Consider the following 142,336-nt stretch of genomic DNA (forward strand, 5'->3'; position numbering starts at 1 on the left):
GTCCAGGCTGGTCTCGAACTTCTGGCCTCAAGTGATCCTCCTGCTACGGTCTACCGAAGTGCTAGGATTACAGGCGTGAACCACCGTTCTCAGCCCATTAGCAACACTTTTATTTATATCTTTAACCTACAGATTCCTCTAGAAATCTGATATCAACGTCAAAAAGCGAATGAGACAAATGCTATTATGTTTTTTGTTTTTTTTTTTTTGAGACGGAGTCTCGCTGTGTCACTCAGGCTGGAGTGCTAGAGTGCAGTGGCGCGATCGCAGCTCACTGCAAGCTCCGTCTCCCGGGTTCACGCCATTCTCCTGCCTCAGCCTCTCCGAGTAGCTGGGATTACAGGCGCCCGCCACCACGCCCGGCTAATTTTTTATATTTTTAGTAGAGATGGGGTTTCACCGTGGTCTTGATCTCCTGACCTCGTGATCCGCCCGCCTCGGCCTCCAAAAGTGCTGGGATTACAAGCGTGAGCCACCGCGCCCAGCCGACAAATGCTATTATGTTACAGGACAATGGCTGCGGTGTTCAAACATGGAGTATGTATGCATGAGAGAAGAGAGAGACCCTCTCACATTGTTTTATATTGTTTTATATTCAGTAAAAACAACAAGGAAGCAAAACCAAAGACAGGCAGCCCGGAGCCAGGCCCGAAACCAGGCCTGGGCCCGCCTGGCCTAAACCCGGTAGTTAACAATCAACTTAAGATTTAGAAGCCGATGTTATTCATAGATTCCTTACATTGTATAGAAGAACACTGTGAAACTCCCTGCCCTGTTCTGTTCCTCCCTGACCACCGGTGCATGCAGCCCCTGTCACATACCCCTTGCTTGCTCAAATCAATCATGACCCTTTCATGTGAAATCTTTAATGTTGTGAGCCCTCAAAAGGGACAGAAATTGTGCACTCGGGGAGCTCAGATTTTGAGACAGTAGCTGGCCAGTGCTCCCAGCTGAATAAAGCCCTTCCTTCTACAACTCGGTGTCTGAGAGGTTTTGTCTGCAGCTCGTCCTGCTACATGCACAGGGTGCTTTTACACTGAGATATTTCAAGTGCCTTAAATCCATGAGTTCACCTCTTTGCTGGCAAGTGCTTATCACTGTCAGTGGCATTGGAATTAGAGCAACTCCATCTTGAAAATGGGCTGGATAAAATAAGGCTGAGAACTACTCGTCTGCATTCCCAGGTTAGGCATTCTTAGTCACAGGATGAGATAGGAGGTTGGCACAAGATGCAGGTCACAAAGACCCTGCTGATGAAACAGGATGCAGGAAAGAAGCTGGCTAAAACCCACCAAATCCAAGATGGTGACGAAAGTGACCTGTGGTCATCCTCACTGCTCATTATATGCTAATTATAATGCATTAGCATGCTAGCTCCCACCAGCGCCATGACAGTATACCAATACCCTGGCAATGTTTGGAATTTACCCTATATAGTCTAAAAAAGGGAGGGAACCTCAGTTCTGGGAAATCTCCACCTTTTTTTTTTTTTTTTTTGAGATGGAGTCTCGCTCTGTCACCCAGGCTGGAGTGCATTGCTGTGATCTTGGCTCACTGCAACCTCCGTCTCTTGGCCATGTTCAAGCGATTTTTCTGTCTCAGCTGTCAGAGTAGCTGGGATTATAGGCGCCTGCCACCACGCCTGCCACCACGCCCGCCACCGCGCCCGACCTGTAAAATTTTATTTTATTTTTTTATTTTTTTATTATTATTATACTTTAGGTTTTAGGGTACATGTACACAATGTGCAGGTTTGTTACATACGTATCCATGTGGCATGTTGGTTTGCTGCACCCATTAACTCGTCATTTAGCATTAGGTATATCTTCTAATGCTGTCCCTCCCCCCTCCCCCCTTCCCCCACCCCACAACAGTCCCCGGAGTGTGATGTTCCCCTTCCTGTGTCCATGAGTTCTCATTGTTCAATTCCCACCTATGAGTGAGAATATGTGGTGTTTGGTTTTTTGTCCTTGCGATAGTTTACTGAGAATGATGTTTTCCAGTTTCATCCATGTCCCTACAAAGGACATGAACTCATCATTTTTTATGGCTGCATAGTATTCCACGGTGTATATGTGCCACATTTTCTTAATTCAGTCTATCGTTGTTGGACATTTGGGTTGGTTCCAAGTCTTTGCTATTGTGAATAGTGCCGCAATAAACATATGTGTGCATGTGTCTTTATAGCAGCATGATTTATAGTCCTTTGCGTATACACCCAGTAATGGGATGGCTGGGTCAAATGGTATTTCTAGTTCTAGATCCCTGAGGAATCGCCACACTGACTTCCACAATGGTTGAACTAGTTTACAGTCCCACCAACAGTGTAAAAGTGTTCCTATTTCTCCACATCCTCTCCAGCACCTGTTGTTTCCTGACTTTTTAATGATGGCCATTCTAACTGGTGTGAGATGGTATCTCACTGTGGTTTTGATTTGCATTTCTCTGATGGCCAGTGATGATGAGCATTTTTTCATGTGTTTCTTGGCTGCATAAATGTCTTCTTTTGAGAAGTGTCTGTTCACGTCCTTTGCCCAGTTTTTGATGGGGTTGTTTGTTTTTTTCTTGTAAATTTGTTTGAGTTCATTGTAGATTCTGGATATTAGCCCTTTGTCAGATGAGTAGGTTGCAAAATTTTTCTCCCATTCTGTAGGTTGCCTGTTCACTCTGATGGTAGTTTCTTTTGCTGTGCAGAAGCTCTTTAGTTTAATTAGATCCCATTTGTCAATTTTGGCTTTTGTTGCCATTGCTTTTGGTGTTTTAGACATGAAGTCCTTTCCCACACCTGTGTCCTGAATGGTATTGCCTAGGTTTTCTTCAAGGGTTTTTATGGTTTTAGGTCTAACATGTAAGTCTTTAATCCATCTCAAATTAATTTTTGTATAAGATGTAAGGAAGGGATCTAGTTTCAGCTTTCTACATATGGCTAGCCAGTTTTCCCAGCACCATTTATTAAATAGGGAATCCTTTCCTCATTGCTTGTTTTTGTCAGGTTTGTCAAAGATCAGATAGTTGTAGATATGCGGCATTATTTCTCCCATCCAAGTACTAACCAGGCCCTTACGCGGCATTATTTCTGAGGGCTCTGTTCTGTTCCATTGATCTATGTCTCTGTTGTGGTACAAGTACCATGCTGTTTTGGTTACTGTAGCCTTGTAGTATAGTTTGAAGTCAGGTAACGTGATGCCTCCAGCTCTGTTCTTTTGGCTTAGGATTGACTTGGCAATGCGGGCTCTTTTTTGGTTCCATATGAACTTTAAAGTAGTTTTTCCCAATTCTGTGAAGTAAGTCATTGGTAGCTTGATGGGGATGGCATTGAATCTATAAATTACCTTGGGCAGTATGGCCATTTTCACGATATTGATTTTTCCAACCCATGAGCATGGAATGTTCTTCCATTTGTTTGTATCCTCTTTTATTTCATTGAGCAGTGGTTTGTAGTTCTTCTTGAAGAGGTCCTTCACATCCCTTGTAAGTTGGATTCCTAGGTATTTTATTCTCTTTGAAGCAATTGTGAATGGGAGTTCACTCATGATTTGGCTCTGTCTGTGATTGGTGTACAAGAATGCTTGTGATTTTTGTACATTGATTTTGTATCCTGAGACTTTGCTGAAGTTGCTTATCAGCTTAAGGAGATTTTGGGCTGAGACGATGGGGTTTTCTAGATATACAACCATGTCATCTGCAAACAGGGACAATTTGACTTCCTCTTTTCCTAATTGAATACCCTTTATTTCCTTCTCCTGCCTGATTGCCCTGGCCAGAACTTCCAGCACTATGTTGAATAGGAATGGTGAGAGAGGGCATCCCTGTCTTGTGCCAGTTTTCAAAGGGAATGCTTCCAGTTTTTGCCCATTCAGTATGATATTGGCTGTGGGTTTGTGATAGATAGCTCTTATTGTTTTGAGATACATCCCATCAATACGTAATTTATTGAGAGTTTTTAGCATGAAGCGTTGTTGAATTTTGTCAAAGGCCTTTTCTGCATCTATTGAGATAATCATGTGGTTTTTGTCTTTTGTTCTGTTTATATGCTGGATTACATTTATTGATTTGCGTATGTTGAACTAGCCTTGCATCCCAGGGATGAAGCCCACTTGATCATGGTGTATAAGCTTTTTGATGTGCTGCTGGATTCAGTTTGCCAGTATTTTATTGAGGATTTTTGCACCAATGTTCATCAAGGATATTGGTCTGAAATTCTCTTTTTTGGTTATGTCTCTGCCAGGCTTTGGTATCAGGACGAGGCTGGCCTCATAAAAGGAGTTAGGGAGGATTCCCTCTTTTTCTATTGATTGGAATAGTTTCAGAAGGAATGGTACCAGTTCCTCCTTGTACCTCTGGTAGAATTCGGCTGTGAATCCATCAGGTCCTGGACTCTTTTTGGTTGGTAAGCTATTGATTATTGCCACAATTTCAGAGCCTGTTATTGGTCTATTCAGAGATTCAACTTCTTCCTGGTTTAGTCTTGGGAGGGTGTATTTGTCGAGGAATTTATCCATTTCTTCTAGATTTTCTAGTTTATTTGCATAGAGGTGTTTGTAGTATTGTCTGATGGTAGAAAAAAAAAAGTTGGCTGGGCACGGTGGCTCACGTCTGTAATCCCAGCACTTTGGGAGGCCGAGGCAGGTGGATCACGAGGTCAGGAGATTGAGACCATCCTGGCTAACAGGGTGAAACCCCGTCTCTACTAAAAATACACAAAAAATTAGCTGGGCATGGTGGCGGGCGCCTGTAGTCCCAGCTACTCGGGAGACTGAGGCAGGAGAACGGCGTGAACCCGGGAGGTGGAGCTTGCAGTGAGCCGAGATCACACCACTGCACTCCAGCCTGGGGGACAGGGCAAGACTCCGTCTCAAAACAAAAACAAAAACAAAAAACAAACAAACAAAAAAGTTGGTGGGGTGCGGTGGCTCATGCCTGTAATCCCAGGACTTTGGGAGGCAGAGGTGGGCGGATCACGAGGTCAGGAATTCGAGACCAGCCTCACCAACATAGTGAAACCCCGTCTCTACTGAAAATAGAAAAATTAGCTGGGCGTGGTGGCGCATGCCTGTAATCCCAGCTACTTTGGAGGCTGAGGCAGTAGAATCACTTGAACCTAGGAGGCGGAGGTTGCAGTGAGCCAAGATCGCGCCACTGCACTCCAGCCGGGGCACAGAGGACAGAGTGAGGCTCTGTTTCAAAAAAAAAAAAAAAGCTTTCTTGCATTATGCTTAGTATAAATTGGATATTTAGTGTAAACCTTATTCAGTATTGGAGGTGAGGGTTTCCAGTAATATTTCTTTCCCCAAGCAATCATTTTCTCAGATTTCCAGTGAGTTGGCTCATAAACATGTTGTACCATAAGAAATTGAAATCTCAAAGGCAAGATGGGTCTCCTGTTGGGTCCACACCAAAATTTGTAAATGGGGGAGAAGCATTACCCCTTTGTTAGCCATATCTACTTTTCCTTATCTGAAGCCTCTTTTTGAATCCCTTGGAGTTCCTGTTCAATGGCACTTACAGAAGCTGCTGCATCTGTGAAATAATTTTTTTTTACTCTCTGCAGTAAAAAAATTTTTTTTTACTCTTTGGAGAGGTGAGTTTGAATATTCAGGAACGTTACTAAAACACATTCTTTTTTGATAATCGGATGGCTTCTAAATGATCAGAAACTTGAGAGCCATGTTTAATTAGGTATCTGGGGGAGGTTAAGTAACCTCACAGGCCAGGCGCGGTGGCTCACGCCTGTAATCCTAGCACTTTGGGGGGCAGTGGGTGGGGGGGTGGATCATGAGGTCAGGAATTCGAGAGCAGCCTGACCAACATGGTGAAAACCTGTCTCTACCAAAAATACAAACATTGGCAGGGCGTGGTGGCTCATGCCTGCAATCCCAGCACTTTGGGAGGCCGAGGCAGGCAGATCATGAGGTCAGGAGATAGAGACCACGGTGAAACCCCGTCTGGACTAAAAATACAAAAATTTAGCCGGGCGCAGTGGCGGGCGCCTGTAGTCCCAGCTACTTGGCAGGCTGAGGCAGGAGAATGGCGTGAACCCGGGAAGCGGAGCTTGCAGTGAGCAAAGATTGCTCCGCTGCACTCCAGCCAGAGCGAGACTCCGTCTAAATAAAATAAAATAAAATAAATAAATAAATAAATTAGCCGAGGGTGGTGGCGGGCGCCTGTAATCCCAGCTACTCGGGAGGCTGAGGCAGGAGAATTGCTTGAACCCGGGAGGAGGAGGTTGCAGTGAGCCGAGATCGCGCCACTACACTCCAGCCTGGGCAACAGAGCAAGCCTCTGTATCAAAAAAAAAAAAAAAAAAAAAAAAAAGCCTGATTCCATAACATCCCAAGGTCATGAGCTACACCAACAGCATAATACCTTTAAGTATAAATATTATCCATTTGATTTTTGGCCAGTTGACAAACTGGTGAGTGCTGTTAATTCAGCTAGCTGTGCTGATTTTACTTGAGGCAAGGGATTGCTTTTTTTTTCTTTTTTTTTGAGACAGAGTCTTGCTCTGTCACCCAGGCTGGAGTGCAGTGGCGCAATCTAGGCTCACTGCAACCTCTGCCTCCCAGGTTCAAGCGATTCTCCTGCCTCAGCCTCCCAAGTAGCTGGGACTACAGGCGCCCGCCACCACACCTGGCTAATTTTTGTCTTTTTAGTAGAGACGGGGGTTTCACCATATTGGCCAGGCTGGTCGTCTTGAACTCTTGAACTTGTGATTCGCCAGCCTCAGCCTCCCAAAGTGCTGGGATTACAGGCATGAGCCACCGCACCCAGCACGATTGCTCTTCCTGATGTCCACAAGAGACACAAGGTTGTAGCCTGCTCAGTATTTTCAAAATGTATCCTTTAGATCCGATCCATCTGTGAACCAGAAAATATCAACATTTTTACATGATGTCTCCTATAAATCCTGTCTGGACACCAAAAGCTCTTCTGTGAGTAGAATACAGTGATGAAATATTTCATCTGTTGTTTCAGGAAGTTGCACTGCAGGATTAAGAGTATTACAGATAGAGAGGGCAGCATATGAAGCAGACAGTATGTCACAAGAAACCAATCTATTAATGGAAAATTGCTGTGTATTATGTGAATTCAAAAGAGCTTCTACAGAATGAGGAGCCTCCATCACAATTTTCTGAGTAATTGTAAGGAGCATGGCAGTGGCAAAAATGGCCCTCAGACAAAGAGGTCACTCACCCATGTACTACATGGTCTAATAGCTGACTATAATAACCAATAGCCCTGAATTGTCTTCCAGGTTTTTGGGTTAGAACACCCAGGGAACTGCCATACCTTACATGAACAAAAAACTGCAAAAAACAAACAAAGGAAGAACAGCAGCTAATAATTTGCATGGGCCAAAGCGGAGGCTTGTAAGATTTTTATTTATTTATTATTTGTCCTTCTGATGTCCAATGTATAAGGTTAGGTTGATTTTTCTACAATGCATATAAAGTCTGTGGCATTAGAGAAAAATTGGACATCCAGCTATGACAGTAGCCAGCCAAGCCTAAAATCCTGTTGAGTTGTCTTTTTTGTTTGTTTGTTCATTTATTAGACGGAGTTTCGCTCTTGTTGCCCAGGGTGGAGTGCAATGCTGTGACCTTGGCTCACTGCAATCTCTGCCTCCTAGGTTCAAACAATTCTCCTGCCTCGGCCTCCCGAGTAGGTGGGATTACAGGCATGCACCACCACACCTGGCTAATTTTGTATTTTTAGTAGAGACAGGAGTTTCTCCATGTTGGTCAGGCTGGTCTCGAACTCCTGACCTCAGGTGAGCCATCCGCCTCCGCCTCCCAAAGTGCTAGGATTACAGGCGTGGGCCACCGCGCCTGGCCAAAAGCTGTCTTTTACTTTTTGGAGTAGGGTATCCAAGAAGTCCAGTTACTCAATCCAGATGTATCTGTAGTTTCTCCTTAGGAATTAATTGTTCCAAATATTTTAGTTCTGTAAGGCAAAACTGGAGTTTTTCTGTAGATAGCTTATGACCTCTTTTTGCTTTTTGTTCCAGGAAGTACAAGGAGTCCTTTTTACAATTATGCAGATTGGAGAAGCATAACAAGAGAAACTTAGCTCAGCTAGGTCAGCCTTTAATATGTGTGAAAAATAAGTTGGGCTTTTGGTATAACCTTGAGGCACAACAGTCCAGATATACTGATATCCAATCTAGGTAAAGGCAAACAAATACTGTCAGGGTGTATTGGTATGCCTAAAAAGCACTGCATAAATCAACACCAGTGACATATTCACAGTTTACAAGTACATTGGATAAAAGAGTGTGGGGGTTTAGAATTACTGGTTGATGAGGAATCACAGTAGCATTTTTTTTTTTTTTTTTTTTTGGAGACAGAGTCTCACTCTGTTGCCCAGGCTGGAGTGCAGTGTTGTGATCTCGGCTCACTGCAAGCTCCACCTCCCAGGTTCACACCATTCTCCTGCCTCAGCCTCCAGAGTAGCTGGGACTACAGGTACCGGCCACCATACCTGGCTAATTTTTTTTGTATTTTTAGTAGAGACAGGGTTTCACCGTGTTAGCCAGGATGATCTTGATCTCCTGACCTCGTGATCTGCCCACCTCGGCCTCCCGAAGTGCTGGGATTACAGGTGTGAGCCACTGCACCAGGCCGAATCACAGTAGTATTAATAACAGTTCTCAAATCTTGTACAAATCTTCATCCTTCCCTGTGAGGTTTTGTGTCAGGAAGATGGGAGTATTAGGACTGGTGGAAGGGATAATCAATCCCTTTTCAAGGTAATCTTTGATTATTTGTTTTATTCCTATTATAGCTTCTTGTTTTGAGATGATGTCTCCCTATGTTGCCCAGGGTGGCTTCAAATTCATGGGCTCAAGGGATACTCCTGCCTCAGAATCCTGAGTAGTGTTACTTGAAAAATACCAGGTTCATTCACCTGGTGCATAACAAATGACTTTCCATGAGAACACAGGTTTTGTTTGTTTTTTGAGACAGAGTTTCACTCTTGTCACCCAGGCTGGAGTGCAAAGGCAGGATCTCGGCTCACTGCAACCTCCGCCTCCCCAGTTCAAGTGAATCTCCTGCCTCAGCTTTCGGAGTAGCTGGGATTATAGGCTCCCACCACCATGCCCAGCTAATTTTTGTATTTTTAGTAGAGGCAAGGTTTCACTATGTTGGCCAGGCTGGTCTTGAACTCCTCACCTCAGGTGATCCATCTGCCTCAGCCTCCCGAAGTGCTGGGATTACAGGCATGAGCCACCTTGCCCGGCCAGAGAACACGGGTTCTGATCAATACTTTCATTACTCGGCTCAAGTAAAGAGGACACTGGAAGTATTCTCCAAAGCAGTGTCTCCCTGAGGACAAGTAACAGGACAGTTTTATGGTATAATGGTGATGGCAGAAGGTGCATCAGTGCATGTAGAATTGGGGTCCCAGTTGCACAGATGCAGTGAGTCATACCAGCACATAGAATGCATGTTGTGGTAATGAAGCTATAGCTCCTTCCAGAGTGGAGACTTCAGCATGTTAATAAGGAAAGTTAACTTGGGTTCATCTATACATTTCTTGGGGTCTGTCAGTAGCTGTTTTAACCCAACAAGGTGATTGAATTCAAACCATGGTTTGGAGAGGTACAGGCAGAAGGGGAGGAGGCTGTAAAACAGGGTAATTGCTCGAGTTGATTATATTCCTATAATCCATGGAGATCCTCCCTGTCTGCTTACAGAGGCTGAAACTACAGGTGTGCAACACCATGCCCAGCTTATAGCTTCCTGCTTCAATAAATACTGTTTAATGTTGGGAAGTGGTTTATTTGGAGCCACCTGTATCTATACTGGTGTGGCCATTAAAATTTTCCGTAAGTCTGTAGACAATTGACACTGTCACCAGAAAAGGGGTCTTGATCCAGACCTCATGAGTGAGACTTTGTCTCAAAAAAAAAAAAAAAAAAAGAATTAACAGAATTGACCAAGTTGAGCCCGACGCATTGGCTCATGCCTGTAATCCCAGCACTTTGGGAGGCCAAGGCGGGTGGATCGCAAGGTCAGGAGTTTGAGACCATCCTGCCTAACATGGTGAAACCCTGTCTCTACTAAAAATACAAAAAAATTAGCCGAGCATGGTGGCGGGTGCCTGTAGTCCCACCTACTTGGGAGGCTGAGGCAGGAGAATGGCATGAACCCAGGAGGTGGAGCTTGCAGTGAGCTGAGATCACACCACTGCACTCCAGCCTGGGTGACAGAGTGAGACACTGTCTCAAAAAAAAAAAAAAAAAGAAAAAAAAAAAAAAACAAGAATTGACCAAGTTGAGGAAAGAATCTCAGAGCATGAAGGCTGGCTCTCTGAAATAACTCAGGGAAAATAAAAAACAGGCCTGGTGTGGTGGTGCACATCTGTAATTCCAGCACTTTGGGAGGCCAAGGCAGACAGATCAAGAGGTCAGGAGTTTGAGACCAGCCTGGCCAACATGGCGAAACCCCATCTCTACTAAAAACACAAAAATTAGCTGGGCATGGTGGCAGGTGCCTATAATCCTAGCTACTCAGGAGGCTGAGGCAGGAGAATTGCTTGAACCAGGGAGGCAGAGGTTGCAGTGGGCCGAGGTCGCACCATTGCACTCCAGCCTGGGCGACGAGCAAGACTCTGTCTCAAAATAAAAAAAAGAAAAGAAAAGAAAAGAAAAAACAATACAGAAGAATGAACAAAACCTTCAAGAAATATGGGATTATATAAAGTGGCCTATGACTCTCTGGCATGCCTGAGAGACAGGGAGAGAAACCAAGCAACTTGGAAAACATATTTCAGGATATCATTCATGAAAATTTCTCCAACCTTGCTAGGGAGGCCAACGTTAAAATTCAGGAAATGCAGAGAACCCCTGCAAAATACTACAAAGACCATCCCTGAGACACATAGTCATCAGATCCTTCTAGGTCAAAATGAAACAGAAAAAAATAGAAAAACAGAAAAAATGTATAAAGAGGCCAGGCTAGTATAGAGGACAGGGGATCAGGTCGGATACCAGTCCCTCTCTAAAATACAAAAAGCCGGGAACCGCCTGGTACAGGGCTAACCGGAGGCAGCGAGACGCCCTGTCCAGTAAGAAATCCTTCAAAAAAAAAAAAAAAAAAAAAAAAAAAAAAAAAAAAAACCTACAAGACAAAAGAGACTGGGATCCCATATTCAGCATTCTCTTTTTTTTTTTTAATTTTTGAGACGGAATCTCACTGTCACCCAGGCTGGAGTTCAGTGGTGCAATCTCGGTTTACTGCAACCTCTGCTTCCTGGGTTCAAGCAATTCTCATGCCTCAGCCTCCCAAACAGCTGGGACTACAGGCACTTAACACCATAACTGGCTAATTTTTTGTATTATTATTATTTTTTAGTAGAGACAGGGTTTTGCCATGTTGGTCAGGCTGGTCTCAACCTCCTGGCCTCAAGTGACCTGCTCACCTTGGCCTCCCAAAGTGCGGTTAATTCTTGTGATTGCACTATGAAATTCTTGTAGAGCATTTTTCAGCTCTATTAAGTCAGTCTGGTTCTTTCTTATAAAGGCCATTTTGTCTATCAGCTCCTGTATTATTTTATTGTAATCAATAGATTCCTTGGATTAGTTTTTGACTTTCTCCTGTGTGTCAATGATCTTGATTCCTATCCATATTTTGAATTTTATTTATGTTATTTCAGCCATCTCAGTCTGGTTAGGAACTACTGCTGGGGAACTAGTGTGGTTGTTTCGAAGTAAGAAGACACTCTGGCTTTTTCAGTTAACAGAGTTCTTGCCCTGGTTCTTTCTCATCTTTGTTGGCTGATGTTTCTTCAATCTTTGAAGTTGCTGATCCTTGGATGGACTTTTTTGTCTTTTATCCTATTTGGTGCCCTCAAGAGTTTGTGGTATAATGTGGCTCCAGTCAACTGCCTTAATTTCTGGAGCATTTTAGGGGTCCAAGGCTCAGCTCAGGACTGCTAGATTGTGTGCTCTAATACACGGGGCCTGGTATCAGGCATCCAGCTTTGTTCTCTGATCCCTGGAGGTCAGAAACCTGCCATGCTGGAGGGTCTAAGTTATTCCCCGACTATTGGTAACAACACTCTGAAGGGCAGTGCCAGCCCCAGTGCTTAGGGTGGTGGCAGCAGGATCCATCCCTGTTCCCACATGCCAGCAGCAATGGCAGTGGTGGGGTGTACGTTTATTGGCTGTGATGGAGTGCTGGTGGGTGTAGGGGTGCCAGCCTCCACGTGAGTGTTCACAGTGCTGGTGGTGGCAGCACAACATGGGGGGGGTAGGGAAGGGGGTTCCATTGATGTCCCAGTACACATTCACACCAGCAGTGGTGTTAATATGGAGGCAAGGTGCTGGCAGGTACAGGACTGTTTGTACCCTCTGTGCATGCATTCACATGGGTAGCAGCTGATACTGGTGCGTGGGGTGTGTCCGCTGGTCTGTGTAGTTTTGTGCTGGTCCAGGGGTGGGGTGCTGGCAGGTGCAGGCTGGCAGTCTCTGGGATCGCAAATGCTCTGACAGCAATGGTGGTGCAGTGAAAAGTTGGGGGGATGAGGTGTGCTCACACTGGCAGCTGTAGCATGACAGGGTGCAAATGCACATGCACGCTGGTGGAAAAGAGAAGGCAAGGTCCACTTGCGTGTACATATGCTGGCAAAGCAATGCCGGGGGTGGCCATAGGTGAATGCATGCAGGCAAAGCGTCTGAGAGGCCGCAGTTTGGGGAAGGTGCAGGTGGGCTGTTGCACGACTATGGGATTTCCTAACTGCAGTTCACCAGCACAGGAGCTATGATGTACAACCCCACAAGGGACCCCACCTGGGCATCCAAGGTTGTACTGCAAGCAGGTGTGGGTAGCCTGGAGCCCTGGGAAAGGCCAGCTGACCAAGGGGTGCTCAGGTCCAACCATCCCCAACTTATCGGCAAGAACGCCCTGCACTGATCAGGTCTGACTTCCCTAGGGCTAAAGTCTGATAGGGAAGCAAGGCGAGCCTTGAAATATGGGCATGTCTAGCTGTGCTCCACTAGAGATGCTCCCACCCCAAATCCTCTGGGCTCTGCACTGGCTGGAGTTCTGTCCCTACCACTTCTCTAAGCAGCTCTCCCTGCCAGCTCAAGTGTTCATGGGGGTCATGGAGTCTCCTGCTGGCAGGTTTCTAAAGTTTCTTTGTGCTGAGCTGCCTTTAGCTGGAGGAGCAGTCACACAAGTACCCCTGTGCCACCACCAATGGGACTATGTGGGGTCAGACCTGTAGCCAGAAGAGAACTGGGTGCTGTCCAAGGCTCATACTGACCACTTCCTGGCTACTCCCTGTGTTTGTTCAAGGCCCTAGGACTCTACAATCAGCAGGGGGCAGAACCAGCGAGGTTTATGTCCTTCCCTTCAGAGTGGCACGCTCCTCCCCATCCTAAGCACATTCAGAAACGCCATCTGCGAGCCAGAGCCTGTAGTGGGAAACCTTAGGAATCTATCTGGTGTTCTACTGCAGGTGAACTGGCACCCAAGCCATAAGACAAAGTCCTTCTCACTCTTCCCTCCTGTTTTCACAAGCTGAGATGTCTCTCCCCATGGTCCTCACCAGTCCAGGACTGTGGGACTCACAGGCTTGTGGTGAGTGCTGCCAGGCTTGGGACACTGTTCAAGGCAGTGGGCTTTCCTCTGGCCATCCAAGAGCCAAGGCCTGAAATTAGGGCCCCTAAGAGCCTACTTGGTGTTCTACCCTACTGTGGCCAAACTGGTACCTAAAGCTGTAAGACAAAGTCTTCTTTACTCTTCTCTGTTTCTCAAGCAGGAGTCACTCCTGAAAGCCATCACAGCTGAGAATGTGCTGGGTCACACCTGAACCCAGCATGTCTGAGCCTCACCAATGGCACATGGTGAGTACTGCCTGTGTACTACTGCTGATTATTCAAGGCCCAATGACTCTTTAGTCAGCAGGTGATAGATCCTCCCAGGACTGGATCCTCCCTTTCAAAGAAGTGGGTTCTCTTCTAGCCCAGGGTATATCTAGAAATGTCATTCAGAGCTAGGGCCTAGAATAGGGGCCTCAGCCTGGGGCCCTATCCTACTGTAGCTGAGCTGGAACAAGTCCCAAGACAAAGTTTTCTTTATTCTTCCCTCTCCTCTCCTCAAGTGGAGGGAAGGAGTCTCTGTTGGAGCTGTGAGCTGTGCTGCCTGGGGTTGGGAGAGGGGTATACATTCACCTACCATGTGAGTTGGGCACTGCACACCAAGGCATTCACACAAGAGAAATGAAACATTATCTATATGAAGAATTGCATTCAAATGTGCTTAACAAGCAGTTTTATTCCTAACAGACAAAAGCAGGAAGCAATAACATATCCATAAGCAGATGAATTCGTATACAGTGATTTCCATAGCATGTCATATTCTAAGATAAAAAGAATGAACTACTCATATATCATGATTGATGAATGTCAAAATATGCATCCCTGCTATGTGAAATAAAAATAATAATAAAGAAAAAAGAAGAACATCGAAATAAATAGGACTCAGGAGAGTACTCAGGTATGAAAAGAGGAAACATGTTACATCAGTCATATAAAATCCCAGAAAATGGACACTAATCTACTGTTAAGCAAATACTGCAATTCAGTGATTGTCTGCAGGATGGAGAGGCCAGAGAGAAAGATAGTATTTATTTTTTAAGAGACAGGGTCTTACTATGGGACCCAGGCTAGTCTCAAACTCCTTACCTCAAGCAATACTCCCACCCTGGACTCCCAAAGTGTTGGGATAACAGGCATGAGTCACCATGCCCAGTCTTATTACAGCTTTAAAAATTTAATTTGAAAGAACTATCTGGATTTAACGCATTATTTTTGACAAATAGGTTATGTGATTCTACATTGACTCTCCTAACTCTCATCACGCCCTAAGGAGGGCAATTAGCCTGTGTGATACCAAATACTTCTGAGCCAGGAAGATCATTTCCACCTGATTAAATTGGAATGCTGGCTGGTTGCAAAGGCCACATCACTGGACTAAGAGATTTCCTTTCTCCCCATCCTCTTCCTCCTACTAATTCAGGGATGGCTTTTTGGTAAGCAGCCCAGATAGGCTACAGAAATCCACAAAACCTTTAGATTTACTCTGACAATGACCTAAGCTACACTAGATTCAATTATGGAGGTCCTGAAAATTTCTGTACCTGCTTGTCCATCACAGACATAGTGACTGAATCATTGTGGATGCCTTTTTAGAAAAAGTATATCCCAACTATTCTGTTGCAGTCTGCTTCACTACCTAGAAATGCTAATTCTATAAAAATTATTTGTGGGCTGGGCATGGTGGCTCATACCTGTAATCCTAGTGCTTTCGAGGACGTATGCTAGAGGATTACTTGAGGCCAGGAGTTGAACATCAGTCAGGGTAAAATAGCACAACCCTATCTCTATAAAAAATTCTTAAATTACCTGGGCTAATCTCAGGTACTCGGGAGGCTGAGGCAGGAGGATCACTTGAGCCCAGGAGTTTGAGGCCGCAGTGAGGTATGACCATGCCAGTGTATTCCAGCCTGAGTTTCAGAGTGACATCATGTCCCTAAAAAAATAAAAATTAAAGAATTATGATTTCTTCCTCCAGGCTTATAATGTAGGACACTATCCTACAGAATTCTGGACTTCAGGACACATGAACGCACTGTAGGACTTGAGAACAGATTTCCTTCACCAGTACTGAGCAGAATGCAATATCCCTTATAAACAAGAGAATAATTTTGTGCTGTTCTCAGAAGCACCAAAGTGTGTCACTAAAACTGTCCCCTACTCAGGTTAATTTATGAAAACACATATTATTGCACTATTTGGTCTAAAAATAAAGATCACAAAGCCCTGAAGTCTTTATTTGGAGGCCTTAGGCAGCCATCCAAACTAGGCCACAAATGCAGAGCTATATTCTGCCTTCATATTGTCCCCTAAGAGTCACACAGTTTAGTAATCCCAACAAACTTTCATGGTACCAGAACCATGTTGTATACAAGCCACACAATGCAGTGAATATACAATTCACACAATACAGTCAATACAATTCCCAAGATTGAAGGAAGCTTAAATAAGGACTTCATCATGAAGAAACTAGAACAATGAGAGGCAGCTTGTACTTGGGTTGGTGAGTTAGAGGCTGGAAAAGTCCATTTTAAGAATCGTGAGAATCATGAGATTCCTAGGAAAGACAGCCCATCTTGTCAAGTAATCAGAAAAAATCTCTAGGCCAAGCTTGTCCAACCCGCAGCTTGTGGGCCGTATGTATCTCAGGACAGCTTTGAATGCAGCCCAACACAAATTCATAAACTTTCTTAAAACATTATGAGGGTTTTTGTGCGATTTTAAAAAGTTCATCAGCTATCATTAATGTATTTTATATGTGGCACAAGACAATTCTTCTTCCAATGTGGACCAGGAAAGCCAAAAGATTGGACGCTTCTGCTCTAGGCCAAAACTGAGTCAGGTCCATGGCCCAACTCCTCATAGAGAAATGAGAAACGAACGAGTGCAGAGGCTACTCAAAAATCCCACTGCTGAATGGGAGACAACTTGAACTTTTTTTCTGGAATATGATGGAGTGCATGAGTGATGCACTGTAGGTACCTGCCAAGTGGTAGAGGTGAAATGGCTTTTGCCAGAGACCTAAGAATGAAATAAATCTGGCAAGGACATACGCAGGATAAGAAATGCAATACAGCTCCCATATACCTGGAATTTATGCAGCTATTGGACATATGACATTCAATATAGGTTGATGGCATCCTCATAAGGGCTCTCTCCCACAGTTACACTGGACAAGAAGTAATATTCCCACACACCTATGTTATTTTTCTCCTGTCAACAGTCTGGTATCCAATGAAAGAAGAGTGAAGCCTTCACCAAATGCTCTGCACTCAAAAGGCACTTCCACAGCAGGAGTTTGTCCGTGCATAATGTAAGTTAGACATTTAGATAAAGAATGTGCCACATTTGTCACACCATAAAGCCTTGATGCAGTGTGACCTCTGATCTTGAAGGAGCATAGAGGTTTGACTAATCAATTTTCCAAATTTACTTCACTAAGGGCTTTCTCTAGTGTGAACTTGCAGGGCAGAGCTTCTGGTAAATGCCTTTCCACATTTGCTACACTATTGAGGCCTTTCTCTAGCATGAACTCTCCTGTGTTTAATGAGACCAGAGTTTTCCCACAAATTCTACTCGCTGCTCTCATAAGGCTTTGTTCAGTGTGAACTCTTATGAACATGGAGCGCAGAGCTGTACGGAAAGGATTTCTCACATTTATTATGTGAGAAATTATTATGTGGCCTTTCTCCATTGTAAATTATCTGATGAATAGTAGTGCAGCTCTTCTGGCAAATAATTTCACAAATTCCTTACAGTCATATGGCTTTTCTCAACTGTGAACTCAGGAGCGTTCAGTGAGGTGGGACTTCTTGTTAAGTAATTTCCCAAATTCCCCATAACTATAGGGTCTTTCTCCAGTGTGACCCCTCTGGTATTTAGTGAGGCAAAACGTCTATGTACAGGATTTCATACATTATCTACACTCACAAAGCCTTTCCCCAGTGTGATCTTGCTATTGTTGAATGAGGCCAACCTTTTGGCTAGATGATTTTGCACATTCTGCACACTCATAAGCACTTTCCAGTGTGATCTCACGAATGTTGAATGAGGGTGCCCTTTTTACCAACAGATCTGCCAAATTTTCAACATTCATGATATCTTTCTCCCGTGTGAACTCGTTGATGTTTAATGAGGTTTCCCTTTTGACGAAAACACTTTCCACATTCTCCACACTCATGTGGCCTTTCTCCAGAGTGAATTTGCTGATGTCGAATGAGACTACCCTTTTGATGAAAACATTTCCCACATTCGCCACACTCATGTGGCCTTTCTCCAGAGTGGATCTGCTGATGTTGAATGAGACTGCCCTTTTGATGAAAACATTTCCCACATTCTCTACACTCATATGGCCTTTCTCCAGTGTGAACTCTCTGGTGTTCAGTGAGGTGTGACTTGTACCTAAATGACTTCCTACATTCTTTACACTCATAGGGTCTTTCTCCAGTGTGAACTCTCTGGTGTTCCTTTAGGTGGGAGTTGCTCCTAAATAACTTCCCACATGCCGTACACTCAAAAGGCCTTTCTCCAGTGTGAACTCGCTGATGCTGAATGAGGTTGCACTTGTGATTAAACGATTTCCCACATTCTCCACACTGATAAGGTCTTTCTCCAGTGTGAACTCGCTGGTGGTGAACAAGGCTGCGCTTATGGCTAAAAGATTTCCCACATTTATCACATTCATAAGGTCTTTCTCCAGTGTGAACTCGCTGATGGTCAACAAGACTGTGCTTATGACTAAAAGATTTATCACATTCTCCACACTCATAAGGTCTTTCTCCAGTGTGAACTCTCTGGTGTTCAGTGAGGTGGGCCTTATACCAAAATGATTCATCACATTGTCCACACTGATAAGGTCTTTTTCCAGTGTGAACTCCCTGATGATTATTGAAACTATTACTTTTGCTAGTGAATTTCCCAGAATCGCTGCATACATAAGGTCCTTCTCTAGGGAGAAGTCTCTGATGAAGGACAAGTGAGTGTTTGTTGCTGAAGGGTATTGTGGACTCTCCACAGGTGTAATGAGTTTTTCCACCCTGAAGGGGTATCCCATGCTTAGTTTCAAAGTTTGACTTCCCTGAAGTGTGAATGTCCTCTTGTTGGAGTAATCTCAAGCTGGACAAAAAGTCTTTCCCAAACTCATGAAAGATAAATGGCTCATGTGACACATGGAATTTACAGTTCTTTACAAATGATGTTCCCTTGGCATTGCTTCTGTACGATTTCTCTCCAATGTGCTGCTTCTGGTCTTGATGATGGTTTGCATCGTCATCCAATTTTTTTTCACATGCCCCAAACCCATTCAATTTCTGATTGTGTTGTGTTCCCTGGTGTAAGATATCTCCCAGGAGAGGGCCACACATTCCCCAGAGGTGGACCTTCTTGGTACATACACCTGTCTGACGTGTCCTAAGTGGGGACTCCTGTTGTATAGAAAGGGTCTGCTTAGAAGGTGTCTCGTCTTTTGCTCCATACCAACAACCTAAAAGAAATAAAATGCTGGTAAAATGCAATGTACTTCTGAAGGGAAGTATTACTAAGCCATACCTGATCAACAGCTGCTTGGTTGTACTTATATTTACTTGGGCCTAGACATATCCTTTTATATAGCACCCACATGCTTTATGAAGGTCCTTTAGATGTTTGCACAGGAAGGAATTGCCTCTGCTTCCTGTAGTGCATGTATTGTTGGTTCCTTCAGATCATGTGGCCCCCTACATTCTGTAATCATTCTAACCCAGTAATATGAAGAAGAACTTATCTTCAACCTAAAGGCAACATTCTGTTTCTGCAATTATTTCCACGGAGTAATACCTCTGTTAGATACACTTGTTTGTGTGTCACAAGAAAATACGAGTACAACAAAGTAGCTGTTGGTCAGGTATGGCTTAGCAATGTGTACACACTTCCTAATACAAAACTGATATGCCAGTATTGGAGTCCACTGCAGATGGAAATGTGAGAATAATGGGTGACAGGTGGGATCCAGAGATGTGAAGATTAGTCCTGGGCTGGCATCAGAGTAGAAGTGACAGGGTATATAACGGTGAAGTCTGAAACTCTCAAGAATGGGGAAGACAGAAACAGCATATGGCTCGTCATGTTGCCAGGTAAATACTTGTGAAATCGGAGAGCTTCTAGTATGACTTTCCTAAATCCCTAATGTTATGTCTTCCTCCAGGGTGTTACTCCTCAGAGGTGGCCTCCCTCTGGGCCCATCATGCTGAGCCCGGGTTTAGCTGCAACTTCTGGATCACTGAGAACTCTCAGTCCCATTGCAAAGATATACATGGAATTTACATGGGACATGGATGACATAAAGAATAAGAGAAAGACAAGAGAGAAGAACAGTCAACCAATAGTTCAGAAAAAATCAGCACATGATAGCCCATAGGAAAGAAAACTAAATACTACAAAGATAATTTTTGGCCAGGTGCAGTGGCTCACACCTATAATCCCAGCACTGTGGGAGGCCAAACTGGGAAGACTACTTGACCCTAGGAGTTCAAGACCAAGCTGGATAACATAATGAGACACCATCTCTACAAAACAAACAAAGGAGGCCGGGCGCGGTGGCTCATGCCTGTAATCCCAGCACTTCGGGAGCCCAAGGCGGGTGGATCACGAGGTCAGGAGATCAAGACCATCCTGGCTAACACGGTGAAACCCCATCTCTGCTAAAAATACAAATAAATTAGCCAGGTGTGGCAGCATGCACCTGTGGTCCCAGCTACTCAGGAGGCTGAGGCAGAAGAATGGTGTGAACCCGGGAGGCAGAGGTTGCAGTGAGCCGAGATCGCGCCACTGCACTCCAGCCTGGGTGACAGAGCAAGACTCTGTCTCAAAAAAAAAAAAAAAAAAAAAAAAACCAAAAATACAAATGAACAAAAATTAGTTTGGCAGGGTGGCATGCTCCTGTAGTCCCAGCTACTTAGGAGTCAGGTGGGAGGATTACTTGAGCCCAGAAGGTTGAGAATGAAGTGAACCATGATTGCATCAGTAGACTGCAGCCTAGATGACAGTGAAACCCTGTCTGAAAAAAAAAAAAAAAAAAAGGTCAGGGCATACTGGCTCATGCTTGTAATCCCAGCACTTTGGGAGGACGAGGTGGGAGGATCACATGATGTCCGGAGTCAGAGACCAGCCTGGGCAATATAGCCAGACCTCATCTCTATTAAAAATAAAAATAAAAATTAGTGGGATGTGGTGGCAGAAGCCTCTAGTCCAAGTTACTCCAGAGGCTGAGGAAGGAGGATTGCTTGAGCCTGGGAGATTGAGGCTACAGTGAGGTATGATTGCATCACTGCACTCCAGCCTGGGTGGCAGAGTAAGACTTTGTCTCTGAAAACAAAACAGAACAAAACAAAACAAACAAGATAATTTATAAGGAGGGTCTTGCAAAGACAGCCTATGGTGCATGTAAGTATTGAGAACATCAGTGATGGGAGGAATGCCTAGCACAGGCAGTCATGAATAAATGTCATCTAGAGCAAGGAAGCAGAACCTGTGCATACCAGTCTCGGATCCGGAAAAATTACTCAACAGCCAGAGGGCAAGCAAGGTGGGGTGCATTATGGTGCCTGCAAAGCTCCTTCTCTGGGAGCTTGCAGAAAAGCAGGTGTTGGGGCTGCTCAAGGAGAAGAGAGGGCAGTGCACACACCTAGTTCTACCTACCACAGAACCTACCTAGGCAACTAACAGAGGAACCTGTGCCCAGGTTCCTGAAGTGAGGAAAACAGTCTTGCCATCGGGAAAAAGATGGGGAGGACAGACACTAGCTGAGGTCACAGAGAAGAGTGTGAGTGCCTTACCTAGAGAAGATATAAGTGTCAGGTTTTCCAGCATCACGTCATGATAAAGGCATCTCTGAGCCTCACTAAGGAGACTCCATTCCTCCTGGGAAAAGTTCACAGCCACATCTTCAAAGGTCACAGTGCCCTGCCATGATGATGACGACAGATGAAACCACAAACACTCCATATGCTCATCCACTTATCCACCCTTGCCCTTCCTCCTCCCAAGGTCCTAAACTACAAGAAGAAACTAGGCCCACTGGTGTCACTATCTTCTCACCACTGGTGTCACTATCTTCTCATGGGCTCACTGGCCATGGTGTACAGCCATCAGCAACAGGAAGTGGGTGAACCAATAGGTTTCTATGTTTTGGTGCTGATATAAAGCGGTCCATACCTCCTGATAGCCAATGCCCCTGGTAGAGATGAAGTCATGTAAATCCCAATGCAGCATCCTCAGTCTATCAGACATACTCCTTCTCTAAATACCCATCATTCCTTTTTCTTTTCTTTTTTTTTTTTTGAGACAGGGTTTCACTCCTGTTGCCCAGGCTGGAGTGCAATGACGTAATCTCAGCTCACTGCAACCTCTGTCTACTGGGCTCGAGTAATTCTTTGGCCTTAGCCTCCCGAGTAGATGGGACTACAGGTGCATGCCACCGTGCTGGCTAATTTTTTTTTTTTTTTGCATTTTTGGTAGAGAGAAGGTTTCACTATGTTGCCCAGGTTGGTCTCGAAATCCTGAGCTCAAGTGATTCACCCACCTCAGCCTCCCAATGTACTGGGATTATAGGCATGAGCCACTGTGCTAGGCCAAAATACACATCATTCTTTAGACTGCACAGACACATGCCCATGGCCACCCCCACCAAACTGCCTCCCACATTGGCCTCTGCCTCCCCATAAGTTAAAGTATGTTTATACCCTCTTCTTCCTTCTACCAGTAAGGGTGGGATTTTCACCTTACAGTTATATTAATGACCAAACACATGACATCAAACACTAAACAGGTGCTATAAATATGTTTAAAAATCAAATACACTCGAAGTCTGGAAGAGGACATCCCTCATCATGAAGGACCACATAGGGGTTGCACTATGGATAAGAGTGCACAACCAGAAACTATGATATGCAAGCTTTTAAAATGAAGAGCATGTGATGACCCCCGAATCCCTTAGGAGGATGCAACTGGCTCGTTTGAATAACACTGTGGGTAAGGATACAATTGAAACTCACTACAAAGTATAATAACCAGGAATTCTGCCTGGTCTCTCTAATAAAAGGATTATTAGGCCATGCTGATTATTATCTGAAAGAGCCTAGTGGGAAGGGAATTGATTCTCAGGTCATTTGAGGTCATACCAATATCACTAGATGTCAAGGTGACACATCATATTGGGCCTCCATTTTTGGCTTTATGCCACAATATGGCTGACAGCATCCAGTATGCTTCACATATTCAAACAGGATCCAATAATAACACAAAATGACCATGGTTCCCATTAGCAGTGGAAGTCCCTAATACATTCTATGAATGCCTCCTTGCATTACTCCACAGCCACGCAAAACCACATGTAACTTCAGATATCCATGGTCTTATTCCACTTCTGTGCTGCACTGGCTTACCCTTCAGCAACACGGACCAACTTCCATTCACCTAATACCATTGCCATTTAAAGACCAGTCCTGGACGGGCACGGTGGCTCACACCTGTAATCTTAGCACTTTGGGAGGCTGAGGCGGGTGGATCATGAGGTCAGGAGTTCGAGACCAGCCTGGCTGATATGGTGAAATCGCATCTCTACTAAAAACACAAAAAAAAATTAGTGGGGCATGGTGGCACGCACCTGTATTCTCAGCTACCGGGAGGCTGAGGCAGGAGAATCACTTGAACCTGGGAGGTGGAGGTTGTAGTGAGCCGAGATTGCACCACTATATACCAATACACCAGCCTGGGTGACAGAGCGAGACTCACTCTCAAAAAAAAAAAAAAAAAAAAAAAAAAAAAAAAAAAAAAAAAAAAAAAAAAAAAAAGTCCTGTTTTTAATCCATTTAAGGCCCAAGACCTACTGTCACAGATGACCATATTTCTCCCTGAGCATATTCAGCACGCATAATGAAACCCCCGACACACTACCAAAGTCATCTCAAATCTTGATTGCACAGAGTGGTGAATAAGCACCACTCTGGCCTAAGTGTCATCTTCCCTCAATTTGACTATACTTCTGCATATATCTATTTCATGTCTATTCTCTCCTTGAAAATCTATGTCCCCTGTCAAATTATGCTGACAGGTATACCCTACCATCATGGTCACTTACCTACCTCTCCAGTGTTCAGGAAGCCCAATAACATTACCCAGGGACCCAAGCAACAGATGCAGTCCTCATCATTCAACAACTGCTTTCTAGTCCCCTAAAAGATTTACCACCAGAATCTGAAGTGTGCTCTCCTTAATGTGACCCATGGCTCACCCACCATAGCATACACATTAGCTACCATATATTAGATGTCTCCAGTGTCAATCCCTTTCCAGATACCCCAACCTGCATGTCCATACCTATTTGATGCCTACACTTATTCGTCTCTGACTCTTCATATGGCCAAAACAGTCATCTTGATATCTGCATAATATTCTAATTATGTTTACTACCAACATGCTCATCTCAGCTGATGCAGCTTCCATAGCTACAGCTGCTAAGACCAAAAACCTCGGGCTCCTGATTGCTCTCTTCATGCCCTTACTTTGCATATTAGGAAACCTAGATGCTTGTTACAAAATATCAACTTTGAATCCAGCCACATCTCCTTAGCCATGAATCTTAGTCTGTTAACCCTCACTTGGATTATGGCAAAAGCCTCAACTCTCATCTTATTTCCTCCTCTCTCAACCCCACAGTCTGTTCTCCACTATAGAGCCAGAGGAGACTACAGCCAGATGAAACTGTGGCAACATCACCTCTTCCCTCTGGTCAGTTTCACCTCTAAGCATTTCACATCCTGGTACTAACTCCTGCGTTAATCTTCCAAGTACGTTTATATTGGTTGATAGAAATGGTAATACCTCCATATATCCTGTGTCACAGACTTAGGATCCTGGGTTTAAGCTTCCTCCACGGTTCCCAGATCAAAAAACTTAAAAAAAAAAAAAAAGGTACCTAAGAGTCCCAGGACATCCCAATCTAAAGAGCATGTGGGGCCAGTGAGGAAGTAACACCCTCCGCTTCCCTGCGGAGGTTCTGCAAGTGCTTCTGCAGCCAGCAGTTCCTGAGAAGAGAGGCACAAGCTACAAGAATGTGTCCCTGATGAGATTTGATAAGCTCAGGCCTCCCTGAACTCTTTCTTGGCCCTGTAACCAGGTAAACGCGGGTTTGGTGTCTGAACTGAGCGCCTCAGTACAAAATGTCATCTCTTAGCACCTACGTGATCTGTAGAGGTTGAACAAGAATTCAACCTCCCAGGGCCCGAAAGTCATCCCCTGGGTTCTTTTTTGACTGGACTTTGGGAAACCTTTAAAACCTGGACATTGATCTTGTCCTTCCTTTGTTGGAAGCTGTCCATGGCTTCTAGCGTTCTCAGGGTGAATACACAGTCCTCAGCCTGCTCTTCCAGGAGGAGCTCTGCCTCACACTTTGCTCCCGACAGGTGCCTGTGGACCCTAGGTTACGATCCTCTCGGCTCAGTTCATCTCCACGCCTTTGCCTGCACCGGTCCCTGTGCCTGTAGCTCTCCTGAGCGCATCCCGCGGGTGTCAAAAACGGGGGCCCATAGCGAGCGCCTCAGTGTCCCGACGCCGGGTTCAGGCTGTAGAGCCTTGAGCAGGCGCCGCTTCCTCTCTGCTTTTGGACTTAGGTAAAGATGAGGTGACCTGAGGGCACGGAAAACGCCACAATTACCTGAGCCGGGGGCCTCAACGCGGCCGCAGCCATCCGACTGGGTGGGGAAAGCGGGGTCGAAAGGAGGGGGCGAGCAGGGCAGGTACCCGGGCACGGTGGTCCCGATCCCGGCCTTGGCGCGGGTCACGCCTAGCGCCTTTAAGGAACTGCAGAGCAGCCTCTGTGCAGTCGGGACAACGTCTCGTCTCCACCTTCTGGGTTCAGTCACTTCTACACGACCCAGCACTCCGCGGTTTCTCACTGGAAAATACACCCAACCCCAATCAAAATGGCCACTAGTAGAGGACGCCGGAAGTCCCACCTTTATACTGTTTCCGCGGAAACGCCTTTATTTTGAGCCTTCATTGGCTCTGACGCGCTGTCATCCGATGCAGAGATTTCTGGGTTATGTAGTTTCCTCAGGTTCCAAGACGGTTCCAAGGCGGTAAAGAAGGCGCTTCTCAGAGGCGCTTGATTGCCCAGAGTGGTGAATAAACAACCACTCTGGCCTGAGTGTCATCTTCCCTCAATTTGACTATACTTCTGCATGTATCTATTTCATGTCTATTCTCTCCTTGAAAGTCTATGTCCCCTGTCAAACTATGCTGTCAGGTATACCCTACCATCATGCTCACTTACTTGCAAGAAAGGCCCAGCTCCATCTCAGCGGTCTGTCCTTAATGTGCGCGTCCTTCTAGGGTAGAGCATAGTCTCACCTAGCCTTAGAACCCGTATTAAGAGTTTTGGAGATTAGTGTCTGTAACTGATCACTCAAGTATTTGAAAAAATATTATTTTAGATTTTGGGGAATTCGAACTCTCCGATGCTTAACTTATTATTTAGGATGCCCCCAAAGACTAAAAATCCAAATTATCATAACGTTTTGAACAGTCTTTCAGTCGCAAAATCACAGTACTGGGAGCAGAGGCTGATAAATATTATTGTGTTATAAATTCACACTTTGGGAGGCTGAGGTGGGTGGATCACGAGGTCAGGGGATCGAGACCACGGTGAAACCCTGTCTCTACCAAAAATACAAACAAAATTAGCTGGGCGCAGTGGCGGGCGCCTGTAGTCCCAGCTACTCGGGAGGCTGAGGTAGGAGAATGGCGAGAACCCGGGAGGTGGAGCTTGCAGTGAGCCGAGATTGCGCCACTGCACTCCAGCCTGGGCGACAGAGCGAGACTCCGTCTCAAAAAAAATAAATAAATAAATAAAATAATAAATAAATAAATAAATAAATTCACATGAATGCACTCTGAGGTATTAGAGTCGGTTTCTCAGTCTGTCAGGGACAGGAGAGAACTAATCCAGATAGGACAAGACAAGGAAGATAAAGGAGAAATGTTGTGTTCCCTAAAGCAAGAATACCTGCTGCATCTCCGTGATTCCCACAGAAAACAACTCCCTGCCTGTAAAATCAATCATAGTGTCCTGTACATTGAGCAACACTTTTATCCACTTAGTATCCCTCACTTGAGATTCTAACTTATATTCAATTAATTCTGGATTAATTTATCTAAGATTTATCAATCTTACAAGAAGACCAATGAAAGAAATGCTATTTTGGTAGTGATAAATGGCTGCAGTTTTCAAAGGTGGAGCACGTATGCAGAAGATGCTCTCCACCTGTTGATATTGGTTGTGTCTTAAATCCAGGAGTTCATGTTATTGCTGGGAAGTGGCTATTCTTTATTTCTGTCTCCATGGCAAGGAGTGTTTTGCATAATAAATTAATGTTATGTTAGGAATACAGTTGTAAAATGTAAATTCCAAAACCCTCTTAAGAATCATTATGTTGGCCAGGTGCTGTGGCTCAGGCCTGTAATCCTAGCACTTTGGGAGGCTGAGGTGGGAGGATCGCTTGAGGTCAGGGGTTTGAGACCAGCCTGGCTAACATGGTGAAACCCCATCTCTACTAAAAATCCAAAAATTAGCCGGGCGAGGTAGCAGGTGCCTGTAATCCCAGCTGAGACAGGAGAATCACTTGAACCTGGGAGGTGAAGGTTGCAATGAGCCGAGATACTGACACTGTATTCCAGCCTGGAAGACAGAGACAGACTCTTGTCTCAAAAAAAAAAAAATTATGTAAATATAATAATTTTTAAAAATGGCCAGGTGCAGTGGCTCACACCTGTAATCCCAGCACTTAGGGAGGCCAAGGTGAGTGGATCACCTGAGGTCAGGAGTTCGAGATCAGCCTGACCAACATGGAGAAACCCCATCTCGATTAAAATACAAAATTAGCTGGGTATGGTGGTGCATGCCTGTAATCCCAGCTACTCAGGAGGCTGAGGCAGGAGAATCACTTGAACCAGGGAGGCAGAGGTTGTGGTGAGCCGAGATCGTGCCATAGAACTCCAGCCTGGGCAACAAGAGCAAAACTCCATCTCAAAAAAAAAAGAAAAAGACCCGGCATGGTGGCTCACATCTATAATCCCAGCACTTTGAGAGGCTGAGGTGGGTGGATCATTTGAGGTCAAGAGTTTGAGACCAGTCTGGCCAACATGGTGAAACTCTGTCTCTACTAAAAATACAAAAATTAGCCAGGCATGGTGGCGCATGCCTGTAGTCCCAGCTACTCAGGAGGCTGAGGTAGGAGAATTGCTTGAATCCAGGAGGCGGAGGTTGCAGTGAGCCAAGATCGCGTCATTGCACTCCAGCCTGGGCAGCAAGAGAAAAACTCTGTCTCAAAAAAAAAAAAAAAAAAGAAAAGAAAAAGAAAAAAAAGAAAGAAAAAAGAAATAGAGCTGTTGCAACATTAGTGGATGGTAAAAATAAATAAATAAATAACATTTAAAAAATTAAAGCTTCATAGAAGTTTTAGTAGTGATATCTAAGGAGAGATGGAATTAAGATCAGTACATGATTAGGATGATCACTCTGATAGTTTTGTCTCTAAAATGAGATTCGTCTTCATTCTTGAGAGTATTGAGCAATACCAGTATGGATGGAAACAATAAAGCAGATATTCAAGGTAGGCAGAAATGTAAACATAAACAGAGAAGCTAAAGTTTGCACTATAATACTCGTGTCTGCACATGTTTGTTATTCTGTGTTGTGTGTTCCACTATAGTCCTATACAAGTTGTTCATCTTAGTGAAAATGATAGCAGCAGGAGGTAGACAAATTCTAGGCAGACAGGGGTGGGTTCCCAGTGAAACCAGACCTTCAAGCCAAAGACAGTTTAAAGCCTAGCTACAATCCACGATAAATCCACGGACCAGATTGAGAATCTTTCTTCCTGTCTGGCACACGTTCCCCTGTTCCCCACCCTTCACCTATTTTACATATACCTACCCTTCCCTAATTGGTTATTTACACTGTTGTGCCCACCTTTGAGTGGTGCCTTTGTTTTAACCTTTTTTGCATATTCACAAACCAATCAGCACACACTCCCCCATTCTGAACCCATACAAGCCCAGGACTCTGCCACGCTGGGGAACTGCCTGCCTTCGAGTGGGGAGGTCTGCTTCAGGTAGGGGCCACCCACTTGGGGTTCACTTTCTGCTGAGAGCTGTTTCATCATTCAATAAAAACTCTTCTCCACCCTTCTCACCCTTCAGTTGTCCAGGTAACCTCATTCTTCTTGGACATGGGACAAGAAGGTGGGACCTGCCAAACAGTGGGTGCAAAAGAAGCTGTAATGCTGCAGCCCCCCTGTCCTCTGCTGGTGCCAGGCGACCACCCCATGCAACAGGAAGTGGCAGCAGGGCCAGACCAGCCCAGTAGCCATGGATCAAAGTGAGGCAACAGGAACAAATGAGCAGAGGCCCCTCTCAGCCACAGAAGTTTCTGGCTGGCAAAGAGGCACTGAAAAAAACCCTGCATCAAAAATAAAGTTAAACTAGGCTGGGCGCAGTGGCTCATGCCTATAATCCCAGCACTTTGGGAGGCCAGGGCAGGTGGATTACTTGAGGTCAGGAGTTCGAGACCAGCCTAGCCAACATGGTGCAACCCCATCTCTACTAAAAATACAAAAATTAGCCAGGTGTGGTGGCAGGTGTCTATAATCCCAGCTACTCAGGAGGCTGAGGTAGGAGAATTGCTTGAATACAGGAGGTGGAGGTTGCAGTGAGCCGAGATTGTGCCACTGCACTCCAGCCTGGACGACAGAGCAAGACGTCATCTCAAAAAAAAAAAAAAAATAATAATAATAATAATAATAATAATAATAATAATAGCCGGGTGTGGAGGCTCACGCCTGTAATCCCAGCCCAATGTTTTTGGGAGCCCGAGGTGGGCAGATCATGAGGTCAGGAGATGGAGACATCCTGGCTAACATGGTGAAACCCCATCTCTGCTAAAAATACAAAAAATTTGCCAGGCATGGTGGCATGCGCCTGTAGTCCCAGCTACTCGGGAGGCAGAGACAAGAGAATTGATTAAACTCAGGAGGCAGAGGTTGCAGTGAGCTGAGATTGCACCACTGCACTCCAGCCTGTGTGACAGAGTGAAACTCCAACTCAAAAAAATACAATACAGTACAATACAATACAATAAAGTTAGACTTTGCCTACAGATATGCAGTTTTGTTTTCTCAGTTAACTATTTCTCAGACATGCTGGGCATGGTGGCATGTGCCTGTCATAACAGCTGCTCGGAAGACTGAGGTATGGGGATCACTTGAGCCTAAGGGTTCAAGTGTGGCCTGGGTAACATAACAAGACTCAATCTTTCTAAAGAAAAAGAAAATACCTCCCACCCCACACATAAAGTTGGTAGGCATGATGGCTCACACGTGTAATCCCAAAACATTGGGAGGCCAAGAGATCGAGACTGCCCTGGTCACGACATCGAGACCCTGTCTTTTCCAAAAAAATAAAAATAAAAATGAATTATAGGCTGTAGTGGTGACATGTGTAGTCCCAGCTACACGGGAGGCTGAGGCAGGAGGATGGCTTGATCCCATAAGGTCAAGATTACAGCGAGTTATGATCATGTCACTCCATTTTCGCCTGTGAGACAGTGAGACTTTGTCTCTAAAACAAACAAACCAAAAAACCCATCATCCCAGACAATCTAATATCTCCTTATGTCCACATGTAGTAGAACTAAACATGCCTGTTAGACTGCTTTGCATTTTATTTTATTCAAGCTCCATGGCTGGCTAGCTGATGTGGGTATCTGGCCAGCCTACTGTTCTGTTGGTCCCTGCAAGTTTTCACCTCCAGAGTCACGGAAAACTTCTTGGAGGCACCTGTGGATGTGTCTTGTCCACCTGCCTTCTCTCAGGTGTCCCATGGATTGAAAACCAGGACCAGGTAGTGCCAGCATAATGTTTTGAGGCTGCTGATGCCACCCCAGTCCAGGAAACACAGAATCACCTTTTTTTGTGGTTTGGAGTGGGTTAGGCTTCAGTGTCTGGTGTCGAGTTGACAAGGGAGCAGTGAGGATTCTTCACTGTGGCTGTCTTCTATTCTGTGGTTAGGACAGAGATTGTTCTGACTGGTTCCAGAAAAAAATAAGACTCACAAACTGGTGCAACTGGAATAGATGACCCCTAGTTGCCTTTAGGTCATTAACATATCATTACAACACTAAAATTTCCTACCCCCAAATATAATCACTGCCATTTTGCATGCATTGGTTTTATGAAGATGCATGTTTATGAACAGAGCTTGTGCATCTGGAGTCCCACTTTGTACATGCTAACAGTCCTCTCACACCCTTGCTCAGTTCTTTTTTTTTGAGACAGAGTTTCACTCTTGTTGTCCAGGCTGGAGTGCCATGGCATGATCTCGGCTCACCGCAACCCCCACCTCCCAGGTTCAAGCAATTCTCCTGCTTCAGCCTCCTAAGTAGCTGGGATTACAGGCATGTGCCACCACGCCCGGCTAATTTTGTATTTTTAGTAGAGACGGGGTTTCACCATGTTGGTCAGGCTGGTCTCGAACTCTCAACCTCAGGTGATCCACCCGTCTCGGCCTCCCAAAGTGCTGGGATTAAAGGCATGAGCCACCGTGCCCGGCCGCTCAGTTCTTAAAAACTCCATGCCTTCTATGTTCAGGGAGAAGAGGCATTTAGAGCAAGAGCTTACTCATTCTCCATTTCTGGTCAGAAATAAAACCTGCTTGCCTTTTTTTTTTTTTCCAAATTGGGTGTTCTTTTTTTTTGTGACTAATACAAAGTAGAGAAAGAACTCAGTTTATTGGTAGTATAACTTAAAAAAAAAAAAAAAAAAAAAGCATGTTTAACATTCCAACTTTCATAGTCCCATCAATTTTACTTTATGTTCTAGTCCCAGGACTCTTCTCTCCAGACCATTTTACCCTTTCTTGTGCAAATGTCTTCAGGTTTCCACCCAGGGTTCAGGCCAGGAGACTTTGGCTTTTTTTCCAAGCGCTACCTTGATTAACGTGTCTAACCATCACTCTAGGCATTCCAGGTGGGGTTTCTCATAGTATCTTTACCTTCTGGCTTTTAAAATTTATCCAAACTTCAGAAACTACAGCAACTTAGCTTAAGGCCCTTTAATGTTGGGGGATCAACAGGAACTTCCTTTGGTCCACCCAACCTTCAATAGTGTTATATTCAGACCTTCGTTTTAATCCCATCAGTTTTTATTTTATTCATCTAATTTCCATCTAATAGCCATCTAAAGATTTCCACCATGCTGGGATGAGTATCATGATTTCCCCCTTTTCTTTTTCCTCTTAGTTTCATTCCTATCCATGTTTTCTTGATTTGTCTTATTTCTTTATAACCATTTAAAAATTTCTACCTTCCTGGAAGGAGCTATTTGACTCTCCCCTGTACCTTTCATCATTATCTTATTAATTAACCTAATGGTTTTATTAGCATCTGAAAGGCCCATAATAGGAAGCAAATATGGTAAGACTAACTATAGCTCAATTTTGCAGCAGTAAGTTTACATAAGGTGCCCAAGAAAATGGGGTTCCCCAAACCAAGACATTTACCATGACCTGGGTAATAAACATATTCAGTAGGTAAATATTCCTATCATCATAATGCCAGTTCCACATGGCTTGCATGGGAAGCATATTAAGCTGTTTATCTGGGGAGCCCCACTTGGCATTTATAAGGGGAGTCAGGCAGTCCCTCTGCTAAGTAGACAGACTTTAGAGTAGCTTTTATCCACCCTCCCAGGCTGGCTGTTCCTTCAGGAATAAACTCTTGTGTGTGTGGATGATACATACCTATCTGCAATTGTTCAAGAGTGAGCTGTAGGTCCTACATCAACCCAAACATGTTCTTCCACTCTGCATTATTTAAAACCAAAGATATTTCCCCTAAATTAGTTACTCTCACTATCCATGTTAGTAAAGTTTCCTCAGGAAGCTGACAATACTGCTATAAAATGAAACAATTCCTTCACACTATTGATATAGAACCAGGCCTGTTCTGTCCATCTCACCGTATGCCAATCACTGAGATGATGAGTCTTGCAGCAGAGAAGGCATGTATTTACAAGGCTGCCAAGTGCAGAGGTGGGAGAACAGTTCTCAAATCTGCTTCCTTGATGATGGGATTTAGAGATATTTATGGGATAAAGAAGCCTGTCGGCTGGGCACGGTGGCTCAAGCCTGTAATCCCAGCACTTTGGGAGGCCAAGCCAGGCAGATCACAAGGTCAGGAGTTTGAGACTAGCCTGGCCAACATGGTGAAACCCCGTCTGTACTAAAAATACAAAAATTACCCGGGCATGGTGGGGGGGCACCTGTAATACTAAATAATTTTTATTTTAGTATGCTTCTAATTTTTGTACATTGATTTTGTATCCTGAGACTTTGCTGAAGTTGCTTATCAGCTTAAGGAGATTTTGGGCTGAGACGATGGGGTTTTCTAGATATACAATCATGTCATCTGCAAACAGGGACAATTTGACTTCCTCTTTTCCTAATTGAATGCCCTTTATTTCCTTCTCCTGCCCGATTGCCCTGGCCAGAACTTCCAACACTATGTTGAATAGGAGTGGTGAGAGAGGGCATCCCTGTCTTGTGCCAGTTTTCAAAGGGAATGCTTCCAGTTTTTGTCCATTCAGTATGATATTGGCTGTGGGTTTGTCATAGATAGCTCTTATTATTTTGAGATACATCCCAACAGTACCCAATTTATTGAGAATTTTTAGCATGAAGGGTTGTTGAATTTTGTCAAAGGCCTTTTCTGCATCTATTGAGATAATCATGTGGTTTTTGTCTTTGGTTCTGTTTATATGCTGGATTATGTTTATTGATTTTTGAATGTTGAATCAGCCTTGCATCCCAGGGATGAAGCCCACTTGATCAGGGTGGATAAGCTTTTTGATGTGCTGCTGGATTCGGTTTGCCAGTATTTTATTGAGGATTTTTGCATCAATGTTCATCAAGGATATTGGTCTAACATTCTCTTTTTTTGTTGTGTCTCTGCCAGGCTTTGGTATCAGGATGATGCTGGCCTCATAAAATGAGTTAGGGAGGATTCCCTCTTTTTCTATTGATTGGAATAGTTTCAGAAGGAATGGTACCAGCTCCTCCTTGTACCTCTGGTAGAATTCGGCTGTCAATCCATCTGGTCCTGGACTTTTTTTGGTTGGTAAGCTACTAATTATTGCCTCAATTTCAGAGTCTGTTATTGGTCTATTCAGAGATTCAACTTCTTCCTGGTTTAGTCCTGGGAGAGTGTATGTGTCTAGGAATTTATCCATTTCTTCTAGATTTTCTAGTTCATTTGCGTAGAAGTGTTTATAATATTCTCTGATGGTAGTTTGCATTTCTGTGGGATCAGTGGTCATATCACCTTTATCATTTTTTATTGTGTCTATTTGATTCTTCTCTCTTTTCTTCTTTATTAGTCTTGCTAGCAGTCTATCAATTTTGTTGATCTTTTCAAAAAACCAGCTTCTGGATTCATTGATTTTTTGAAGGGTTTTTTGTGTCTCTATTTCCTTCAGTTCTGCTCTGATCTTAGTTATTTCTTGCCTTCTGCTAGCTTTTGAATGTGTTTGCTCTTGCTTCTCTAGTTCTTTCAACTGTGACGTTAGTGTGTCAATTTTAGATCTTTCCTGCTTTCTCTTGTGGGCATTTAGTGCTATAAATTTCCCTCTACACACTGCTTTGAATGTGTCCCAGAGATTCTGGTATGTTGTGTCTTTGTTCTTGTTGGTTTCAAAGAACATCTTTATTTCTGCCTTCATTTTGTTATGTACCCAGTAGTCATTCAGGAGCAGGTTGTTCAGTTTCCATGTAGTTGAGCGGTTTTGAGTGAGTTTCTTAATCCTGAGTTCTAGTTTGATTGCACTGTGGTCTGAGAGACAGTTTGTTATAATTTCTGTTCTTTTACATTTGCTGAGGCGTGCTTTACTTCCAACTATGTGGTCAATTTTGGAATAGGTGTGGTGTGGTGCTGAAAAGAATGTATATTCTGTTGATATGGGGTGGAGAGTTCTGTAGATGTCTATTAGGTCCGCTTGGTGCAGAGCTGAGTTCAATTCCTGGATATCCTTGTTAACTTTCTGTCCCGTTGATCTGTCTAATGTGGACAGTGGGGTGTTAAATTCTCCCATTATTACTGTGTGGGAGTCTAAGTCTTTTTGTAGGTCACTAAGGACTTGCTTTACGAATCTGGGTGCTCCTGTATTGGGTGCATATATATTTAGGATAGTTAGTTCTTCTTGTTGAATTGATCCCTTTACCATTATGTAATGGCCTTCTTTGTCTCTTTTGATCTTTGTTGGTTTAAAGTCTGTTTTATCTGAGACTAGGATTGCAACCCTGCCTTTTTTTGCTTTCCATTTGCTTGGTAGATCTTCCTCCATCCCTTTATTTTGAGCCTATGTGTGTCTCTGCAAGTGAGATGGGTTTCCTGAATACAGCACACTGATGGGTCTTGACTCTTTATCCAATTTGCCAGTCTGTGCCTTTTAATTGGAGCATTTAGCCCATTTACATTTAAGGTTAGTGTTGTTATGTGTGAATTTGATCCTGTCATTATGATGTTAGCTGGTTATTTTGCTCGTTAGTTGATGCAGTTTCTTCCTAGCCTTGATGGTCTTTACAGTTTGGCATGTTTTTGCAGTGGCTGGTACCAGTTGTTCCTTTCCATGTTTAGTGCTTCCTTCAGGAGCTCTTTTAGGGCAGGCCTGGTGGGGACAAAATCTCTCAGCATTTGCTTGTCTGTAAAGTATTTTATTTCTCCTTCACTTATGAAGCCTAATTTGGCTGGATATGAAATTCTGGGTTGAAAATTCTTTTCTTTAAGAATGTTGCAGGCCGGGCCTGGTGGCTCACGCTTGTAATCCCAGCACTTTGGGAGGCCGAGGCGGGCGGATCACGAGGTCAGGAGATCGAGACCATGGTGAAACCCCGTCTCTACTAAAAATACAAAAAAATTAGCCGGGCGTGGTGGCAGGCGCCTGTAGTCCCAGCTACTCGGAGAGGCTGAGGCAGGAGAATGGCGTGAACCTGGGAGGCGGAGCTTGCAGTGAGCCGAGATCGCGCCACTGCACTCCAGCCTGGGCGACAGAGTGAGACTCTGTCTCAAAGGAAAAAAAAAAAAAAAAGAATGTTGCCTTCTTTAGAAGATTTACTTAAGGTATTGTGACAAAGTCAAAAGGTGATTCAGGACAAAAATCATTACATGCAGAACATGTCCTGTATGTATACAAATCTTGGACATTTTTTTTTTTTTTTTTTGAGACGGAGTCTCACTCTATCGCCCAGGCTGGAGTGCAGTGGCGCAATCTCGGCTCACTGCAAGCTCCGCCTCCCGGGTTCACGCCATTCTCCTGCCTCAGCCTCTCCGAGTAGCTGGGACTACAGATGCCCGCCACCACGCCCGGCTAATTTTTTGTATTTTTTTTAGTAGAGACAGGGTTTCACTGTGGTCTCGATCTCCTGACCTCGTGATCCGCCCGCCTCGGCCTCCCAAAGTGCTGGGATTACAAGCGTGAGCCACCGCGCCCGGCCAAATCTTGGAAATTTTATTAGTGATGTCTCTTACACTACTAACACATTTGAAAAGCACCTACTGAGAGCTCGTATGTGTTCCTTGGATGTATATTTTACCAGTGAATTATCAAGACAGCACAACTTCACTGTTGATTTTTACCATTCTGATATCTTCTTTACAATTGCTCAGCATTTTCAGGAAAAAAGAGTCACATTTTGCTGACAAAGTGTGTTCAAGATCACAACACAACCACATGCTTAACTTCATTCTTTCACTTCTCATACTTTAGTATTCAGGCTCGAACTTTACTGAGATCTTAACTTTGTAAATCTATCACAGATATTTCCTCAGAGCAATTTCTTTCATTATCTTCAAATAACCACAGAATCATTATTAATAGCTTTCAGGATTTTTCCCCCAGGGATAATCTCACCTCCTAATACAGACACTGTACTTACAATGACAATGATAGGTTAAATGGTAATTGCACTGTGTTTTGCTGTGGTGGAGACATCACTGATTACCCAGGCAGGAAGAGTTTTCTGAAGAAATCTGTCCACTGGTTTCAGGGAGACTCCACATCATCCCTCTTCCTTCTTCCACTCCAAGGCCTTGTTTGGAATATTTTCTCTTCTATCTCTGACCAAACTGAAGCTCACAAAAGTTACTGTAAAGCTTGAGTGCACACATATTTAAAAAGCAACAAGGTAATAGTTATTAGCTCCTAGCTATGAGTGTAGGCAAAGAGACATTGTGGTGTGGTGTGTCTAGTTTTGCAGCTTTGGGGAACATCTGAAATGTCTCAACATTTCTGCGATCGGTGCAGACTACACTCCGGGGAATCTAGGTCCAGGCCTTTTAAGAGGACAGAAGTCGGTCGGGCACCATGGCTCACTCCTGTAATCCCAGCACTTTGGGAGGCCGAAGCAGGCATATCACAAAGTCAGGAGTTCGAGACCAGCCTGACCAATATGGTGAAATCCCATACTCTGCTAAAAGTACTAAAATTAGCCAGGCGTGGTGGCGGGCCCCTGTAGTCCCAACTACTCGGGAGGCTGAGGCAGGAGAATCGCTTGAACCCGGGAGGCGGAGGTTGTAGTGAGCCGAGATCGCGCCACTGCACTGCAGCCTGGGAGACAGAGCGAGGCTCCGTCTCGAAAAAAAAAAAAAAGAGAAGGGAAGTCCTGTCAGCGCTTTGAAACTCGGGTTACTTTTCCCAAACAACTTGGCCCTCCTACTTCGAGTTTTCCCAAGAGCCCAGGCCGAGAATCCCCCGCCTTGAAGGATGGCTCAGTGGGAACCGCACTACCCACAAACCTATACATTGCATATCCAATGAGGGCCCAGGAGAGGGGTGTTTCAGTGCCTGCGAGGGGCGCGTGGGCGGGACTTCCGGCTCCTCCTGTAGCGGACATTTTGCTTGTTTCTATCAGGCTGCACCCGGCTGGGGCTCTGTAACGCTTGGGTGGGCCGCAGGTGGAGGTGTCGGGAAAGCGCGGAGGAGATGTTGTCCCCAGTGTCCCGAGAGGCGTCCGAAGCTCTGCGGGGACGGAAGTGCCTGCGTCCCCGATCGAGACGCCTGCCGCTCCCGGCAGCTGTCCGCACCCACGGTCCTATGGCGGAGCTAACGGACTCCGCGCGGGTGGGTGCTGCGTCCTCCGGGCCCTGAGTCACCCTTTCTCCGACTCCGAATCGTAAAGTTCCTGCAGCCCCTGTGTCCCAGGACAGCGACGCACTCTTGGGGCGGGGTCTTATCTCGGTGTGGGTGGGTGTGGGAGAGTTACGGGCGGAGGGGACGGCGCAGGTAAAGGCTCGGGGGTGCTGCTGACCCCCAAGCATTTGAGAGACAGGGTTCTCATCAACACGGAGCAGAGTCTGAGGAACTGTGACTGGAATGGCAGGCTGAGAAGTTGTCCCTTCATTCTGAGGGTGTTGAGATTACCTGGGAGTTTTGAATAGAAGGACGTGATCTTAGCTGGGATTTTAAGTGTCTCGAAATTTGCTCAGGGGAGAACATTAGTTTCGGGTGGGGACTGTGAGGATGGATACGAGGAGACCGGTAAGGAGGCTGCTGCAGTGGATTCCAGGAATGCTTTGGTGGTGGAGGTACCAAGAGTAATGGCAGGTGAGTAGGTAGAAGTGATCATATTCTGGGTAGGTTTTAAATTTGAAACCAACAGGATTTTCTGCTCCATCATATGCAGCTATGATTGAAAGTAAGGCATGAAAGAGCAAGGTGTTTTGTTTTTCCATGAACGTTTGGATTTTGGAATGGTGACTCTGAGATGTCTCAGAGTGGAGGCTTCCTCACTTAGGCAACTAGAGAGGAAGGTCTGAAGTTGTGGGGAAGGGGCTGGGCTTAAAATGTCTTTGGGGTGAAGGGAGTGGTCTGGAGTAGGTCAAGGCCAGGAGGTCAGATTTAAGTGGGGCAGTCTTAAGTATGTTATTTCATATCTCTGGGGTAAGAGATGAGAAGGCCGGGACTGGAGGGCAGGGAAGAGGGAGTGGGCATTCTTGAGACTCCTCCCAGAAGAGAAGGGTCCTGGCATTTGAAAGGGTTCTTTTCAGTGTTTGCAGGAGGAGAGAGCTGTAGGGTATGAGGAATTTGGCCTGGGATGGCAACGATGGGTGGTGTGCTATAAATTTGCTACTATCTGATTATCTCACCCTCATTTTGTGTGTTTTCTTTTAGTTTTAGTTTATTTATTATTTTTATTATTTTTGAGACGAAGTCTCACTCTGTCGCCCAGGGTGGGATGCAGTGGCTTATTGCAACCTCTACCTCCCAGGTTCAAGAGATTCTCCCGCCTCAGCCTCCCGAGTAGCTGAGATTACAGGTGCCCGCAACCACCCCGGCTAATTTTAGTATTTATAGTAGAGACGGGGTTGGGGAGTTGGGAGGGATGGGGTGGCAGTGGGGGAGTCGGGGGGGACGTTCACCGTGTTGGCCCAGGTGGTCTTGAACTCCTGACCTCAACTGATCCCCGGCCCCAGCCTTCCAAAGTGTTTGGATTACAGGTGTGAGCCACTGCACTTGGCTTTAGTTTTATTTTATTTTATTTTATTTATTTATTTATTTTTTTGAGACGAGTCTCGCTGTGTCACCCAGGCTGAAGTGCAGTGGTGCGATCTCGGCTCACTGCAGGTTCTGCCTCCCAGATTCAAGTGATTCTCCTGCCTCAGTTTTCCCAGTAGGTGGGATTACAGGCATGCACCACCATGCCCAGCTAATTTTTTGTATTTTTAGTAGAGATGGGGTTTCACCATGTTAACCAGGATGGTCTTGATCTCCCAAACTCAGGTGATCTGCTTGCCTTGGCCTCCCAAAGTGCTGGGATTACACCTGGCCTTCCAAAGTGCGTGAGCCACCACGCCTGGCAAACTGCCAAACTTTTTTCTGTGATCTAGAAAGACATATATTCCAGTCTCCTCTGTTCACAGAGCCAGGAGGTTTAGAGTGCAGTTCTTTGGAGAGAAGAATTACAAGTTGGGACTCTTGTGTGGACTGTGGTCTGTAGAGACCATAGGAAAAAAGCAGTAGTTTGATATGGGCACATTAGCACTTCCAGGGTCTTTATCCCCTGTGAGTAGTACAGAGGGGTTGATGTCTCATCCCCTTAGCTCTCTAGAGTTGGTAAATTAAGAGCCAAATCATGGCTAACCTTAGAGTTAGGGGCTATATGTGAGGTCTAAACCATCCTCTTCACAGGGAGAAGGTGTGTGTTGAGGATTCCTTTCTCCACTGTATAATACAGTGCCCACAGTGGGGTTCATGCTTGAGTGTGCCTCAGCTTTTCCTACCTGTTCAAGATAGAGGTTTTCTCAGTTGCCTGGTGATCAGGAGTCTCTCAGCTGGTTTCTCACTTTCAGAGGGAATGGTCTGTAAATAGGCATGTATTTCATGTGTCTGTGGGTGGAAAGAGTCAGGAGCTTCGCATTCCACTGTGTTGCTGACATCACCTCTCTTACCCTCACTTTCGAACCACCTGAACTAAGAGAAACACACACTGAAAAGTTCCTTCAGTGCGGGGAATGAGCCTGCTTCACTCAGTGTTGCCAAAGCCACAAAATACCTTAAATGCCATGCAATAGATTGTCTCAGCCTCCTTTAGTACCTTTTTTTTTTGTTTTTCAGGCAGAGTCTCATTCTGTCACCCAGGCTGAAGTGTAGTGGTGTGATTTCAGCTTACTGCAACCTCTGCCTCCTGGGTTCAAGCTATTCTCATGCCTCAGCTTCCAGAGTAGCTGGAATTACAGGTGCGTGCCACCATGCCCTGCTAATTTTTGTATTTTTAGTAGAGACGAGGTTTCACCATATTGGCCAGGTTGGTCTCAAACTCCTGACCTCAAGTGATCCGCCCGCCTCGGCCTCCCGAAGTGCTGGGATTACTGGTGTGACCCACCGCGCCCGGCCTTCCATGAGCTCTTTTGACTAAATACATTTCCCAAGAAAGACAGGCTCATTGGGGGCAGCTGCCTCACAGCAAGTTCTGTTTTTTTTTTTGAGATGGAGTTTTGCTCTTCTTGCCCAGGCTGGAGTGCAATGGCGCGATCTCAGCTCACTCCAACCTTCGCCTCCTGGGTTCAAGCGATTTTCCTACCTCAGCCTCCCGAGTAGCTGGCATTACAGGCACCTGCTACCACGCCCTGGCGAGTGTACAGTAATTTTTGTATTTTTAGTAGAGACAGGGTTTTGCTATGTTGGCCAGGCTGGTCTCCCAGAGTGCTGGGATTGCAGGTGTTAGCCACCATGCCCTGCCAGCAATTTCTTACCAAAGGTTTACTCTAAGGTAGGTTGTTCTAACACAGGAAATGTTTCTACTCACATTCCCTATACTGGTGTACCTTATCTTATTGTGTTTCACTCTATCACACTTTGCAGATACTGTGTTTTTTACAAATTGAAGGTTTGTGGCATCCCTGAAGTCATACATTGGCAATTCTTGTAATATTTCAAACGTTTTCATCCTTATTATACCTGTTATGGTGATCTGTGATCAGTGATCTTTGGTGTTATTATTGTAATTGTTTTGGGCCATCATGTGGCACCACAAGCCACACTTACATGAGATAGGCAGGCTTAATTATTAAATGTGGCCGGGCGCGGTGGCTCATGCCTATAATCCCAGCACTTTGGGAGGCTGAGGCGGGCGGATCACGAGGTCAGGAGATCGAGACCATCCTGGCTAACACGGTGAAACCGTGTCTCTACTAAAAGTACAAAAAATTAGCCGGTGTGGTGGTGGGCACCTGTAGTCCCAGCTACTCGGGAGGCTGAGGCAGGAGAATGGCATCAACCCAGGAGGCGGAGCTTGCAGTGAGCCAAGATCGCGCCACTGCACTCCAGCCTGGGCAACAGTGCAAGAATCCATCTCAAAAAAAAAATTGTTAAATGTTATGTGTCTTCTGACTGCCTCACTGACCAGCTGATCCCCATCCTTCTTCCTCTGTTCAAGTGTTCCTATTCCCTGATGCACAGCAATATTGAAATCAGGTCAGTTAATAACCCTACAGTGGCCTCTAAGAGTTCAAGTTAAAGGAGTAGTTAGACATCTCTCACTTTAAATCAGGGATGTCCAGTCTTTTGGCTTCCCTGGGCCTCCAGCACTAGGGGTTGCATTTCAACATGAGATTTGCAGGGGATACACATCCAATCCATATCAAACAGTGGTACAATGTGCAACAAAGAAATGGAAGAGGGTTGAGGATACCTGAGATCTGCATGTGGTTTGAGGTGTCTGTGATTGAAAAAAGGAACAGGGCCAGATTGGGAGGCTTTCAGAGCAACAATAGGGCTTTCCTTGGCAATGGGGCTGTTGATGTTTTGGAGCAAGATGGGATACTGATTGTTGGCAAGCACTTTTTTTTTTTTTTTTGAGATAGAGTCTCGCTCTGTTGCCAGACTGGAGTGTAGTAGCACAATCTCGGCTCACTGCAACCTCTGCCTCCCAGGTTCAAGCAGTTCTTCTGCCTCAGCCTCCCAAGTAGCTGGGACTACAGGCACACACCACCATGCCCAGCTAATTTTTGTATTTTTTTTTTTTTTTTTTTTTTTTTTTAGTAGAGATGGGGTTTCACCATGGTGGCCAGGATAGTCTCGCTCTCTTGACCTCGTGATCTGCCCTCGGCAAGCACTCTTAATGCATGTGTAGAGTGACATCTGGGGAGTCCAGGGAGATGGGGTGGGCCAGTAGTGTTGGGGGGAAGCTGGAGATGTGAGGGAGACGTAGTCCAGAGAGTGATGTGTATGAGAGGAGGGAGTGTGAGCTGATGGTCCTGTGATTTGGGGCTTAACTGAGAAAAATGAGCCTAGGTTCATACCTGGGATTTCTGATCTTGGGTACCCCAAGTTGGCTGGCTCAGAGTGTAAATGGCATTTATCTGTCAGCCTGTCTTGTTGTGGTGGGCTGACACAGTGATTGCTGGGGTGATCAGGAGAGAGTGAGCACCAGTGGTACTAGTGCCTGGTATCTCTGACTTGGGAACCTGGGAGGTTAGTTAGCAGGATGTTGTGGGTAGGTAGACTGGGGATCATTGGTCAAGAGACTTTTTATGGTGCTTCCTGTCCCTTTTGTTGCAGGGCTGTGTGGTCTTTGAGGATGTGTTTGTATACTTCTCTTGGGAAGAATGGGAGCTTCTTGATGATGCTCAGAGACTTTTGTACCATGATGTGATGCTGGAGAACTTTGCACTTTTAGCTTCACTGGGTAAGGTCCTCATGCTTTTCTCCTGTTACCACTCTGTTCTTCCTATGGTCGGATCATGAGCACCGCTTCCTTCACCAGTTTCCTGGAGTAGGTGCTCAGGGTGCCAGGGCTAAGCTGTATGGAGTGTCCTCCCTACTTGCTAAGTAGTCCTGAAGCCGTGCAGCCAAGGGTTTGGGGTCATGAGACTTGTGGTTTGCCCAGTGGATCTCACTAGGTCTGTTCACTTTCTGTACTGGTGACTCTGTCCAAAATTATGATGCCTCTGTGCCCAAGGTTCTGCCCCTTTCTCCAGGTGACATTTTCTTTTCTTTTTCTTTTTTTTTTTTTTTTTTTTTTGAGTCAGGGTCTGGCTCTGTTGCCCAAGCTGGAGTGCAGTGGCACGATCTCAGCTCATTGCAACCTCTACCTCCCGGGCTCAAGCCATCTTCTCACCTCAGCCTCCTGAATAGTTGGGACTACAGGCACACACCACCACGCTCAGCTAATTTTTTTGTAGAGAGGAGGTTTAGCCATGTTGCCCAGGCTGGTCTTGAACTCCTGAGCTCAAGTAATACCCTGACTTGACTTCTGAAAGTGTTGGATTACAGGTGTGAGCCACTGCGCCCAGCTCAGGTGACATTTTCTAGGGCCTGACCTTGTCAGGAATTACAGGCACTTACATAGTCACTTATAGGGACCTTTGGGTTATTCCTGCACAACTCCTCCCAGGTTATTTTTCCTACCTGAAGTCCATCATAGGGTGGTTTGCCATGAGCCAGTGCTGGCTGCTCACCTGTTCTGACTTTCCCTTAGGAATTGCATTTTCCAGATCACGTGCAGTCATGAAACTAGAGCAAGGAGAAGAGCCCTGGGTGTATGACCAGGTGGATATGACTTCAGCCACAGAAAGAGAGGCCCAGAGGGGACTTAGACCTGGTGAGTGGACATCGGGGAAGGGCATGATGTCAAAGCTGGGTTCAAAACTGGCAACGTTAACTGTTCACATCAGTGTTTGTTTCCAGGGCCAGTGGCCACACAGCATTTCTATCTGTCCTTCCCTGTTCTTGACACGAAGATATATCATTTCTAGTTTGTTAGCCCCTTGGCATCCTCACCTCTGGCCTTCACCTTACACCCATGTTTTCCCACTACTCTGTCTGCATTGTTTTGGCAATATTGACCTGCAATTAATGTTCACAAGATGTGCATATATTCTTAAATAGTCTTTGAACACCAGCTGCTCACTTGTAGTTAGATTTTCCTGGGACTGGATACATTTTTCATAGCACTCACGAGTCACTAACAGTCAAGACCCTACTGGAAGCCATTTGTTTGGTTCCATTCTTATATCCTTGCCCTTCATTGGCCCTCCCGCATGGTACGACCTCCAGAGGCTCACTACCTCAAAGCCGTTCCTTCCTCACTCTGACCATGCCTCTCATCCTGAAAACAGTTCTATGAACTTATTCCTGCGTGTGTCAAATGCACATATACGATGGGGTTGCCCCTTCCCACCTGTAAACATGCATTTAATCAGCATTTCTGTGTCTTCAGGTTGTTGGCATGGAGTGGAGGATGAGGAGGTATCTTCTGAGCAGAGCATTTTTGTAGGAGTGTCACAGGTCAGGACTCTCGTGGCAGAGCTGCAGACTCACCCATGTGACATACGTGGCCCAATATTGAAAGATACCTTACATCTGCCTAAATACCGTGGGGGAAAAGCCAGGCAGAAACCATACTTGTGCAGGGCGTGTGGAAAGCAATTCTGGTTCAGTACAGACTTTGACCAGCACCAGAACCAGCCCAATGGAGGGAAACTGTTCCCAAGGAAGGAGGGTAGAGACTCTGTGAAAAGCTGCAGAGTCCATGTGCCAGAGAAGACTCTCACATGTGGGAAAGGTGGGAGAGACTTTTCAGCCACATCTGGCCTTCTTCAGCATCAGGCCTCTCACAGCAGGATGAAGCCCCACAAGAGCACTAAGCCTGTGAGTGGCTTTCTCATGGGACAGAAGTATCACAAGTGTGGTGAGTGTGGGAAAGCCTTCACCCGCAAAGACACACTTGCTCGGCATCAGAGAATCCACACTGGAGAAAGGCCTTATGAATGTAACGAATGTGGGAAATTCTTCAGCCAAAGCTATGACCTCTTTAAACACCAGACAGTTCACACTGGAGAAAGGCCATATGAGTGCAGCGAATGTGGGAAATTCTTTAGACAAATCTCCGGCCTGATTGAGCACAGGCGAGTTCACACAGGTGAAAGACTCTATCAGTGTGGCGAATGTGGGAAATTCTTTAGCAGTAAGTCTAATCTCATTCGACACCAGGAAGTTCACACAGGAGCCAGGCCTTATGTATGCAGCGAATGTGGGAAAGAGTTCAGTCGGAAACACACACTTGTTCTGCACCAACGAACTCACACTGGAGAAAGGCCTTATGAGTGCAGTGAATGTGGGAAGGCCTTTAGCCAAAGCTCCCACCTTAATGTACACTGGAGAATTCACAGCAGTGATTATGAGTGCAGCAGATGTGGTAAAGCTTTCAGCTGCATCTCCAAACTCATTCAGCACCAGAAAGTTCACTCTGGAGAGAAGCCTTATGAGTGCAGCAAGTGCGGGAAAGCCTTCACTCAAAGACCCAACCTCATCAGGCACTGGAAAGTCCACACTGGGGAAAGACCTTATGTGTGTAGTGAGTGTGGGAGAGAGTTCATCCGGAAACAGACACTTGTTCTGCACCAGAGGGTTCATGCTGGAGAAAAGCTTTAAGAGTGTAGCAAATGTGGGGAAAGTCCTAGGCCAGTGCCCCTGACTTACTGTATGGTGGGGAACTAGCAGTAGTTAATGAGTGCAGCAGATGCAGGAAAGCCTTCCCCTGGAGGCTGAACCTTACCAGCCATTGGGAATTTCATACCAGACACAGGCCTTAGCAGTCCAAGCAATGTGCTGTCTCTGTTCAACCTAACAGCTCACCCTAGAGTGGAACTCTGGGAGCAGCCATTGGGAGGGAACCATCAGTCAGAAGTGAAACTTCATAGATATGGACATTCCCACTGGGGAGGTTCCCTGTGAGCGCCAAGTATGTGAGATGCTTTCAACAGCTGTGTTGCACTTTTTAAATGGCTATTGGCCTTTGCTGGGGCAGGAGCCATCTGCTCCTACCATCTGGCAGAATCATACTGCGTTTACCATTTACCCCAGCATGCTTGTGACGGGCAGACCTCTCTTCTCTCCCCAGTCCCTGAAAGAAGTTGTGAGTGGTCTCACAGCCCACTAGTGGTCTTAATTTCCTCTCTTTTGATGTAAATGGCATGGAAATAATCAGCTTTGTTCAAGAGGACACAGAAGGATTCTGCAAATAGCCTGCAGAGACCTACCTGCATTGATTGGTTTCATATGATGTTCATTATGGATACATCCAATATCCAAGTCACGCAGCTCTGGAACTGCCTGCTTCACATTGCTCATGATAATAAAGGCCTGTTCTTTAAGCCACCATTAATGTTTTGGGTTCTGTTTATTGTTTGGAGTTTATTGAGGAAACAGTTGTGTTCTCAGCATGAACAAGTTAACAGCTTTGGTGGGAGTCCTTATTTTCTGTCCCTTAGAGCGTATGGCAGAGAACAGCTCTGATTACAGCTTTGACCTAATTTGCATTGCTGTTCAAGGCCTTCTAAGACAGACTGCAGGGCTTTGTGAGACAAATCATGTGACCTGGATGCCAGTTTTACTGTAGGTTTGGAGGTAACCATGAAGAGAGATCAGTTGTAACAACTTTTGGAGCACCTGGGAGCATGAGTTTGGTCACTGGTTCCCATCCAGTGTTGCATATTTCCAAGCACTTAGTGGGAAGCTGGCCCCTGCTTCTTGTCAAGGAGTCTGTGTTCAGAATTTAATAGGCAGGTGTCCTTGTCTGGAGGACCTCTAGGAGCCAGGTGGTAATTATAATTGGTATAGAAACACTGGGTGTGACTAATAGGGAGTTGAAGAGATTGCAGCACACTACAAGGGATGTGCCACTTCTTTTCTTTGAGACAGAGTTTTGCTCTTGTTGCCTAGGCTGGAGCGCAATGGCGCGATCTTGGCTCACTGCAACCTCCACCTCCTGGGTTCAAGTGACTGTCCTGCCTCAGCCTCCTGAGTAGCTGGGATTACCATTAGTAGCGTCACCTATGCCCGGCTAATTTTTTTTTTTTTTTTTTGAGACAGAGTCTTGCTCTGTCGCCCAGGCTGGAGTGCAGTGGTGCAGTCTTGGCTCACTGCAAGCTCCACCTCCCAGGTTCACACCATTCTCCTGCCTCAGCCTCCCGAGTAGCTGGGACTACAGGTGCCCGCCACCACACCCGGCTAATTCTTTTATATTTTTTAGTAGAGACGGGGTTTCACCGTGTTAGCCAGGATGGTCTTGATCTCCTGACCTTGTGATCCGCCCGCTTCGGCCTCCCAAAGTGTTGGGATTACGGGCGTGAGCCACTGCACCCAGCCCTAATTTTGTATTTTTAGTAGAGACGGGGTTTCTCCATATTGGTCAGGCTGGTCTCAAACTCCCGACCTCAGGTGATCCACCTGCCTCGGCCTCCCAAAGTCCTGGGATTACAGGCATGAGCCACTGCACCCAGCCTGGGATGTGCCACTTCTAAAGGTACACGCTCAGATGTTCCCATACTATGACTATATAGGATGAGAGTATACAGAAAGTTTCAGAACCTCCACAGCTGTGTCTCTTTTGTGGACAGCATCACTCCCAGGGCAAATCTAAACATTTTATGGATTCCCATAGACTAGATGGCTCAATTCAAGACCATTGCTGGGGCTGGGCGCAGTGGCTCACGACTGTAATCCCCGCACTTTAGGAGGCTGAGGTGGTGGATCACGAGGTCAGGAGATTGAAACCATCCTGGCTAACACGGTGAAACCCCATCTCTACTAAAAATACAAAAAATTAGCCAGGCGTGGTGGCGGGCGCCTGTAGTCCCAGCTACTTGGGAGGCTGAGGCAGGAGAATGGCATGAACCTGGGAGGCGGAGCTTGCAGTGAGCTGAGATTTCGCCACTGCACTCCAGCCAGGATGACAGAGGGAGACTCCGTCTCAAAAAATAAAAAAAAACAAAAACAAAAAGACGATAGCTGGGTGCGTAAGTGGGTAGGAAAACCAAGACTGAAAGAAGGAAGATCTAGCATTTCAGGGATGTGGCTTTGCAACTTAGCCAGTGTTCCTGGTGAATCATGTGGAAATAGCTTCCTTGGTTGCCACTTTTTGCTGTCACTGAGGCAGGGCTGCTCCTGATGCAAGAGCAAGAGACCACAGAGTATATAGGGTTGCCTATAGGATTTGTCTGTGTTTTCCCAGTTTTCTTTTTTGTTTTGAGACAGGGTCTCTGTCACCCAGGATAGAATGCAGTGGCACTATCATAGCTTACTGTAACCTTGAACTCCTGGGCTCAAGCAATCTTCAGCCTCCTAACTAGCTGGGATCACGGGCATGTGCCATCACACCTGGCTAACTTTTTTTTTTTTTGGAAATGGAGTCTCACTGTATTGCTCAAGCTGGTCTTGAACTCCTGGCTTCAAGTGATCCCAGAGCACTGGGATTACAGGCATGAGCCAGTATGCCTGGCTGGTTTTCCTAGTTTCTTAAAATGAACTGTCATTTATTTGTGAACTCTCTTCTTATATAATAATGTAGTCTATAAATTTCCCTGTAAGTACTGCTTTAGCAGCATCCCCCAAATTTTGATATAGTGTGCATTTGTTTTGTGTAAGATGGAATTTAAAATTGGACTGGAAAAGCTCTAGTTTTGTCTCTAGGGACTTCAGGTATCTCATTTTGACATTTAAATGCAGTGAGATTTATTATGTATTGTTTAACATCTGGAAGATCCCATGACAATATGCAGGGCGAGTTTGACTGCTGATGGTTTCTGGTTGGCATACGTGATTAGGTAGGCACTCTGGCTCATATATGTTACCCCAGAAGGGCATAAAATCCCTGCTGGGATCCTCTGACTTGAGCTCTCCTGAAGCTAGGATTTATCTCTCAGATATTGGTGGCTTGATCTGGAAGTGAATCACATCAGTGTATGAATGGGAGTCTGGAAAACTGCCTGGATTTGTATCTGACATAGCATATGGGAATGCATTCTCTTTCTCTTGCTGCACCATACCCTTTGCCTTAACAAAACCTCACGTGAGTATGCTCTGTGGAGTTTTGTGAGCATTTTCAATTACATTTTTGAAATTTTTTCAGTTGGTGATGAAAATGGGATATTTGCTATGATCTCTGAGTCCATTTTAAATAATAATGGCTAAGGAGTTATTGGGCAGAATGAAATATGGTAGAGGCTGGTGAGGAAGATTTTTTGTGAATAGGTTGGCTTCTAGTCCTTGGGTTGAGATTGCACAAGTTATGTGATTCACTCACAAACAGGAGGAAGAATGTAAGTGGGAACTGGAGTCTGTGGGTCAGAGGGGATAACTAAATGTCCTGCAAAAGACCCAAACACCTCCCATTAGGCCCACCTCCAACATTGGAGGTCACATTTCAACATGAGATTTGGAAGGGACACACATCTAAACTATATCAGCTGTAGATTCTAGCCTGTAATTAAGTACACTACCATACCTTTTCCTAACTCCATCCTGCGGACCCAGCTAATTGATGTCATGGTAAAAGGGGAGACAACATGATATGAGGCTTGATGTTATGGACCTCCTTATTGAGCTCTCTTGAATAAGACTTAATACTGGAGGGGGAGGGAAAAGTAAGAATCATTCAGAAGAAAGGCAACTAAAAATAAAAGAGATGGCCTGGCGCGGTGGCTCATGCCTATAATCCCAGCACTTTGGGAGGGTGAGGCGGGCAGATCACCTGAGGTCAGGAGTTGGAGACCAGCCTGACCAACATGGTGAAACCCCATCTCTATTAAAAATACAAAAAAAATTAGCCAGGTGTTGTGGCGCGTGCCTGTAATCCCAGCTACTCGGGAGGCTGAGGCAGGAGAATCGCTTGAACCTGGGAGGCAGAGGTTGTGGTGAGCTGAGATTGCACCATTGCATTCCAGCCTGGGTGACAAGAGTGAAACTCCATCTCTAAATAAATAAATAAATAAATAAATAAATAAAAGAGACGGAAGAAACCTCAGGAAAACAGAATTGGATAAAAATGTTTGATGGTTGATTAAAAGTGACCTTAAACAGGAAAGGAAGATGGAGTACTTACTAAAAGTACTGAATCCCTGTAAAAATAATTGGTCTACTCAAAGATCTGGAACTAATTAATTCAGCCTAGTCTTGATAATTTTTCAAAATGTCAAAATTATAAAAAGATGACAAGTATAATCTCTTCGGCGCCTGCTCTGATTATAACCAGGGAGGGAAATGGGGAGTATTATGACTGAATGATGATGTCAATCGAAGAAAATGACAAGTCTCAATCATTTTGGAGATTTATTTGCCAAAGTTAACGACCCACCCGGGAGACAAGTCTATGCTTTTCTCTGAAGATGATTTTTAGGGCTCCATATTTAAAGAAGAAAGGGTGGGATATTGAGAAGCACACAGTTTTCACATTAAAAGGGTAAAAGAAAGATGTGGGGAATCTGCATTTTACATAAGATAACACAGAGGAAATGGGGTAGGGGAACAATCGGATAGGCATTTTGTGTCTGACAGGCTGGGGTGACTGCACCTGTAAAGATAAACTATCAATTTGCATTGCCATGGTGAAGTTTTTTGTTTGTTTTGTTTTGTTTCTTGTTTTTTTTTAGACGGAGTTTTGCTCTTGTCGCCCAGGCTGGAGTGTGGTGGCGTGATCTCGGCTCACTGTAACCTCTGTCCCCTGGGTTCAAGAGATTCTTCTGTCTCAGCCTCCTGAGTAGCTGGGATTACAGGCACCTGCCACCACACCTGGCTAATTTTTCAATTTTTTTTTTTTTAGTAGAGATGGGGTTTCACCATCTTGGCCAGGCTGGTCTCGAACTCCTGACCTCATGATCCAGCCGCCTTGGCCTCCCAAAGTGTTGGGCTTACAGGTGTGAGCCATTACGCCTGGCCACCATGGTGAAGTTTTAACAGCTCATCAGTAATTTTCTTGTGGGCAAAATATGGGGAAGGTGGGTAGCTTTTCATCTTGTAGCCATTTTATTTAGGAACCAAAAGGTAGAGGCAAGTTTGCATGACCCAGTTCCCAGCTTGACTTTTCCCCTTGGCTAAATGGGTTTGGGGTCTCAAAATTTAATTTCCTTTGACAATGGGTCTCATGACCTTGTTAGGGTCACATGACCTCTAGCTGGGACTTCAAGTTCACTTTCATTGGAGTGAAGTAAATGGTCTGCAGGCAGTGAGAAAACTTTACTACAATTGATGATCGATGTTGCTATAACTTAGCTAATGTAAACTTAAAAGGAAATATAATTATACAAACATAGTGATACAGCTAGAGGCGGCTTGCAGCTGGATAAATATGGTCTATAGAAGAATTTATGGACAGAAATTATGTATAATTTTTGCTACACCGTTACCATAAGGCATTATTGGAATTGATAGGATGCCATGTAAATCTGCTTTTAGTCCTGTTTTAACTGAGCATGCTAGATGGGAATCTTTAGAATTGCTAAGCTCACTCAAGTGATTAATTTATAACACCATAGAATTCCTGGGGGAAATAAATGTTGGCTTGAATAAAGGATCTTTTAGATGTAGGTATATTACTAAAATTCCCTATTTAGTAGTCTAGGATGGGCTGGGTGTGGTGGCTCACGCCTGTAATCCCAACACTTTGGGAGGCCAGGGCAGAAGGATTACTTGAGGCCAGCAGTTTGAGACCAGTTTGGGCAACATAGTGAGACCTCCTCTCTAGAAAAATTTGAAAACGTATTAGCTGAGTGTGGTGGAACATGCTTGTAGTCTTAACTACTTAGGAGGCTGAGGGGAGGATCACTCAAGGCCAGGAGTTTGAGGATGCAATGAGCTGTGTTTGCACCACTGCACTCCAGCCTCGGTCTAGGATGGCCTGGAAGAAAAGCTGATGGATCTGGTAAGTTAACTATAGATTACGGAAGACTTGATAAATTGGTGTCCCCCCATTTGATCAGCTATATCTGATATGGCATCAACAACTAAAGCTGTGCTGCAAGCTCAGAGAGATCAGTATTCTGTACTAGATTTGGCTCATGCCTTCTTTTCCATTAGGAAGCCAAAGCCAATTTTCATTCATTAGGGATAGTCCCCAATATGCACTTACTCTGCCCTCAGAAGAACATTTAAATTCTCTGGATAGGCTGAACATGGTGGCTCACACCTGTAATCCCAGCACTTTGGGATGCCAAGGCCGGTGGATCACTCGAAGTCAGGAGTTCGAGACCAGCCTGGACATCATGGTGAAACCCCATCTCTACTAAAAAAAAATACAAATATTAGCCAGGCGTGGTGGTAGGTGCCTGTAATCCCAGCTACTCAAGGTGGAGGCAAGAGAATCACTTGAACACGGGAGGCAGAGGTTGCAGTGAGTCGAGATCATGCCACTGTACTCCAGCCTGGGTGACAAAACGAGAGTCAAATAAATAAATAAAAATAAATTCTCTGGATGATACTTGGCCCTGGATTTAAACCCTTTTGTAGGACAATATGTGGTATATGAGCTACTACTTGGGAGGCTGAGGTGGGAGGATCACTTGATCCCAGGAACTCGAGGCTGCAGTGAACCATGATGGTGCCACTACACTCCAGCCTGGGTGACAGAGTGAGAACCTATGTCTAAAAAACATATATATTTGGTATACGGGCAAGAACCCCAATTTGGAGGAAAGGTGGAGAATATACTGTAATTTTGACTTATTTTGTAATGATCATGATCAGACTCATAATGTTATCTGCTATTTGGTGTAATACTGGTATATTTGGTAAAATTAATTTGATGGGTTCTGATATGGTTTGGATGTATGTTCCTTGCAAATCTCATGTTGAAATGTGACCTTCAACGTTGGAGGTGGGCCTAGTCAGAGGTCTTTGGGTCATGGGGGTGGATGCCTCATGAATGCGTTGGTGCTGTCCTCATGGTAGTGAGTGAGTTCTCACTGAATTCATGCAAGATCTGGTTGTTTAGAAAAGCCTGGCACCTCCTGCCTACCTCTCTTGCTCCCTCCCTCACCATGTGACACGCTGGCTCTCCTTCACTTTTTGCCAAAATTGTAAGGCCCTCACCAAAAGCAGATACTGGCACTTTCCTTCATGTACTGTCTGCAGAACTGTGAGCCAAATACATCTCCCTCTTTTTTTTTTTAATAAATTACCCAATTTCAGGTATTCCTTTATGGCATCACAAATTGACTAACACATTTCAAACAAAGCTTATGATAATACTGATATAGATTATAAAATCAAGTGAGAAATTGAATTAAAACAATTATAAGATGTTCTATCCGTGGAAAATATTGGCTAGGAGAGGAACTAGAATTAACTTTGAATTGAATGAATCTATTGATACTGTTCTTAAAGTTGATGATGGAAGGAGGTAAAAGAGTAGCCAATCTTGTGCATGATTATGAACATTTGTGCTGGGCTATTTCATTTTCTGAAATATTTTGAAGCAATACCCACTTCTCCGATAATGCACACAAAGTATTTTGACAGCTGCCCTTTTTGCTTGTTCTGTTCTATAAATAGTGAAAATGATGTAGGGTAATGTTAAGGAGTGATTTGTAATTAAAAATACCAAGCCAACAAAGGGATGACTGTGGAGAATAGATACACTTTATAACTGGAATAGGACAATTTTATGCTTATCTCTGGGGACACCTGGATATCTAGTTTGACTTTTAGCAAAGAAAGGCAGTGGGAGTTACAATGTGCTGCTTAAACTCTGAAATTTTTTCGTGTCTTTACAGCTGGCTTTTACCTGGCATAAATAGCTAGGTTGGCTTGGGTCATGCAGCCAGAGGGACATAAAAGTCCCTACTGGGAATTTCTGTTATTAATTCTTCTGGAATCAAGCTCCATCCCATAGATATTAGTGGCACAGTCCAGGGATAAAGCATGTCCATTTGTGAATAAGAATCCTGAGGGTCATGTGTCCAGATCTTTCTGAGCCCTGATGCTGGACTGTTCTTTCTCTAGCTGTACTGTATGCTTTATATTTAAATAAAAGCCTTACGAGAGAGTGCTTTCAGTCCCATGAGTCATTTCAAATGTCTGAATTTTTCAAGTCTTTGTAGCTGTAAATATAGATGTAGAAATAAATTTGTATAGAAATGTGTGCATGTGGCCGGGCACGGTGGCTCACGCCTGTAATCCCAGCACTTTGGGAGGCCGAGGCGGGCAGATCACGAGGTCAGGAGATGGAGACCATCCTGGCTAACACGGTGAAACCCCGTCTCTACTAAAAAAATACAAAACATTAGCCATGCATGGTGGCGGGCACCTGTAGTTGTGGGCGGCAAGCCACCCAGGCGCCGAGGCAAGAGACCGAGAACACGAGCTGTTCCAGTATAATAAAATATAAAACAATAGTCATACCAGATATAGATCTTAGATATGATTATATATGAATATCATTAATCATTAGTTGGTAGTAATTACTCTTTATCCCAATATTATAATAATCCCTGCTCTATAATCATAACCTAGGAAAAACCAGGCCATACAGAGATAGGAGCTGAGGGGACATAGTGAGGTGTGACGAGAAGACAGGAGTGCGAGCCTTCTGTTATGCCCGGACAGGGCCACCAGAGGGCTCCTCGGTCTAGCGGTGACGCCAGCATCTGGGAAGATGCCCGTCGCCAGGCGGACCGTGGTCTAGAGGTAGCAAAAAGGTGTCAAGCAACAACACCCGCTACTTGGCAGACTGGGAAAGGGAGTCACCCTTTCCCCGGGGGAGTTTAGAGAAGACTCTGCTCCTCCACCTCTTGTGGAGGGCCTGACACCAGTCAGGCTTTCCCGCAGTTATCCGGAGGCCTAACAGTCTCCCTGTGATGCTGTGCTTCAGTGGTCACGCTCTTAGTCCACCTTCATGTTCCATCCTGTACACCCGGCTCTGCTTTCTAGATAGTAGTAGTAAATTAGTGAAAGTACTAAAAGTCTCTGATATGTAGAAATAATGGTGTAAGCTGTCTTTCTCTTTGTCTTCTCTCTCTCTCTGCCTCGGATGCCAGGCAGGGAAGGGCCCCCCTGTCCAGTGGACACGTGACCCACGTGACCTTACCTGTCATTGGAGAAGACTCACATTCTTTACCCTGCCCCTTTTGCTTTGTATACAATAAATAAGAGCGAAGCCAGACATTCGGGGCCACTACCGGTCTCCGCGCATTGGTGGTAGTGGTCCCCCGGGCCCAGCTGCCTTTTCTTTTATCTCTTTGTCTTGTGTCTTTATTTCTACACTCTCTTGTCGCCGCATGCAGGGAGAGACCCACCGACCCTGTGGGGCTGGACCCTACATCTGGCGCTCCGACGTGGGGCTCTCCCTCGCTGTGTGAAGTTGCACCCTGACTGCGGGATCAGCGGAGGAGTTCAACGAGAGATTCCTGAGAATTGCGGTCAATAAATTTGGTGGTAAGCTACAGCACTCAGAGTGTTCCGGGGACACCATGGGACAGGCCAGTACAAAGTACTCGGCTTATTTAAATTTTATAAAAACTCTTCTTAAAGAAGGAGGTGTTAAAGTCTCTACTGAAAAGTTAATTGAATTATTTGAGGTTGTAGATCTTCTTTGCCCTTGGTTTCCAACTGAGGGAACTTTAGAACTTAAAGATTGGGATGAGATTGGCAAACAATTCAAAATTGCTCATAAAGGGGGACATTTTATCCCACCCACCATTTGATCAATCTGGGCTTCGGTTCGCTCTGTCTTAGACTCCTTACAGACTCAGGAGGACAACATGGAGACTGATCCCTCCTACCTCTCCTCTGAGGAGACTGAGGAAGTTCTCAGTTCTCTTTCCCCTGATGATACTTCACAAATTGAGAACATAATTTCACAGGAGGACTTTCACTCTGATGTGCCTGTGCCGCCGCCACCCACACCAGAGGCTACCGCACCCCCATTGTCGCTTTACGATGAGCTTTTAACTGACCTAAATGCACTCATTTCCCCCAACCAGCAAAACTCAGCTGAAATATATCAACAGCCATTGCGGCCAGACCCTCTTGTCTCTCCTCCCTCTTTTAACGCTGCCGCTGTGCAAATAGCGGATAAGATCAGGCAGCCTGAAAACGAGTCTATAAATTATGTTCCTATGCAACCTGGTACAGAGGCTCCGCTATCTGAACAACCAGGAAAAGAGGCTCCCAATTCTCGGCCCGGTAGGGAGGCCCTCAATCCCATTTCTTCTCATCGGACTCAGTTAGAGTCACAGGCTCCCTTGAAGCCTGGCTCCTTTACTGAAAATCGGACTCAGAGTCACAGGCTCCCTTGAAGCCTGGATCCTTTTCTGAAAATCGGACTCAGTTAGAGTCACAGGCTCCCTTGAAGCCTCGTCCACTTCCTACAAATCGGACTCGGATAGAGTCACAGGCCCCTGTGAAGCCTGGTCTGCACTTGCCGTGGCAGCCTGGTTTTCAGGCCCATGAAAGACCTGCTCAGCAGGTAATCTGGTCTCAAGCTGGCTCTAAGTTTCTCAACTCTCCTTCTATTCAAAATTCTACACCTTTTCCTGCTCCTGGTCCAGTCACAACTGCTGTTGCTAATACTACTATTGCCGCTCATAAGCGACAAATTACACACATCCCTGAAAATGACACTCCGCTTATGAGGGCTGTAATTCAGGCAAGGGAATATGTGGATCCCAAAGCCTGGCAATTTCCTGTAATTTTACAACCTCCAGTACCTGCCACCCCAACAGTGCAAAACCACTCACAGCCTGTTGTTGATCCTGCCCAGCAGGCGGCTGACCCTGCAGCTCAACAAGATCAAGAGGCTGATAATCAAGCCCCTCAGCCCGAAAATCAGGCTGCTCAGGGAAATAATCAGGCTCCGCAGTTGCCTGCTCCTGGGGCACAGCAGATACCTGGCATTCCCGCTGTTCAGGCGGTAGTTCAGCCTGACCCCATACGTCCAGGCCAGGTCCAGCTATGCCCTGCTACTTGGGAAAGTTTTTCTTTTAAATTCCTCAAAGATTTTAAGGAATCAGTGAAACAATATGGCACCAACTCTCCTTTTGTCCATTCCACATTAAAAGCCTTAGCAGAAGATAAACCTTTGGTACCCTATGATTGGGAACTTTTAGCAAAGTCAGTCTTATCTAAATCTCAGTATTTACAATTCAGGACTTGGTGGGTTGATGCTGTCCAGGAACGCATTCATCTTAATCAGGGCTCTAATCCTCCTGTTAACGTTACGGCTGACCAGTTACTGGCAATGGGTCAATGGGCTGCAATCCGACACCAAACTATACTAAATGCTGGGGTTATTGAACAACTGCGAAAATGTTGCTTAGATGCTTGGGACAAAATTCAAGATGATGGTAAAGTGTGCCCATCTTTCACAGCCCTCAGACAGGGACAACATGAGCCCTACCCAGACTTTATTGCTCGTCTTCAAGACTCAGCAGAAAAGGCTATTCCTGATAGCCACGGCCAAAGACTTGTTGTAGAACTTATGGCTTATGAACAAGCAAATCCAGATTGTCAGGCGGCTATTCGCCCCCATCGAAGGCAAAATTCCACCGGGTGGTGATGTACTCACCTCCTACATTAAAGCCTGTGAAGGGGTGGGAGGAACTCTGCATACAGCAATGATTATGGCACAAGCTATGGCCTCTATTCGAATGCCTGGACAATTCTCTGGCCAATGCTTCATATGCAGCCAGAAGGGACATGCAAAAAGAAATTGCCCTCGGCGTGCAGGTCGCCGTCCCTTACATCACCAACAACAACAAAAAATTTTTCAGCAGCAGGACACCCCACCTTCTACTGTATGCCCACGATGCCGAAAGGGCTTTCACTGGGCATCTCAATGCCATTCCAAATTTGATATTAATGGCAATCCTTTACGGCCTTCTAAAAATCAGGGAAACGGGATGAGGGGCCGGCCCCAGGCCCCTTTAAACAATGGGGCATTCCTCAACTCTCAGCCCCAGGCGTCCAGCCAGACCCGAGCCTTCCCAGTTCATTCCATTCAACCTCCACCCCAATTCCCACTTCAGCAATTTGTCCCACAGGATCTAATGGCTCAGCCCCAGCACGAATCTCAGTACAATGCTTGTCCCCCACCACCACAGGCTCAGCAGCAGTAGATCTCTGTTGTACCAGAGATATTTCTTTGTTGCCTGGAGAGCCACCTATTGCTATTCCTACAGGTGTTTTTGGTCCCTTGCCGGCTGGCAGTGTAGGTTTGCTACTAGGACGTTCAAGTTTAAATTTAAAAGGTGTTCAAGTACATACTGGTGTAATTGATTCTGACTATTCAGGTGAAATTCATGTTGTCATTAGCTCTGCAGTCCCTTGGAATGCAGCAGCAGGGGACCACATTGCTCAACTCCTGATACTTCCTTACATTCCTTTGGCATCCAGTTCTAGTACAAGAAAAGGAGGTTTTGGTAGCACAGATTATCAAGGTAAAGCGGCCTACTGGGCCAACAAAATTTCTGACACTCGTCCTGTGTGCTCCGTGCATATTCAGGGAAAAAAGTTTGAGGGAATGATTGATACGGGTGCTGATGTTTCTATTATAGCTTTACATCAATGGCCCCGACACTGGCCAAAGGAGCATGCCTCCACAGCGTTAGTGGGTGTCGGTCAGGCTTCAGAGGTATACGAAAGCTCCACAATTTTACATTGCACAGGCCCTGAAGGACAGACTGGAACTATTCGTCCCCTTATTACACCCATTCCTGTTAATCTGTGGGGAAGAGATCTTTTATATCAATGGGGGGCTCAGATTACTTTTCCTAAAGGCAATTACAGCCAGCAGAGTAAAGATATGATGACTAAAATGGGATTTGTTCAAGGTATGGGTTTAGGAAAATCAGCACAGGCATCACTAAGCCTATCATACCTACTCCTAAAGCAGACTCTACAGGACTTGGTTATTCTTTTTAGAAGTGGTCACTGTCAAGCCTCCAGACCCCATCCCTTTGATGTGGAAAACTCAAAAACCTGTCTGGGTAGATCAGTGGCCGCTTCCAAAAAATAAGCTGGAGGCACTTCATATTTTGGTTCTCGAACAATTAAAATTGGGACACATTGAACCTTCTTTTTCTCCTTGGAATTCACCTGTTTTTGTTATCCAAAAGAAATCTGTTAAGTGGAGAATGCTTACTGATCTTAGGGCAGTAAATGCTGTCCTTCAGCCTATGGGGACATTACAGCCTGGTTTACCCTCCCCCACTATGATTCCTGAGTACTGGCCACTTATCATTATTGATCTTAAAGATTGTTTCTTTACCGTTCCTCTGGCCTCTCAGGATTTTGAAAAATTTGCTTTCACTGTTCCAACCCTTAATAATATCGCTCCTGCAGCACGTTACCATTGGAAAGTTCTACCTCAAGGTATGCTCAATAGCCCTACTATTTGTCAATATTATGTGGGATGCATATTAAAGCCAGTTAGAGATAAATTTCCCCAATATTATATTATTCATTACACAGATGATATTCTTTGTGCAGCACCTTCACGTTCTGTATTGATATCTTGTTTTTCTGCATTACAACAAGCAGTCACAGCAGCTGGCTTGGTTATCGCCCCAGAAAAAATTCAGACTTCATCCCCCTATTACTATTTAGGAATGCAGCTAGAGGACAAGGTTATTAAGCCTCAAAAAGTTCAACTCAGACGAGACTCCTTAAAAACTCTAAATGATTTCCAAAAATTACTTGGAGATATTAATTGGATTCATCCCTCCTTAGGCATTCCTACTTATGCTCTGTCTAATCTTTTTGCAGCACTACGGGGCAATCCTGATTTACGCAGTAAAAGGTCTTTGACTCCTGAGGCAGATTCTGAATTACGACTTATAGAAAAATGCATTCAACAGTCTCAGGTTACCAGAGTGAATCCACATTTACCTTGTGAAATACTAATTTTTCCCACTGAACATTCTCCAACAGGACTCATTATTCAGGCACATAATTTAATTGAATGGTGCTTTCTTCCACACAACTCTTTACGGACGCTAACTATATATCTAGATCAAATTTCTACCTTAATTGGTCAGGCTCGTTCTTGTCTCCTTCATCTTTCGGGAACAGAGCCCCAAAAAATCATTGTTCCCCTTACCCGATTACAAGTTCAACAGGCTTTTGTTACTTGCATCGCTTGGCAAGTGCATTTGGCAGGTTTCCCGGGTGTAATTGATAATCACTATCCTAATGTAAAATTATTTCATTTCCTTAAACTCACTTCTTGGATTTTACCTAACATTACTAGAAACACCCCATTACCTGAAGCTGTCACTGTTTTCACTGATGCTTCCTCTAATGGCCGAGCAGCATATACAGGACCAGGAGAACGTGTTCTTAACACAGGAGCTATTTCAGCACAACGAGCTGAACTGCTTGCTGTTATGGCTGTCCTTGAAGATTTTCCTGAACCAGTTAACATCGTCTCTGACTCAGCACATGTAGTACATGTTGCTCGCAACATTGAAACTGCCTTAATCAAATTTTTGCCCGATGATAACCTATTTTTTCTTTTTCAAAAATTTCAGTCTGTGCTCAGAGCAAGGTCTTCCCCTTTCTACATTACTCACATTCGGGCCCACACACCTCTCCCCGGACCTCTCTCGACAGCAAATGCCAGAGCTGATACATTAGTTACTCCCGTTTTTACAGATGCAGAAAACTTTCATGCTTTAACCCATGTCAATGCTGCGGGACTCCGAAAAAAGGTCCCCCTTACATGGAAACAAGCTAAAACCATTGTACGTCACTGTCCTACTTGTCAAGTGTTAATTTTACAGCCACTGTCTTCAGGAGTTAACCCTAGAGGACTTTCACAGAATGCTCTCTGGCAAATGGACGTGACTCATTATCCTCCTTTTGGCAAGTTTTCTTTTATACATGTAACTATTGATACCTTTTCTCATTTTATTTGGGCCACTTGTCAAACAGGAGAAAGTACAGCTCATGGTAAACGACATATGCTTCCCTGTTTCTCGGTTATGGGCTGTCCTGAGAAACTAAAAACTGATAACGGCCCCGGCTACACTAGTGCTGCTTTCACACAGTTTACTCAGACCTGGGCAATTACTCACACAACTGGCATCCCCTATAGTTCTCAAGGACAGGCTTTAGTTGAACGAGCCAATAAAACACTCAAAGATCAACTTTGAAAACAAGCAACTAAATCAAAGGGAGATGCTGTTACTCCTCATGCCCAATTAAATCTGGCTCTTTTCACACTAAATTTCTTAAACTTGACAAGAAATCAACCTTTCACAGCCGCAGAAGAACATTTCACTGGAAATAAATTTGATCCACAAAAAGGAATGTGGGTGTGGTGGAAGGATGTAAAAACTAACACATGGGAATTAGGCACGGTCATAACTGGGGGTAGGGGTTTTGCTTGTGTTTCCCCAGGAAAAGGACTACAGCCCGTGTGGGTTCCATCCCGACAATTAAAATTGCACCATAACTCCAAAGATGAAACGCTCCCAGAAACAAAAGGCAAAGACCCATCGGAAACAAAAGAGCAACTTTCACCACCTGACACATACACTTCAGGACCTGCACATTGAGGCAAAATCTCGCCATGTGACCTACAACACCTCTCGTTCAACTCCACCAACATGGGGTCAAATAAAAGTTTTATCTCATCAAACAGAAAATTTCTTAACAGAAAAAGGAATCCCAAAAACGACCGGTAATATAATTCTGGCTGCCTTTATGGTAGTCAGTGCAGCGGTAAGTATACCACCGGTTGGGGCAATTCAAAATTATACTTATTGGGCATATGTTCCTTTTCCCCCTCTAATTCGGTCTGTCTCCTGGATGGACTCCCCAGTAGAAGTTTACATTAACAATAGTGCATTCATGCCGGTCCCTAATGATGATCAGTTTCCAGCTCAACCGGAAGAAGAAGGTATGTACATAAATCTGTCAATTGGTTATAAATATCCACCACTATGCATTGGGAAGATGCCTGGCTGTTTAGCTTATTCTTACCAGAATTGGATGTGGACTGTACTGTCCTTTACAAATGATTCTTATCAATCGCATAATGTGTTCAGTACTAACTCTTCAACTTTTCACTGTCAAACGTAATCCACATGAGGGATGGAGAATTCCTCTCACTACCAAAGGTAATAAAACAAAAGGACTGCCAGACTGTCCAAAGAAACCTACAAAGGGGCCTTTTAAAGTGACTTCAATTTTATGGGATGATTGTAATGCTCCTAAGGCCGTTGTACTTCAAACTCTAGCCACGGGTATTGTTATTGATTTGGCTCCAAAAGGATATTATTGGCAAGATTGCTCCGGCAAAACTACCTTATGCTCGGAGTTTATTCATTCCTTAGATTATAAAGAGCATAGATGGCAGTCTTACATGCTGAGACAATGGGTGTCTCCTTACCCATTTAAATGGAAGGACGCAGGCATTGCTCCGCCTAGACCAAAGATGATTCATCCCTTTGTCACCCCGGAACATCCTGAACTATGGAAATCAGCTGCAGCCCTGACAGGAATAAGGATATGGAACGCTACCTATCAACTCCTTCGTACTAATACCAAAACACCCACATTCAACATCACCCTCAGTTCTGAACGGGTGATACCCATCAGGAGCTGTGTCAAACCCCCTTACATGCTGTTGGTTGGAAATATAATTATTATTCCTAATGCACAAACTATAGAATGTGATAACTGTAAGCTGTTCACTTGCATTGATGCAACTTTTAATGCCACTACAAGTATTCTCTTAGTAAGGGCTAGGGAGGGGGTATGGATACCAGTTTCTTTACATCATCCATGGGAATCTTCCCCCTCTATTCACATAGTCAATGAAGTTCTTAAAGGTATCCTCAAAAGAACAAAGAGATTTATTTTTACTCTTATTGCAGTCCTTGCAGGACTAATTGCGGTTACTGCAACAGCAGCAACTGCTGGAGTTGCCATTCACAATTCTGTTCAAACTGCTCACTATGTCGAAGCATGGAAAAAAAAACTCCTCCAGACTTTGGAATTCTCAGGCTCAAATTGATCAAAAATTAGCTAATCAAATTAATGATCTCCACCAAAGTATAACATGGCTGGGAGATAGAGTTATGAATTCGGAACACCGTATGCAATTACAGTGTGATTGGAATACTTCTGATTACTGCATAACGCCTTATGCTTATAATCAAGATCAATATAGCTGGGAACAGGTCTCAAGACATTTAAAACCCTGGGATGATAACTTAACCTTGGATATTTCACAACTTAAAGAGCAAATTTTTGAGGCTTCACAAGCCCATTTATCCACTGTTCCTGGCTCAGACATATTTGAAGGCATAACTAAACAATTATCTGATTTTAATCCCTTCCAATGGTTCAAACCCTTCAGAGGATCATTGTTGTTACTGGCATTATTAATATTGGTATGCTTATGTAGTCTCCTTTTAGTCTGCAGATGCCTCCAAGGAGTCCGAAACCAAGTCCAAAGTCAACGACACGCAATGAAGGCGATGGCGATCCTAGTTAATAAAAAGGGGGAGATGTGGGCAGCAAGCCACCCAGGCACCGAGGCAAGAGATCGAGAACACGAGCTGTTCCAGTATAATAAAATATAAAACAAGAATAGTCATACCAGATATAGATCTTAGATATGATTATATATGAATATCATTAATCATTAGTTGGTAGTAATTACTCTTTATTCCAATATTATAATAATCCCTGCTCTATTATTATAACCTAGGAAAAACCAGGCCATACAGAGATAGGAGCTGAGGGGACATAGTGAGGTGTGACCAGAAGACAAGAGTGCGAGCCTTCTGTTATGCCTGGACAGGGCCACCAGAGGGCTCCTTGGTCTAGCGGTGACGCCAGCATCTGGGAAGATGCCCGTTGCCAGGCGGACCGTGGTCTAGAGGTAGCAAAAAGGTGTCAAGCAACAACACCCGCTACTTGGCAGACCAGGAAAGGGAGTCACCTTTCCTCCGGGGGAGTTTAGAGAAGACTCTGCTCCTCCACCTCTTGTGGAGGGCCTGACACCAGTCAGACTTTCCCGCAGTTATCCGGAGGCCTAACAGTCTCCCTGTGATGCTGTGCTTCGGTGGTCACGCTCTTAGTCCACCTTCATGTTCCATCCTGTACACCTGGCTCTGCTTTCTAGATAGCACTAGTAAATTAGTGAAAGTACTGAAAGTCTCTGATATGTAGAAATAATGGCGTAAGCTGTCTTTCTCTTTGTCTTCTCTCTCTCTCTGCCTCGGATGCCAGGCAGGGAAGGGCCCCCCTGTCCAGTGGACACGTGACCCACGTGACCTTACCTATCACTGGAGAAGACTCACATTCTTTACCCTGCCCCTTTTGCTTTGTATACAATAAATAACAGCGAAGCCAGACATTCGGGGCCACTACCGGTCTCCACGCATTGGTGGTAGTGGTCCCCCGGGCCCAGCTGCCTTTTCTTTTATCTCTGTCTTGTGTCTTTATTTCTACACTCTCTCGTCGCTGCACGCAGGGAGAGACCCACCGACCCTGTGGGGCTGGTCCCTACATGTAGTCCCAGCTACTCAGGAGCCTGAGGCAGGAGAATGGCATGAACCTGGGAGGCTGAGCTTGCAGTGAGCCGAGATCGTGCCACTGCACTCCAGCCTGGGTGACAGAGCAAGACTCTGTCTCAAAAAACAAAAAACAAAAAACAAAAAACAAAAAAGGCGGCCGCGTGCGGTGGCTCACGCTTGTAATCCCAGCACTTTGGGAGGCCGAGGCGGGCGGATCATGAGGTCAGGAGATCGAGACCACAGTGAAACCCCGTCTCTACTAAAAATACAAAAAAATTAGCCGGGTGTGGTGGCGGGCGCCTTGTAGTCCCAGCTACTTGGAGAGGCTGAGGCAGGAGAATGGCGTGAACCCGGGAGGCGGAGCTTGCAGTGAGCCGAGATCGCGCCACTGCACTCCAGCCTGGGCAACAGAGCGAGACTCCGTCTCAAAAAAAAAAAAAAAGAAATATGTGCGTGCATGTGTATGTATCTGCTTTCTCCCCAAGAGGACCTAACAATCAATGATTTACCAGTAGAAAAGAGCACAGCTAATGATTACTAATATTTACAAGCATTGCTATCTATTGAAGAAAACCAGAGCTCCTTGGAAAAGAGGCTGATTCCGGGGCTGGGACGGGAATGGTACAACATGAGCCTGAAAATATTGTTGGATTAGAAAGTAATGAAATTATCAATAATATTGACATAAAAAAGCAGAGAGTCCACAGCTTTAATGAGTTCCCACTGTCCAGACATCTGGGAGAATCTGAACATTAAAACAAATGTTGGGGCCGGACGCAGTGGCTCACGCCTGTAATCCTAGCACCTTGAGAGGCCGAGGTGGGTGGATCACGAGGTCAGGAGTTCAAGACTAGCCTGGCCAAGATGGTGAAACCCTGTCTCTACTAATAATACAAAAAATTAGCTGGGCATGGTGGTGGGCGCCTGTAGTCCCAGCTACTCCGGAGGCTGAGGCAGGAGAATGGCGTGAACCTGGGAGGCAGAGCTTGCAGTGAGCCGAGATCGCGCCACTGCACTCCAACCTGGGTGACAGAGCAAGGCTCCATCTCAAAAAAAAAAAAAAAAAGAAAAGAAAAAGAAAAGAAGTACATTGCCTTGCTAAGAATTAAAAAGAAAATTTTATATTCGAGTGCTATTTATTTTGCAGCTCCAAAACTTTATAACAAAGCGGCAGAGATTTCTCGGCCAGGCTTGGTGGCTCACGCCTGTAATCCCAGTGCTTTGGGAAGCCGAGGTGGGTGGATCGCCTGAGGTCAGTGGTTCGAGACCAGCCTGGCCAACATGGTGAAACCCCGTCTCTACTAAAAATACAAAAATTAGCTGGGCGTCGTGGCGTACGCCTGTAGTCCCAGCTACTTGGGAGGCTGAGGCAAGAGAATCGCTTGAACCCAGGAGGTGGAGCGGTTGCAGTGAAACAAGACTGCATCATTGCACTCCAGCCTGGGCAATAAGAGTGAAACTCCATCTCAAAAACAAAAGAAAAAAAAAAAGAAGAGATTTCTCACCTATATACCCTGAGTGTCTCTGCAGCCAGCAAAGCAGATGAAGGCCTGCTGGGTTGGAGCCCTAGGCCCTCCAATGCTGAAGTGCCCTGTGAAGTCTCCATCCATCCATGCACTCTAGTAACCTGCTTCTTCTGCCTGGAGTTTATTCTAAAAATACCCACATGGCTCATTTCTCACTTCCTTCAAGTGCATTTCACCGGCTTTCTGATTAAGAAGTCCCACCTCTCCCCTTTGTCTCTTATCAAAGTAGCTTTCTTTCATTGTTTTTTGAGATTGATGTTAGACTTCTAAAATGAATTGAATATATCTCAGATATCAAGTAAGAATTATGAAATGGATAGAAGCGTTGCTCAGTGAATTGGACACAGTTATTGACTGGACACAGTATTTGGACACAATAATTGACTATGCAGGCAAAAGATGTTTTCTGTTGGAATCAGACAGAATTCTACCTTTGTACTACTACTTCAAGGTGATCTAACACTTCTCTTCTATCTTCTAGAAGCACTATCATGCCACTGTCTGAAGTAGTTTTTCACCTATCCCTGACCAAAAGTGCACAGACTGACTTCAATGCTTCCGAGTGCATACATTTGAAATGTAATATGATAGAGGCTGGGTGCGGTGGCTTACGCCTGTAATCCCAGCACTTTGAGAGGCCGAGGCGGGCAGATCCCCTTGGGCCAGGAGTTTGGGACCACCATAGTGAAACCCTGTCTCTACTGAAAACACAAAAAATTAGCCTAGCGTGGTGGCGCGCGCCTATAGTCCCAGCTACTTGGAAGGCTGAGGCATGAGAATCGCTTGAACCCGGGAGGCGGAGGTTGCAGTGATCCCAGATGGTGCCGCTGCACTCCAGCCTGGGGGACAGAGGGAAACTTTGTCTTTAAAAAAAAAAAAAAAAAAAAAAAAGGAATAAACTTACATGGTAATGTTTATTAGCTTCCCTACTAGTGGATATATTTCGTGTCTGAATGGCTCTATGGAATGATGTACATATTTGGATTGGCAGCCTTAGGGAGCGTCTGATAATAATTTTAGCCTCTGGGAGCCTGCTGAACTTTATGAAGTGTGAAATAATATTCCCCAAACACTTGGGTGATCAGTTGCAGATGGCACCTCTAATAAGCTGTCTGATTACGACCCATTTAAGAAAGGGCGAAGCCCCTCCACTGCCCTAGGACTTGGATAAGCCATTTATCATCGCCCAGGGCCCTGGAGCTTCGCTTTTACTCCAAGAGGTTGATGCAAAGGGTCCCCGGCACCGACCTCGGGATCTATGAAAACTACATTACCTAGAATGCTCTGCGTTGAACGCCACGCTACTAAGCCAGTAAGCTCAGAAGACCGACTTTGAGAGTCACAAAAAGAAAGGACGGGACTTTTGGGGGTCCTCTTCGCGGCGGCCATTTTGGCTTCTCTGAGGTGTGTTCACCGGATCAGAGATAGCAGAGCACCGGGTTGGGGCCACGAAGGCGTGAGGGGAGTCGTCGTCCCTGCTGCACAAAAGCGTCTAAGCCTTGGCTACGCCGCCCTGGGGGACCCACGTCAGGCCCGGGATAGGGACCGCTGTCCCCGGGTCCCTACCTTGGTCGCCCGCCGCTCCTGGCCCAGCTCTACCCACAGAGTCTAATGGCAGCGGCCACTCTGAGGACGCCAGCTCAGGTGAGTGCTGCGTCTTCCCGGCCTCACACACCTTCCCCCACCCACGTTCTAAAGCCATCAGTGAGGGGCGCCTGCTCGCGTCCCCGCAGCCCAGGGTCGGGGACACTGAGGCCCTCGTGGGTGGGGCCCTGTTTCTGACACTACGTGTGACGAGGTGTGGGAGAGCGTGACAGGCGGAGGAACCGGCGCGTGCAAAGGTTGAGGCGCGACTGAGCCAGGAGAATTCGGAAAGCTGTTTTCTGCAGGGAACGAAGAATATGAGGCGGAGTTACTCCTAGGGTTGTACTGTCATTGTGAGGACGCTAGAAGCCACGGAGAGTTCTAAACAAAGGAGGGACGCCATTTATGTTAGCTTTTTTTTTCTTTGAGACAGAGTTTCGCTCTTATCGCCCAGGCTGGAGTGCAGTGACGCGATCTCGGGTCACTGCAACCTCCGACTCCCGGGTTCAAGCAATTCTCCTGCCTCAGCCTCCCCAGCAGCTGGGATTACAAGCCTGCAGCTGGGATTACAGCGTCCAGCTAATTTTTTGTATTTTTAGTAGAGATGGGATTTCACCATTTTGGCCAGACTGGTCTGGAACTCCTGACCTCAAGTGATCCTCCTGCCTCGGCCTCCCAAAGTGCTGGGATTACAGGCGTGAGCCACCGCGCCCACCCTATGTTAGGGTTTAAAAACTTTTCCAAAGACTGTTCACAGGAAGAGCAGCGATGGGGCGATAAGGACATTGAGATAGTGGGAGGCTGCATCTTTTTTTCATTGCCCTACAGTTGGCAAGAGGTGACAGCACTGAGACCTGAAAGTAAAACAGCCAGCCTGAGTTCAGGGCCAGGCTGAGTTCAGGGCCAGGCAGGGCTACAGGGAGGCTTGAGCCCATCTAGCCTCACCAGGGATGCATTCCTCTTTCCCTGGTTCTCCTAGTTGTAGAAGGGCGTATGGAACTTACATAGGGAAGTGGAGAGTATTCGGTTCCTCAGTAGCCCCTACCCCCATGTTCTTGGGATTGTGGTTTCCTAGTATTCTTAAGTGCTGTTACCCCAATCCTGGGTCTGGTGCCCTGGAGAAATTCCAAGCCCAGGGCTCTAAGTCCATGCCAGGGGTTATACTGAGGTGTTCCCATTTTTGTCAGCCAGTAGAAACTTGTGAAAGGTTATCTCTGGCACTGGTATCAGGAGGCGCAAGTGCTTAGTAAAACTAAGCTGAGATTTTTGAGGAAACCATAGATCTGTTTCCTTTTAGCTGGGAACAAAGAGCAGGGGGAAGGAGTCAGGACTGCAGTGGCTGCCTGAGAAGTTGGGTACCTATTCTGGAGGTAATGAGAGATTTGGGTTAGAAGAGGGAGGTGATCTTACCTAAGTCCTAACAGGGTCCATCCTGTTAGCCTGGAGAGCAGACTGTGGGGTTGAGGGAAGAGGAAAGAAGATCAGAGTGGAAGCTACAGCCAGTCCAGAGTCATTGATTAGGAGACGTGTTGCATTCTGGATGCAAATTTTTAAAGGGAGCTACTAAATTTTCTGATGTAGACAGCGGGGGAGTGAAACAGGATTCAGGGATGACCCCATGGTTCTTCAAATGAGATGGAGAAGTTGATATTAACAGTAATATTCACTGGAGACAACAGGAGCTTTATTTGGTCGTGTAAGAGTTTGAGATGTTTCAGAGACATTAAGTATGTGGCTGAACACCCAGGTCTGGAAATCTGGGGAGTGCTTCAGAATGGAGACATCCAAAATGTGGTGGTCATTGTGTGGACTAAGGTGAGTGAGCTGTGGATTACATTTAGAAGGGTTGATCTTTTTTTTTTTTTTTTTGTGGAGATGGAGTGTCGCTCTTGTTGCCCAGGCTGGAGTGCAATGGCGCGAGCTTAGCTCACCACGACCTCCGCCTCCCAGGTTCAAGCAATTCTCCTGCCTCAGCCTCCCGAGTAGCTGGGATTACAGGCATGTGCCACCACGCCTGGCTAATTTTGTATTTATTTAGTAAAGACAGGGTTTCTCCATGTTGGTCAGGCTAGTCTTGAACTCCCGACCTCAGGTGATCCACCCGCCTCAGCCACCCAGAGTTCTGGGATTACAGGCGTGAGCCACCGCATCTGGACTACAACGGTTAATCTTTAGGCATGGTGGTACAGGTTATTTGGCCAGGAAGGGCAGAGTGGGGGCTAAGGACCAAGCCTTTTGGTTGGATAAGTGGGTGATGTTCTTGGGCTTTCTAAACAGAGGTAAGGGAGGTTAGTGGCTAGGGTGGTAGGGTGTTTGGAGAGGATAGTTGGGCAGGTGGCATACGCTTTCAAGGAAAGAGTGGATGTAAGGTGGATGCAGAGGCATAGGTGTATTTGAGGTAAATGGCTGTCCTTTTTTTCCTTAGTGCTTATTCAGCACTCTGTGGAATCACCAGGATTCTTTGATGACTTTGATGGGGCCTGGGGTGTTTATTCAACCTGGAGGATAAGGCCAGGTGCCGATGTGGTCATCTGTGACAGTCACTTGGCCTGGGGTAGGTGATCAGTGGAGCTAGTTTTTGAGTGTTAAGTGGACAGAGGAAGGTTGTTACTGCTGAGGGGATTGCAAGTGCAGCACAGAAGTGGAATAGGGCCATGGGTATCTGAGATGCACATGTGGTTCTGTGTGGTGTAAGTCTGAGGCAAAGAATGGAGACAGCCAGGGAGCCCTCATAGGATTTGGGGCTGCTACCACTAGTGGATGCCCTGGGAGATCTAGGGTAGTATTAGGTCCATTTGAATTTGTCAAGCATACTCTGGATGCTGTGTGCTAAGTTATGGTGTAAAGTCTAAAATTAAGGCCCAGTATGACATCTGGTGAAATCAGGGTGGCATCAAATGGCCTGAGTACAAGTTTCCCTCCCTACTCTTCTCCCAAACAGACAACCCTTTTAATCAAGGAGACCAGGCACAATTTCTGCCTATCACTTTGTAGCAGATTTCAGCTCCCTACCAAGCCATGGAGTTTTCCAAACAAGCCCACTGTGGGAACCAGGGGGCCGTTGATCCTTTTGTTTTCAAACTGCTTGCATTCCGCAGCTTTTGGTTATTCACTTTTTTTCTGGACTAGACCCCCAAGTGACCCTGTGTGGTACATATCGTCTTCATCTCCCAGGTTCTATGTATGTATGATTAATAAAACTGCTATATCATCTTTTTTTTTTTTTTGAGACGGAGTCTCACTCTGTCGCCCAGACTGGAGTGCAGTTTCACAATCTCAGCTCGCTGTACCCTCCACCTCCTGGGTTCAAGCAATTCTCCTGCCTCAGCCTCCTGAGTAGCTGGGATTACAAGTGTGCGTCACCACACCCGGCTAATTTTTGTATTTTTAGTAGAGATGGGGTTTCACCATATTGGTCAGGCTGGTCTTGAACTCCTGACTCGTGATCCACCCACCTTGGCCTCCCAAAGTGCTGGGATTACAGGCATGAGCCACCGTGCCTGGCTGCTGTATCGTCTTTCTAGTGTCAGGTATTGTGTGTTTGGCCATATCCATAACCCTAGTGTGGCAATCCTGCCTTCGCTAATGGGGTAAAGAGGAAGAGATTAAAACAGTGACATGGGGGGTAAGAGATGCCTATGGTGTGGGCAGTGAGGTGGCAGCCCTGGGCTTGGGGCTGTGGTGTCTGGAGATAGGAGGGATGTGTATTCTGAAGAATGACGTGCATCTGGAAAGGGAGTAAGTGAGAGCTGCAGGGCCCTGCTATTGAGACTTGGATGACCTTGGACATTTCAGGGAGATTTCATGATGGGATAGTATGGATCCTTCCATGCCAGGCCCCCAGCTTAGATGCCTATTTATCCATGTGTTGGTTTCTCCTCTCAGCTGGGGAGCTTGGGAAGAGAATGGGCATGGGGTAAAGATGTGGGGGTATGCATTGTGGGTCCTTGGGATAGGGGCTCTTTGTTGTTTCATCTGTTCCCATTGTGGCAGGGCACTGTGACCTTTGAAGATGTGGCCGTACACTTCTCCTGGGAGGAATGGGGTCTCCTTGATGAGGCTCAAAGATGCCTGTACCGTGATGTGATGCTGGAGAACTTGGCTCTTTTAACCTCTCTAGGTAAGGTTCTTTTACCCATTCCTGTGCCCTGAGCTAGTCTGTGCCCTTCCTCTTTTCCCTATAGGCAGGTCTGTCCTTCTCATGACAAGACTATGGGCTCTGCTTTCAGTTCCCTGCATAGTTCTGTCATTGGTAAGACTAAGGCGTGCATACTGTCTTCTCCTCTCCCTCTCCTTGAGGAGCCCCAGCACCTGTTTCCCCACAGCCTCATAGGGAAGAATTCAGAGTCTACAGTCTTGCAGTCACCCTAGTGCATCCCACCTTGGTTGTCCCCTCCATGTCTGGGTGACTTTTTCCAGATTTGAGGATCCTGTGTGCCCCAGCTACTACTTCCATCCCGTAGCTGGCATTTCATTATGCCTGCCTATGCCAGGGGTTATTGTCACTGACATGGTCACTACTTATGTAGACCATGGACTCTTCTTACAAAGTATTCCTCTGGGCTGGGCGCGGTGGCTCACGCTTGTAATCCCAGCACTTTGGGAGGCCGAGGCGGGCGGATCACGAGGTCAGGAGATCGAGACCACGGTGAAACCCCGTCTCTACTAAAAATACAAAAAATTAGCCGGGCGTGGTGGCGGGCGCCTGTAGTCCCAGCTACTCGGAGAGGCTGAGGCAGGAGAATGGCGTGAACCCGGGAGGTGGAGCTTGCAGTGAGCCGAGATCGTGCCACTGCACTCCAGCCTGGGTGAAAGAGCAAGACTCCGTCTCAAAAAAAAAAAAAAAAAAACAAAGTATTCCTCTGAAATTTTCTTTGTAGTATTTGTGTGTGTGTGTGTTTCTTGTGGGTTGTCATGTGCTGAGTTTTTTGTGGGACAGTGCAGGCTGCTCTTCTGTTCTTTCTTCCCTTAGTACTTACATTATCCAGATGCTGTATCAGAGCAGCAACCTATTTTGTTTGGTGAGCATTTTGGTGCCAATGCCAGTGGTCGCAGCTCACTTCCGGTTTCCCTTCACCATTCTTGACATTTTGCTGACATGTTGGCTCTACTACTTGTCACTTCTGCTCTTAACACCCAGCCTGGGGCTAATCCTCACATCTCTGGAATCCATATCTTATCTGTTTTTCTCACTGCTACATCTGCAGTTCTTTCTAATGTTAGCGTCTACATAGTGTGTCATGAGGTATTAACATACTCTTTTTTTTTGAGACGGAGTCTCACTCTGTCACCCAGGCTGGAGTACAGTGGCGTGATCTCGGCTTACTGCAACCTCTGCCTCCCAGGTTCAAGCGATTCTCCTGCCTCAGCCTCCTGAGTAGCTGGGATTACCGGCGCCTGCCACTGCACCTGGCTAATTTTTGTATTTCTTTAGAGATGGGGTTTCACCATCTTGGCCAGGCTGGTCTTGAACTCCTGACCTCGTGATCCACCCGCCTTGGCCTCCCAAAGTGCTGGGATTACAGGCGTGAGCTACTGCACCCGGCCCATTCTTGTAATCTTTATATCCTAGAATTGCTAACAGCCTCATCTGCAACCTGAACCCAACTCTACTGTCATGCAAACAATCCCATGGACTTGTTCCTGGGTTTGTCATACACACACTTGTTTAGGGGCTGCCCCCTCCCACCATAGTTAATGTGCACTTCACTAGCATTTCTTGCTTTTAGGTTTTTGGCATAGAGTGGTGGATGAGGAGGCACCTTCTGAGCAGAGCATTTCTTTAGAAGGAGTGACCCAGCTCAGGACTTCTAAGGCAGATCTTTCTCCCTAGAAGGCCCACCCCTGTGAGACATGTAGCCTGGTCTTGAGAGACATTTTGCTCTTGGCTGGGCCCTAGGGGACACATCATAGGCAGAAATTATATAGCGGTGGGGCATGTGGGAAATAATTGTATTTCATTGCAGATGTTCATCACCAGAAGCAGCACCTTGGAGAAAAACATTTCAGAAGCAATGTGGGCAGAGCCTTGTTTGTGAAGACCTGCACATTCCATGTGTCAGAGGAGCCTTCCACCTGCAGAGAAGTTGGGAAGGACTTCCTGGCCAAGTTGGGATTTCTCCATCAACAGGCCGTTCACACTGGGGAGCAATCAAATAGCAGAAGCGATGGTGGGGCCATCAGTCACAGAGGAAAAACTCATTACAACTGTGGAGAACACACAAAAGCATTCAGCCGTAAACACACACTTGTTCAGCAGCAGAGAACCCTCACTACAGAAAGATGTTACATATGCAGTGAATGTGGGAAATCCTTTAGCAAAAGCTACAGCCTCAATGACCATTGGAGAGTTCACACTGGAGAAAAGCCTTATGAATGTCGAGAGTGTGGGAAGTCCTTTAGGCAAAGCTCTAGTCTCATTCAGCACCGGAGAGTTCACACTGCAGTACGACCTCATGAATGTGATGAATGTGGAAAATTATTTAGCAACAAGTCTAACCTCATTAAACATCGGAGAGTTCACACTGGGGAAAGGCCATATGAGTGCAGTGAATGTGGGAAATCCTTTAGCCAAAGGTCTGCACTCCTTCAACATCGGGGAGTTCACACTGGGGAGAGGCCTTATGAGTGCAGTGAATGTGGGAAGTTTTTTACATATCATTCCAGCCTCATAAAGCACCAGAAAGTTCATAGTGGATCCAGGCCTTATGAGTGCAGCGAATGTGGGAAGTCATTTAGCCAAAACTCTAGCCTCATTGAACACCATAGGGTTCACACTGGAGAAAGACCTTATAAATGCAGCGAATGTGGGAAATCCTTTAGCCAAAGGTCTGCACTCCTTCAACATCGGGGAGTTCACACTGGGGAAAGGCCATATGAGTGCAGTGAATGTGGGAAGTTCTTTCCCTACAGCTCCAGTCTCCGAAAACACCAGAGAGTTCACACTGGATCAAGACCCTATGAGTGCAGTGAATGTGGGAAATCCTTTACTCAAAATTCCGGCCTCATTAAGCACAGGAGGGTTCACACTGGGGAGAAGCCTTATGAGTGCACAGAATGTGGGAAATCCTTTAGCCATAACTCCAGCCTTATTAAACATCAGAGAATTCATAGTCGATAAAAGCCTTATGAGTGGCAATGTGGAAAATCTGTTAGCACCCTGGAGAAAGTCCTTGAGAACACAGTGAATGTCAGAAAGCTTCAGCTGAAGGCCATATCTCATTGAGTGCCACACAGTTCACAAGGGAAAGACACTTTTGATATGTAGGGATGTCCGGTTGATATAACAGCTCTGAAGGAGATCCCTTATGAGGGTGGCATCAGCCTGAATTGAACATCCTATATCTGAACATCTCCATAAATTCCAGGTATGTGCGAACTGCATTGCACCCTTTGCCCTGCCCAGGGCCCATGTCAGATTTATGTCTCTGCTGATACTATAGTGGAAGCCATTTTACCTCTACTGCCTGGCAGGTGACCACCAGTATGCACCACTCACCCATCCCAGTGTATTCAGGTAAGTGAACCTTGGTGTTCTCCTGTTCATGGGAGGAATTTGTAAATAGCCTAGGCATTTATTCCTTTTTTTTTTTTTCCTTTCTGATGAGTTAGGCCATGGACCTGACCCAGTTTGGCCCAGAGGACTCTGCTGGTGACCTGAAAAGAGGGACTACATATTTCAGGATATTGTTGGTCTCACATGACTCTTGATAGAGTTTGCCAGCCTTCAAATCAACAACTGTGGGAACCACCTGCCTCTTATTGCATTGGTTTGTACAATAATAAAGGCCTTATTAATCTTGGGGGTTCTATATGTATGGGTTGGTTTGAAAACAGTTGGGTTCTGCTAACATGAAGGGGTGAATAACTTTTTTTGGAGATCCCAAACATTGTGTAGCTCAACAGGGACAGGGACAGTAGGATGGCAGAATATAGCTCTCTCTCTAGTTTGAGCCTAGTTTTCATTGCTATTCAAGGCCTCTGAGAAAAAACTACAGGGTATTGTCCTAATTTATATCCTGGATGCCACAGGGGTCAGCCTGAGGAGGCAGCAGTTACTTGACATCCTTTGGTCCTTCTGAAAGCAACACGAAATTGTTCTCTTGTTCACAAGGAATATTGCATCGTGTTCAGTGCCAGTGGGGGAAATCTGTTCCCCAGGTCCTGTATGCCTTGATATCCTGAATTCCATAGGGTAGCACCACAGGTGGTAAGATTATAGTAGGAATTATAATTGTTATAGAAGTACTGGATTGATAGAGAGTAGAAAACTGCAATAACACTGCAATAAATAGAATGTGCCCCTTTTACAGAGGTTTCCATGATGTTCGTTATTATGGCTCTTAAGGATGAGCAGGTACAGAAATTCCCAGGACCTACAGAATTGTGTATCTTGTGTAGCTGAGGTCATTGTCAGAAATTTTATGGAATCCTGTAGCCTCTGGGATGTTCACTTCAAGGTCATTGCTATGCAGGCAGGAAAACAAGGACAGAGAAGGGAGGTCTAGGCCATTGATATAGGCTTTGTGATCCAGCCAACATTTCTGTTGAGTCAGGTGGAAATGGCCTTCACTGTTCACTTGTATTTGCGATCACTGAGGCAAAATCCTCTCCCAGGACATGAGGAGAGAGACGGTGGAATCAACATAGGGTTGTCAAACCTGATTTTCCAAAAACAATAGGAAATTCAGACTTTTATTTTGAACCATATTTTGTTAGGTTGGTGCAAAAGTAACTGTGGTTTTGAACCATGATTTATTTTATTTTTTTTTTTGAGTCAGAGTCTTGCTCTGTCGCCCAGGCTGGAGGGCAATGGCACTATCTCAGCTCATTGCAACCTCCGCCTCCCAGGTTCAAGCGATTCTCCTGCCTCAGCCTCCCAAGTAGCTGGGATTACAGGCACCTGCCACCACACCCAGCTGATTTTTGCATTTTTAGTAGACATGGGGTTTCACCATGTTGGCCAGGCTGGTCTCGAACTCCTGACTTCATTTGATCAACCCACCTTGGCCTCCCAAAGTGCTGGGATTTACAGGCATGAGCCACTGTGCCCAGCCAAGCTTTTTCACTGTTCCAATTTCCTTCAAATGCTGAACAACCATGGAATGGTTGACGTTGAGTTCTTAGGCAACTTCTCATGTAGTTGTAAGAGGATCAGCTTCTAAAATTGCTCTCAATTGGTCACTGTCAATTTCCAGTGGCTGGCCACTACACTCCTTCTCCTCAAGGCTCTTGTCTCCTTTCCAAAACTTCTTGAACCACCACTGCACTGTACATTCGTTAGCAGTTCCTGGGCCAAATGTGTTTATATTGTGAGTTGTCTCTGCTGCTTTACGACCCATTGTGAGCTCAAGTAAGAAAATCTCAGCCGGACGCGGTGGCTCACGCCTCTAATCCCAGCACTTTGGGAGGCTGCGGTAGGTGGATCACAAGGTCAGGAGTTAGAGACCAGCCTGGCCAACATATTGAAACCTCGTCTCTACTAAAAATACAAAAATTAGCCGGGCGTGGTGGCATGTGCCTGTAGTCCCAGCTACTTGAGAGGCTGAGGCAGGAGAATCACTTGAACCCGGGAGGCAGAAGTCACAGCGAGCCAAGATCATGCCACTGCACTCCAGCCTGGACGACAGACAGAGCAAGACTCCATCCCAAAAAAAAAAAAGAGGCCGGACACGGTGGCTCACACCTGTAATCCCAGCACTTTGGGAGGCTGAGGTGGGTGGATCACGAGGTCAGGAGTTTGAGACCAGCCTGGCCAACATGGTGAAACCCTGTCTCTACTAAAAATACAAAAATTAGCTGGGCATAGTGGCATGCACCTGTAATCCCAGCTACTGAGGAGCCTGAGGCACGAGAATTGTTTGAACCCCGGGAGATGGAGGTTGCAGTGAGCCAAGATCATGTCACTGCATTCCAGCCTGGGCAACAGAGCAAGACTCTGTCTCAAAAAAATCGCTGAAATTTGAGTTTTGTCTAACATTTCCATAGTCTAAAATAAACATAAACAGCAAGTAGTAAGTCAGCAAAAAAAACATAAAGCGAGAAATGCCTACTAAAATGATGTATAACCACATTTATTTAAGAATGTTTTCCAATATAAAATGGCAAAGTCCAACATGCAAAACCAGCAATTACTTTTGCACTAACCTAATAACTTTCATAAGAATAAATGGTACATATTTAAACTATATAATTTGATCAGCTTTGATATTCATATTAACCTGTAATTGCTCCCACCATGCCAATTTTGAAACTGCCAACATGTTACTGAATGTAGAATTGGGAAAAGTTGCTGATAGCATCCTAATATATTCTATTTCTACCATACTGATACAGTGGCCACGAATAACCTCAAGAATGTAGAAAATAAAATGTAATGAAATGATTAGGAAGAAGTTGTTTCTTCACAATCATGACAATGAACCTGTCATTCCACAAGTTACCTCATTGTCCTTTAATAATTACCTGCCTATAGGCAACTATTGATTTACTTTCCATTATAATATGTTAGTTTTCATTTGCTAGAATTTTATATGATTGAAACTATAACGTATTTAGTCTTTTTTAATCCCTGGGTATATTCATGTATTTATTTTGAGATTCATCATTATACCTCTATGAGTAGTTTCTTTTTTTTATATTGCTGAGAAGTATGATGTTCTGTGGATATACCAGTATTCGTTTATTCATTCACTCATTTGTTATGGATATTTTGAGTAGTTTTTAAAAGTAGTTTGAGGTATAATGGAACTTAAACTGCTTATATTTAAAATGCATATTTCTATATTTTCATACATGCTTATACCCTGGAACCAAGTTTCCGTCTGTCTTTTTGGTTCATTCTCAACATATAAAATTAATTTTCATTGTGTAAAATTACTGGTACAATGACATATTTTGTCTCCTGTTACAGCTGTGTTCAATTACAAAAAAAGATGGAAAAGACTGTTATGAAGCCAGATGAACCTTTCTCCAGTCTTCCTTCACTATTTTTTTTCCTTCACCATTTATCATTTCATAGTCATTTATGTTTCATCGGTCCTCATGTGTACTAGTGGGTTATTTTACTTATAATCCCAGACATCATATCATTTAATGCATAGCCTCTTCAGAATGCAATTTTAAAATGTAAAGGCTCTTTTATAACCCCCCCAAAAAATCACACAAATATATTTTAAAATGTAAATATTTTATCGCTTCTGTTTTCTCAGTTGTCTAAAACAATGCGTTTCTTAAGGAAGATCATTTGTATTCAGGATCCAAATGTATATATAATAGCTTTCAGGAGTTGTATCTCATAAGTCTGTAACCTACAGGTTCCATTTACCTTTGTTTTCTTATTTCTTGAAGTTGCTGAGTCTTTTTTTATTAGAATTTGCTGTATTCTAGATTTGGCTTATTGAATCTCTGACACTGTTTAACTTGTACACTAGATGTTGATGAAATCGGTGATTGAGATTTTGTCTCAGCAGACAGGTGTGTGAGGGCAACAGTGAAATAAATACGAAACCTTTCCCAACCCAGAAATCCTCTCCACGAAGGTAGAGACAGAGTTTTGTTAAGCATTAAACCAGAATGTGATGCACATCACAGACAATCCACTAAGAAATTGCAAGGTAAGAAAAAAGCCTCACTCCTTCATATGGCCTAGCAGATGTAGTCCATTACATACATGTTTTCAAGATAAACAACAAGAAGTCCTCAAACACGAATTTGACAGCATCATTTGTCACACATAGTTCATCCTAACAGGTGATGCTCTATTACCTTACTGGCTTTACCTAGAGAAAAAACAAACTTATCATATCTTTATGACAGAGGATAATGAGGGAAGCTGCCTTGGGGCTGCTGGATGATACATCAGGCAAGGACAGTGCGAACTTCCAGCAAGGCAGCTCTAGTTGGAGCCCTGATTTCTTTCCAAGGTGAGGAGAGGGTGATGATAGTACCCTTGGGAAGGGGAGTGAAAGGTGCTGAGGGACTGTGGTATTTATAGCTGAAGGGTTTCCTGGGGGCTGCGGGTCTCTTGTCTTTGCCACTCTGCCTCAACACTGAAACTGTCCATTCCCTACTTGGAGGCTGCACCCAAAACCTCCCTCTGCTTTCATGCTCTGGCCTCCCCCTGCAGGCTACCACCCTGGGTCTTGGTGCTTGCAGCACTTCCAGTGCCTGGCTGCCCCAGGCCCTCTGCTGCCTGGGTTTAGTCCCTCCTCTGCCACTGCCCAACATCAGGACTCTGCCGGTTTTGCAGCCTCTTGGTACCTCAGTTTTATGTTTGTGGAATATGGGTGCTCACAGTACTCTCTGGGATCCTGGCAAAAGGTGTGGTAGGCACGTGGTAAGCAGGGCCGAGCACTATCCCCAGCACCTAGTGAGTTGATGCCTTATCATTTATCTGATCCAGGCAGGTCTTAAGGTACAAGAGAAAGAGAAATGGGGCTTCTTAGAACCCCCTGACCCCACAGCTTCTACTTGGATGGAATTTCTGGAAGAAGCACTGGCTGCAGAGTCCAAAGACCTCACTGTGAATTTCTGAAGGACTCCTTCCCAAGGAAGTGACCTTGAGAAAGTCCCAAACAACCCCTGTCAAGGACTTGACTGACAACAGCTTCTCTAATGTTTGTCTCCCTTTCCAATTTAAGAACAAATGGATGAAATCAAGTATGTGTCCCTAACCAATCACAGAGTAGGCCCTATTTGTAGTTAGCCTGCCTTCAGCTTCCTCAGGCCCACAGACTCCAATTAGGCACATCTAAAGCCTTCCCTTTTTTCTACTCTGAAGAATTCCAGCTGGGCGGCGCGGTGGCTCACACCAGGGACGGGCTGAGTGGGCTGGGGCTGGGCTGGGTTAGTGACTAGAGACCTTGGCCCTGCCTGCTCTCTTTCCCCTCCCCTTCCCTCCCTTCCTGTGTGATGGTCAGTGTCTGCCCCTCTTTGAACCTCAGTGGTTGATTAGAATAAAACGAAGGGAAAAGGAGGCTGGGCTCGGTGGCTAACGCCTGTAATCCCAGCACTTTGGGAGGCCCAGGCGGGCGGATCACCTGAGGTCAGGAGTTTTGAGACCAGCCTGAACAACATGGAGAAACCCCATCTCTACTAAAAATACAAAATTAGTCGGGTGTGGTGACACATGCCTGTGATCCCAGCTACTCGGGAGGCTGAGGCAGGAGAATCGCTTGAACCTGGGAGTTGGAGGTTGCAGTGAGCTGAGATAGTGCCACTGCACTCCAGCCTGGGCAACAAGAAACTCCGTCTCCAAAAAAAAAAAAAAGGAATTCTGGCTGGGCACAGTGGCTCACACCTGTAATCTCAGCACTTCGGGAGGCCAAGGAGGGTAGATCACTTGAGGCCTGAAGTTTGAGACCAGCCTGGCCAACATGGTGAAACCCTGTCTCAACTAAAAATACAAAAATTAGCCAGGCATGGTGTTGTGCGCCTGTAGTGCCAACTGCTCAGGAAGCTGAGACGAGAATGGTTTGCACACTTCCCTGGATGCTGACAATCAAGACTACTACTTTCTTTTTTTTTTTTTTTTTTTTTGAGTTGGAGTCTCCCTCTGTCACCCAGGCTGGAGTGCAATGGCGCGATTTCGGCTCACTGCAACCTCCGCCTCCCGGGTTTAAGCGATTCTCCTGCCTCAGCCTCCAGAGTGGCTGAGATTACAGGCGCGCGCCACCACGCCCAGCTCATTTTTGTAGTTTTAGTAGAGATAGGGTTTCACCATGTTGGTCAGGCTGGTCTTGAACTCTCAACCTCAGGTGATCCGCCCACCTCGGCCTCCCAAAGTGCTGGGATTACAGGCATGAGTCACCGCGCCTGGCCAAGACTACTGTTTTCATGTGGAGCTAATATTGACCCGCCTCCTAAGGATTACCTCATTACTTATTCCTCCTTGCCCCCAAAAAGAGTAGAGAGGAATGACCATTCCTGTCTCTCAATGTATCTGCAGTTCAGAGAGGGCAAGCAACATCCATACACGACCACAGCTGCCAAGTGTGGGAAAATATTTTAAATAGCCCATTTTCAAGGCATGATAAATCTAAGTACTGGCAGCCAGCCTGCAAATGTAACAAACCGCATGGCTCATGCATCTAGAAGGTCACAATAGGTACACAGAATGTAGAGAAGGGGTCAGGCCATAAAAGGGAAGAACATTTCATTATTGGAAATCAAAACTTAAGCAGGGAAGGGGACTGGGGTTTAACCTTATAAGGGGGATAATGAAACTTAGATGACATCTGGGAAGACTGTAACCTCATAGTAGTGGACCAATGAGTAACTGGGAGGAGGGACTTGCGAGTGAGGAGATAAATAACCTGTTGTGACTACCCTAGATGTGCCTGCCTACACCAGACCCCTGATCTTGCAAGACTGTTATTGAAAGTCTCACTTTCGCTGTTCTTCGTGCCTTTTAGTCCATTCTTTGGGTATGGATAGGTGTTTCTCACACAAGCAGCTGAAGTCTACACTGAACTGGGTTGGCTTGCTTTGGTCCCTTTATTCCTCTGACTGGAAATGCAGGAGACTCTGGGCAGATTCCTCTCTGCCAAGTCTGGTAAGCCCAGAACATGAGTAACCACACTGGGACACTGCCACCTGGGGCCTGAAGTCCTTCTCCACAAACTTGCTTCCTATGGTCAGCATTGCCACTGCCTGAACACCTCCAACAGGGTCCCTGGTGTCACTCCAAACACATCACTCTCTCACAACCACATGCAATGATTCATTCGTAGGGTCCTTTCGGTCTTCCATCTAAACACCACCATAGGATGCTTCCTCCACACCATACTAAACTGTCAGTTATCAGTCACTACTGCAGACATTGGGAGAGAAGATGAAGAACTGAGAATGTCCAGCGTGACCATCGCGTGTCTCTGTACCCATGGCTTTCGCCTCCCAACCCCTCTAGCAGGTGTCCTTAGTCCCAACTGCTCCTCCCCAGCCCTGTGTAAAATCAATGACTGACAATGAGTACTAATCCCCAACAGCGTTCCTTCTCCCACCTGTACTTGACCAACTACTTCTGAAACTGGCTGAATCTGGGCTGAGCCCTCCTATAAAGCTAATAAACATCCTATTCTGCCTAGGTCAAACCTGCTCACACATGTGTATTTCCAGGTTGTGCTGGGGTATGAACCAGTTCCCTCATCAGTACATCATCTAGTATGCAGTGATGGGTGTAGGGAGTAGTATTATCACATCAGGTTGTGCCTGCCTCATCACAATTGGCCCACAGAGACAGTGCAATTGTGTTTGTGGCCCACACATCAGATTTTTTTTTTTTTTTTTTGAGACGGAGTCTTGCTCTGTTGCCCAGGCTGGAGTACAGTGGCGCGATCTTGGATCATTGTAGCCTCCGCCTCCTAGGTTCAAGCAATTCTCCTGCCTCAGCCTCCTGAGTAGCTGGGATTTCAGGTGCGTACCACCACACCCGGCTAATTTTCCTATTTTTAGTAGAGATGGGGTTTCACCATGTTGGCCAGGCTGGTCTCAAACTCCTGACCTTGTAATCTGTCCGCCTTGGCCTCCCAATGTGCTGGGACTACAGGCGTGAGCCCCGCACCTGGCCCCACACATCAGATTTTTGGGTATCCCTAGCACATGTCTGTCCCACGAATCTCTGTGGAGACTGCTATGGTGTGTATCTCCATCCTGTCTCACAGGTTCCTTGCATGTTTTGCACATGCCTGCGCGTGTATGTGTTTCAGGTTTGTCATACATCTTTTCTGTTGTGGATGTGGCATACACAAATGGCTCCAGGCTGTGCTAGGGGGTGTCAGTTTCCTACATCTGTCAGTGTATGCCACAGATGTATGTGTATTTTGCTAGGATGTGCTGTCACCACTGCACACGTGTCTCACAACCAGCACACACGATACCTGTAATGTTTATTTCCAGGCTGCTTATGTTGTGGTAGCAAAAGACACACTGTGTTTCCACGTTTGTCACCAACATAAACCTGTCCATTTGGAACAGATCTTAATCACTCACTCCATCAATATCTAGTATACAGGAAATACTGGGAAATGGGAGGCGGAGTGAGCGGTGAACACATTGAACAGAATCTGAGATTTAATAAGCCAAATCAACAATGTGGGATGTTCTAATGGACAAGCAGTTTAGCAACGTTACATAAATATTAAAGAAGTAAGCAATACATATAGGTTAATAAACTCAAAGACACACCTACTAAACATCAAATATATTTTGTATGCTGATAGCAATCTGTCTTAAATAAGCAGCAGTTGATACAATTCAGTACTGTATATAAAACATTTATAATTTTGTACACATACACATTTTTATTTTGTATATTAATCTTATAGTTAGGAAAGGGTCTTTAAATTTTAGAAATGCAATCTGAAGACTTTATGCCTTTAACGAAAGATCTGTGATTATAAATCCACATGGGGACAGATGAAACAAGAACCATGAATTGCTTGATAGCTTATGCTAAAAATAAAAAAAAATAAAAAAAATAATGACCACAAAATGATAAATCCACCACTGCACTCCAGCCTGGGTGAAAGAACGAGACCCTGTCTCAAAAAAAAAAGATAAATGATAGAAGACTGGGAAAGAGTTCATCAGGTTTTATAAAGGGTTCATCAGGTTTTATAATGAGGTCTTCCATTTATGGACATATTTGTAAATAGCCCCTACAAAAGGCAGAATATGTCCTTCTATCAGTAATTTATACGTTGCAAAGGATAAATTGAAAAGGGCTGGAAGAAATATTTGGTTTTGGGAATGTAAGATGCATAAAAATATCAAAATATATATTTTAAAAATATACAACTGAATCCCTTCTAAGGTGAAGGATAAAAACCCATACAATTTAAGTCCACTATATCTCAATGAAACTGTTTAAAAAACAAATATTTAAAACTTGCCACTTCCTGATCATTTTACTGTCTTATTGTCATCTTTATTCTTCTGGCTATCTGTGGATACTCATCATCAGTGTATTGGAAACAGAATACAAAGGTGTGTTACCAGAAATTCTTCCCAACTCCAGGTTCAGTGACATCAATATGGCAGTTTGAAATTGACCACGGTGGCCGGGTGCGGTGGCTCATACCTGTAATCCCAGCACTTTGGGAGGCCAAGGCGGAAGGATCACAAGGTCAGGAGTTCGAGACCAGCCTGGCCAATATGGTGAAACTCTGTTTCTACTAAAAATGTAAAAATTAGCCGGGCACGGTGGTGGGCGCCTGTAGTCCCAGCTACTCAGGAGGCTGGGGCAGGAGAATCACTTGAACCTGGGAGGCAGAGCTTGCAGTGAGCCGAGATTACGCCACTGCCCTCCAGCCTGGGTGACAGAGCGAGACTCTGTCTCAAAACAAAACAAAACAAAAAACAAATTGACCACAGCTGGGGCCGGAGAGTAGGGTAACCTTGGCCTTATGGATCCATGGCCTGAGAGGGGGTAAGAGGATTGGGGGTGAGTATGGGTAGGGTCACAGAAAGGAGGGAGGAGTGATGGCTGAAAGCAACAGTGCAACTGTATGCTTGGCTGAGGAGTGCTATTGTTGAAAGAGGGCATGAACAAACAAAAACTTTACCAAAGTGACCTCTTGTTCACGCTGCCCACAGGTCACTCCAAAACTCCTGTTTTTCACTTTGTATAGATAGGCCTTCCAGGACTGTAGGACACACTTGAACGCCAGTGTTGGGACTGGGCTTCTTTACTTCCCTCCTTTATGTAGCTTGCATAAATGGGCCTCTTACACTATGATCTTCCTAGGAACTGGGACCACAGTAGTGAATAGGAAAAAAGGCCTTGGCTTTCTCAAAGCTTAGACTCTAGTAGAGAAGATAGGAGATTTAATAAGCAGTTTTAATAAGATGCTAACACTAAGTAGGCACTCAGTAAATGTCTGCTTAATGAAACCAAAAGTATTGCTGTACATATATCTATATGTATATAGTTCTAACTTTATAACCATGGCCTATCTAAAATCACCAAATAAGGATAGACCAAAAATCAAAAAGAATATTGACTATAACATAAGCATTTACATCAAGGAAATTGGCAAAGACTACAAACTTAGTTTTAATTTAATACATTATTGAATGCTTAGACTTAAGAAGTGACAGAGAACATGTTAATGCAGATTAAAAATAAAAAATGTATGGGGAATATAGGCATTATATTGTGCACAAAAAACTGAGGAAAAGGCCAGGTGAAGTGGCTCATGCTCTGTAATCCCAGCACTTTGGGCGGCAGAGGTGGGAAAAATGCTTAAGGCCAGGAATTAAAAGACTAGCCTGGGAGACCCCGTCTGTGCACACACACACACATACACAGATGCATGCAAATTCTGGAATGGGTGGTGAGGAATTTTTAAAAGAAAATTAAAAAATAGGGCCAGGCACAGTGGTTCACACCTGTAATCCCAACACTTTGGGAGGCCCAGGTGTTTGCCCGGCCAACATGGCAAAACCCTGTCTGTACTAAAAATAAAAAAATGAGTTGGGTGTGGTAGTGCACACCCGTAGTCCCAGCTACTTGGGACCCTGAGGCATGAGAATTATTTGAACCAGGGAGGCAGAGGTTGCTGTGAGCCGAGATTGTGCCTCTGTAGTCCAGCCTGGGCAACAGAGCAACACTCTGTCTCAAAATAAAGAAAAAAAAAATCAATAAATAATAATTTAAAAAAATTGAGGGCCGGGCATGGTGGCTCACATCTGTAGTCCCAGCACTTTAGGAGACCAATGCGGGAGGATCTCTTGAGTCCAGGAGTTCAAGACCAGCCTGGGCAACACGGCAAAACCCCATCTCTACAAAAATAAAAAATCAGCCAGGCAGTTAGCCATGTGCCTGTAGTCCCAGCTACTTGGGAGGCTGAGGCAGCAGGATCCCTTGAGCCTGGGATGTCCAAGCTGCAGTGAGCTGTGATGGCATCACTGCACTCTGCCTGGGCAGCAGAGTGATACCCTGCCTCAAAAAAAAAAAAAAAAAAAAAAAAAAAAAAAAAAAAGAAAAAAAAAACTTCCAATAGAAAAAGAATTAACACAGCAAAGAAACTGTATCACAGAAGAATGAGGAAAATTCCAACATGTCTTTGTTACTAAAGACAGTTATTCTGCACTGTGTTTTTATTTAAAAATATATATATAAACAAACTGTGCTGGGCATGGTGGCTCACACCTGTAATCCCAGCACTTTGGGAGGCTGAGGTGGATGGATCATGAGGTCAGGAGTTCGAGACCAGCCTGACCAAGATTGTGAAACCCCGTCTCTACTAAAAATACAAAAATTAGCTGGGCGTGGTGGCACGTGCCTGTAATCCCAGTTACTCAGGAGGCTGAGACAGAAGAATCGCTTGAACCTGGGAGGCAAAGGTTGCAGTGAGCTGAGATCACGCCACTACACTCCAGCCTGGGTGACAGAGCAAGACTCTGTCTCAAAATAAACAAACAAACAAGCAAACAAACAAACAAACTCATCTAAAAAAAGGTGGGGAAAACATATGAACAGGTATTTTACCAAAGAAGTTACACAGGTGGCAAATAAAAACATTAAAAAATGCTCAATATCATGAAGTTTTAGGGAAATGCAATGAAAACCACAGTGAGATACCACTATTCATACATTCAAAGAGCTAAAATAAAAAAGATTAGCCACATGAAGCAGTGGCAGGGATGTAAAGGAACTGGGACTCTCATACACCCTTGGTGGGACTACAATAGGAGAAACATCCATTTAGATCAAATTTGGCATTTCTTAAAATGTTAAAACATTCACCTACATTGTAACTAAGACATTACAGTTTGAGTTATTAACACAAGGAAAATAAAACACATATCCATATAAAGAAATGAATTCAAGCATTTACAGCAGCTTTATTTGTAATATACAAAAATCTATAAATAATATAAAGTCCCTAAACACATGGATAAACACTGACTTATCCATAGAACAGCATGATACTCAGCAATACAAAGATTCATCATTTTTGAATCTCAAAATAATTATACAGCATGAAGAAAACCAGTAAGTATATATATATATATATACACACACACGTATATATACACATATGTATATACATATACGTATATGCGTATATGTATGTGTATATATGTGTGTGTGTGTGTGTGTGTGTGTATCTCAGTAAAAATTCCAGAACATGCAAACTAATTTACTGTAAAGGAAATCATTTGAACCTGAAGAGCTGGGGAAGGGAAAAAGATTATAAAAGGAAACAAGGTAAATATACGGGTGACACATAAATTCATTTTCATGGTTGTGATAATGGTTTCATGGCTTTACCAAACTGTACACTTTGGATATGTGTACTTTGTTGCATGTCAGTTATACAAATTAGACCTTCAAAAAGCTTTAAAAAATGGCTCAAAATTAAGAGCCTAGATGTTCCTTTTTTTTTTTTTTTTTTAAATCAGTGGCAACCTGATATGGACTTCACCATCTCTCTCTCTCCTCATGCCCTGAGAGAGGCAACCTTGCCTCAGGGGCAGCAAATTTTGGCAAGCAATGAAGGCTGTTGCCACCTGAATTAATAGGAATGTTGGCTGAGTCACAAAAGCCACATCCCTAGAGTGCAGAATGATTCTTCTCTCTATTCTTGTTCTCCTACCTGCATAGCAATGGCCTTGAGGTGAACAAACCAGACAGGATACAAGGAGCCACAAAACCTTTATAGACTATTTTCTTTTTTTTTTGGAGATGGAGTCTCACTCTGTCACCTGGGCTGGAGTGCAGTGGCACAATCTCAGCTCACTGCAACTTCCGCCTTCTGGGTTCAAGCGATTCTCCTGCCTCAACCTCCCAAGTGGCTGGGACTACAGGCGCATGCTGCCACGCCTGGCTAACTTTTTGTATTTTAGTAGACATGGGGTTTCACCATGTTGCCCAGGCTGGTCTTGAACTCCTGAGCTCAGGCAATCTGCCCGCCTTGGCCTCCCAGTGTTAGGATTACACCATGCCCAGCCAGACTATTTTCTGACAATGATCTCAGCAATAGTCAACAGAAGATCCTGAGAATTTCTGTATGCACTGATCCTACACAACCATGTTCAATGGAAAATTTGTAGATGAACTTTTAGAAGAGTCATTCCATCTAATTTACTGCAGTCTTCTCCACTCCCCATTTACCTGGAGTTTCTGTCCCAGTTACAGTTGCGCCTGTAATTTCACCTCTACACCTATAGTCTGACAACAAATGGCACCAGTCTACACTGACTTATATGTCATGGCACATGGCTCCTTTGCAGGACCTGGGAAACAGATTCCCCTCACCAGTGCTAGGAATTATGTGGATCTCTTGTGGACAACTGAACAAAATTCACGTTCACAGAAGCACTGGGGATTGTCACAACTGCCTCCTTTTCATGGTGATGTCTGACCTGACAAAAATGGCACCAGGACACAATACGGGAACACAAAGCCTGGCAGACTTTACTTTGAGGCCTTGGGCAGCAGGACAATTAGACCAATACAGAACAAAGAGCTGTCTTCTGCCATCACATTGTCCCTTCTGAGTACAGAAAGTTTGAGATCTCCACAAAATCTATTCACCCCTTCATGCTGACATCACTATTCTGCTTACAAGTCATTCTATGCAATGAATAGAACACCCAAGATTAAAGGTGCATAAATTTTTTTAAAACCTTTATAAAAACATTATAAATTAGAGCAATGTGCACCAAGCAGTTTCCAGGCTGGTGAATCAGAATGTGGAAAAATTCATCACAAGCATCATGTGAGACCACCAATGTTCCTTAAAAAGGTAATCCTTCTTAGAAAGCTGACAGCACAACTCAGATTCTCTGGACCACAACTCGGTCAGGTCTATACTCTAAAGTCAGAGAAAAGACATGAAGACCCCCTACATGCTTGGGCTATTAATAATTTCCCCAAGCAAATGGGAGAGTACAGAGGTTTGCTTCTCTGAGCACTGTGGGGAAGTGACTCATGCACATGGTGTGCACCTGCCAGGTGGTAGGGGTGAAATGTGAAACGGCTTCAGCCTCAGAAATTGGCAGTGACATAAATCAGGCTATAGGCCTTGGCAGATTAGAAATTACAATAAACCTCCTCGGAACTTCCCACATACCTGAAACTTATGAAGAATACCCCACTGTGGATGCTCAAAGTTTAAATTTACAAAGATGCTCCTCCAGTGCTATTGAATAAAGAAATAGCACATTCCCTTCACATTTAAGGCCTTTCTTCAGTGTGAACTCTCCGATGTCGAATGAGGTTAGATTTGCGGCTAAAGGATTTCCCACATTCACTACATTCATAAGGCCTTTCTCCAGTGTGAACTCTTTGGTGCTGAATAAGGTCTGATTTGTGGGTAAAGGGTTTCCCACATTGACTGCACTCATAAGGTCTTTCTCCAGTGTGACCTCTCTGGTGTTGAATGAGGCTAGAGCTCTGGCTAAAGGATTTCCCACATTCACTACATTCATAAGGCCTTTCTCCAGTGTGAACTCTCTGGTGTTGAATGAGGCTAGCACTTTGGCTAAAAGACTTCCCACATTCACTACATTCATAAGGCCTTTCTCCAGTATGAAGTCTCCGGTGCTGAATGAGGCCAGAGCGCTGTCTAAAAGATTTGCCACATTCACTGCACTCATAAGGTCTTGTGCCAGTATGAATTCTCCGGTGTTGAATGAGGTCAGATTTGCGGGTAAAGGATTTTCCACATTCACTGCATTCATAAGGTCTTTCTCCAGTGTGAACTCTTTGGTGTTGAATCAGGATAAATTTGCGGCTAAAGGATTTCTCACATTCACTGCACTCATAAGGCCTATCACCAGTGTGAATGCTGCGGTGTCGAATGAGGTTAGAGAATTGTCTAAAGGATTTCCCACATTCTCTGCACTCATAAGGTCTTTCTCCACTGTGAATTCTCTGGTGTTGAATGAGTTCTGATTTGCAGCTAAAAGATTTCCCACAATCACTGCATTGATAAGGCATTTCTCCAGTGTGAACTCTTCTATGTCGAATGAGATTGAAGATTTGTCTAAAGGATTTCCCACATTCACAGCACTGATAAGGCCTTTCTCCAGAGTGAACTCTCTGGTGTCGAAAAAGGCTAGAGCTTTGTCTAAAGGATTTCCTGCACTCGCCACATTCATAAGGCCTTTCTCCAGTGTGAACTCTCTGGTGTTCAATGAGGTTAGATTTGTAGCTAAAGGTTTTCCTACATTCACCACACTCATAACGCAGTCCTCCAGTGTGACGTCTCTGGTGGTGAATGAATTCAGATTTATGGATAAAGGCTTTCTCACGATTGCTGCATTCATAAGGCCTTTCTCCAGTGTGAATTATCTTGTGTAAGATTAGGTGGCACTTTTTGCTAAAGGATTCCTCACATTCACTACACTCAAATGTCTTTTGTCCAGTGTGAATTTGCTGGTGCTGAACAAGTGTGTTCTTGCAGGTGAATGCTTTCTCACATTTGCTACACTCACAAAGCCCTTCTTCAGAGCAGACACTCTGATGCTGAACAAGTGTGTGTTTGTGGCTTGAAGCTTTTCTGTATTCACCCCACTTGTAATAACTTTTTGCATTGAAAAATGCCTGTATATGCTTGCTGCTGCTACTGTGTGGCTCCTCACCACTGGGAGTGGCTTCGTGTTGGAGTAGGTCCATGGAGGCTGGGAAGTCCTCCCCACAGGAGAAATAATTCAACACATGGAATCTGCAGCCTGTCACAAATGTAGCCTCATCCACCTTCCTTTTCCAGGGCTCTTCTTCATTGTAATGCTTTTGATGCTGGTGAAGGTCAGCACTGAAGCAGAAGCCTCTCATGCTTGTGCCACCCAAGTACAACTTTTGCACAGGGGATGTGGCTTGGTGCTCAGCCACAGGCAAAATGTCTTTCAAGACTGGGACACCCATCTTAATCTCACTGAGGTGAGTTTTCTGGGTGGGTGTATTGCCCTTAGAAGTCCTGACCTGTATAGATACACTCTGCTCAGAAGCTATGGCCTCATTCTCCGCTCCATGGCAATAACCTGAAAGCAGAGAAATGCTGATGAAATGCATGCCGACTTTCATGGAAGGGGAAAGATGTATCACAAAAATGTGTGAGACACAAGAACTGAGTGCGTGGAACTGTTCTGAGAACAACAGAACTGGGGAGGAATAGGCTGCTTTGAAGTACTGGGCTTTTTAAGATTTTAGAGATGTCATGTCATCACGCAAAGGACACAAGGATGAGGTATAGCACAGGAGGAGAAGAGGGTCTCCAACTCACTCTCTGCCAAAGCCCTCAGCAGGACTTTGTGTGCTAGTGATGTATGTGCTGTGCAGAAGACTGCTGTTGTCCAGTCCTAGGAAAATCCAATTGAAACTTGGTAGCTGGTGATCAAGGAGGACTATTTGAGGCTGTGTGCATACCTCACAACACAGTGAGTCAAGACTGAAGAACACTGAAAAGAAGTGAGCTGTGGAGAGGAACAGGTGACACACTGAGACCACCAGGGTGGAGGTAGCCAAACGCTGGAAGTGACAGATGAAACGACAATTCGGCACAGTACTGTATAGGGAAGTAGAAGTAGAAACGAGGTATGGCCAGTGACACTTGCAACAAAATGCTGCTGGACACATCACAGGTTCCTGATATGATTCTAATATAACCATGATGTCATGCCCTTCCCCAGCTGCCACTCACTGGGGCCAGGCCTCCTCTGAGACCATCTTGCTTTGATCACTCTGTGAAGCAACTAGGGCTCTCCCTGCAGCCCTCACTGTGCTACCACATAACACATGAATGATGTAAGTCTTAAGGAAAGAGAGGACAAGGGAGTGACCAACACTCACAAAAAACACTCAAAGGAGAGTCTTGTAAAAAGAGCTCCATAGTTCACGTAAGTAGTAACTATGACAATGCCTGCAATTTCTGATATAGGTGGACATAAGGAAATGGCAGCTAGAGGAGAAGGGCAGAAACTGGGCCACAAGGTACCATGAATCTGTACATAGTCATCCTGACAGGGGGAAGACAAGAAAAATAAGATCCACTAGGCTGACAGCAAGACTCCTGAGACAGAGGTAACTCTGGGGTCAAAAAGAAAAGCAGACACTGGGAGGGATGCTAGAACCTTACCCAGGGATGTTACATGTGCAAAGTTCTCCAGCATCACATCGCAGTACAGGAACCTCTGAGACTCATCAAGGAGCTCCCACTCTTCTTGGGAGAAATAAATGGCCACATCCTCAAAGGTCATACCCTGTCACAGCAGGAATAGTTCAATCCACGATCAGACCCGGAGTTCATTATCCTCTTGCCCCCAACATCCATCCCCAGGTCACCCTATTGCCCACCTCAGCGGAGATAACCAGCCACAGTGCCACCGATGCCTACTGTCTCCCCACAGTTCCACTGATACTGAGTCCTCGAATAGCAACAACAGGCATGTGAACAGATAGATGCTATCTAAGCTCTGGGCTTGGCAGGCAGGCTATACCTCTCGTTACTTACAAACACCAGCTAGAGAGAGAACTGGCCATAGAGAGGGTGTGAGTGATCCGACGTTTGTCTTGTCAGGCAATACCCCTGAAGTCCCTAAGACTGATCTTCCAAGACACAACTAACACGGGCTCACCCTTTACCTCTCTGACTCCAGTTCACCCATATGGCCCTCAGTTTATTCTCTCTCTTCTCATGTACATCACTCTTTGAACCACACCTGTCTCATACAGCTGCATTCCCACAGCCACAACCTCAAAGGTCACACAGCTTTTCCATGATTGGGACAGTTCATTCCATTATCAGCATCTCTCTTAGGACCCCAAATTCATCCCTGCTGCATCTATCCCCTGTTCATTCTCCTCTCCATCTTCTCATTTGAAAGAATACAATAGGGCCTGGTGACACTGATGCCCCTTCTCTTCTTATGGTCCCACTGGTCATTGTGTTCTCCCACAGCAACAACAGGCAGGTGGGCAAGTATCTAAGCTCTGAGCCTGCCATGCAACGAACCATACTCTCTTGTAAGGAAACTCTCCTGGAAGACAACAGACCATGGCTCCCAAACACAACCAAGGGTCTGGGTTCATACTTCACCCTTGTGTCCTCAACACCAAGGAGCCACCACTTCACATTCTTGTCTCCACATGCACATCACTCTACCACACCTCTCTCACAGTGTCACTCCCACAGCCACAGCTTACTCCCTGCCTCATACCATGAGCGTCTCCTTCGCCTCCCAACTGGTTACTCAGCACATGGGGCCCAGAGAGTGGTTGGCAAATTCAAATACGGTTCAGTACTATCCCAGATCTCTAACTGTGCCTAAAGTTAGGGGCAGCCTCAAGTCATACCATGAAGGCCTTTCTACCTGACTATTCCTTGCTTCAACCTCACCCATCAAGAATCACCTGTGGATCTCAGATAACCAAGGCCTCTTCCACTTCTGGGCTGTGATTGCTGTCCCCCCACCAGTCACAGCCTTCCTTTCTCCAACTACTACTAATTCAAGGTCCAACCCCAGTGGCTGTCTACCCCGGGCCCATTGAGTCCCACAGATGGCCAATTTGCCCCTAAGATAATGTGACAGCCTGACTGAAACTTCCCAGATCCCACCAAGAGTTAATATAAAACCCTGGTGAGTGTGCAGAGAGGTGAATACGCACCAGTCCTAGCATCATCCTGTCTAACTCCTATGCCTCTATGTTCATCTCATGTCTACTCACCCCTGAGAAGCCTTGGCCACATGCTAAATCATAATCTCTCTACGACCCTCACCATGAACGCTTCTGTCCAAGACCTGTGTTGCAACACCTCACACAACCAGGGGCTCACGCAGGAGACCAGTCCTTGACCTTCCCCTCCCCTTCCTTGACAACTATTATTATCATTGTGAGCAGGCTTCCCCTCTACTAAATGTGATCCGCAGCTCCACCCCGGCCCACAGATTGTCCACTACCTTTTGGAAAAGTCTCCATTCTGAATCTCTCCTCACTGTTCCCGACCTACAGTTCCAGCAGCCCATGAACCATTCTCTGAAAGCTCTCACACTCTTAGCAGGTCAAAAATAAAACTTCTGATATCCCAAATGAAAACTACTCCTACTATGGACTTCCCCATCTTAGTTGATGGAGCTTCCACACTTCTAACTGCCAAAATAAAACCTTTGAGTCATCCCTGACTCCACTCTCATCCTCAAAACTAAAAATTCAGGCAGCCCTACTTAAAAAATGAATCCAGAATCCAACTGCTTCTCGCATCTTCACAGCCACCATTTTAGCCCAGCTACTATCATATTCACCTGGCCTATCCCAGTAGTCTCCTCCCAGGTCTCCCCCCGTCACCCTTCAGTCGGCTTCCCATGCTGCAGCCACAAGGAGCCTAATAAGACCTGAGCCAGATCACCTCCCTCTTCCACTCCAAACCTCCCACTGTTACTATTAAGTAACGAATAGACAACTCAACTTCTCAGGGAACCATTCCGGGTCTGACTTCTACCACATTGCTCCCTGTTCTCATGAGAAGAAAATAATTGTAGGTTCCTGAACCATCTCAGCCTCCTCTCCAAATTTAGCATATACTGGTAACTTTGCTTTGGACAACCTTCTACATCTCCTTTCCCCCGGCTGCCAACTGCTTCATATAATCTAACCTGGACTTAAGACTCTGGGCTTTGTATTTGCTCAAAGTCTCAGGGCCCAAGGCTAGACGAGTGGCGAGGCTCAGGTCGCCCAATGACCCTGGTCCAGTTTTGGAGCCAGGTGGCCTGGGCTGGCTGCACTATCTCCGCACCTCAGTCCTCAGTGCTGACTTTACCAGCTGCGTGGGCTTGGACAAGAACTCAGTCTTCCTATGCCTAACTACTATTACCTCTCTTCAGCCTGTTCTTCCCCTGAGCAACTTTTGGATAGCTTTAGGAAATCCTAGCCCAGTGTCCCTATCTGTTCACAAATCTCGAAGACTGCCAGTGTCCTCAGAACGGTCAAATTCCTCAGGTGCAACTCTGCCTCACTCTATGTTCCTGCAGACCCGAGATGGATCCCAGGCTCCTGAATCCCCCCCGCCGCCCAGCTTAGTTGCAGCTCCAAGTTCTGCACGCGCCAGTCCCCTGCCCGTCACATTTCCGTACACTCTGGGCGTCAGAAACGGGTCCCATCCACAAGCGCCTTTTTGTCCAGGGCACTAGGGCCTGGGCTGCAGGGCTGTGAGCAGGCATACCTCACTGGGCCTTAGGGCTTCTGCTGGGGGAGGGCAGGCGAGACCCGGAGGCCGCACAACTCACCCGAGCCGAGTCCCTCAGCGCGACTGCCGCCATTGAGCTCCGTGGACTAGGCGGGGAGCGGCGGCCGACCGGGGCGGGCGTTCGAACACAACAGTCCCTATCCCGGGCCTGGCACAGCTCACCCGAGGTGGCGTCGCAGAACCTCTGGCCCACTTTCGCGCCTTCTCTGTTCCGTCCCTCAGTCGCGACCTCCGCTGCAGAGACTTGCGGGGGCGACAGACAGGACAGAGGCCAAAATGACCGCCACGAGGAGGACGCCGGAAGTTCCGGCCCGTCGCGCTGCGCATGCGCGGAAGTGCGCCTATCCTGGGCTGCCATTGGCTCAATTCCGCCGCCGTTTAGCGCTCTGCACTCTGGATAATGTAGTTTCCAAAACGCCGCAGAGCTCTTCAGTGTGTGTCCGCTGCTTTGACCTCTGCGAATTTGTATTCTGAGGTGCTGTGCCCCGTGCAGGGAAATGACGACTTCGGCCTCCAGGGGAGAAGGAGGTATTTACCTCTTCTTAAAGGGGCTTTTCCCAGATTTCTGGGAAGTGTTTTCTGTAACTGATCACTTAAGTGTTTAGAGACATCATTTCAGACTCCACGAAGCTCAGGGTGCCCCTAGATGCAAAAAAATACTATTTCAGGGGGTTGAGCACGGTGGCTCACGCCTGTAATCCCAGCACTTTAGAAGGCCGAGGCGGGCGGATCACCTGAGGTCAGGAGTTCGACACCAGGCTGGCCAACATGGCGAAACCCCATCTCTACTAAAAATACAAAAATTAGTTGGGCGGGCCGGGCACAGTGGTTCACGCCTGTAATCACAGCGCTTTGGGAGGCCGAGGTGGGTGGATCACGCGGTCAGGAGTTCGAGACCAGCCTGGCCAACATGGTGAAACCCTATCTCTACTAAAAATACAAAAATTAGCTGGGCATGGTGGCGAGCGCCTGTAATCCCAGCTACTTGGGAGGCTGAGGCAGGAGAATCGTTTGAACCTGGGAGGCAAAGGTTGCACTGAGTCGAGATCGTGCCATTGCACTCCAGCCTGGGAGACAGAGGGAGACTCCATCTCCAAGAAAAAAAGAAAAAAAAATTTGGATTTTGGAGCATTTTGGATTTTAGATTTTGGTTCAGGGATGTTCAACCTGTATTTTGTTCTCATTAAATAGGTTTCTCTTTCACTTTGTTATTGTTTGATATACTAAAGTTTTAATTTTCATGAAGTCTAATTGGTCTATTTTTCTTTTGTCACATGTGTATTTGGTGTCAAATCCAAGAAATTATGGCCAAATTCAATGTCATAAAACTTTCACCCTATATTTTCTTTTAAGTGTTTTATAGTTTTGGGTCTTATGTTTAGGTTTTTAGTCCGTTTTGAGTTCATTTGTGTTTTGGTGTTAGGTAAGGGTTCACCTTCATTCCTTAGCATGTGAATATTTAGTTTTCCTATCATCATTTGCTGAAAAGATCATCGTTTCCCCATTGAGTGGTCCTGGTAGCCTTGTTGAAGATCATTTGACCATATACATTACTATACATTACTATTGTAAATGATATTGTTTTCTTAATTTCCTTTTCAGATTTTTCATTGTTAGTGTATGGAAAGGCATATGAGTTTTACATGTTGACTTTTGCATGTTGACTTTGAATCCAGCTACACAGGTGAATTTGTTTATCAGTTCTTTTTTTTTTTTTTTTTTTTTTTTTTTTCCCAGACGGAGTCTCACTCTGTCACCCAGGCTGGAGTGCAATGGCTTGATCTCGGCTCACTACAACTTCCACCTCCCGGGTTCAAGCAATTCTTCTGCCTCAGCCTCCCAAGTAGCTGGGACTACAGGCGCCAGCCACCATGCCCGGCTAATTTCTGTATTTTCAGTAGAGACAGGGTTTCACCATGTTGGCCAGGCTGGTCTTGAACCCCTGACCTCAGGTGAGCCACGAAACCTGGGCTTCTTTTTTTTCTTGAGACAGTTTCTTGCTCTGTCACCCGGGGTGGAGTGCAGTGGCACGATCTCAGCTCACTGCAACCTCTGCCTCCCGAGTTCAAGCAATTCTCCTGCCTCAGCCTCCTGAGTAGCTGGGGTTACAAGCATGCACCACCATGCCCAGCTGATTTTTGTATTTTTAAATTAATCAAAGTTGCCAGTAAAAAAAAAAAAAATTATTAATTCCTCACTTAGAAGTTACAATAAACATCTTTTAAAAAATTTTTTGAGCCTGTCACCCAGGCTGGAGTGCAGTGGTCTGATCTCAGCTCACTGCAACCTCTGCCTCCCAGGCTCAAGTGATCCTCTCATCTCAGCCTCCCAAATAGCTGGGATTACAGGTGCATGTCGCCAAACCCAGCTAATTTTTTTTTTTTTTGTATTTTTTGTACAGATGAGGTTTTGCCTTGGTGCTCAGGCTGGTCTCAAACTCCTGGACTCAAGTGATCTGCTCGCCTCAGCCTGACAAAGTGCTGGGATTACAGGCATGAGCCACTGTGCCCAGCCTAAACATCTTTAATCTAATTCGACCTTCAAATAACTACTGGATTGCTTCACATGTAATGCAGGGACCCTGTAACAGGACCTTTGGGGATGAATTCTTTAGTATTTGTGTGAGAAAAGCTTTATTCTCCTCCACCTTTGAAAGATAACATTGCTGGATATAGATGTTAGGTTGGGGTTTTATTTTTTGTTCTAAATTTTGAACTTTCACTCCATTCCCTTCTTGATTATCTGGTTTCTGACAAGAATTCTACTCTAAATCTCATCCTTGTTCCTCAGCAGGTAAAGTACCCTCGCCCACCTCCATCTTCTTTCAAGAATTTCTCTATCTTTGGCCTTCTATAGTTTGAATATGATGTACCTAGTTGTAGGTTTTTGGTATTTACACTGCTTCCTCTTCTCTGAGATTTCTGGATCTGTGATTTGGTGTCTATGATTAATTTTGGACCTCCAAGTGGAGGTTGCAGTGAGCCAAGATCACACCACGGCACTCCAGCCTGAGCGACAGATCAAGACTCTGACTCAAAAAAAAAAAAAAAAAAAAAAGCCGGCACGGTCGCTCAAGCTTGTAATCCCAGCACTTTGGGAGGCCGAGGTGGGTGGATCACCTGAGGTCAGGAGTTTGAGACTAGCCTGACCAACATGGAGAAACCCCATCTCTACTAAAAATACAAAATTAGCCGGGCATGGTGGCACATACTTGTTAATCCCAGCTACTTCGGAGGCTGAGGCAGAACAATCACTTGAATCCAGGAGGTGGAGGTTTCGGTGAGCCAAGATCTCTCCACAGCACTCCAGCCTGGGTGACAGAAGGATACTCTGTCTCAAAAAAAAAAGAAAGTAACTTTGTTAATACAAGTGGATTTAAATTTTGCTTAGACATTTTTCTACTTTTATCAATAATACATTATCTTTTGTAATCCACACCATGGTAAATTACATTAATCTATTTTCTTTTCTTTCTTTCTTTTTTTTTGAGACAGACTCTCGCTTTGTCGCAAGGCTGGAGTGCAGTGGTGCAATCCCGGGTCACTACAACGTCCATGTTGGTCAGGCTGGTCTTGAACTCTCGACCTCAGGTGATCCACTTGCGTTAACCTCTGAAAGAGCTGGGATTCCAGGTGTGAGCCAGCACACCTGGCTTTTTTTTTTTTTTTTGAGTCAGAGTCTTGCTCTGTCACCCAGGCTGGAGTGCTATGGTGTGATCACCATGTTGGCCAGGTTGGTCTTGATCTCTTGACCTTGTGATCCACCCACCTTGGCCTCCCCAAGTGCTGGGGTTACAGGCATGTGCCACTGCGCCTGGCCTCTATTTTCTAATAATAAACAATCCTTACATCCCGGGGATCAACTCAGGATGTATGACATCTTTATTCATTGTTAATTTTACTAGCAAATAGGATCCTTGCATCTATATTCATGAGTGGGTTTGGTGATTAAATGTCATCTCTCAGATTTTTTATATTTAAGCTTTTACAATAAAGTTATACTAGGCTTATAGAGTAAATTGATATTTTCTATTATCTGCAAGATTTGGAATGTATTTGATATTTCACTGAGTGTTTGGCAGGACTCACCTCTTCTATATCTTGCACGGTCTGGAATTTGATTTTGGAGATTATATTAGGAAACGTGTTTACAATTTATGATAGTTTGCTCAGGGAGGTCCTTCTGAGAGAATAACTTTAGGGACATGAAAGAGACAAAGATGCAGGTTTTGTGGACATTTTGGGTTACATCATTCCAGAGGGTGGCGAATATCAATGCAGAGTCCCAAAATAAGAATATTTTTGGAGGCTCTGCAGTTACCGGGGACAATGCTCCAGGCAGAGGGAAGTCCAAGGGTAGAGAGTGGGAAATGGGAAAGAAGTTGGCATTTTCAGAACAGCTTAACTGAAAGTAGTGAGTAAAGGAATAATGCAAGTCACAGATGTGGTAAGTCAGGTCTGCTGGTGTAGGGCTATGTCTGATGCGAGGTGACCAAATCTTATGGGAATTCCTGGAGGCAGCATAACAGGAACAGGAGCTCATATTTCAGGGTTGAAGACAGAGCCGTCAACAAGACAGACCTTGCTAAATAAATGGGCAGGAGAATGTCCGATGATCCTAAGGGTTCTGATGACAGTAAAGTAGAATGAAATTATAGAGATGGGGTGACTCTATGAGATGGGAGAGTTCCCTTGACCCTTGACCCCTTTGCAGGACATAACACGGTGTGGCTTGCTTACCCAGCGCCCCCTGCTCAAACCCCTTGCCAGAGGGGGAGCACGCAGGTGAGTGGGTGCAGGAGCCTGGTGAATGGTGCAGGAATGAACCTTGTACTGGCCTGGAGCAGCATCCAGGGGTTGCCCACAACCTCTGGAGCCCCAGAGGGCCTGTGTTAAAAACAATGTTTTGTTGGTTTTTTTGAGACACAGTCTCATGCTGTCACCCAGGCTGGAGTGCAATGGTGTGGTCTCTCATTTAGGGCCGGGGTTTCCAGGCTTGAGGGTGGGGCCTTTGCCAGGGAACCACCCTCTTCTATCCAGCATTTCCTTGCCTCCTGTATCATTTACATGAGAAGAGCTGTCAGGACAGTGGAGGCAGCATGGGATGAAGTGGATTACACTGGTTACAAATGAATAAGAAAATCTTCAGCCAGGCACGGTGGTTACATGGGAAGGGCTGTCAGGACAGTGGGGGCGGCCTGGGATGAAGTGGATTACATGGATTACAAATGAATAAGAAAATCTTAGGCCAGGCGCAGTGCTCAGGCCTGTAATCCTAGCACTTTGGGATGCCGAGGCGGGCAGATCATAAGGTTAGGAGATCGAGACCAGCCTGGCTAACACGGTGAAACCCCGTCTCTACTAAAAATACAAAATGGCTGGGCGTGGTGGCGAGCACTTGTAATCCCAGTTACTCGGGAGGCTGAGGCAGGAGAATGGTGTGAACCCGGGAGGCGGAGCTTGCAATGAGCCGAGATCACGCCACTGCACTCCAGCCTGGGCGACAGAGTGAGACTCCGTCTCAAAAAAATAAATAAAAATAAAATAAATAAATAAATAAAACTCCTAAAGAGAAACGTGGACTCTCTACTGCAAAGGGTAAGCCAGTTCCACCTAGAATAAAGGATGGCAATTGTAATGATAAGCCCAATGATATTTTTGCTTCCCCCGGTACGGAGGCCCTGTCTTTCCTAGGATAAGAGAGGAAATTCCAAATACACAAAACTCCGGGAATGAATTCCGAAGCCCCAAGGCAGTTAAGCTCGAAGGAAGCTCCGCATGGGAGTCCAGGAGTCTGCGCAGTGCTGGCGGACACACCAGATCCCAGAAGGTAACGCGTGGCTGGATGCCGACGACTACATCTCCCAGAGGCCACTAGAACGTCTGGCTCCGGAGGGACGTTTCAGGAGACCGCGGCCCTGGGTCACCGCGTTCCCCTCGGACCTGTCGCCTCAGTTTCAGCCCAGCTTCCCTCCTCTGCCCGTCGGGGGACTCACATTCACCGCCTTTTGTCTCCACAATCCGGCTCATCAGGCGGTCCCATATGCCCCTGCGCAGAACTCGCCACCTACTTCAGCTTCCAGAGAGCAGTGGACGCCGCGTAATGGACTACAAGTCCCGGAAGCCTTTGTTCCAACATTTTCATACGGGGACTTTAACCCAAGAGTCAGCAGCCGGGAGGCTTGGGTATCAGTGAACTCTGGCTGTAATCACTGACAGAGTAGGGATATAATAACTGATGTGAGGCGTTGGGTGGAGGCCAGGGGTTATTGTTTATTTGTGAATGCAGGACCCGTAAAACACCCAGTAAAGTCAGACTGGCCTCTGCTGTGTCAGAGAGAACCGTCAGATACACATTAAGCCTGCAGAATACAAACATATTTTCTATGCAGGGGGTGAGGAGAGAAAGAACTTTCTTACCTCCCTTATCTTACCGGTTGACTCCAATAAACTGTACTCAGAGTTTGGATATTAAAATCAAAGCATTCAGGCTTGGAGGGATGGCTCACTCCTATAGGCTCAGCTGCTCAGGAAGCCGAAGCTGGGGGGTTGGCGAGTGTATTGCTCGCGCCTAGGAGTTGGAGACCAGCCTGGGCAACATAGCAGGAGCCTGTCTCTACAAAAAATATAAAAATCAGTAGTGGCCTACCTGTAATTCCAGCTATTTGGGAGGCTGAGATGGGAGGATCCCTTGAGGCCAGGAGGCCGAGGGTGCAGTGATCTCTGATGGCACCACTGCACTCCAGCTTGGGCAACAGAGCCAGACCCTGTCTGAAAAGAAAACCAAAGCAGTAGCCATGTCTAGTGTTGGAGAAGACATGGACATTAAGTTTTTACCTTGCCGATGGTGCTGTAATCGATTGAAAAACCACGTTGGCAAAGTTTTCCCCTGCTTCATACAGATCTTTGCAAACAAAAATTTTCCTTCCTGTGGACCAAGAAGCAGGTGCGAGAATGCTCACAACAGCAAAACACCCGGAGACGGTCCAGGAAAGAGGATGGATGCACAGGCTTCTCTGCACAGTGCAGCGTTATCCGTAGCAGCCCGAGAGCTCTCCGTTCTAAGGCTAAGGCGGTGGAATCAGAGAAGCATCATAATTTACGCTGCACAATTCCCCCCTTCCATCTTTTAGGCCGTTTCTACATGGCACCTTCTAGTTTGTCAGTTGGATTGAACCCCAGTTACCAAGTGGAAACCAACTCACACATGTATCCCCAAAAATCGATTAGCATATGCATTGCTATTTCAGCTTTGCCTGGAATTATTTTTCTCCAAACTGACCTTTCAAACTGGTTCCAGAAATAAGCTCCCCTTCCTCACATCTCCATCATCTTGGAAATTAACAGGGAAAAAGGACTTTTCTGGTGACTATCTGCCAATAAAATAGCAGTCTGCAACTTTCAATCACCAGTCATATTCAGGTCAAGCTTAGCTGTTAATTTCTCATAAATTTTAAACATTATAATATCATTTACATATGAAAGTTTGCTTTCATAATCTAACACCTGCTTCCAGATTTCCACCTCTGCTCCACCCATTCTTAGGTCCATGTGGCTGCACCAGAGTTAAAGGGTGTGGTGTAAGGACAGGAGAGTAGGCAGGGAAAGCCTCACTGGAGCATGGTGAGCTGGTGTTTGTGTCCTCAGGGTGGAACTCGTTGCGTTTTAATGTGGGCTCATTGCTGGGTTTTAAAGAATAATGTCAGGCACTGTGGCTCACACCTACAATCCCAGCACTTTAGGATGTCATGGTGGGAGGATAGTTTGAGACCAGCCTGGGCAACATAGCGAGATCCTGTCTTTACAAAAAAAATTTTTTTTAAATTAGCCAGGTGTGGTGTTGTGATCCTATAGTCTCAGCTAATTGGGAGGCTGAGGTGGGAGGATCTTGTGAGCCCAGGAGTTTGCGGCTGCAGTGACCTATGATGGTGCCACTGCACTGTGGCCTAGGTGAAAGAACAAGACTTTGGCCGGACACAGTGGCCCACGCCTGTAATCTCAGCTCTTTGGGAGGCTGAGGCGGGTGGATCACCTGAGGTCGGGAGTTCGAGACCAGCCTGACCAACATGGAGAAACCTTGCCTCTACCAAAAATACAAAATTAGTGGGCGTGGTGGCGCATGCCTGTAATCCAAGCTACTCGGGAGGCTGAGGCAGGAGAATTGCTCGAACCTGGGAGGCAGAGGTTGCGGTGAGCCAAGATTGCACCATTGCACTCCAGCTTGGGCAACATGAGTCAAACCCCATCCAAAAAAAAAGAGCAAGACCCCATCTCTTTATTTTTATTTTTTGAGACAGAGTTTTGCTCTTCTCGCCCAGGCTGGAATGCAATGGTGCGATCTCAGCTCACGGCAACCTCCGTCTCCTAGGTTCAAATGATTCTCCTGTCTCAGCCTCCCAAGTAGCTGGGATTACAAGTGCCCCACGTGCCATCATGCCCTGCTGATTTTTGTATTTTTAGTAAACACAGGGTTTCACCTTGTTGGCCAGGCTGGTCTCGAACTCCTGACCTCAGGTGATCTGTCCGCCTTGGCCTCCCAAAGTGCTGGGATTACAGGCATGAACCACTGCGGCCAGCCCCATCTCTTTTTTTAAAAAAGGATATCAACATTATGGATTCATTCATTTATTCAACAGAAATTTATTGGTTCTTGGAAATGTTCCCACTTTCCCAACCACTTGGAATACTTTAGTGAGCAAAACTGACAAATTCCATGCTCTCCTTAGCCTTACATTTTAATGAAGCAGACAATAAATTGAAAGCATAATCAGGAAATTATATCTTATATCCTAAGTAGATAAATACTATGGGAATATACATACTTGCATACACATTTATACACATTATCAGACCAGCAGCTTAGGAAGCTTCTGGCGTGGAGGGAACACTTGGTGAGGTAATTTTCTCATGAGTCCTCATATGGCGGTGGTATGTGGATGACTGGCGGTAGCTTGTCTTACAATAGGGACATGTATAAGGCTTTTCTCCTGTGTGGATTCTCTCATGGGACCGCAGGTTGGTTTTGTGGCTGAAGGACTTTTCACACATGCTGCATGTGAAAGGCTTCTTTCCTGTGTGAATCACCTGATGCACGCGTAGGTCTGATGTCTGGAAGAAGCCTTTCTGACACTCGGGACAAACAAATGGCCTCTCATTCCTGTGTCTCCTCTGGTGAGCTAATAAGTGACAGAGATACTTAAAGACCTTGGGGCATTCTTCACATTTGTATGATTTTCGGACTCCATGGGATCCTTTCTGATGTACCTCACATGTGGAGTTTCCCTCATTGCTCTGGTGGGTAGGGGCAGACTCAGGGGAGGACTGCTCTGGCTGAGAGATACACCCTGCTCCCATCTCCATAGGGACACCTTGAAAAGTGATTCCGTTTATGGACCCTTCCTGGGATCTAGCAGTGACTAGCTCTGCTCTTTTTGAGTTGCATGGGTTGTCAGAAGAAACACCTCCCTCTTCAGGCCTAGGACCATTCTCTTCCTGGATGATGATTAGGGAAACTATTTGATTGCCTTGATTAGTAATATTTTCATTTACTTGAGTAGTTTTCAAAGAACTGTTGCAGCCATCTTGTTCATCTTCACGTCCTGTGAAAATAGACACTCAATGAAGTTGTACTTAAGAAGGGGTCCACATAGAACACCCCTCAGTTGTGCAGATTCACCTGACTTACCTTGTCCTGTTTTTAAGGAAGTATCTTGGGAAGTCTGGAAGGGTGTCCCCATGTTTGCTTCTCTTGGGATTTGGGCAGACACTTGTTTTGTGAGATGAACAATGACATCTTTTAAGGGCATATCCTCAGAAAAGAGAGCTTCCTGTCCCTGCATGTGGACGTGGACCTGTAAAGAAAGCCAGATCACTGTTGTATCTGAATCTGTTGTGTAACAGAAGACTTTTTGGATAAGTGGCCCTTAACAGGCTCTCACAAACTCCCTCAAGTATTGGCTACCACATATTTTGTCCACCATCTCTGATGGTGTTATTCTTATTACTACAAGCTCTTATGTTTAATGAAGTCACATGGACGTTGAATTTACAGGTACTGAATCATTTCCCCTAGGAAAAATTCAGGGTTAGTTTCCTGTGAGCTTCTGGCTACATTATTTTTATCAATTGATTAATACATGAGTTTGTTTTATGTGTGTATATGTTCAAAGACACCCCATTTAATATATACTATTGATTAATTCTGAACTCAGAGGATCCAACACACGTATTATCTCCATAATACATAGCAACTTTCTTGCACTTAGGAAGACTACACAGTGTTTCAGCATTTTACTTCAGTGTCACTTTAAACAACAAAATTATCAATAAAAAGCATAAAAATGTGAAAATGTGCCACTAAATAGACTGTGAAAAGGACACTTATTTACACTGTAGGAATCAAAATAGGAAGTGAGGTTGTGGCCTTGTTCAACCTCACCTGGAAACATGCACCTAAGGTAACTCAAATATTTTACCACTCTGCACATATCTGAAAATGATGGAGAAGATGCCTCAGGTGTTTATTTTAAGCTTACAAATAAATTTTAGCAATTTTGCAAATATGGGCTCTGAGAATAAAGATCTACTCTAATTGCTTCTTTAGAATGTCTTTCTTGATTAGGGTTTCCTGATGGAAGAACCAGCTCTTGTCAAGACATTTCTTCCTCAACCCTGATGCCTTCATTTAAATGTCAATTTCAGGCCGGTCTCACATCTGTAATCCTAGCACTTTGGGAGGCCGAGGCAGGCGGATCACTTGAGGCCAGGAGTTCAAGACCAGCCTGGCCAACATGATGAAACCCTGTCTCTATTAAAAATACAAAAATTAGCTGGGCTTGGTGGAGCACGCCTGTAATCCCAGCTACTCTGGAGGCTGAGGCACGAGAATGGCTTGTGCCTGGGAGGCATAGGTTGCGGTGAGCTGAGATCAAGCCAATGCATTCCAGTCTGGGCGACAGAAAAAAAAAATCAATTTCTCAGAGTCTGCCATTATACAGACTAAAATTAACTTAATCAAACATCAATATGTTTGGCTCCTACATGCCCTACAGAATAAACAGATATATACCTTTTTGCTTTTTTTCTTGAGAACTTAGGACATTGAACATTATTCTTTGTGAGAATGGTGGGAGAGTGTGAGCTGACTAATAACTGGACCTCCAATAGCTTTTCTAACTTCCAGACAACTCTAACTGACTGTGATTTATTCCTTACTTCCCTTTGTCTCTCATCCCAGAAGTCAGAACCCTGTACTCACTAAGGCAGGTGGATTTATGCTGTCATCAGTCAGGTCTTCCATGAATCTCTCCAAGTTTTTGCCACTTGATTTCCATTTCTCTTTCACACTGGTTTTGTCATTGCAGTGGCCACCAATCATAAACTGCTCCAGGACTAATAGAGAAATAATTTCATCCTTGCTGTGCTTTTCTGGTTGCAGCCATGAGTGAAAGATCCTATAAAGTCTTTGCAATTCCTGCCTTGCATATGATTTATTGCTGTCTTGAAATGAATTGAGCACCATTCTTGAGAACTCAGAAATCCCTTCTTCTCTCTGAACAGCAGGTCCTTGGCTTTCTCGAAACTCTGAATTTTCTGATCCAAGATTATTCTCGGATGGTTCACACTGAAATATGGTTCTTAGCTCTAAAGCCATTCTTAGCAATAATTCTCAGAGAGACTTAACTTTGATGATTCAGTCTCTTGCCTTGTGTCTCTAGGGATTTGTTTCAACAGTTGGTGGATTCTTTAAAACTGCAATCTAGAAATAGGAAAGAGATAAGTAATTAAGTGCACCACTGGCATAATTGAAGACAAATCAACCAAAAAGTTAGACCTAGATGGCTCTATGGATGAATTCAAAGAAATAATTATAACTTAACAAAACTCTCCCAGAGCATATAAGAGGAAGCACTACCCACTTTAGTTACTGAGGTCAGCACTTCCTGATAACAAAATTTTACAAATACATTAAAATTATCCAAAACAAAATATTTGAAAATAAAATCTACTCACATATACATTGCAAGTGGTATTCATTTCCAAAATGCAGGAAGTTTGGGTTAAAATTCAAAAATCAATGCAATTTACTTCGTTAACGGGATATGGATACAAGAATGTAATAAAATCATCTCAATGAATGCATTTAAAATGTTTAAATACCAATGTTTATTCCTGAAAAAGGCACTTAATAAACTAGAACTATTAGGAAATATCCTTGGCTTGGCACAGTGGCTCACTCCTATAATCCCAGAACTGTGGGAGGCCAAGGAGGGTGGATGACTTGAGGTCAGGAGTTCAAGACTAGCCTGGTCAACATGGTGAGGCACCATCTCTACTAAAAATACAAAACTTGCCGGCGTGGTGGCTCATGCCTGTAATCCAAACACTTTGGGAGGCTGAGGCAGGTGGATCACCTGAGGTCAGGATTTCGAGACCAGCCTGGCCAATATGGTGAAACCCCATCTCTACTAAAAATACAAAAATCAGCCAGGCATGGTGGCGTGCACCTGTAGTCCCAGCTACTCAGGAGGCTGAGATGGGAGAATTGCTTGAGCCCAGGAGGTGGAGATTGCAGTGAGCCGAGATCGCGCCACTGCACTCCAGCCTCGGCGACAAAGCAAGACTCCGTCTCAAAAAAAAGAAAAAAAGCCACACACACACACAAAACTTAGCCGGGTGTGGTGGCACGTGCCTGTAAACCCAGCTACTTCAGTGGCGGAGGCAGGAGAATCCCTTGAACCCGGAAAGTGGGGGCGGCAATGAGCCAGGATCCTGCCACTGAGCTCCTGCCTGGGTGACAGAGTGAGATTCTTTCTTAAAAACAACAACAACAACAACAACAGCAACAAAAAACTTGATGTGAAAAATATTTTACAAAATAATTACAACAAAATTTGTTTTTAAAAGTTTTTTGCTTGAGCTATCATCTCTATGAAACATTGGATTGCTCCCTAACCAGTGAAATAAGGAAAGAAAATATTTCAAACATATTTATAGAGTCTTGATTTTGTTTACAAAGAGTATTCAATAAATTTGGTGGGGATGCAAATCAGTTAACCTCTATGGAAAACAGTATGGAGATTTCTCAGAGAACTAAAAATAGAACTATCATTTGATCCAGCTTGGTATCTACTCAAAAGGAAAGAAATCATTATATAAAAAAGACACCTGCACTCATATTTTGTTTGCAGCACTAGTCACAAGAGCAAAGTCATGGAACCAACCTAAGAGTCTGCCAGTGGTTGACTGGATAAAGAAAATGTGAAATACATACCATGGAATATTATGCAGCCATAAAAAAGAATGAAATTAGTCCTTTGCAGCAACATAGATGGAGTTGGAGGCAATTATCTTAAGGGAACTAACTCAGAAACAGAAAACCAAATACCACATGTTCTCACTTATAAGTGGAAGCTAAACAGTGGGTACACATGGACGTAAGAATGGAAAAAACAGATACTGGGGACTCCAGTAGGGGAGCTGGGAGGGAAATGGGTATTGAAAAATTACCCATTGGGTACAATGTTCACTATTTGAGTAATAGGTACTCTAGAAGTCCAATTTCCACTAATATGCAGAATACTTTTGTAGCAAACATGCACATGTACTCCCTGAATCTAAAATAAAATAAAATATTCACCAAATAGTAGCCTCGGTGAATTTAGGGAGATGTCTGTTACAATGCCAATATACCAAAATGAACTGAATGTTGTAATATTGTGTTATCACAAGCAGTTGAAATTAAAACAAAAAAACTCTTTTCACTGTGGCTCACGCCTGTAATCCCAACACTTTGGGAGGCCGGGGCAGGCAGATCCCTGGAAACCAGGAGTTCAAGACCAGCCTGGCCAACATGGTAAGACCCCGTCTCTACTAAAAATATAAAAATTAGCCAGATGTGGTGGTGCATGCCTGTAATCCCAGCTACTCGGGAGGCTGAGCCAGGAGAATGGGTTGAACTTGGGAAGCAGAGGTTGCAGTGAGTTGAGATCGGGCCACTGCACTTCAGCCTAGGCAACACAGAGAAACTCCGTCTCAATAATAATAATCATCATCATCATCATCATCACCATCATCATCAGAAAATAAAGTATTAGAAACTGAGAGTAGAAGGTGGTTGCCAGGGGCATGGGGTGGGGCATATGGGAAGATGTTGATCAAATGGTGCAAACTTTATTTTGAGACAAGGTCTGCCTCTGTCAGCCAGGCTAGAGTGCGGTGGTGCCATCACAGCTCACTGCAGCCTCAACCTTCTGGGTTCAGGCGATCCTCCTGCCTTAGCCTCTTGAGTAGCTGGGACTACAGGCACACACCACCACACTTGGCTAATTTTTTAAAAATTTTCTTTTTGAGACTTGGTCTCGCTATTTTGTCCAGGCTGTCTTGAACTCCTGGACTCAAGTGACTGCTCCTCACTCTAGCCTTTCTGGGATTACAGGAGTGAGCTACTATGCCTATGGCAAACTTTCATTTATAAAATAAATATGTGGCTGGGCACAGTGACTGGTGCCTGTAATCCCAGCACTTTGGGAGGCCGAGACAGGTGTATCACTTGAGATGAGACATGGTGAAACCCTGTCTCTACTAAAAATACAAAAATTAGCTGGCCGTGGTGGTGCATGCCTGTAATTCCAGCTAATCGGTAGGCTGAGGCAGGAGAATCGCTTGAACCCAGGAGACGGAGGTTGCAGTGAGCTGAGATCATGCCACTGCACTCCAGCCTGGGCGACAGAATGAAACTCCATCTCAAAATAAATAAATAAATAAATTAATTAATTAATTAAATGTCACCATGTCCTTCTCAGGCAAGGGAAAAAAATGAATATGCTCTGGAGAGCTGATGTACAGCATGGTGGCTATAGCTAATATACATTGTATGCTTGAAATTTGCTAGATTTTCAGTGTTCTCATGATATAAAAAAGATAATTGGCTCACCCCTGTAATCCCAGTCCTTTGGGAGGCGGAGGTGGGCATATCGCTTGAGGCCAGGAGTTCAAGACCAGCCTGGCAACATGGTGAAACCCCACCTTTACTAAAAATTAAAAAATGAGTTGGGTGTGGTGGCATGCACCTGTAATCCCAGCTATTTGAGAGGCTGAGGCACAAGAATCACTTGAACCTGAGAGGTGGGGGCTGTAGTGAGCCGAGATTACGCCACTGTACTCCAGCTTAGGTGACAGAGCAAGAAAAAAAAAGATAACTTTGTGAGGTGATGAATATGTTAACTAGCTTGATTGTGGTAATCATTTTGCAAAGTATACATATATGTAGAGAGAGAAGTGTCACGCTGTACACCTTAAATATATAAAATCTTTGTCAATTATACCTCAATACAGCTAGGGAAAACAAGAAAAAGAGAAAGAAGTGAATGAAATAGAAAAGACAAGCCAGAATCCATACAAATGACACCTTTCTCTGGCTGAAAACTTATTAGGCACAGACATCTGCAAGGCCACTACCAGCTACACCCACTGTGTTGTGAAAGGATACATTCCTTAGGAAACATTCTTAGCACCTTTTCTGTTTCAATTTTTTTCCCATTAACAGTTACCATTCCTTAGAACTTTACTGCTTTAACCAAAGCTACTATTTTATGTTTATCTGTTTTTACTCCCTGTCCTTTCCTACTGATGTTTAGGATTCAGAGTAAAAACGAGTTTGCATTGCTTGAAATTGATTTCTAATCCCAAATCAGATTACCTGGACAACTAGAGACACACCCTTTGGAATCCTGAATGGATAAACAATTTAATCCCTTTTCTGTTAATATATCATTGCTATTTTTGTGTTTTTACTCCAATTTTATACATGATTAACATTTCAAAGATTTGTGCCATTTTGAAAAAAGCAAATTTCATGCCATAAAATCAGAAAATGGTAGGAGTAATACGTGGACACACAAAAACCTAACTGATTTCTGTTAGTTAATGTTATTTCCTGCTTTGTGTTAATCTCATCTGGTCTGATTAGACCAGATCTGCTATCCTGATGGCATCAGTTAACGAGGCAGAGGTGATTCTGGTAAAACCTCCTAGGAGAAAATGGAACACATTCTTGCCTTTCCCTAATCCATTTGTCATAATGCTTCTAGTCAACGTTTATAAAATGCTAATCTGCTCACTCATACCACACTCTACTCTCTGGATGGCTCCCCTTTGCCCTCAGGGACAAGCACTGAGTCCTCGTCCTATGAGGCTTTCCTGGGCCAGCTCTACACTTCTCAAGCTCCATCTTAGGTGTTGTGGCTGGTTCTCCATATCCAGGGACATTGGTCTCTCTCTCTCTCTCTTTTTTCGTGTGGAAACCATGGCTTCCCCTTCATTTCACTTCCCTCCAAATTCTCTTTTTCGATTACCCACCCTTTCTCCCCTGTGACACACAGACCACATGTTCACACTTGGAGACATGCACTCTGTCCCACATAGACAAGGCTGCAAAGAATTATGGCTTATGTCCCAGAACCTGGGAATTCAAAACAAGGCTACCGGAGTTCTAATCTGGAGTCTGGCATTTACAAACTGTGAGGCAGTCACGCTACCCATCAGGTCTGGGTCTGTGTCCTGGGGTTTATGATCTCTAATGACACCCAGCTACATATTTCATATAATGCAATACAAAGGAATTACTAAGCTGGGCGCAGTGGCTCACATCTGTAATCCCAGCACTTTTCAAGGCTGAAAGTAGGCAAATCACTGGAGGCCAGGAGTTTGAGACCACACTGGGCAACATAGCAAAATCCTGTCTCTACAAAAAATAGAAAAATTAACCTAGTGTGGTGGTGTGCGCCTGTGGTCCCAGCTGCTCAGGATGCTAAGGTGGAAAGATCACTTGAGCCTGGGGAGGCTGAAGCTTCAGTGAGCTGTGATTGGGGCTACTAAACTTTAGCCTGGGTGACAAAGATCTTGTCTCAAAAAAAAAAAAAAAAAGAATTACTAGAACATAAAGCCATACAATAGACTTTTCGAAGAAAAATCTTCAGTCACACCAGGCCTTTAGACAGAGTTCACAACATCAAGCCCTTTTGGGTCAGAGCTGTTGTAACAAAAGACCATCCCCTACACCTGGGAGACCCCCATATCTCTGTAGTTAGGAATTTTCCTGAAATAGCTATGCCTACATACACATGTATACACACTCAAAGACACAAAATTATGTATACACACTCAAAGACACAAAACATATACACACTCAAAGACACAAAATTTTCCTTCCATTATGGAAGCTTACCTCCTTCTCGGTTGACTGGGTAATCCCGGGCTGAACACTGAGCTGATGTGTGACTAGCTTTCCACGCTGGGTTTATCTGATGTGCCTCCTAAGGCTGCTCCCTTTTATAGGGGCTGGGATCAGTGATTGATTTAAAGACGTGATTGGATAATACTTGATTGAATTACTGATGGAATCTTCATCCAGCCACCGCTCCATGCCTCTAATACAGTGTTATATACCATCACTGGTCCTGGGTCAACAGGTCATAAACAAACACATTAATATTTCTGCAGGCTAGGTGCAGTGGCTCACACCTGTAATCCCAGCACTTTGGGAGGCCGAGGCAGGCAGATCACCTGAGATCAGGAGTTCGAGACCAGCCTGGCCAACATGGTGAAACCCTTTCTCTACTAAAAATACAAAGATTAGCCGGGCATGGTGGTGGGCACCTGTAATCCCAGCTACTCGGGAGGCTGAGGCAGGAGAATTACTTGAACCTGGGAGGTAGAGGTTACAGTGAGCCAAGATTGCACCACTGCACTCCAGCCTGGGAAACAGAGCAAGACTCTGTGAAGTCCTAGCCTGAGCAACAAAGCAAGACTCTGTCTCTACCAAAAATAATGTTAAAAATGTTAGCCAGGCATGGTGGCCTGTCCCTGTAGCTTGTTTGAGCCAAGGAATTCATGGCTTCAGTGGATTATGACCGCCCCACTGAACTCTGGCCTGGGAAATGGAAGGAGACCCAGTCTCTAAAAAAACAAAACAAAACAAAAAAAAACCACGCCTGTAATCCCAGCACTTTTGGAGGCCGAGGTGGGCGGATCACGAGGTCAGGAGTTCGAGACCAGCCTGGCCAATATGGCGAAACCCCATCTCTACTAAAAATGCAAAAATTAGCCAGGCATAGTGGTGCGTGCCTGAAGTCCCAGCTATTCAGGAGGCTGAGCAGAAGAATTGCTTGAACCCCAGAGGCAGAGGTTGCAGTGAGCTGAGATTGTGCCACTGCACTGCAGCCTGAGCGACAGAGGTAGACCGTCTCAAAAACAAACAAACAAACAAAAACAAAAAAAACCACACAAAATCTGCGGTAAAATGTAACAACATCCACATTAAATGAAAATATAAAGACAAATATTAGTCTCACAAGTTCTGATCAAGTTTTATTATAAATTACTCATACAAACATGACAAACTTTTCTCAAACTTTTAAGTTTTCAGAAATTTATGAATTACAAGGGTGGCAGAGGGCAAGGCTAATGCTGTGTCTCCTTCTGTGCCAATTCCAGGCTGGTGAAACAGAGGGGGCCCAGGACCCCAGAGAAGGCATTCCTAATCCATCAAAAAGATGACAGGGGCTGAGACTAGGATTATATCAGTGGAAAGGGAGAAATTGGCACATATTTTATATTGAGAAAGCATATGATGTTTGATAGACTTAACGTGAGACTTGAGAGAGATGGAGGAGTTAAAATGGTGAGAAGCGCCTGGTCACCTAGTGTGGTGGAAGCTGTGCCTTCTTCCCTGCACTCTCGCTCCCCACTTTCCACCCTCATACAGGCTGAGGCTTTGGTGGAGTTGAAAACATATCGAAGGGGTGGGAGCCAATTACAGCCATGTGTTTCATTTGCTCCATCAGTCATGCAGCCTCTTGGGGCTTAGATTGTCCCCCATCACTGTTAGGTACAGAGTTTGAATCTCCTGGTACTCCACTGATGAAATGTCTGCTTGACTTCCCCGCATTAGGAATTATGTTCTGAATCCTCACATTATAGGATTGTGTACTAGTCCATTTCTCCAAGGAGTTTCATCCACATATACTCCATACAGAGAAGTATCCCTGCTGCCATCAAGAGCCAATTTTCCACTGGTGGTTTTGGTCCTGTCACCAACTGTGCCATTAAACCAACTGTGACAGGACCTAAAGCACCAGTGGAAAATTGGCTCTTGATGGAAGCAGGGATACTTCTCTGCTACAACAATGAAAAGTGGGCTGGGCGCAGTGGCTCACGCCTGTAATCCCAGCACTTTGGGAGGCCGAGGCGGGTGGATTACCTGAGGTCAGGAGTTCGAGACCAGCCTGGCCAGCATGGTGAAACCTCATCTCTACTAAAAAAATGCAAAAATTAGCCAGGCATAGTGGCGGGCGCTTGTAATCCCAAGTACTAGGGAGCCTGAGGCAGGAAAATCACTTGAACCTGGAAGGCAGAGGTTGCAGTGAGCCAAGATCGCGCCACTGCTCTCCAGTCTGGGCGACAGAGTGAGAGACTCCGTCTCAAAAAACAAACAAACAAACAAACAAAACAATGAAAAACGTAGACAATGTGAGTACCACTGGAGTTCAGTTGTTAATTTGAGGTGGGATGAAAGCATTTCCTGTCTGCTTCTGGAGTCTCAAGGAGTTCCTTGAGCTCTGTAAGGAGCTGTAAGGAAAAGGTTGGGGAAAAGCTGGCAATTTCTGTTTGGAGGAGGTTATTGGATCTTTGAGTTCAGATATACAGCCAGCTGTTGGACATGCTGGTGTGTAACTCTGGGAGCAGTTAGACCTGGGGCATGATGATATCAGTAAGAGTAGTAATAGCATCAGGGATCATAATAACTAATCTTTAAGCAGTCAGGGCATATTTGACTCTGTTCTCAGTGCTTTCTGTACATTAACCCATTTCCATCACAACAGTCTTATAAAGTAGATCCTAAATAACTCCATTTTAACATCAAAGTAACAGAGGCGCAGAGAAGTTCAGTACCTTGGCCGGTGCTACATAGCCTGTAAGTGGCTGGGCTAGGATTTGATACCTGGCTCCAGAGTGGGACTCTGAATGCTACATTAAGGAAGCAAAGACACACAGCCACTGTGTAAAACCAGCAGCTTTCTAGAGAATGGGCTAATGGAGGAGTGAAGGGCATGAGCAGGAGGATTTATCGTTGGGGAAACACAGATGGTGGAGGAAATGATCTGGCGATACCCCAACTTAGGCATAGAATAAACAGGTACAAAAGAATAAAAATAAATGTGAAATCCGCATAGTAATTTAATCAAATAAGGATATTACAAAGACAACTATCAAATGCTTTTCTGATCAATTGGGAAGGCAGGTAGTGCTGCCTTTGGTAAAAATAGATGACCCGTTTACATCCAGCATCATCTCAACTTGTGTCCGGTGAGTATCCCCACTCCAGTGTGAGTGAGGAAAATAACCCTTGTTTCCAAGAAGACAAAGCCAATCCGCCTCAGTATGTAGGAAACAGTGATTTCAATTAGAATACAAAACAACAACAACAACAAAAAAAAACCTGGTAGGAAAATAAACAAAAGTGTTACTTTCTTTTTTTTCAAGACAAAGTCTTGCTCTGTCGCCCAGGCTGGAGTGCAGTGGTGCGATCTTGGCTCACTGCAACTTCAGTCCCCGGAGTAGCTGTGATTAAAGGCGTGAGCCACGACACCCGGCTAATTTTTGTATTTTAGTAGAGACAGGGTTTCACCATGTTGGCCAGGATAGTCTCAAACTCCTGACCTCAGGTGATCCGCCCACCTCAGCCTCCCAAAGTGCTGGGATTACAGGCGTGAGCCACCACACCTGGCGACTTTCTTTTCTTTCTTTCTTTTTTTTTTTGAGAAAAAATATTTAGTCAATTTATTTATTATTTATTTATTTTTGGTTGTTGCACCTACTTTAATAACAACTTCAAAAAAGGAACAACATTCATCCAGTTCTAAATGTCTTTATGAACGCAAAGACTGGGGTACCCTGCCAGCTTCCGAGGCAGCCCTGCGCCTCCCATAGGTGGCCGCACTTGGACCACACAACTCCATTAGCTTAAAGCTGCAACAGTCGTAAAGAGAAGGAAAGAACTGGGGAGCCGGCACGCGAAGCTTATCCAACGCTCCCAGTTATGAGAGCAAGCTGCAGGATCTCAGGGAGGTGCGTGGATCACCCTGTGGAAATTCTCCAGGGCACATTGAAGCTTAGCATGTTTGTTTTTTTTTTTTTTTGAGACGGAGTCTCGCTCTGTCGCCCAGTCTGGAGTGCAGTGGCGCGATCTCGGCTCACTGCAAGCTCCGCCTCCCAGGTTCACGCCATTCTCCTGCCTCAGCCTCCTTAGTAGCTGGGACTACAGGCGCCTGCCACCGCGCCCGGCTAATTTTTTTTTTGTATTTTTAGTAGAGACGGGGTTTCACTGTGTTAGCCAGGATGGTAAGCTTAGCATGTTTAGTGGAGACTTGGACAAAGCCCCGAGTCTGTGCGGGACCTGTATGAACCATGGCAGGCATCGGCTGCTTCATGAGGATCTGATATGGTTCCTTTTTAAAAAGTGCATTCTTCAAAAGGCAGACTACCCAACTCCCTTTTAAATACGAATACAATACAACTTATAATACATATACTTGTCAAAATTGTGTGCAAAGAACTGCCAAAGTGACTTTCTCAAATTAAAAAATTGTCCTAAGATGATTTTCTGTAAACCTACTAGGGCCTCGTAAAGATACTTTAAGTATCAGCACAATTTGGATTAATTTAATTTAATTTAATTAATTTATTTATTTATTGAGATGGAGTTTCACTCGTTGCCCAGGCTGGAGTGCAGTGGCATGATCTCGGCTTACCACAGCCTCCACCTCCCAGGTTCAAACAATTCTCCTGCCTCAGCCTCCGGAGTAGCTGGGATTACTGGCGTGAGCCACTGAGCCGGCCTTGGATTAATTTTAGAAAAAGGGTGACTTTAGGTCAAACACACATTTACAAAAGAACAGTGATTCACCCAGGAGCTGACAGGTGCAGACTGATGTCAGTGAACCTGTCTGCTGGCTGCTTTTGTACGAGCTTTAAAAAAAAGTATTAAAATTTAAAATACAAAATTTGACACCAAGTGTAAATATATTTGTGACTGCAGACACTGGAGATATACCAGGTGCCTCCCTGTATTTAGCAGCCTACACAAATGGTAAGGGGTGTGCTGCGGGGTTTAGCATGCTGGGGTGGCTGGGTGGGAAGAACCGCTAGAAGCCGAGTAGATACACTCCAGGAAAAACATCAGAACTGAAGTTACAGAAAATGGAATCCTAGCAGCATAGTGGCAGCTAGATTCTTTTTGCTTTTGTCTGTAGCTTGCATTAGCAGAGTGCAATATCCAATTACTATCCACTTTACTATTCTAATCGTGCAGAGATCCCAAAAGGTAAAAGACCCCTATGCTTCCAGCCAGCAGCGGCTTTGCATGAGGACTGCCAGGCTCTCAGACCCCACATCACTTGGCCTTCTATAGTGGGGAGAGCTCCCAGAATGCCGCTGGCTGAAAGCCAGTCATGGAATAGCCCAGTTTAGCCTCATTGTTAATGAGGGACATCAATCCCAGGCCGGTCTCCATGAGGAGGGGGCGCTCCACGGCCAGCACGCGTGCGCTTGTCCTGGGAAAGGACTTTCCTTTTTGGCGTTTTTGACCTTGGATTCACAGAGCCTTGAAGCTTTCCATCTGGCACAGAGTTGCTGTGTTCCCATGCGCAGCAGCCATAGCGTGTTGTATGAAACTGGCACAGGGTAGGTTTGTGGACCAGGGATTCCATCTGTTTAAGAAGGAAAGGCGACTTCGCTTGCCCCGCTGAATTCGAATCCCAAAACCTTCTCGCTTGTTGAGCGATTTAGGGGGAAATTGGAATTCTCCGCAGGAGACCGCATGCCATCCGGGCCGCCTGCCAGCCCTGGAGTCAGATGAAGCCGTCTTTACCGCTGAGCGCTCCCTGCCCCGTGACCAGCTCCCGCCGCTGCTTCTCCCTGTCCCAGGGGCCCCTCGGCCGGCAGCCGCAGCCCCCGGGTCTCGCCGTCCTTCACGGCCGCACGACCGCGCCGACTCCTCCCCCGCCCCGGGTGCTGCGGGGCGGGAACACCAAGGATTCCCTGACCGGCGCGGCGCTGGGTCCCAGACGCTGCGCGGCCAGAGCGCCTAGAGCCGCCCCCCGCGCCCCAGCTCCTCGCCCGCCGCCTGCAGCGCCCTGGGGCTTTGCCCGCCGAGTCCACCGAGCCCCGAACCCGACCCCGACCCCGACCCCGACCCCTCACTTTCATCTGCCCAGGAATTTCTTTTCCCTCCGTCCCTCCCTCCCTCCCCTATTCCTTCCTCCCTTCCTTCCTCCCTTCCTTCCTTCCTTCCTTCCTCCCTCCCTCCCCCCACTTACTCCTTCTTTTCTTCCTTCCTTCCTTCCTCTTTTTCTTTTCTCTTCTTTTTCTTTTTTGACGGAGACTCTCTCTGTCGCCCAGGCTGGAGTGCAATGGCACGCTCTCGGCTCACTGCAACCTCCGCCTCCCAGGTTCAAGCCATTCTCCTGCCTCAGCCTCCTGAGTAGCTGGGACTACAGGTGCCTTTAGCAGGCCCGGCTAATTGTTTTTTGGTATTTTTAGTAGAGACAGGGTTTCACCATGTTGGTCAGGCTGGTCTCGAACTCTTGACGTCAGGTGATCTGCCCGCCTTGGCCTCCCACAGTGGTGGGATTAGAGGCATGAGCCACAGCGCCTGGGCTTCTCTAGTAATTTCAAAATCAATAAAATTTAAACAGATCAATAAAATTTAAAGCGTGAAATGAAGAGGATTTGTTCAATAAAGATAAATTCAATTACCAATAGCTTTTTTTTTTTTTTTTTTTGAGACAGGTTCTCACTCTGTCACCCAGGCTGCAGTACAGTGGTGGGATCTGGGCTCACTGCAACCTTTGCCTCCCAGGCTCAAGAAATCCTCCCACCTCAGCCTCCCGAGTAGCTGAAAGTAGCTGGGATTACAGGCTCATGATACCACACCCAGCTAATTTTTTTTTTTTTTTTAGAAACAGGGTTTTACCACCTTGTCCAGGCTGGCCTCGAACTCCTAGGCTCAAGCGATCCTCCCGCCTCGGCCTCCCAAAGTGCTGGGATTACAGGGGTGAGCCACTCGCGCCCAGCCTATAGCATTTTCCTGACATAAAGGTCTACCATTATCTTAATGGTATAGAAAGGAAATGTGTGTGTATGTGTACATAAATGTAAATATTGGGACTTATTACCTAGTAATAAAATAGTATTAGTTGAAATATAGAAGTGATTTTTTTTTGCCTCAGGTCTTAGCGTTAAATAACATGTGGGATTCAAAGTGAAGAATAACAATCCTGGGTGCGGTGGCTCACTCCTGTAATCCCAGCACTGTGGGAGGCTGAGGCAGGCGGATCACTTGAGTCCAGGGGCCTGTAATCCCAGCACTGTGGGAGGCTGAGGCAGGCGGATCACTTGAGTTCAGGAGTTGGAGACAGCCTGGGAAACATGACGAAATCCAGTCTCTACAAAAAGTACAAAAATTAGCTGGGAGTGGTGGTACGCCTGTAGTTCCAGCTATTGGGGGTGGGGGGTAGGGGGCAGAAAAGGGGCTGAGGCAGGAGGATCTCTTGAACCCAGGAGGTTGAGGCTGCAGTGAGCTGAGATCATGCCACTGTACTCCAGCCTGGGTGACAAATGAGAGCCTGTTAAACAACAGCAACAACAAAAAACCCAAAGTAAAGAATAATCTTAGGCTGGGTGTAGTGGCTCACGCCTGTAATCTCAACACTTTGGGAGGCCAAGGCAGGTGGATCACTTGAGGTCAGTAGTTCAAGACCAGCCTGGCCAACATGGTGAAACCCATCTCTATTAAAAATACAAAAATTAGCTGGGCGTGGTGGCTCAAGCCTGTAGTCCCAGTTACATGGGAGGCTGAGGCAGAAGAATCACTTGAACCAGGAGGAGGAGGCTGCAGTGAGCTGAGATTGTGCCACTGCACTCCAGTCTGGGCAATAGAGGAGACTCCCTCTCAAAAAACAAACACAGTCAAAAAACCAAATCTCTCGGCGGTAAAAATATTTGTATATTTTTACAATCTTGGATAGGTAAGCCGTTAATATGTAAACACTGAAAAAAGGCAATTTTTAATAAAATGAAATATTAATGAAAAATAACTGCAAATTACAATAATCTAAATAAGATATTTAAATACGTAGAATGTAAAAGAGAAAGTTATCCATCACTTTACTATTGTTAATAGCCAGATAAAAGAAAAAAATACAACATATAAAAAGATATAGTCCTGAGAAAAAAATAAAAACATAAAATGTTTGGCTCACATTCAAAGGAAATTGAAATGACTTATTTTAATTGTAGCTTCTATTACTTTGCTCAAATTTTGTTATGGGTTAAATTCTTCTGGAAGAAATTTTATGTTTCTTTCATTTTCTATCATAAACCGTAATTAAACATGATTTAAAATTGGTAGTTCTTTTTTTCTTTTCCTTTTTTTTTTTGAGACGGAGTCTCGCTCTGTTGGCCAGGCTGGAGTGTAGTGGTGCAGCCTCTGCCTTCCAGGTTCAAGCGATTCTCCTGCCTCAGCCTCCTGAGTAGCTGGGACTACAGGCGTGCACCGCCACATCCAGCTAATTTTTTTATTTTTAGTAGAGACGGGTTTTATCATGTTGGCCAGGCTGGTCTTGAACTCCTGACCTCAGATTATCTGCCCACCTCAGCCTACCAAAGTGCTGGGATTACAGGTGTGAGCCACCGCACCCAGGTAGTTCTTTAAAGTAAGCTAAAACACTTAAAGATGTCAAAATTCTGAGTACAGAATATTCACAGACTTGTATTTATACAGGTCTAGTTTTGTCACTCACTTTTACCTCAATAGGATTTTTAAAGATTCTCTAATTTTTGTTTCTGGCACATTTTATTTAGGCTTTATAAAAATAGAAAGTTTTCCTTTTTGTGATTATAGTTTAGTAGTTTTTATTACAGTAAACCACTTATGTCATTGAATAAATAGAGCAAATAGCATTAATTTTGGAAGGAGAAAACTCCCTGTTGATAAATATATACATCAACCTGTGGAGACAGACGTGTTGGAGTTGAAAGCATTGATTCTACTAGTAACAATCATGTGATTTATGGTCATTGATTAGCACGTTACATGAAGGGAATATGGAGAAAGAATTTACTCAGCAGTAAGTCAAGCAGAGGTGAGTTAAGAGAGATCTTGCAAAATTTATGTAAATTAATGGAAATCTATCTGGAAGGATCCTCACCACTTGTAGACAGTGTTCCTTCCTTAGGTTGAGGATGTGGAAGAAGGAGGGGGATAGTGTGTCCCAGTGAGTATTCACCACAGACACATACGTTTATTCCAAATATTCATTAAAATATTTTAATATTAAGAAAAGTTATGAAATTACTGGTAAAATAAAAATATAGGGGATCAATGAGTCAAAAGAGAAGGAGAATAACTGGAAATCTTTTGGAAGAGAAATCTTAAAATGAATGTAAGTAACAAAATATAGGTCAGCAGACATAGTGTGGGCATTAATAAAGTTTCTCTAAAGTCCAAACACTGTTGCTGTGGTTATCAATCACACCAATTCTTCAAAAATCATAGTAACTAATAATGAAGGCTCAATTTTATCCTGATCTGAAGGATTCTGTGGAGACAGAAGAGGAATCTACACCGGGGGCCAGGGGAGGTAAAAATGCACTTCACTCACAGCCTCTGGTCAACACTTTTGTTTGCTAAAAATCCACTTAAACTAGGCAAGGAAGGGAGGAGGGAGGCAGAATAACAGAGGAGACAGGAACAGAGAAGCAATTCAGAAACTTTGAGGATAGAGAAAAGTACTGTGAGTACATGAGAATGAGAATGTCAAGACACTTTTAGAAATATAATTATCTGTTTGCAGGGTGAGATACTTAGGGATTTTTAAGTTCCATGAATTTTTCATGGCTGAAACTCACAACCCTCCTCTACTCCCCCATATTTATCTGTAAGTAAAATTTGCATTATTATAAATGGGATAATTGAGACTCATTTAAACAGTAGAAAAATGTTCAGAGTCTTCTGCTGATGACAGAATGTGGAGACATTACAGATTCCAGTTTGCACAACCTGCCCTTTCAAAGAACAAATGCGCGTATCAGCACCTGTCTCACAGACACCAGGTGTCTGCTCAGTACCGAGAGCTCACTGTTATCATCTAACTGTTCTTAACATGCCTGTAGCATCAAGCCTTTATCTGTGGCATATAGACAGGATGCGATGTGTGTCTAGTTTTCTCAGCAAATGACCTTCCTACTATATAAACTCTTTTGTGTTCCAAACCCAGAAATGTTTTACAGAGAACAATTAATACTGGATTTTCTGAGATAGTTTCCATCTAAGGACCTGAAACTTACTTGAAAAGCATGAATTACTCACTTGGCATCTGGTGTCAGAATGATGGAGTGACAGCATCCATAGAGGTGTGGAAAGAGCATCTGAACCTGAGATAAAGATTTGGAACTCCTTGATCTCGCCTTTTTGCTGGGAAGTGGTTATCACTTCACCTGTAATTGCAGCGACCATCTGTAAGGAGAATGGAGGTTATTGTGAAGAACATTTGAGTATTGTGTATATTACTGAAACTATTAATGGTGAATCATAAAGATATCTAATAGGAATGACAGAAGTAGCTGAGGAACACCCTATGTAGGAAAAATGAAAAAGTAAAAATAAAATTGACCTGTAGGGTAGGTAAGCAGAGGACAGCAAGATCTAAGGAGAAAGAGAATGAAGGTGAGAATATGGCTCTGCTGGATTCCTGGCTGCTTTGAAGGTTTTGGTAGCAGAATATAGAGCTGTGTGTGTGTTTTTTTTAATCATCACATAGAACAAAGTAACTTGAAGGTAGAGACAGTGAATGAATTAGACAGAATTTCTGGAGAGGTAAAGATGAATAGGAAATTGGTATGTCATATTTCTTCAGTGTTTCAAAAACTATTTATTGAGACCAGGTGCAGCGGCTCCCACTTGCAATACCAGCACTTTGGGAGGCAGAAGCAGGAGGATCCTTTGAGCCCAAGAGTTTGAGAGTTCGAGGCTGCTGTTAGCTGTGATCATGCCACTGAACTCCAGCCTGGACGACATAGCAAGGCTCTGCCCCTCAAAAAAAATTATTGCATATTTTTTGTGGATCAGGTCCTTTTTTCATTATATGGGGTATATCAACACATAAAATTAGAAAGAAAATTGCTTACATGGAACTTAGACTTAGTTGATAGAAACAGACAGTAAGCAGTAAGCAAAGCACCCATGTTATTAGGCTAATAGTGTATTAGAGAACGATGGGTTCTACGGAAAAGGGAAAAGAGCAGGATACAGCTGAGAAGTAAAGTTGGTAAGGATGGGGTGAAACAGTAAATCAGGTGTTCATAGTAGGACTTATAGTGAAAATGACATTTAAGAAATATTTTAAGGGGGTGAGGGACTTAGCTTTGTTTCTTCTTTACAGATTATATATTTCTTGTCTCACCTGATTGCATGAGATAGGACTTTCAGTATAATTTTTTTTTTTTTTGAGACGGAGTCTCGCTCTGTCACCCAGGCTGGAGTGCAGTGGCGCGATCTCGGCTCACTGCAAGCTCTGCCTCCCGGGTTCACGCCATTCTCCTGCCTCAGCCTCTCCGAGTAGCTGGGACTACAGGCGCCCGCCACCACGCCCGGCTAATTTTTTTGTACTTTTAGTAGAGACGGGGTTTCACCGTGGTCTCGATCTCCTGACCTCGTGATCCGCCCGCCTCGGCCTCCCAAAGTGCTGGGATTACAAGCGTGAGCCACCGCGCCCGGCCGGCATAGTATAATTGACTATATGTGCAGACAGTGACCATCCTCCTTTGGTTTCTGGTCTCAGGAAAATATTTTAATAATGGACTATGAGTTATTGTATTTACTCCAGGATTTTGCAGATGTTCTTTATAAGATTAAGGAAGAGTATTTTTGAGAGTAATTTGGGAATATATTACTTCTTTTTTTTTTTTTTGAGACATAGTTTCACTGTGTTGCCCAGGCTGGAGTACAACGGCATGATATTGGCACACTGCAACCTCTGTCTTCTGGGTTCAAGTGATTCTCCTGCCTCAGCCTCCCAAGTAGCTGGGATTACAGGCACGTGCCACCATGCTTAGCTAATTTTTGCCCTTTTAGTAGGGACGGGGTTTCGCCATGTTGGCCAAGCTAGTCTTGAACTCCTGATCTCAGGTGATCTACCTGCCTCGGCCTCCCAAAGTGCTGGGATTACAGGCCTGAGCCACTGCACCCGGCCAGAAGTATATTACTTCTTGAGCAGTGAGTATTTTTGGTGTGTATTATTATTTTCCTTAAAAAAATTTAGTGCAGTATAATACAAATAGGATGGTCCCCAATTTCCAGTGTATAATTTGATGAGTGCTGACAAATATAAACAGCATGTAACCATTACCACAATCATGATAGAGAAGGTTCTCATTACTCTATGTACTCTTCTGCCCTTTGCAGTCAGCCCCTTCCTCCTAGGCCCAGATCTGAGGATCACTCATTTGCATTTTGCCACTTGAGTTTTGCCATTTCTAGATTTTTATCTGAAAGAAATTTTACTCTATATAGACTTCTGAGTTTGGTTCCTTCACTTATGCTTTTGAGATTCAGATTAATGTTTTTTTCCCTTATGTCAGTAGTTCATTCCTTGACATTGATGAGGAATATTCTATTTATAAATGTAACACAATTACCCATTCAGATGTGCATAGACATTTGTTTTTGTTTTCCAGCCTTTAGCTTTGAAGAAAATTGTTGATAACACACAAAATCAGTTGGCTTTCTATATCCATGGGTTCTGCATCTATAGGTTCAACCCACTGCAAATTGAATATTTGGAAGAAAAATTGCATCTGTACTGAACATGTACAGACCTTTTTTGGGTCATTACTCCCTAAACAATATAACTATTGTGTAGCAACTATTTAAACAGCATTTACACTGTATTAGGTGACAATGTATAGCAACTATTTAAACAGCATTTGCATTGTATTAGGTATTATAAGTAACCTAGAGGTGATTTAAATTATGTGGGAGGATATACACAGGTTATATGCAAATACCACATCAAATTATATAAGAGACTAGAACATCTTCAGATTTTGGTATCCTTGGGGGTCCTGGAATCAATCCCCCATGGATACTGAGGAATGATTATACAAGTATTTCTATGGACACGTTTCCATCTCTTGAGGTTATACTTAGAAATGAGATTAATTTATCAAATGATAAGTGGATAACTAACTTTAATAACGGCCACAGTGTTTTCCAAATTTATTTTACTATTTTGCATTTCCACCAGCAATGTATGAGAGCTCCAGTTTATTTCATATCTTCAACAGTTAGGTGTGATCATTCTGTTAATGTTACTCATCAAAATGAGTATGTAGTGGTATCTCATTGTGGTTTTCATTTGTATTTCCTTAAATAGTAATAATTCTGAACTTTTATATAATGGTATATATAAATGGTATATATACCATTTATATATACCATTTTATAAAATGGCATATAAATTTTCATGCATTTATATACCATTCATATACCATCTTTAGTGAAAAATGTGTTCAAATATTTTGCCTTTTTTTTTTTTTTTTGACATGGAGTCTAGCTCTGTCGCAGACAGACGGAGGGCAGATGGAGTTTCACTCTTGTTGCCCAGGCTGGAGTACAGTGGCGCAATCTTGGCTCACTGAAACCTCTGCCTCCCGGGTTCAAGCAATTCTCCTGCCTCAGCCTACCGAGTAGCTGGGATTACAGGTGCCTGCCACCACTCCTGGACACTCCCGGATAATTTTTGTATTTTTACTAGAGACGAGGTTTCACCATGTTGGCCAGGCTGATGTTGAACTCCTGGCCTCAAGTGATCCGCCTGCCTCAACCCCCCAAAGCGTTGGAATTACAGCTATGATGTCCCACCTTTTTTTTTTTTCTGAGAGAGGATCTCGCCCTGTTGCCGAGGCTGGAGTGCAGTGATTTGATCATAGCTCACTGAAGCTTCAACCTCCCTGGAATCAGTTGATCCTTCCATCTCAGCCTCCCAAGTAGCTGGGGCCACAGGCACACACCACCATGCCCAGCTTATTAGCTAATTTTTGTAGTGTTTTGCCATGTTGCCCAGGCTGGTCTTGAACTTTTGCCTATTTTTAAATTGTGTTGTTTATCCTATTTGTAGGGATGTTTTATGTATTCTGAATACTCACCATTTATTAGATAGAGGTTTCACACATGTTTTTCCCAGGCTGGAGTTGGGCCTTTCCTTTTCTTACAGGGGGTGTATGGGTGAAGTCAACTTGCAAATGGCCTCATGCCTGATGAGTGGGGAAAGGATGTGGTTTAAGAGCCCCTTCAGGGGAGGTCTGACCACAAACTGGGCAGACTGGTCAAACATTCAAGGTTGGTTGTCATGGTGGTGGAATGTGTGTAAGTTTTTAAAAACTGGGGTATGTGGTAATAACCAGCATGGAAGTGGTTGTGGATGTGGGAGGGAACAGAGAGTTCTTGAGATTTGGGCAAGATGAGTTTGTTGTCAAGATAACATCAGCCTTCACTTTGGGTAGCCCCAGTGTTAGTTTGACTTGTTCCTCCTGGGTGTATGAGGGATGTGTGCTGGGAAAATGGGCAAGAGTGATGGGATGTTGTGAGTCACCTGCCAGGCTGCTGAGTCTGCCATAATGTTTCCCTTGGTTATGGCATCTGTAGCTTTCTGGTGTTCATTGCAATGGATAATGGTGGCCTCTAATGGTAGTTTAGCTGCCTCCAGCAACCTGTGTATCAGTTTGCCATTTACTATGCAGGTCCCTTTGGTACTAAGAAAACCTCTTCCCTGTGAGATTAAGGCTTGGGAGTGTAGAATGTGGTATGCATACTTAGAATTAGTGTAAATATTGACCCTTTTTCCTATTGCTAGGGTGAGGGCCCTAGTTAGGTTGACTAATTCTGCCTATTAGGAGGTGGTATGGGATGGGAGAGTATTGGACTCTAGGAGCTTGTGTTTGGCAATGATGGTGTAGCTTGCTGCAAGACATGGCTCTTTAAAAGAGCTCCCATCAATGAACCATGTAGGTGTCCCCTGTAAGGGGGTCTCTGATATGTGTTGGAAAGGTGAGGAAAGGGAATCTAAAAAGTCCAAGCAGGAGTGAGAGAGTTCAGAGTCAAAGGTACTTATAGGAAAGAGGGTGTCTGGGTTGAGAACTTTACATCTTTGGTAGGTGATTAGAAGGTTGTTTATGTAGGAGGTGTGTGTTTGTTGTAAGTAAGATAGCAGGAGAGAAAGAAGGGAGCAATGACTCATGAGTTCCTGTAGGTTATGAGAAGGTGCAATGATAATGTATTGATAGAGGGTGAGTTTTTGAGCTTCTGAGGCCAGCAGCATAGACACACATAAGATCCTTAAACAGGGTGGCCAACCTTGGATGACTGAGTTCAGTTGTTTTGAGAGATATACAATGGCTTGTGGGGTATCGCTGAATGTTTGACAGAGTAGCCCAAGAACAAGGCCTTGGTTAGAATGAACATACAGAGTAAAGGGCTTGGTGGGGTTGGGTAGTCCCAGTGCTGGCGACATTGAAAGGGCATTTTTCAGTTTTTCGAACTGGGAGTCAATGGTGCAGACTGGGTCCAGGTGTTCTAGGATGGGCCCACGTGATGTGGTGTACAGCAGCTTGGCCAGCAAGCTGAAGTTGGGAATCCACAGCCAGAAGTATCCCACAAGGCCCAAGAAAGAAAGGAGGTTCTTTTTTTTTTTTTTTTTTTTTTTTTTTTTTTTTTTTTTTTTTTTTTTTGTGAGACGGAGTCTCGCTCTGTCACCCAGGCTGGAGTGCAGTGGCGCAATCTCGGCTCACTGCAAGCTCCGCCTCCCGGGTTCATGCCATTCTCCTGCCTCAGCCTCTCCGAGTAGCTGGGACTACAGGCGCCCGCCACCACGCCCGGCTAATTTTTTTTTTTTTGTATTTTTTTTTTTTTTAGTAGAGACAGGGTTTCACCGTGGTCTCGATCTCCTGACCTCGTGATCCGCCCGCCTCGGCCTCCCAAAGTGCTGGGATTACAAGCGTGAGCCACCGCGCCCGGCCTGGAGGTTCTTCTTTGTATGAGGAAGGGGCATATCCCGGATTGGCTTCCTCCATTGGGTTGGTATGGCCTGAATATTAGGGATTAGGGTAAGTCCAAGGTAGGTAACCTGGGGTTGGGCTACTTGAGCCTTTGTGAGTGAGACCTAATATCCCCAAGAATGGAGAAAGTTTAGAAGCTGAATGATGTGTTGGATGGATAGGTTAAGGGAGGGGCTACAGAGAAGGGTGTTATTAATGCATTGGAGGAGGGGGCTAGAAGCAAGGGGAAGTTTAGCCAGGTCCCTGGTGAGGGCCTGTCCAAATAAGCAGGGGCTATTCCAATCCCCCTGTGGGAATATAGTCCATGTTAGCTGGGTGGATGTGTGAGTATCAGGATCTGTCTGGGTGAAAGCAAAAAGGCTTTGGGAGGCTGGATCCAAAGGGATGGTGAAAAAAGGTGTCCTTCAAGTCCAATACAGATAAATGAGTGGGGGAGGTGGGGGGATGTGGGAAAGTAAAGTGTAAGGGGTTGGGAGCCACCAGATGGATGGGCACCACTGCCTGGTTAATAAATAAAAAATCCAGGTAGTAGGACCCATCAGTTTTCCCGATGGCCAGGATAGGGTTGTTGTGGAGAGAGTTAACAGGCTTGAGAATTTGGGCTTGCAGGAATTTCCAGATAATGAGTTTGAGGCCTCTGAGGCCAGCTGGGCTAAGGAGGTACTGGGGCTGACAAAGGAAGGTAGAAGGGTTTTGAAAGGTTAGTTTGTCTGGGGTGTGGTGTGCTGCTATTGTTGGTTTGGAAACATCACAAACCTTGGGGTTGACAGAGGCTAGCAAATTGGATAAGGAAGATGAGGGAGAGGAGAGGGAAGTATCCAGTTGACAGAGTAAAATAAAAGGGATAGAGTGACAGGGGGTAAATTCTACGGAAAACTGGAATTGATTAATATATTCAGTCCCAAAATAGAGGTGGGACATTGAGGGATGACCAGGAATGAGTTGGTGAAGCAAGTGTTGACTAGGTTGCATAATAGGGGGCCAGTCTGTTTATGTTTAGAGGGTATTCCATCAACTCCTAAAATAGTGATGGAAGAACTGAGGAGAGGTCCAGAATATTCTGGTAGAATTGAGTATGTTTCCCCAGTATCCAATAGGAAAGACATGAGCTTACCAGAGACTGACAGTGTTACCCCGGGTTCTAAGGTGGTGATGGTGGTGGGGGGTCCTGTCAGTCTTCAGTGGCCAGGCCAACAATGCTTACCAGATTGGGATCTGGAATGGGGGACCTGTTTGAGTTAGAGGTGGTCAAGCAGGATGAAGCATCTTGCTGAGCACAGTCTGACTTCCAGTGTCCCTTGATACCACAGATGGGGCAAGGTTTTGAGGGCAGCCTGGGATTAGGGCAGGCTTTTGCCCAATGACCCTGTTGGCTGCACTTAAAACAGGCTCCTGGTGAGGGCTGTCCTGAGGTTGAGGATTTTTGTATGCATTGGGAACCCTGTTGTATGGCATCTGCCAGCATCTGATATTTAGCCTAGTCCCTTTTGAACTTTTGGGTTTTTAGTTCTTCCCCCCTATTGTTAAAGACTTTGAAGGCCACTTTGATTAAGTCTCTCTGGAGATTTTGAGGGCCATCTTCTAGTCTTTGGAATTTTTTTCTGAACATCAGGGGTTGACTGGGAAATGAAGTGTAAGTGGAGATAGATTCTGCCCTTGTTGGCCTCAGGGCTTAAGGTGGTGTAGTTAATCATGGCTTCTGAAAGGCGAGAGAGAAAAAGAGCAGGATTTTCTTTCTTTCTTTTTTTTTTCTTTGAGACGGAGTCTCGCTCTATCACCCAGGCTGGATTGCAGTGGAGTGATCTCAGCTCACTGCAGCCTCCACGTCCTGGGTTCAAGTGATTTTCCTGCCTCAGCCTCCTGAGTGGCTGGGATTACAGAGGCGCACCACCATGCCTGGCTAATTTTTTAGTAGAGGCGGGGTTTCACCATGTTGGTCAAGCTGGTTAAGAGCAGGATTTTCATCAAGGCCTTGAATAATTTCCTTTATCTTTTCATAGTTGATTACCTTAAGGGTGGCTTTATTCATGCCTGCCAGGAGGCATGTTATCTTATGATCTTGCCTTTACCTGTCTGGGGAAGTTGGCTGATAATCCCACTGGGATCAGTTCTGGGGACAACCAGGGCCCCAACTGGGTTATGAGCTGCATCTTGGTGGTGGAGAGTATCAGTGTGAGCCTGAGCAGCTGTCCAGACATGTTCCCTGTCCTCAGGGGTAAGAGAGGAGGAGAGGATGACATAAAGGTCATGCCAGATTAGGTCATAAGATTGAGTGATGTACAAAAATTTCTTACAGAAGGAGGCAGCGTCAGTGGAAAAAGAGCTGAGGAAAAGAGCTGGTGGAAAAGAAGGGGGGATGGAGGATGATGGTAAGGGGGTGGAGGAGCCAGAAGGGGAGATGGAGCCAAAGGAAAAGGAGGAGGATATGGTGGTGAGGAGGGGTTCAAGGGCAGGGGTTCATTGACTGGGTCAAAATCAGAGGAGGAAGGCTTGTCCGAAAGAGGAGGTGTTTTCGCACGTCTTTTGTTGAAGAGGAGGATTTGAAAGGGTGAACAGGATTGACAGAGAGAGGACCACAGAGATAAACAAAGGCCCGAATGTAGGGCACCTCAGGCCATTTACCATTGCATTGGAGAAAGTTTTTTAGATCACGTTGAATTTGGAAGTTCAATGTCCTGTTTTCCGGCCATCAACTATCACTGTCCAGTTTATATTGGGGCCAAGCCACATTACAAAGGAAAATAAGGCGTTTGGTTTTAATGGAGTCCACCAAGCCCAAGGTTTCGAGGTTCTAGATGAGACATCTGAGAGGGGTTTCTTGAGGGGGTTTTTAGGAGCCCTGCCCCATATTGGTGGCCAGGAGGGTGAGATATGTGTGTGGGGTGGTGAGTATCCTGATTCCAATCATGAGGAGGGATGGAGAAGAGCTGGGGCATCCCTGAAGCTTTTCACAGTCCCTTGGGTGTTGGAGCAGTGAGCATTCTGAGGACATCCCCTGAGAAGGCAGGTCAGGGTTACCCAGTGGTGACTGGGGAGTTCTCTCACCTGGCACTGGGCTTTTCTGGAAATATGAGAGGAATCCAGAGGGGAAAAGGGGAACTCACCCAGAAATCAGAGACTGGTGTTGGATATGATGTCCAGTAATTGGAGTGATCCTTGCTGGAGCCTCCAAGTGGAAGAAGGAGAGAAAATGGAAAGTGGTAGGAAGACGTGGCTGTGAGTGAAGGGTCTAATTAGGATCTGGGAATTCACCTGGGATGAGCTGCCGCTGCTCACTGCTTCCCAGGTTGCAAGAAGGGATTCCTCCGAGTGAACCCAAGCCTCGTCCCGGGTGTCAGAACCGAAAGCAGGGAAGGGAGAAGGAACGGAATGGAGATGGCTCTATGGCAACACAGGTTTATTGAACAAAGACCTGTAGAGGGCTACACCAGCTAGCGCTGGAGCCCACCTCTGCTTACAGATTGGGGTAATTATAGGTCTAGGCGGGAGAGGTCTGGGCTTGTTGCAGACTGGGGTGGGGCGTTGTGGTTAGCTGCTGATAAGGGAGAGATTTCCTGCAGTCAGGTGTTTAGGCTTGGGATTTGTCTGGCAGGATGTTTCTCACAGCCAAAGACCTAGTGGAATTTTCCACTCTGTCCAGGGTTTATGAAATGGCAGGGGTTTACAAAATGGCACCGTTTGGGCTATCATTATCTTTATTTATTTACTTATTTATTGAGATGGAGTCTCACTCTGTCCCCCAGGCTGGAGTACAGTGGTGTGATCTCAGCTCACCGCAACCTCCACCTCCCAGGTTCAAGTGATTCTCCCATCTCAGCCTCACAGGTAGCTGGAATTACAGGTGTCTGCCACCATGCCTGGCTAATTTTTGTATTTTTAGTAGAGACAGGGTTTCACCATGTTGGCCAGGCTGGGCTCAAGTGATCCATTCACCTCTGCCTCTCAAAGTGGTGGGATTACAGGTGTGAGCCCCTGAGGCTGGTGGAAATTCATGTTAAAACTTAATTTCTAATGCAATGGTATTATGAGATTAAGAGGTGGGGCCTTTAGGAGGTGATTAGGTTGTTATGACAGCTCCTGCCTTAAGAGTATGGTTAAGGTCCTTATAAAAAAGAGGCTTTGGCTGGGCATGGTGGCTCTCGCTTGTAATCCTAGCACTTTGGGAGGCCGAGGGGGGCAGATCACCTGAGGCCAGGAGTTCGAGATTAGCCTGGCCAACATGGCAAAACCTTGTCTCTACTAAAAGTACAAAAATTAGCCAGGGGTGGTGGCAGGTGCCTGTAATCCCAGTTACTCAGGAGGCTGAGGCAGAAGAATTGCTCGAACCCAGGAGGCAGAGGTTGCAGTGAGTCAAGATCGCACCATTGCATTCCAGCCTGGGCAACAAGAGTGAGACTGTCTCAAAAAAAAAAAAAAAAAAAAAAAAAAAAAGAGGCTTCATCGTCATTAGTATAGTGGTGAGTAACCTAACCCTCCTGAGCAGCTGGGATTACAGGCGCCTGCCACCACACCCAGCTAATTTTTGTATTTTTAGTAGAGAGGTGGGTTTCACCATGTTGGTCAGGCTGGTTTCGAACTCCTGACCTCAGGTGATCCACCCACCTCGGCCTCCCAAAGTGCTGGGATTACAGGTGTGAACCACTACACCCGGCCGAAAATTACACATTCTGATATGGAAATATACAGAACAGTGAACTATATACACCGTGGAAATATACAGAACAGTGAAAATTTTTTAAGAATTTATTTTGAAATACAGATATGCAGGACGTTGCAAATGTAGTTGTGGGATCAGGAGCAAGAGTGAAGTTGGAGGTGCCACACACTTTCAAACAACCAGATCTCATGAGAACTCACTATCGTGAGGACAGCACCAAAAGGGTGGTGCTAAACCATTCAGGGGAAACCACCCTCATGAGCCAATCACCTCCTGCCAGGCCCCACCTCCAACATTGGAGATTACATTTCAACATGAGGTTTGTGCAGGACAGATATCCAAACCATATCAATAGTGCAGAGTACCTTTCACCTACTTTCCCCAATAGTAACATCTTATATAACCTTAGTATATTACCAAAACCAGGAATGCGACATGGGTTCAATCCTCAGACCTCTTCCAGAGCTCACCATTTTATACACTCATTGTGTGTGTGTAGTTCTATGCATTCTTTTTTTTTTTTTTTGAGACGGAGTCTTGCTCTGTCACCCAGGCTGGAGTGCCATGGGGCGATCTCGGCTCACTGCAACCTGCATCTCCTAGGTTCAAGTGATTCTCCTGCCTCAGCCTCCTGAATAGCTGGGACTACAACTGCGTGCCACCATGCCTGGCCTAATTTTTTTTTTTTTTTTTTGAGATGGAGTCTTGCTCTGTTGCCCAGGCTGGAGTGCAGTGGCATGATCTTGGCTCACTGCAAGCTCCGCCTCCCAGGTTCACGCCATTCTCCTGCCTCAGCCTCCTGAGTAGCTGGGACTACAGGCGCCCGCCACCATGCCCGGCTAATTTTTTGTATTTTTAGTAGAGATGGGGTTTCACCGTGTTAGCCAGGATGGTCTCGATCTCCTGGCCTCGTGATCTGCCCACCTCAGCCTCCCAAAGTGCTGGGATTACAAGCGTGAGCCACTGCGCCCGACCACGCCAGGTTAATTTTTGTATTTTTAGTAGAGACGGGGTTTCACTGTGTTAACCAGGCTGGTCTCAAACTCCTGACCTCGTGATCTGCTAGCCTTGGCCTCCCAAAGTGCTGCGATTACAGGCATGAGCCACCACTTCTGGCCAGGTCTATGCAATTTTATCACGTGTGGAGATACATGTAATCACCATCACAATAAAAATACAGAACTTTTTTTTGGTAGGATAACAAAAGGTTATATTTGGCCCCAAAATGCACATAGTGCAAGTCAAATTAAGAGAAGTCTGAGATTAAGGACTCAATAACTTCAGAAGTGAGGGGTATTTCGGGAAATACAACCAATAAGTTCTCAGGGGCTAAAGTCTTGGACTTAGTATTTGGTATGAATTATTGCCAGTGAACATTTTGGTCAGACATAATAGTGGGTCATCTTGAATAACTGGAGTTGGCATTTTAAAGAGAAGTCCAGGAGAACAAGTTTAGGTTTGAGGTGTGACCAGCCAAATAGATTGATGGTGTGTGGAGAGTGCCATGGTAAGGCTTACAGTCAGCTGAATAAGCTGTGACATGGTGAGGCAGTTGAAGGGGAGCCTATGGCGCACACACACACAGGTGTTCAAAACTTTGCCAATGAGGTAGGGGGAACCTGCGTTCCTTAGTGGAGGATGCTGTTAGACAAATTCAGTTTTGGTCTTTGCTGGCCTGTTATTGACACGGTGTGGTTGTGGATCTTGGAGCCATGATTTCTGTTTCCTGAGTGAGATCCTTATGAGCATTGGTAATTAAGTATCCTTTATAACCAAGAATATTTGGCAAAACTCCTGGCTTAGGCCACTCAACGTTAGCAGGGTGCCAGATGGTTCTGGGAGGAAGCCAAAGGGGCATTCATTCATGAGGATCATAACTCACAATCCACTCTCAGTCTGTCCTTCTTTCCAGTCAGGATGGGGACTGAAAAATGATAGCAGAAAGAGGAAGAACAGGAGGAATGCCTAGTTCAATATGATCTTTGTTAATCTCTGTTATGTGAAGTGTCACCGCAGAGGGCAATGAAATCTAATGGAGATGTTTTCAGTGCATTTTGGTATGGAATAGAGCTGGGAATTTAGTATAATAAGGTCTAATGGCAGGAAAAAGACCCATCTATAAGACCATATGCTACTTCATAATTTCTATTAAGTTTTAAGTAAGCCATTGTGGCATTCTATAACACCAGCAGCCTGGGACTGATTGGAATGTTGCAAGTTCTCTCAAATGCTTTGTCTAAAATGAGAGCTTTGCTCAACGCTGTTATCGGGAACTCCAAAGGGAATAGGAGCGTTTTGTGGTGCTGTATGGTAGCTTCAGCAGTGCCATGTCTAGTGGGGTAGACAAGTAAGATGCTGGCGGTAGGCATCAACCACAGTCAAAGCATAACAAGTGGCACTGGTAGACAGAGGCAGTGGCCTGGTAAAATCTACCTGCCACATGACTAAAAGTGGGATCCAGAATAGCACACCTCAGTTGTCTTGCCAATGACAGGTATTCCCACAGAGTGCACTGACCTGTCATCATGTTGGCCGTGTTAGAGGGGTGGGGAAACACTTTTTGTTCAGCCCCAATCTTCAAGAGTAGAGGTTCCTCTATGACTTGTTTCATGGGCCTATTGGGCCAAAAATAAAGGAATGGGCCTGGAAGGTCATCCAACAAAGTTTTGGTCCTAGGTTTTGAAAATTGTTGTAATTTACCAGCTTGGGAATTAAGTTAGGCTTCAGCAGTCTGAGCCTTGGTGTGGGCGGAGACATACATGATCTTAATTTATATCTTTGATATCTGAGAGGCAAGAAATTCCTAAAGTTGTTTACCCCAAGAGTATGGTCTTGAATGAGAAATAGTTGCCATTGGTTGCACCAAAGGACTAGAAGTGTAATTGGGATAATTTGTTGTCCAGGGTATCTTCCAGTGCTAAAACGACTGCCTGCAGTTCCCGTCCTTCAGCAGGGGTGTCTTGTTTAGAAGAAAAGCAGCAGACCACCAGAGAGCTCCAGCTCATGTAGTGGTGGCATTACTGTCAATAAAGTATGTGATCTCCCTTTGTTGTTTACTTACTTGATTCCAGGGCTGCCAAAGGCCCAGGAGAGAGGAGACTTCCTTCACCATGGCATCTGGCAAGAGACTGAGGACAGAGAAGGCCACTTCTTTTTCCAGGTGAGATACACCAGGGGGCCCAGGTTTGGCTCCATCCTGTATCAAGGCCTTGGTGATCATGCTGAGCTTGTAGGTGTTGCTTTCATGACCCAGGTAATAATGTGTAACTGGATGCAGTGTGTCATGGTTCAGGTCCTGTGAGCGCTTCTGTTTCTAAGAGGTCCCAGTATGTACCTGGCAGTTGTTGCTCTAATTGCATGTTACATGAGGACAAAACAGCAGCTTTTTGCACCAGAAGCCCATGGGCAGCTTATGGCCAGATGTGTGGTCCAGAGTCTGAGAAGAGAGTCTAGTGGGTAGTCCACCAGAGCTTCTACCATGAAGGAATCTCCAGGAGGCACTAAAGGAAATGTCTGTCGTATGGTCATCTGAACTGACTCTAGGGCCTTCTGTTGTAAAGGCCTCCAAAAGTGGGCTGTTTTGTGGATGCATGCATAAATAGGCCTGAGTGGTATTTGTAAATGGAGACTATGTTGCCTCCGGGAGCGAAAGAGACCCAATAGGTGCTTGGCCAGCTTGGGATTGGTTGGAGCTGACAAAGTTAGAAGTTGTCTTCTAACAGTATCAGAAATGGAGTAATGCTAAGCACACCAGATGATGTGCACCTCAGGTGATCCTCGGCCTCCCAAAGTGCTGGGATTACAGGCGTGAGCCTCTGCGCCTGGCCGAGAACTGTTGAAATCACCTTCGAAGGTGAATGTGTACGAGAGGCTGTTGGAATAGGTAATGAATGGAACATATATAACAGCAAAGTATTTGTCAGTGGAATAATGAATGGCTTTGTTCATGTCAACTATGTGAGGTATAGGGGATTTAATGGGTGAGACCAAAGTAGCAGTAATCTACAGTGAAATACCATTTAATTACATTCTTTTGTGTACTAAAACTTTTCTAGAATGTTCCTTCGGTTTTTACTTCATGCTTAAATTTTTCTTTCAAATACATATAAATTTAACATACTTTCTGCTCTACCTGTATAACACTAGAAGTAAACACTTACCTATGATTGAGGATCCTTCTGGAGACATCCTGATTTACTTGAAAACAAACAGTAGCATCTCTTCTGATTCTCCTCCACCTGATCTCCTGGTTGTTTGATTCATCCCACAGTGCTCTTCCTGGCCAAATGTCTACAGACAGCTGTGTGATCAGTTAGTGAGATGTGCTCCTCATTATCTAGCCCTGGTTCTGTGGGAAGGAGGCAACAAGTAGCTATTTTCTTCCCCAAAACATTAGTGCTATTTGTACTTTCCGTTATTACAGAATGTACCAAATATATAATATGGACAACTAAAATGTGACTGAGAGTTCTTTATCAGTAAATCCTAATAAATCCCAATGTATTTGCACTAGAAAACTTTATAAATTTTACAAAATCCCAGAGGATCCATAATGAAAATAGACTTTGATTCCAACATAAATGTTGGCAAATTTCATCTCAATTGTTAACTTCCATTCTTTCTCTTTTTTTTTTTTTGAGACGGAGTCTCGCTCTGTCGCCCAGGCTGGAGTGCAGTGGTGCTATCTTGGCTCACTGCAAGCTCCGCCTCCCGGGTTCACGCCATTCTCCTGCCTCAGCCTCCCGAGTAGCTGGGACTACAGGTGCCCGCCACCACACCCGGCTAATTTTTTGTATTTTTAGTAGAGACGGGGTTTCACCGTGGTCTCGATCTCCTGACCTCGTGATCCACCCGCCTCGGCCTCCCAAAGTGCTGGGATTACAAGCGTGAGCCACCACGCCCAGCCCGCATTCTTTCTCATGTTTTGTCAAGGCATCTTCAGTTCATGAAGATGAATACAGCAAGAACTGCATGAATTTCAAATATGTTTCCTGCTTTGTTTTTTGGACAATTGATGTATTTAACACAATAACTTAACTGTTAACTGTTAACAGTATTACAGATTGTCTTTTCACTTGTTTTCAATAAAATTTTTGATTTTAAGGATATAAGCATGTATCGAAATATCAAAATGTACATTTAAAAATATGTGCAGTTTTTGTCTTTGGTTCTGTTTATATGCTGGATTACATTTATTGATTTGTGTATGTTGAACCAGCCTTGCATCCCAGGGATGAAGCCCACTTGATCATGGTGTATAAGCTTTTTGATGTGCTGCTGGATTCGGTTTGCCAGTATTTTATTGAGGGTTTTTGCATCAATGTTCATCAAAGACAAAAACCACATGATTATCTCAATAGATGCAGAAAAGGCCTTTGACAAAATTCAACAACCCTTCATGCTAAAAACTCTCAATAAATTAGGTATTGATGGGACATATCTCAAAATAATAAGAGCTATATATGACAAACCCACAGCCAATATCATACTGAATGGGCAAAAACTGGAAGCATTCCCTCTGAAAACTGGCACAAGACAGGGATGCCCTCTCTCACCACTCCTATTCAACATAGTGCTGGAAGTTCTGGCCAGGGCAATCAGGCAGGAGAAGGAAATAAAGGGTATTCAATTAGGAAAAGAGGAAGTCAAACTGTCCCTCTTTGCAGATGACATGATTGTATATCTAGAAAATCCCATTGTCTCAGCCCAAAATCTCCTTAAGCTGATTAGCAACTTCAGCAAAGTCTCAGGATACAAAATCAATGTACAAAAATCACAAGCATTCTTGTACACCAATCACAGACAAACAGAGAGCCAAATCATGAGTGAACTCCCATTCACAATTGCTTCAAAGAGGATAAAATACCTAGGAATCCAACTTACAAGGGATGTGAAGGACCTCTTCAAGGAGAACTACAAACCACTGCTCAATGAAATAAAAGAGGATACAAACAAATGGAAGAACATTCCATGCTCATGGGTTGGAAGAATCAATATCGTGAAAATGGCCATACTGCCCAAGGTAATTTATAGATTCAATGCCATCCCCATCAAGCTACCAATGACTTTCTTCACAGAATTGGAAAAAACTATTTTAAAGTTCATATGGAACCAAAAAAGAGCCCGCATCGCCAAGTCAATCCTAAGCCAAAAGAACAAAGCTGGAGGCATCACGCTACCTGACTTCAAACTATACTACAAGGCTACAGTAACCAAAATAGCATGGTACTGGTACCACAACAGAGATATAGATCAATGGAACAGAACAGAGCCCTCAGAAATGATGCCGCATATCTACAACTATCTGATCTTTGACAAACCTGACAAAAACAAGAAATGGGGAAAGGATTCCCTATTTAATAAATGGTGCTGGGAAAACTGGCTAGCCATATGTAGAAAGCTGCAACTGGATCCCTTCCTTACACCTTATACAAAAATTAATTCAAGATGGATTAAAGACTTAAATGTTAGACCTAAAACCATTAAAATCCTACAGGAAAACCTAGGCAATACCATTCAGGACATAGGTGTGGGCAAGGACTTCATGTCTAAAACACCAAAAGCAATGGCAACAAAAGCCAAAATTGACAAATGGGATCTAATTAAACTAAAGAGCTTCTGCACAGCAAAAGAAACTACCATCAGAGTGAACAGGCAACCTACAGAATGGGAGAAAATTTTTGCAACCTACTCATCTGACAAAGGGCTAATATCCAGAATCTACAATGAACTCAAACAAATTTACAAGAAAAAAACAAACAACCCCATCAAAAAGTGGGCAAAGGACATGAACAGACACTTCTCAAAAGAAGACATTTATGCAGCCAAAAAACACATGAAGAAATGCTCATCATCACTGGCCATCAGAGAAATGCAAATCAAAACCACAGTGAGATACCATCTCACACCAGTTAGAATGGCCATCATTAAAAAATCAGGAAACAACAGGTGCTGGAGAGGATGTGGAGAAATAGGAACACTTTTACACTGTTGGTGGGACTGTAAACTAGTTCAACCATTGTGGAAGTCAGTGTGGCGATTCCTCAGGGATCTAGAACTAGAAATACCATTTGACCCAGCCATCCCATTACTGGGTATGTACCCAAAGGACTATAAATCATGCTGCTATAAAGACACATGCACACATGTTTATTGCGGCACTATTCACAATAGCAAAGAGTTGGAACCAACCCAAATGTCCAACAACGATAGACTGGATTAAGAAAATGTGGCACATATACACCATGGAATACTATGCAGCCATAAAGAATGATGAGTTCGTGTCCTTTGTAGGGACATGGATGAAACTGGAAAACATCATTTTCAGTAAACTATCGCAAGGACAAAAAACCAAACACCGCATGTTCTCACTCATAGGTGGGAATTGAACAATGAGAACTCATGGACATAGGAAGGGGAACATCACATTCCGGGGTCTGTTGTGGGGTGGGGGGAGGGGGGAGGGACAGCATTAGGAGATATACCTAATGCTAAATGACGAGTTAATGGGTGCAGGAAATCAACATGGCACATGGATACATATGTAACAAACCTGCACATTGTGCACATGTACCCTAAAACCTAAAGTATAATAAAAAAAAAAAAAAGACTACAAATTGGGTACAGTGTATACTGCTCGGGTGATGGGTGCACCAAAATCTCACAAATCACCATTAACCAAATAGCTTTGGTTACTCATGTAACCAAATAGCACCTGTTCCCCAAAAACCTATGGAAATAAAACATTGAAAATAAAATAAAAAAATAAATAAAAAAATAAAAATATGTGCAGTTTGCATGGTCAATTACACCTGCTTTATATTTTTTAAAAAACAAATATTCAAAATTTGTCACTTCCTAATCATTTTACTATGTTTTATTGTCTACATTCTAGAGGCTATTTGCAGGTAGTAAACTTGCAAATAAATTTACTTAGAAGTAAATTTAAATATGGATCACTATTGTGGAAATGGTATGTTTCTGATGGCTCTTCCCAACCCCAAATTCAGTGACATGATGACAGTTTGAAATTGGCCACAATGGGAAGTTTTACACCACGGAAACCAGCATCACTATAAACCATAGCTTGATTTACTGTATTACTAAGTGTCTAGACTTAAGAATGTGATAGAGAATATGTGAATAATATTTAAATTTAAAAGTGTGTGGTGTATGTGGTAATTACACTGTGCATAGCATGAAAATAATTGTGGAACAAAAACTATCTTTTAATGAAAAGCAAAACAGACACAATTGCTAACAAACAGATAAAATATATGAACAGACATTTTATCAAAGAAGATATACAGTTGGCAGGATGGGCACAGTGGCTCACACCTGTAATCCCAGCACTTTGGGAGGCCGAGGCCGGTGGATCACGAGGTCAGGAGATCGAGACCATCCTAACATGGTGAAACCCCGTCTCTACTAAAAAGTACAAAAAAAGAAAAAAAAAAAATTAGCCAGGCTTGGTGGCAGGCACCTGTAGTCTCAGCTACTCAGGAGGCTGAGGCAGGAGAATGGCGTGAATCCAGGAGGCAGAGCTTGCAGTGAGCTGAGATCATGCCACTGCATTCCAGCCTGGGCGACAGAGCAAGACTCCATCTCAAAAAAAAAAAAAAGAAATGTAAAAAGAAGATATACATTTGGAAAATAAACACATGAAAAAATGTTCAACATCATGAATCCTTAGGGAAATGCAACTAAAACTACTGCACAC

At 44.9% G+C, this 142,336-nt stretch overlaps 5 protein-coding genes across 17 annotated transcripts; 2 read left to right on the forward strand and 3 right to left on the reverse strand.

Moving 5' to 3' along the window:
* Positions 1 to 14,251: 14,251 nt before the first annotated feature.
* Positions 14,252 to 96,017, reverse strand: ZNF776 (zinc finger protein 776). Of its 6 annotated transcripts, XR_004031894.1 has the most exons (5): positions 95,950 to 96,017; positions 25,293 to 25,532; positions 21,415 to 21,541; positions 16,801 to 19,085; positions 15,455 to 15,539 (listed from the first exon to the last, which is right to left on the reverse strand). XR_004031894.1 is itself a non-coding variant. In XM_030819491.1 (4 exons), exons 1-4 carry the CDS (start codon positions 25,323 to 25,325, stop codon positions 15,360 to 15,362), a joined length of 429 nt encoding a protein of 142 aa, XP_030675351.1. In that variant the 5' UTR covers positions 25,326 to 25,588; the 3' UTR covers positions 14,252 to 15,359. The 6 variants fall into 6 exon arrangements, 2 of the variants coding, with proteins under 2 accessions (XP_030675351.1, XP_003277287.1); XR_004031893.1 differs by lacking the exon at positions 95,950 to 96,017 and having other exon boundaries at positions 14,252 to 15,539; positions 17,580 to 19,085; positions 25,293 to 25,588; XM_030819491.1 differs by lacking the exon at positions 95,950 to 96,017 and having other exon boundaries at positions 14,252 to 15,539; positions 18,997 to 19,085; positions 25,293 to 25,588.
* On the forward strand, positions 37,397 to 46,348 carry ZNF671 (zinc finger protein 671). Of its 5 annotated transcripts, none has more exons than XM_003277231.4 (4): positions 37,397 to 37,803; positions 42,742 to 42,868; positions 43,661 to 43,783; positions 44,402 to 46,344. In XM_003277231.4, the coding sequence occupies exons 1-4, from the start codon at positions 37,666 to 37,668 to the stop codon at positions 45,613 to 45,615; spliced, it is 1,602 nt and encodes a 533-aa protein (XP_003277279.1). In that variant the 5' UTR covers positions 37,397 to 37,665; the 3' UTR covers positions 45,616 to 46,344. The 5 variants fall into 5 exon arrangements, with proteins under 5 accessions (XP_003277279.1, XP_012355557.1, XP_030675349.1 ...); XM_030819489.1 differs by lacking the exon at positions 37,397 to 37,803 and adding an exon at positions 37,816 to 38,286 and having other exon boundaries at positions 44,402 to 46,348; XM_030819490.1 differs by lacking the exon at positions 37,397 to 37,803 and adding an exon at positions 40,932 to 40,951 and having other exon boundaries at positions 44,402 to 46,348.
* Positions 66,964 to 80,576, forward strand: ZNF154 (zinc finger protein 154). Of its 3 annotated transcripts, XM_030819494.1 has the most exons (5): positions 66,964 to 67,654; positions 71,588 to 71,714; positions 73,561 to 75,110; positions 75,206 to 75,363; positions 78,507 to 80,576. In XM_030819494.1, the coding sequence occupies exons 1-3, from the start codon at positions 67,622 to 67,624 to the stop codon at positions 74,712 to 74,714; spliced, it is 1,314 nt and encodes a 437-aa protein (XP_030675354.1). In that variant the 5' UTR covers positions 66,964 to 67,621; the 3' UTR covers positions 74,715 to 75,110; positions 75,206 to 75,363; positions 78,507 to 80,576. The 3 variants fall into 3 exon arrangements, with proteins under 3 accessions (XP_030675354.1, XP_030675353.1, XP_030675352.1); XM_030819493.1 differs by lacking the exon at positions 66,964 to 67,654 and having other exon boundaries at positions 71,103 to 71,714; XM_030819492.1 differs by lacking the exon at positions 66,964 to 67,654 and having other exon boundaries at positions 71,103 to 71,714; positions 73,561 to 75,363.
* Positions 87,419 to 96,097, reverse strand: ZNF551 (zinc finger protein 551). Of its 2 annotated transcripts, none has more exons than XM_003277223.4 (3): positions 95,950 to 96,097; positions 92,683 to 92,806; positions 87,419 to 91,588 (listed from the first exon to the last, which is right to left on the reverse strand). In XM_003277223.4, exons 2-3 carry the CDS (start codon positions 92,801 to 92,803, stop codon positions 89,781 to 89,783), a joined length of 1,929 nt encoding a protein of 642 aa, XP_003277271.1. In that variant the 5' UTR covers positions 92,804 to 92,806; positions 95,950 to 96,097; the 3' UTR covers positions 87,419 to 89,780. The 2 variants fall into 2 exon arrangements, with proteins under 2 accessions (XP_003277271.1, XP_003277270.1); XM_003277222.4 differs by having other exon boundaries at positions 95,828 to 96,089.
* Positions 96,098 to 104,619: 8,522 nt separating this feature from the next.
* Positions 104,620 to 113,077, reverse strand: ZSCAN4 (zinc finger and SCAN domain containing 4). Its single transcript, XM_030821795.1, has 4 exons — positions 113,014 to 113,077; positions 107,044 to 107,537; positions 105,472 to 105,637; positions 104,620 to 105,385 (listed from the first exon to the last, which is right to left on the reverse strand). Exons 2-4 carry the CDS (start codon positions 107,437 to 107,439, stop codon positions 104,646 to 104,648), a joined length of 1,302 nt encoding a protein of 433 aa, XP_030677655.1. The 5' UTR covers positions 107,440 to 107,537; positions 113,014 to 113,077; the 3' UTR covers positions 104,620 to 104,645.
* Between the last annotated feature and the right edge of the window lie 29,259 nt (positions 113,078 to 142,336).

The sequence above is a fragment of the Nomascus leucogenys genome, chromosome 10 (assembly GCF_006542625.1).
Source record: "Nomascus leucogenys isolate Asia chromosome 10, Asia_NLE_v1, whole genome shotgun sequence".
NCBI classification, from domain to species: domain Eukaryota; kingdom Metazoa; phylum Chordata; class Mammalia; order Primates; family Hylobatidae; genus Nomascus; species Nomascus leucogenys.

Bases quoted from the DNA above. Each gene is read 5' to 3' on its own strand.
- ZNF671 (XM_003277231.4), top strand. From the start codon at position 37,666: ATGTTGTCCCCAGTGTCCCGAGAGGCGTCCGAAGCTCTGCGGGGACGG. The intron at 37,804-42,741 runs GTGGGTGCTGCG...CTTTTGTTGCAG, and splicing joins AGCTAACGGACTCCGCGCGG to GGCTGTGTGGTCTTTGAGGA. The intron at 43,784-44,401 runs GTGAGTGGACAT...CTGTGTCTTCAG, and splicing joins CCAGAGGGGACTTAGACCTG to GTTGTTGGCATGGAGTGGAG.
- ZNF154 (XM_030819492.1), top strand. From the start codon at position 71,444: ATGCCTATTTATCCATGTGTTGGTTTCTCCTCTCAGCTGGGGAGCTTG. The intron at 71,715-73,560 runs GTAAGGTTCTTT...ATTTCATTGCAG, and splicing joins GGCTCTTTTAACCTCTCTAG to ATGTTCATCACCAGAAGCAG.
- ZNF776 (XM_003277239.3), bottom strand. From the start codon at position 25,325: ATGGCTGCGGCCGCGTTGAGGCCCCCGGCTCAG. The intron at 21,542-25,292 runs GTAATTGTGGCG...TCATCATGGCAG, and splicing joins CGTTGAGGCCCCCGGCTCAG to GGCACTGTGACCTTTGAAGA. The intron at 19,086-21,414 runs GTAAGGCACTCA...TATTTCTTTTAG, and splicing joins GACACTTATATCTTCTCTAG to GTTGTTGGTATGGAGCAAAA.
- ZSCAN4 (XM_030821795.1), bottom strand. From the start codon at position 107,439: ATGGCTTTAGAGCTAAGAACCATATTTCAGTGTGAACCATCCGAGAAT. The intron at 105,638-107,043 runs GTGAGTACAGGG...CTTTCTTTACAG, and splicing joins GCATAAATCCACCTGCCTTA to GTCCACGTCCACATGCAGGG. The intron at 105,386-105,471 runs GTAAGTCAGGTG...CTATTTTCACAG, and splicing joins TTCCTTAAAAACAGGACAAG to GACGTGAAGATGAACAAGAT.
- ZNF551 (XM_003277222.4), bottom strand. From the start codon at position 95,860: ATGGCGGCAGTCGCGCTGAGGGACTCGGCTCGG. The intron at 92,807-95,827 runs GTGAGTTGTGCG...CTGCTGTGACAG, and splicing joins CGCTGAGGGACTCGGCTCGG to GGTATGACCTTTGAGGATGT. The intron at 91,589-92,682 runs GTAAGGTTCTAG...CTCTGCTTTCAG, and splicing joins TGCACATGTAACATCCCTGG to GTTATTGCCATGGAGCGGAG.